The following is a 144,179-nucleotide window of genomic DNA, read 5'->3' on the forward strand; positions in this document are numbered from 1 at the left end:
CCTGTGGTACATTAGGAAATCAATGAATGTGTATAAATAAATGAATGAGCAAAATACATTATCTTATATACTTAAAAATAATGTTACTAACATAGCAAAAAATGTTTGGAGTTAAAATAGTTGAAACCTGTAAAAGCTATGTGTGCCTATAATTAGGAACCTAACATGTCAAACACATTCACGAAAGTAGACTAAGCACCCAAAACTAACTCAACAATAAGATTAAAATCTGTTCAATTGTAAACACAGTTCTAATCAAATGCAAAGAAATTCTGGGGTTTGATAAATAATGTTCTGCAAAGATGCCTATGTCCTAACTATGAAACCTGTAAATATATAGCAGAGGGACTTCACAGATGTAATTAAGTTTATGGATCTTAAGGTGAGGGGATTATCCTGAATTGCCCAGGTAAATTCAATCCAATTTACATTATCTCTTGAAAGCAGAAAACTTTCTCTGTTGACATAAGAGAAATGTGATGGAAAAAGAGGCAGGAGAGAGTTCAAGTGTAGGAGAAACTTGACCCACAGTTTCTGTCTTCAAGGATGGACAGAAACCACTGCAAGTCAGAGAATGTGGAGTCTTCTAGAAACTGGGGATAGTTATGCTTGTCACTAGCAAGGAGGTGGGACCTCAGTTAAAATTGCAAAAAACTGAGTTTTGCCAAGAATCTGAATGAGCAGGACACGAATTTGTCCCTAGAGCATTCAGAATGGATCCTAAGATTGCCAACACTTTAATATTAGCCTGGTGCTCCCTGAATCAGATTTCTGACATACAGACGTGTAGGATAAGTTTGTGTTGTTTTAACTCTGTGGTTGGTAACTCCTCTCACCCTAAAATTAAACAACTTTTCAAGGTCTGTTCATCATCAGCTCTTTTATTCAAGACAGTGCTGGTAAAAAAAAAAAAAAGAGCTTTCAAACAGGGAATGACTCACTCTGAAAGACCTACCTTGTCTCTATCATTTTATTCAGGCAAAATCAGATGATATTAAATATGCATTTGAAGGTGAAAAGATCTCACAAGTGGGTGGTTTCTCCCTCCGTGGTGAGAGCATGGAAGGGTGGCCTGACACATCTTCCTGTTTTAACTTAGGTAATCCTTTCAAATGCAGAGCTGAACCTTGTTTCTTTCTCTACCCTACCTCTCTTCTTGAGTTACTGACCCAGAGTTACCAGTTCAGGGACTCTTGAAGTAGAAGCCTGGAATTAATTGCACCAATTTTCTGGGTCTAAGTGATGTCTATCTTGTTGACCCAGGGTTGTAAAGTGAATAGTTGCCTGCCAGGATGCGAGAGGTGCTCTGCAGATTCATCTTGGAGAACACTGCATTACAAAGAAATCTAACAGAGGAAACCTCTAATTAAAATGAGGTTTTGATTTCATCAAGATTTTTTTCCATTGCTTTTATTCCAATCAGAATTTCTATGTTATGAAATTGAAGATAAAGAATATAATTAAAGTTAAGCTACTCATTGCAGAGCTACCTTGGTCCAGAAATTATATTGGATATCTTGCTACTAAGGTTCTTAAATAACTGACTCCAAGCACATTACTTACACTACAGTGTTCTGGTTTGCAGATGATGCTAAATTGGGAGGAAAGGTCAACCCCGAAAAACAATCCTCAGGTAGAAAAAGAATAAGCTCTCTTAGATACTTGGGCTAATAGATAGAAAATTCAATGCAGATAAATGCAGAATAATGAGTCTTGTAGAATGTAATAAAAGAACATAATATCTGCCTAATGGGAAGGTACTACAGCATATTGACCTGAAGAGATATATGAGTTATTTTAACAGAAACCTATATTAAAGATTATTCAGCTCCACTATTATTGAAAAAAAATGCAGTATGTTTTGTTAGACCTTACCTAAAGCAGTACATTCAATCTAATCACCATACATACTCCAAGAAGCATATTTAGAGTGAGCCTTAAAGGGGCGATTTGTAGAACAAGCTAAATGAAAGCACTTATCAGAGACATAAGTTTGGAAGCAATTATAGGGAAAACTGACCGTTTACTCTTTGGTAAGTCAGACGCATTAGGAAGGTTGGAACAAAGGGGTGTCAGGACTCAGATAGCAAGTGTATTGCATTTGAGGACAGAGGTGAGCTGCTCATTAAATCTACCTCTTGTTCTTCAGGACCCACTTTTATCAACAGTCTGACAATTCCATTAACTTCTTCGGCAATTACAAACCCTGGATAACAAATACAACACAGACACTTCTCTCTGACAGTCTGGCTTCTTTGGGGCCAATTTACATTACTGAGCCTCTGGAGTCCAGACTTATATTCAGACTATTGGCAGATCAGACCTGCTTCCCATGAAGAAAGACCCGGGAAGATGAGACAGCACAACTTAGCAGAGCAATAGCATAGGTGTGTATTCTCACATCAGGTTCCAACATCCCAATCTCATATGAGACCTTTGGGTGATTGGATTACTTACAGAGCTTTTGTCTTACTGGTGCCCTGATTGGATTAAATTCATCTGTGGGTTTTTGGAAACTAACATTAGAGAGGGCAGGCTGATAAATACTAATCAGGGTCAAAGGTAAGGGGTAAGTTAAGACAGAAAGACAAATATGGAGTGATTTGAAAGCGCCTACAAAGATAGGCACAGTTCTCCTACAGACATAATAATAAACCTTTATAATCAAAGGAAAAGACAAATTTATAATTATAAAACTGCTGTTGCAAATAGGTGAACCTCTCCACTGCTTAAGAGAATAAATTAAAGCATTCTCTCAAATACATGTCAGAACACTAATATCTCCACATATCTGTTGTCATGGTATATTTCACTCTTTAGGAAGTCCCTGAGGAATAGTGATTAAGCTATTATTACTGGCAAGCAAACTATTTTAATATTTGGGTCTAGACTCTGGAATTGAATAGGATTTGTTGTCTAAACCTGGGTTTTGTAACTATAGGACATTTTGGACCGAAGATGCTTTGTTGGGCTATCCTGTGCATTGTAGGATATTTAGTATCACCCTTAACCTCTACCCACTAGATACCAGTATCAGCCCCATCTCCTGGCACCCAGTTGAGACAACTGAAAATTTCTTAAGACATTACCAATATCTTCTGGGGGACAAAATTTCTCTTGGTTCTGAATCACTTTTCTAGGAACTTGTTACATATCATCTTTACCTCAATGTCCTCATCTGTAAAATGGAAATAATAAAATTTCCAACCACCAAGTTGTGGTCAGACTTCTAAATGTCTTAGAACTTGAAAGCAGCCTTGTGGCTCTCCCAGTAGAAAGAGAGAGAGGTGGTTAACTTGTCCACAGACTCACCAATTTTCAGTGTTGGATTTGGAGCTCTAACCCAAGTAAGTGAAAAAAAACAAAGAAGGAGAAAAACGAATTTGGGGATATAAAGAAGAAAACATTCTGATTACAAGCCCTCTGGCACTTTGTGCATACACAAGTAAACTATAACCTACCATAAGGAATCACTGTGGACTGTTTATTCTGATATTTCCATCTCTTCAAGTAAATGTAAGAATTGTCTTGTTTTTTTTTGTTATTTTGTTCAGGTATCTGAATATTTGTCGAATTTTCACGTGTTTTGTTTTACATATGCAAAAGACAATTTTGAATGGAGCTCCAAGAAGCCACGTTGAGAAAGATATTTTGTGTTGTACAGTATGACACACTCTACAAATAGTTTAAAAAAAACACACACACAGAAAAGGAAAGACTATTTTGTGTTCCACAAGCTTGCAAAATTGTGTATTTTCTTCTCTTTTTGAATTTTTTTGGGAAAAACTTGTCACTCACCCTGCAACTATATATTCCACCATGAGGTTTCTCTAATTTAAACAGCCTATCTTTTACCAAACATTAAACAAGCCATAAAGCAGGAACTTTGGAACTTCAAATGAAGCTGTCAGAGATTCTTCCTGCCATCAAATGATTTGCAGCTGTGTGACTCATTTGTATCTTTATAAGAATTCAGAGGAAAAAAAAGATTATTAGCATTTCAATTCCTGTCAACTGCTGAAGCTAACTAGGCCTGAAGATGTGCCTGGTTTCACTGTGCTGGCGCTGAGATAAATGCAAAGTAGAGGCAGCAAAGTAGGAAGGACTTAGAAGAGGAAGGTGGGTGAAACGAAGGAATCACTGGTATTGAAATTCCTTATAATAAAAAAATACCAATTGCACACAGGAATTGTCATGCTCAGCTTTGCTCCATACAGCATGGGGACAGACTGATTATTGGCAGATCAGACCTGCTTCCCATGAAGAAAGACCCGGGAAGATGAGACAGCACAACTTAGCATAGCAACAGCATAGGTGTGTATTCTCACATCAGGTTCCAACATCCCTCCACAATCTACTGTTCTAGCCCTGAGTCACACTAAAGTCATGCCATTCTCATGACAGTTTTCAGATGTTTATGCACTGTACATACTAAATACTATTTCCCTAGTGGTTCCCTCCGCTGAGGATGGTCTTGGCCCCACCCCGCCCTGCCTATGTTACAAATTTCTTCTGAACCCTTTATGAGTGAATTATCTACACCACTGAGGAAGGAACGCTGGTTCATTTCAAAAGAGCACTTGTTCTTTCTTCTGTGCAAGGAGTTACAGCTGAAAAAAAGCACTGAAAAGAACAATCACTTCCACAGTATAGCTTTCCAATTTTGCCATTTAATTAACTGAAAAATATATAAAACTTGGGTATAGGACAAGCCCATTTTCTTTCCATTCTAAGATTTAACATCTCTGAAGACCTATAAAAAGAACACCTTTTACATGACTTCTTTTCAAAATGATTAATGATTTCTCTTTATCTGGCCTTATTGTTGTTGAACACATGCTCCTCTACCCCTCATCTCTTGATCCCAAACATGTAGTTTCATTATACGAACTAATACAATATTTCTTGTACTCATGGGCAGTTCTATTTTTAAGTATTTTAAAAATTAGAAAAAATCTAGAATCATAGAATTATATTTAAAAAATTCTTATAAATATGTATGCATTTTAAAATTTTAGGTACAATTTCATATTTATTTATTTATTTACTGAGATAGAGTCTCACCCTATCACCCAGGCTGGAGTTCAATAGTACCATCACAGCTCACTGCAGTCTCAGCCTCCCAGGCTCAAGCAATCTTCCTGCCTGAGTAGCTGGGACTACAGGAATGTACTATGTCATTTGGCTATTAAAAGGAAATTTTAGAGACAGGGCCTTACTATGTTGCCCAGGCTTGTCTCAAACTACTGGACTTAAGCACTCCTCCCACCTGAGGGGCTGGGACTACAGACATACACGACCACATTAGGCTATTTAAAAAAAAATGTAGAGGCAGGGACTTACTATATTGCCCAAGTTGGTCTCAAACTCCTGGGCTCAAGCAGTCTTCCCACCTAGGCTTCCCAGAACGCTCAGATTATAAGCATGAACCACTGCACTGGCCAGATATAGTTTTAGATATTTGTGTAATGAAAATAGCTACCAGGTAAACAAAGGCAGATAATACATATTAACTCTTTTTTTTTTAAACCTAAAATTATTTATAGCATCTAACAATACCTTATTTAGTTATGTCAGTTGTTAGGAATAGAATTGATCAGAACAAAATTTATTCATCCCGAACACTTTTTAAAACTCCATGAAGATTTCAAGTTGGGTAGTATTAAAAGAAAGTTTTTGCTTGTAAAAAAATATTTTTTTTTAGAAAGATGTTTGGTTTACAGTGCTTTCTTTCTTTCCTTCTTTCTTTCTTTCTTTCTTTCTTTCTTTCTTTCTTTCTCTTTCCTTCTCTCTCTCTCTCCCTTTCTTTCTTTCTCCTTCTTTCTTTCTTTCTTTCCTTCTTTCTTTCTTCCTTCTTTCTTTCTTTCTTTCTTTCTTTCTTTCTTTCTTTCTTTCTTTCTTTCTTTCTTTCTTTCTTCTTTTTTGAGACAGAGTCTCGCTTTGTCACCCAGGCTGGAGTGCAGTGGCGTAATCTTGGCTCACTGCAACCTCCACCCTCAGGGTTCTAGCAATTCTCCTACCACAACTTCCCGAATAGCTGGGATTACAAGTGCCCACCATTGTGCCCAGCTAATTTTTTTGTATTTGTAGTAGAGACAGAGTTTCGCCATGTTGGCCAGACTGGTCTCAAACTCCTGATCTCAGGTGATCCACCTGCCTTAGCCTCCAAAGTGCAGGGATTACAAGTGTGAGCCACCACACCTGGCCAGTTTAACAGTGCTTTCTTTGTGTTTGATTCATTTGATTGAGGGTAATGTCAGCCTTTCTTTGTTCAGTCAGATATACATACAGTTGTAAATGGAGAGATACTCAGTGGGATGCATATTGATTTTTTAGTACTTTATAGAATTATATAATAGAAAGAAGTCTTATAATAATAATTATTTTCACAGAGGAAAACTGAGGTTCTTATGATTTAAATGATTCACTTAAGGTAAAATAACTCAATAATGGTAATGGATGTTCTCCATTTTACAGTGTCTCCAAATTCCCGTGACCTTAACACTTGATATACTTACTAGTGCTGAGGCCTTCCAGCAGCCCCATTTCTTCCTGCTGAACACTCACTCTCAGTGGGCATTGCCCTGAGGAAGGTTTCCTTCTAAGATAATGCTCACAGTTGCTTTATTCCTCAATATAGTAACTGCAGTGTCAGATACTAGACAATTGCTTTGGGCCCAGCCTAACAAGTCCTTCAGTAACACTATTATAGCCAGAGTTGTCTGCACCAAGTCTACCTTTAATTAAATGTTCTATGGACTCAAGCTGCCATCACTGACTGAAGATGGAGGCAGGCCAGAAGCCAGAAAACGCAGATGACTGTAGGATCTGGAAAAGACAAGGAATGGGATTCTACCCTGGAGCCTCTAGAGCAGATCAAGTCCTTGTGATACCCTGACTTCAACCTAGTAAGAACTGTGTCAGACCTCTCACTTGCAAAACTGTAAGATAATAAATTTGCATGTTTGAAGCCATGATGTGGTAATATGTGACAGAAGCAATGGAAAACTTAAACAGCAACGTTATAGGCTGAGCAGTGGTCTTCTGTGTGGAACGTCTTTATGGCCTATGCCATTTTTGTTCACACGAAATGGCATAATTTCCCTGTTGTTGGGAAATTAGCTACACTGCCCTCCCCATTTGCCAAGGAACTGTCTTTCATGACAGCTGAGGGAAAGTCTAGGTGTCTGAGGCCATATTCAGAGAGCTAGACTGCCCGCCTTGTTGCCTAGCCAACAGCTCTGGTATCCTCAGCTGCTAATATTCTGCCACTAAATCTACTTTAAAAACATAAAAAGAAAAATAGCAGCACACTAAAGAAAATAAATGTTTAGATGAATTCATGTGCTTTCCACTGGAGAGGATAATAATAAATCTGCTGGGCAGTACAAATTGCCCTCCAAGTTTAGAGTCGCATCGTCATTCTCAGGGAGATCAGCGGAATTAATGGTCAAACATGTTAATAGAATAATGGAACGTCCTTAACCATTTCTAGAGGAGGAAGAAGAGGGGTGTACCAGATGCTTATTTTATGGCAATTTATGTCATTGTAAAAGTTATAAAGATTGCCAGAAAGTAAAGGAGCATGATGTAGAATCACTGGAGAAACTGTAAAATCAATATCTCTAGGGTTTTCAACACTGTACTTGGCAGGTCCTTTCAAATCCATTGCCTGCATGATATTTTATGTATGTAACTGGCAATGGTGATGGCGGACGATGTACAACTCATGGAGTTGGCACCAAATCAATCATCAAAAACAAACATGCATATGTCTCTCTGCATTTTCTATCTGCTTTCTCAGATGCTGTGTGCGATTAGATACTAGACCCAAGAGAAACTTATCCACAGCAAAGACTGATATGAGGGGGTCTAAAAGTATGTGAATAGATGGAAAAATGCAACTAGCACCATACATTTTACTTGGTTAGAAAACAGCAATTTACTCAAATAGATGGAAAACAGGTTTTAGCTTTGAGGCACTATTTTAATCCCATTATGTTATCACATATTAAATAGTTAAATCCTTTTGGTAAAAATGTGAGAAAGTGGAAATTCATATGGTTATTAATATAAATTGAAAAATTATGTGTAAAGATTGGTAATTCTAACTTAATTTCAATTGAGCATAATCTGACCCACTGTAAGCAACTAAGCACAGGGTTCCTGGAGATTTTAAATGTCTCTATGGCTTCCCAGTAACTCTTGGAGACTACCATTTTGATGTTGCAAATTCAAAGTATTGATGAAAACTTGCTTGTTTATAACTCCCTAACTCATCCAATGGTTGTGTAAACCTCTAATTACATACATTTAAAGAATAGTAATTGCTTCTGACTTATATAGTATGTCTTATGGAAAGTTGTTTTCCAGAAAACAGAATCTCAGAAATAAAAGTCTGGAATAGGTGTTTTCTCAGATTTGAAACCAGAAATGGATATTTGCCTGTGTAAAATGTGACCACGGTGGTCAGTTGAAGACAATGATGAAACCATTTTCATTACCACATGTAGGTGTCTGCAGCCAAGCATCTCCAGAAGAAAGGCAATGGTGACCATGTTGCTGTTGGAATAGAACACTTTGGTGGAAATGTGACCACATCTGAGTCTAAGGACTATAAAATAGATTGTCTTTAAAAGCTTAAAGAAAGAAAATGACATATGCATAGATTTAAAATGATAGGGCCACGGCTTCGTCAGAAGAGCAGAGAGTTTTCTCTCTTTGATCTGAAAGGATCTCCTACTTCTTAAAGCTTTAAGGTTGACATTTCTGAATATCACGCCCAATGTCTGGTCTTGCTGATGGCTGCTACAGGATATGTTGATGTCAAAGTTATATCAGATGTCTTGCATCAAAAGTACCTTACTAATCAAGAAAGGTTGGGATTCTGAGAATTGGAATGTGGCATTTGGTTATAGTCCAAGGAGTCTGAGTACTTAGAAAGCCAAAATGCTATGGGGCTACATTTAATACTTTGCCAGCAAAGTTGCTCTTCTTTTCCTGTGTGAAATAGCCTCTCCCTGCCTATAGACGTGTATTACATAGAGCTAAGGACATTGCCTTGCAGTGGTCTGTCAGTTATTCCCAAGACCCATCAGATCTACGGTACAGCTATCTTGATTCATCTCTCTGCAGAACCCACTAGATAGGCCTTTTGCTTCCCCAGAATCTCTTGTAATCAAAATTGTGATGCAGAAAATTGGTATCATTGGCAACAGCTTCCCTGATGTTCAATCTCCCTACTCTACCAGTGTTCTTACAAACCTCTCATTCTCTGTATTCAAATATACACAAAGTCTGACTCAAAAAGAAGCATCATCTCCTCTAAAAGATTCACAAGGTTATATATGCAAAATATATGTTATACAAATATATAATATATGTAAAATATTAAAATGGATACATAAATATACATAATATGTGTATTTATACTTTTAACTTAATTGCCTTGGAGATCTCTCCATCTTAATATGTATACCTGCCACTCTTTTTTAGTGATTGAATCATATCTCATGGTCTACTAGTCAGAAAAGAGCTAGTTATTCTACATTAACAAAAAGCTTAGTGACTTAAAGTAGCAAAACTTTATGTATTCATTATGATACATTCGCATCTCTAGTAAGTGGGAGATCTGCAGTATAAATCACAAGAATAAATCTGCCTGTATATATATATATATGTATATGTACATATATATATATATATATACAGGCAGATTTATTTATTGTGTCTATATATATATATAGACACAAACTTGCTGAATACTTGTGGGAATTAATCTGAAGGTGTACAACTAAGAATGTTAAAACTCTAAGATAGATCAGGATGAATGTGTCAATATGGGTGCCCTTATCAAGGATTCAGGATTCAGCGATTCAGCCTAAGCAGTATGAGGTTTACAAACATTTGCTTTGCTGGTTTTCTAAAATTTGACTCATAATCTCCACATCAATTATGATTGGAATGTTAGTGTTTCCTTTCATTTTATGATACAAGGAACATAAACACTCAGTAAGAGGAATGTTGGATTAAATTTGTTGCATGTGGCTTGCTTATTCATTTCCAAATACATATTTGGGAAAGATCCAGAATACATGTCTTTCACCAAAGCATTGAGAAACATTGTTGAGGAGAGCACAAGCACCTCCAAATAGTTCTGCAGAGGATGGCCTCTGAGAGCCAGGGAAGTGAGTAAGATATGTCATTATTGAATGGATTTCCTGATTTCTTGAACCCAGAAGATTAGAGTCTGACAGGAGCTCTGAAATGCTGGAGACAAGATGTGTCTTGCCACTGTAATGGGAAGTGTACCTGGAACAAAGCTCAAAATGACTTAATCAGCTGGGTGTGGTGCCTCAGGCCTGTAATCCCAGCACTTTGGGAGGCCAAGGTGGGTGGATCATGAGGTCAGGAGTTTGAGACCAGCCTGACCAACATGATGAAACCCTATCTGTGATAAAAATACAAAAGTTAGCAGGGTGTGGTGGCATGTGCCTGTAATCTCAGCTACTCAGGAGGCTGAGGCTACAGAATTGCTTGAATCTGGGAGCGGGAGGTTGCTGTAAACCAAGATTGTACCACTGCACTCCAGCCTGGGTGACAGAGTGAGACTCCATCTCAACAACAAAAAAACCCTTAATCACAGAAATATTTTGATAGGACTAGTTGATTGTGGTGTTTCTAATACTGAAATAGACTGCTAGGCCAATGAATAGTCATATTTCCACCATAGGCTCACAATCCTTTATGCAAACTTAGTCCTGAGTTTGTTCGCAAAGCCAGAAACATTTAAATAAGCAGATGTCATAATTACTTTGAGAAAAATGACCCCACAGTGCTGCCACAGCTACAAAATTATTTCTTAACTTTTCTGAAACGGATATGTAGTCATTGACTAGGATGACTGCACTGAAGAAAAGGAAATTTCCAAAGTTTTCAGAGATTACTGGATACTGACTTTGAATGAAAGATAATTTCTGGGGACAAAGAAATCCACTGTGGTATACAAGTCAGAGAAAGGCAATGGAGGTCAAGAGAGAATTAATCTTTTCAATTTGTTTATTTTCAAGCACAGGGTAGAAATATATTTCTCTACTCTCTTGAAGGTAGGCATGACATGTGATCTCCTTTTACCAAGAATATGTAAATGGTAGTAATGTGTGTCACTTCTGGGTAGGCAACTTCAAGAGACAGTGTATTATCAGCTATGTTTCTCTCCATGCCATAGTGAGATGCAACAATCCAGATGCTCTTTTCTCTGTGAGACTTATTCCCAAAGCAAGGGATCATGAAGCAGATCTCCCACTTACTAGAGATGCGAATGTATCATAATGTATACATAAAGTTTTGCTACTTTAAGTCACTAAGCTTTTTGTTAATGTAGAATAACTAGCTCTTTTCTGACTAGTAGACCATGAGATATGATTCAATCACTAAAAAAGAGTGGCAGGTATACATACTAAGATGGAGAGATCTCCAAGGCAATTAAATTAAAAGTAAACAAAAATCTAAATGAATAAATTGATTCTTTTACTGTTAAGCTAACAAACAAAAACAAAGTACAATAACACAATGACTTTTTGCAATGATATTTATTTATATAAAATACGTATCTGCATACTAAAAAGGTCCAGAAGCACATGCTACTGACCACCACTACAGAGAAGAGTGAAGCTTCAGAGGATAGGAACAAGTGTGAGAAAGAGTTTCACTTTTTATTCTGTGTGTTTCTCTATTATTGTTTGTTTGAAAAAAGAAAAATACACTTTATACTACTTTTATAATTAAAAAAAGAAAATATAAACAGAAAGATAAGATTGGTGGAGAGGATTTTTGGCATTCATAACAAACATGAATAGAACTAAGAAAAGCAAAAGAATAACTGGTTATAAAGGTGCATTTTTTTTTCTCCTTTGGTCTCTTACATGGGGAGGTTATTAAAGATGAGGTAAATCATAGATGGTCATATGACCCAAGCATTCATACAAAAATAGAGGGGTAGTAATAGAAAATTTCCAATTGCTATATTTTATTTGAATAAACTTGATGATTTTCTTATTCCATGCTACAGCATGCCCCTCACAAGAAAGCGTGCCTCTACCCTGATCTGTTTCTTTCTCTGTATTTAATGCATCAAAGTGTGTTTCTATTCTCACTTGGAAAATTCTAACTCCCTTGTTATCAGTGAAGAATTGTGTTTGGCTACATGGAGCAGAAACACAATTACAGTGTCTTAACCAAAGGGAAGTTATGTTTTATTACCACAATAGAAACCCTGGAGGTGAGCAGAGTAAGTCTAGTACATTCACTTGGGTAGATCATCAAGAAAGCAACTAATTCTAGCTTTCTTCTCTGCCATCTGAAGCATGTAGCTTTTATATGAGTATTTTTATCTGAGTAGTTTTCTACCTAAGTGGGTTGTTTTACTTCTAGAATCACGAAGCTTTTTAAGCAAGAACAACACAGCCATAAAAAGCTAATAGAATTTTGACTGGAATTTTTTTTAATTTCTGAAAATACCTAGTAGATTTTCCATTTCTATCACTTTAGTTATATTTATGTCGAATGTTCTTCACTCCACCATTAGAAGTAAGGAAGGAAATTACAGTTCCTGTAAATAATGCTGAAAATGATGAGGTCTGTGGTATGTTATAAAGAAAAGAATTAGGATTGAGTGGCAACCTAGCAGTTGAGCTTTGGTGTAAATTCAGAGATAAAGCCTTCTCAACTTAGTGCATTATCTAATGGTTGTACCCTCTTCATAAATCCTGAACCAATCACTATTTGTAGCTCACATTTTGTGAATTAGTGGATATCAGAAGGCTTTCTTACTTGAATTTATTTGTCTCTATTATTGCATTTTTAAAATCTTCTAGAGAACAGGGCTCCCACCTGTGTCTTTTGTACCTAAATAAGTGGATAGTTCACAGCACAGGAAAGTGAATAAATACATTTGGTTACATAATTGGATGGATGTCTAAGGCAGAATAAGTATTTGAGGAAATTTTCCAAATGATAAGATTCAAGATTATTGGATAATTCAGACTTAGAGATGTTAAACATTTTTATGTTTTGTATATTATTAAAATACATTAGATTGTTTTATGTATTACTCCATTTTTGATACTTTCTGATGACCTCCAGAGACTAAAATTATAAGCATGAGTAGTAAAAATAATAAAAAAAACAGTTCTATGATAACAATTCAATCCCACATGTCTAGTCACTGAATGATACATGGAACTAGAGAATACATTGGCTAAGAAATGCTCAGAAGAGTTCAGAATAAGTGGTTGTCAAACGTATACTCAAATAAGGAAATAGCGTATTAGGGTAAAAAGATATAATAGAATTGTAGACAACACACTTCCCCTCTCATCCCCCAAACAGCATTGTTACTTAGGAGAATACAGAAATTATAATACAGACTCATCTCCTATGCAACAGCTAATTACCTGTGGTTTCAACCTTCACTTAGGAGACTGGAAAGTGAAATTTGATGATATATATATATATATATATATATATATATATTTTTTTTTTTTTTTTTCTGCACCTTAAAGTCGTTTAGAAATATTCAGGCTATACCTCAATAACAAAGTAAGGCCCCTGAGCAAGACAATCTGGCCACAACTTGTAATTTCTTTGTTTTAGAATCCTTTAGAAGAATTGTTTGCACAATCAAAGATTTAAACTCTTTTTCTCTTTCTACATTCCCATTTCTGCTCTTTATTCCTATTACTTTGATAACATTTTTGGTGATGGTAGCTTAAATATAACTAAGGAGGAAGTGGAGGAGGAGGTCAATTTTCCCTCTTTTTCTGGATTATTCATTTTCTATCCCAGATAAAACTAAATATAACAGTCAGAGCTAGTACCAATGCTGGGGTAGAAAAACAGGCATAGAGTTGAAGTCCTAAGGTAAGTGGACTATATCAGAAAAGTACAACTTTTCTGATTGCTGCATTATATAAAGAACACTTGGTTTATGAGAATCTTTGATTACCCAGAAGATCATGCTTCACTGAAAGCAGTGGTTTCCAAATAATTTTTTTGTTATTGTTATGGAAAATATTCAAATAAATAAATTTTTTATAGCAGCTCCATATTAAAACTGGAAAAGAAGATCTCCTTTACATGGAGTAGAGAAAAATCAAAGTCCACCTGCTGCCAGCTCTGCTTAAGAATAGCGTCTTTTATGCTAGTCATCAATGAGTAGGGTATAATTTACCAGGTATAATTCTGATTTATGCCTTGGTCCTAGTGAATTTATAAACAGTGACTGATATCTCTTTGAAAAATGACGTAGTATAGACAATGAATTAAATGCTCATACTATCTATGAGACATCTTAGGGAAAGCTTGATACTCAAGAAGCCATCTAGAACAACACTAAGTCAAAGCACTGAAATAGTTATGATTTAAATGATACATATGAATAAATAATTTTAGCTTTATCTATTTTAGCATTTTACATTCTTGTTGCAAGGAGATCTGGTGAATCAAGTCATAACATGGCATAATGTTTGCCAGCTGCTTTAAACATGCAAATGTCAAGTATTTGGAATTTGTGATGTGTGACATATTAGACAGAAAGTCAATGTCCTTGGTTACAATATTGCCTCTTCTTATAATAACTTCTGTGAAATTGAGGAATATATTGCAAACCTGACTTCGGTTTCCTGTCCTGTAAGATGATGGGGTCATATAAAGATCCCCTCCATCTCTTATCTTTCATTTTGTGAGACTAGTCATACTCTTACTTAAGAAATTCATTCTCTTCCACTTGTTGGCACAATAAGCATCCACTTGTGTAGGTAGATTTCAGGAACAGTTTGTAGCACTTGGCAACTCTACTCATAGTAACTTTTTCTCACAAACAAGGAAGAAAGAATTGATAGGAGAGAACAGATCCTCATGAAGTTTTCTCCTATAATATTAAGTCGAGTGGTGAACGTTGCCAATGGGATTACTTTGAGAACAGAGCTACTTTTGCCAGACACTTATTTTACTTGGATGGACTGAAAAACCATGTACTATTGAATATAGTTAATGTTTCTCTAAATGTTTCTGAAATGTACAGGTGGTGTGTTCCAATGAAGGTACATTACTTTGGAAAATAGTGCCCCCAAATAACCACTTTTCTTAGGCAATGGCATAATATAAGCACATTAGAAGAACAAATATGAGAATGGCTTTACATAAATCTAATCTGGTTTCCAATATGAAGGGCCATTACATTTATAACCGTAGTTTCTCTTTCCACAAAATCCCAGCCCATGAGTTTTAAAACTCGAGGCAGACCTCTAAGGGTAGTCCCTTAGTCAAAAATTAACCCTAAATATATATGTACATTGAAGAATCTATAAATCCAATCCCAAAACTGAGAACAGAACTGAATCCCCAAGTCTTTGAAGCATATCAAGTGGCTGATATCTGGATGTCATTTTATAAATGTCGATCTAAAATTAGAGCAGACATCCTCAAGAAATAATTTTCAGAGACATCATTGAAAGGATTGGTGAGCTGTGTGGGAATATTTTCAGCTAGTAGTGCTCTTTACAATCTAATGAATGCTATTAAAATCATGGTTGCAGGTTGAGAATATCTACTTCTAGAGTAGTTTGAAGAGGTCATTATAAAACCTTCTGAAAATTGTGCAGAACAATTACTTTAGGAAAGTAGGAATAACTACTTTTAACTGCAGAAAAAAAATCACAGTTTGCACACATTTGTCAGGTTACTCAGATTTTCAGTCTCAGGACATAAGAATGACAAAACTCTTGGAGAGATAAGTAGACAATTCCTTCTAAAGATTTTTTTATTATTATATTCCACTTTGATTTATTAGCTTTTTTTATGGTCACCACATATTCTAAGCATAGCATTGGGCACGTGTGTTGGAAATGCAGAAGGAAGTGATGGTAGGAACTGTCAACCAGTCAGGCTAAGCAAATTTAGGCTGTAGTCACTAAAATTTTCACATCTTTTTTTGGGGTGTCAGGGGAAGAGTATCTTTCTGTTGCCCAGGCTGGAGTGCAGTGGCACAATCTGGGCTCACTGTAACCTCTCCCTTCTGGGTTCAAGTGATTCTCCTGCCTCAGCCTCCTTAGTAGCTGGGACTACAGGCATGTGCCACCACACCCAGCTACTTTTTAATATTTTTAGTAGAGATGAGGATTCACTGTGTTAGCCAAGATGGTCTCGATTTCCTGACCTTGTGATCCGCCCACCTCTGCCTCCCAAAGTGCTGGGATTACAGGAGTGAGCCATTGTACCTGGCCAAAATTTTCACATCTTAAAGTCTTATAGCAACACATTTTTACTCTTGCTTGTCTACAGGTCTGTTGTGGTTCGGCTATCATCTGCTCTACCTCTCTTCACTCTGCTACCCCATCTACCTACCAAACAGCCACTACTTCAAAAGATGTCCGATAGAGAGTTCTGGAGGGTTTGAAACTACTAATTAAATGCTCTGGACCAAAAGGAACAAACATCACAGCTGTTCAAAACCCACTGGCTGGCCACATGAACTTACCCAACTATAAAGTATCCAGAAAGTATCATTTAAACAAATAATCAGATGATAGAGAACAGAAAATATTTGATACACAGAATTAACTTTTTCTAAAATTTGTTTTTCTGGTCACGTAATATTCAAATTACACTCTCTCCTCAAATAAATATATATCTACCAGCTCTTCAAATAAGACAACTCAAACAAAAGATCTTGTCCAGGCCATCAAGATCAAAATCTGAGGTCTTAAGGAATGTGGCTCAATACATCAGATGATTATAGGTGAGTATTTAATCATGTTTACCTGAAACCCTTTTTTATTAGGAAACCTATGTATTTGAAAGACATGTTAACAGCCTCATTAGTGTAGAAACATTAATAAAACAGGAATAAACTAATCACAGAAACACTTCCATTGAGAGGGGAAAAACACAAGACTGTCTCTGGTCTGCAGCAATTCCCAAATCCTCTTGGAGATATAGTGAGGGCTTTGCCCCATAAGTGGGAAATATTTGAGTAGGCCCTAAATCAGCTTGATCTGACGATCACCCAGGGCACTGTTCTACATGGCTCTGGGCTCCACTCTGGAAGGATCTTCCTTTCTCTTTATCAATATGTACACTGGAAATGGGTTTGGCAATTTTGCCTTTCTAGAGGTTTCAGTAGCTTTCTCAGCCTGTGATTTACCCACAGATAGTGGGAAGCCCAAGACTTGCATTAAATCGTAAACAGCTGAGGTGTTTTTTAGCTCAGGGTTATAGTTCTTTGGAATTGCAACTCTCTGAGAAACTTATCCTCTCATCTATTTAACTACAGCAAACTTCATGTGACAAAAGCCACACCCATAACTTTTTTCCTATCTCTCTATCTATCTAACTCTATCTGTCTATCTACCTACCTACCTATCTATATGTATATTAGATTTTCTTTCTCTGCATCCTTATCTATATTCTTGTATTTCTCTTAATTATGGGTTACTCTTAGCCTGCCAGGCTACCATGGAAAGGTGCCCTTTATTCCTCCTTCCTCCAATGTTGTTCACTTCAAATATCACCCCAAGAAAGGAACTGCTCTGGTCCAAGAAAGACTTCTATCACAATTCATTAACAGAACTTGTCTCATAGTTTTCGCACTCACAGTGGAGACCGAAAATGCAATTCCTCTGAGGTGCCTGAAAAGTAGAAAGCCAGAAATAGTTGATGAATAGAATTCCTTCCTTAACTGTTTGTTAAGAGAAGACTTATAAGAATATCCATGAGACATAAATAGTAGGTTACCATTGGATGCAGTGGGAGGATCATTTTATCCTGGTGGCCAGCATAAGGCATTCCATTCTAGCCCCAGCTCTTCTGCATTTGACCTTGGATAAATCATGTCACTGTTGCAAAATGTGTTTTCTTACAAAGAGATTATGTATTTGTCCCAGAGAACAACCAAGAAACACACTGATTTTAATAGGCTCCTTTTCTATCAAACAGATCCAGCTTAGTGACTCAGGAAAACACCGAGGAAGAAAAGTCTCTTGATCAGTCCCTGGAATCTATTGAGGTAAAGTCACATTCTCTAGCTTTAGGTCTTTTTTTACAGTCTCTTAGGAGCTTCCCTTATTATTCTTTTCATACCAGCCTTTTCCTTTTTATATTAGGTTGCTATAGATATAGGGTACAGCCATGCTCTGGGTCCCTTGAAGGGACTTCCATTCTTCTGAAGAAAAAATGCTTTCGTTAATAGGGCAGGCCTGGATCCCAGTAGCTCCTGTGTACAGATATTAAGAGGAGCGTCTCTGCCAATGTACTTAGGCAGAACAATAAAGCATCTTTACAGCCCAGACTCACCAGAGCCACTATTGATTCACTGGCATGTGTTCTCTCAATAGTAAAAGGCTGCCAGGATTTACTCGCTCAGCTTTTCTCTCTCCTAGGCCGTCATTATTCAGTGTAAAACTCCTTTAACCTGGTGGAGTTGTTGCTCTTGCTAATACTGTGTTAGCAAATTATTGATCCCAATGATGAGAACAGGAATCGTTTCTCCTGTAGCAGGATGTGCAATTGGATCTATATTCTGCCTTGGTAATTTTCTCTATAGATCTTCCAGGAGGACTAGACAAATGGACCATTAAAAAGGGATAGGGGCGGGGGGAGCTGACTGAGGTTGATGGTACATTTGAGCTGAATCCAAACTTTATTGGTGTTTTTCAGCTTCTATTTGAAAACTTATAAAAATTGCTCTTTGGCACTTTATGGTTTTGTTTTGTTTTTGGTAGTTTTATTTGGCTTGTTTTTAACTTTCTCTGATGACTAAGGAGGAATTTTTGCTTCTGAGCTGCTTCTTTTGAATTGATCAAGACAATCAACAATTCAGAGGTCTTCATAAAGCAAAACAAGGTCATTGATCTCTTCGGTTAAAAAAAAAAAAAAAGAAGGTAACATTAGTAATGAGAGTTGTTAAATTTCAGCCATGCTGATCTTGTTGGGTGGAATTTACTAAGAGGAAATCTTCATTAAGATGATTACCTCTTTTTCACTTCCTTACTTTCATTTCAGGTCACTTTACTGGGTGATTACTAATCCAATTATATGTGACTAGGATTTACAGCATCTTCTGTGGACCCAGTCCTGTAATAGATTCTGAAGATCTTAAAAAAAAAAGAAAATTGAACTTGATGTTCTACTCTGAGGCTTTCAGAATGATCTTTAAAATTTTTTATTGAAAAGGAAATAAAGTTTTGAATAGAAACAGACTTGAAGAAAATCACATCTGAATTAGAGTGACTGATTTTTTTCTTCCTTCCCCTAGAACAACATTGAGAATTGAAAGTTCTCACTGTTCATTATGTTGGTCAGAAAGTGAACTTTGGATGCAAAACACTGTGTGATTAAACTGAGACTTTAAAAGAGCACTCTAAATGAATTGTGTGGTGCCCATTCTCTACAGAAGTATTCGAAGAATGTTGACATCTCAGATGGCACATTATTTTCTATTTTCTTTCTGAGATGTACTGACGGATAACAGAAGCTAATTGTTTATTTGTTTAATATGGGTTGCTGACTTGAGTATGTTTTTTAGAGCAAGAAAGTAAATTTATATCTCCAAGGTCTCAATTGAATTTCATATCAGGAAGAAGTGCTTAGCAAACTGTTGACCTTACAGTGCTCATTAGGTAAGGAAAACAATTAAGGCAGAAAACTTCACTTTACATTATACAGTATATAACAGATATGTAAAATATTTTATGTAAGTGATCTTCCATGCCAGATTATGAATTCCAAAGAGACATTTACTATTCTGAAATAAAATGTAAGTGCTACTTTATTAAGCAATAGTATACAAAATTTGATATCTCAATTTTAGCACATGTTAAAGTTAGGAGGATAAATGTCTATCTCCTTTTAAGATGATAAATGCTTCGAATCAGCAATCTTGACTTTTCATGTCTGTACGCTACCATAGCAGTGATTATTGTGGTTTACCCAGTGCTTGCTGTCGTGGGATGGGACTTTTCACTGATATTTGTTATAATTCAGGTTCCACATAATATTCAGTTGACATCATTGGATCATTTGGCTTTATTTTTTCATCTTTCTCACTCTGGACACTAAATGGAAAACTAGAACTGGGAAGGAAAGGGTGATGGGAAATTTAGAGAAAAACAAGAGAAAGGTGGGAAAAAATTAGCCTATATTTCTGTGTTTTAAAATAATGTCATCATATCATTTACTATTTATATTATTAATGTATTAATAACTAGGATTTACAGAGTGCTTTCTTTGGATCCAGCTCAATAGTAGATCCTGAAAGATATATAAATAAAATCAAGTTCAGTTGTTCATCCTGAGGAATTAATGACAGCTTTCCATTTGAACTGGACTCATAAAAAGGATAATTCTGTCTGGATCTTGATAGAAAAGTTAAAAAGCTATTATTTAGAGTTGACAACATATATGTAAATAGAGATGAAAACGAGATTGGCCTTGTTATCTACTTTAATAAAATGCCCCAAATGCATCCCAATATACATCAACAGTTTCTGCATTAGCCATAGCATATTCTTATCATTTCTTATATCTCATATTTAAATATTCTAATCAGTGAAATGAGATTTTTTCCTATATTCCAAAAAATATAATGCTCGTATTCTTTTGGCTTGAAACTATAAATTTTAGAAAATTACAAAACCTGAAACATCTAAAAGTAGTCTTTCATGAATGTCAGTAAAAATGGAAAAAGTGGTTTGGATGTGATGTCTTTGCTACTGAAAAGACCATTAATGTACAAATCAAAGTAACATATACTTTATGAATAATAAATAAGCAATCATGGGGCACCAAATTCGATCTTAAAAATAAAGGCATGGATGCAAATAACGTAATTGAAATTCTTACAATCTATTTATGTGCATTAATGAAAAGGAACGAATACTCCTTCTGCCCTATCCCTCCCCATCCTTTTAAGTGGAGGCAATGAATACATCAATTGTGAGGCTTAACAACTGGGGTTTAGTAAAGCATGCTTGATTAATTTTTACTGAGATTTCCAAAATAAATGAGAAAGAACTCACCCTATTCATTATATCAGCGAAGGGAAAGGGATCTTGATGGTATTTGACTGCATCCAACTGATCAAATGACATTCTAGCTAACCTCAGAAATGGGTTTCTGGCAGAGAAGAAATTTTCTTTCTGAAGATGAGGAGCATTGAAGTATCTCAGAATTGCTGCAGCCCAGCCTCTTTACAATAGTAGAAAAATATAAATGAAGACCACAGCAGCAGTCAAAAGAGCAACGACAACAGCAAAAACAGCCTGTAGGAGATGTCAAGGCACAGAACCTACATTTGGAAAAATCAGAAGTTGCAAACAGAAAACTATCCACAAAATAATGTTCCCTTTAGGTTAATTTTAACTGCATGTAGTCATGTTTTCTGAGTAGAATGAAATATTGAGATTATTTTTGTTTTATATCAGGTTTATCTCTACAGTATGATACTAATAAATCAGGCAGTATACTCTTCAATGGCTTTGATTCATCTTTGATTTTTCTGTGGTTTATATCACTAGTTCAGTATAGTTATTTCTATACAATAATAGAACTCAGTTTTAAAACTCATAATTGCAAGATGGCATTCTGATAGTATATATAGCTAACTGTTTAGCTATATAAAGCAGAAAGAAAGGGAACATAAAGGGTCCAAGTTTCAATAACTCCCTGTCTTCAATTTTATGAATAATTTTTAAAGCCTCTAAAAAAGGAACACACCGATTTTTTTCTTTCCTTTAATAACTCTCAAATGGAGATATTTCTATATGTTCTGAGCTTTCCCAAATGCTAGAAATGATGGGCAATATGCAGAGATATAAATGTTGAATGTATGGCAATTGTCCTCACAGGGGTTTCAAAAAAGCTAAATTGGAAGAAAAGGAAAGTACCTATATTTACAATAAAAGCAAAGAATACAATAGAGTATAACAATAAAGCTTAATTATTTTACATGGATTATAAATGTTTTATGATGTTCAGGGTAGTTGAAATTACTATGGAATAGAAAATGTTTACATAAGCAATAGAGGTCAAAGAGATAATATTATTTGTGAGGTAGCAATTATTAGGACTTGTTTTTATGACCTTGCTCATCAAAACAGGATGAAGCAAAAACATCAGCCAAGACAAGCTAGGACTATAAAATATAATATATTTGCATAAGACGCTCCCACCAGCACCATGATAGTTTACAAATGATGCCACAGCAATTACCTAGAAGATACCTTATATGGTTCTGGGAACTCCTCAACCGTTTTCCAGAAAGTTCATGAATAACACACTCCTGTTTGGCATATAATTAAGAGTGAGTATAAATACAGCTAACCAGCAATTCATAAATGCTACTCTGGGCCACTATGCCTATGAGATAGTCTTGCTTTGTCTATGGAGCAACCATTTTGCTGCACTGTTACTCTAATAAACTTGTTTTCTTTCACCATCAGCTCACTCTTGAATTCTTTTCTGGATGAAGCCGAAAACTCTCTTGACCTGAGCCCAATCTGGGGCTTCACCAGCATCATTTACAAGTCTTCTTAGAATTCCTCCTAATTCATTAGTGTGGAAATATAAGTGAAAAACATATTAAAGGGGAAAACTGAGATATATTTCTTCTGAATTCTATGTGTTTTAATATTAATAGAGAATGTTAGAGTACCAAATTTTAGATTATTTTATACCTCTTTTTATATCTCAAGTGCCACTTGTTTTAATTCGTTCTTCATACTCTTGATCAAGGTTCTATCACAACTAGGAACTCATAGACTACACCTGATCATTAGTAGCTTCCAAGTCATTAACTTAGGTTGGCTTCCACATGAAACAGAGTTGGAGATAGAAATTTTCATATAAAAGGTTTGTTGAAAAGTACTCTCTGGGGACTTTTCCATTATGCAAGTGATAGAGGCAAGATTAGGCAGAAGGTAAAATTTAGCAGTGATACCTTTGCAACAGAGGCTTGACCAATCCCACAAAAGCTCTGTAGTCGTATGGCACTTCAGAAATGTCCAAACTTGGGGGAAAAGTGCCAGATGGTTGAATCTCACATTCACCAGTCAATGAGTTAGGGCTTTCCCAAGAACGGAATACAAATTTTTCATTCTCATGGAGAAAAATTTCCAGAGAAAATCTGTGTTAGTCTGTTCTCACACTGCTATAAAGAACTACCTGAGACTGGGAAATTTATGAAGGAAAGAAATTTAATTGACTCACAGTCATGCAGACTGTACAGGAAGCATGGCTGGGAAACCTCAGAAAACTTACAATCATGACAGAAAGGTAAAGAGGAAGGAAGCATGTCTTACATGGCAGCAGGAGAGACAGAGCAAAGGTGGATGTGCTACACACTTTTAAAGCATGAGAACTCACTCCCTATCACAAGAACAACAAGAGGAAAATCCACCCCTATGTTTCAATCACCTCCCACTAGGCCCCTCCTCCAACACTGAAGATCATAATTGAAAAAGAGATTTAGATTGGGACACAGATTCAAACCATGTCAGCATCTACTACAGGCCAAAACTCACATGAACCACATAGTTAAGGACAATGTCTTTGAAGGAGGAAATGTATTCTGATAATTATGAATACTGTCTAGAAATGTGAAACTCTAGGACTCCAGTGTTGATTTCATAAAACATGTGGCTTTGATAAAATGTAATTTTTCTTTTAGGATATTTTCAGTATTAAAGAAACCGAACAAAACAAAAAATCAAGAAAGTACTTAACACAACACCTGACAACTAGTAAACTCTCGAAATGTTGGTTATTGTTATTGTTAATATCAACAGAGTGGATTCAAATAATGTGTATCTGTCTAGAAAAGTTTGAATTAAGAAGATACAGAGTTTTGCATTTTTAATACAAATTAGTTGACTAGTGAATAAAAAATTGATTAGTTACTTTAAATAGTAAATTCAACTAGTGTTAAAAATAGGACAGAGTTTTTAGGGTAGAGTGAAAAAGAACATGAAGAAAGCTGAAAATATAGTTGAAATGGAGATAAATTTCTAAAATCTGGTCTTTTGGGGGGAATAGGAGAGGGGCAGTGGGGGGTGGGGAGTTGGGGAGAGATAGCATGGGGAGAAATGCCAGTAATAGGTGAAGGGGAGGAAGGCAGCAGATCACACTGCCACGTGTGTACCTATGCAACTATCTTGCATGTTCTTCACATGTACCCCAGGACTTAAAATGCAATAAAAATAAATAAATAAAATAAAAAAGTAAAGAATGTAGAATAATTTGGATAATGCATAGATGGTACTTCCCAAATGTAAACTTTTGAGATACAAAAGGCCTGTCTATATTGTTCACTGTCATACTGCCAGCCAGGACTTTGGAACTGCAGGTGAGACATAGTAGGCATTTACAAATACTTATTGAAATAAATGACTATATTAATTAATGACTAATAAATATATAGTATTTGTGGACTTTGCTGGCTTCCAAGGTGAAAACATGTAAATTTCTATAAAATCAAATTTTTAAATAAATACAAATAAAGAATTAAATTTTTACATAATAGCTAATATATTTTTATCAATCAAACATATTTATTGAGTATCTACTATATGACTTCTACTGTGTAAACCGAAAATATATAAGAGATGATCAGCTAGCAAATGCTGACAGCTAAATCTGAGATCCTTTTCCTTTTAAAAAAGAAAAAAGATGTCTTTGTTTACTTCCTGAAAGAGAGGAAAATGTTTCTCTCAACATTGTCTCTTTCTATACATTAAGGATTAGCATAAGTGGGATGTGATATTATTGGAATCAGTGGTTTCAAAGATATTTAAATATCAAATTATAGTAAATTGGCGAAACCATGAAAAATTACAAAGAAAACCTAGCACTCAGCCACGTGTGAATTTGAAAACAAGATCTGCAATGTTTTAAATGGAGATTTAATGTGGGCTAGCATGTACATTCCTTTTACTTAAACAAGTCGTTAATCTGGAAATCTTAATTAATTTAAATGGAAGGTGTCTGTTTTGATACAAAAGATAAAAATTATCAGCTTGAAATATACCATCACACACAAGAAGAAGAAGAAAACAAGGAGAAATACAACACTGGTTAGAGACAATAGATCTGTGAAAACAGCCAGCCAATAAGTCCAACTACCAGCTCAAACAAGAAGACAAATGGAGGTTGTAGCATTCACCATTAAGAAACCAGTTAGAGTTCCATTTTGTGCCAGGACACTCCTGCCAAAAAGAACTTTCAGTTCCAACTTGCTCTGTCGGTCCTCTCTATAAAAACATTTTTGGCTTGTATATGCAAACAAAGTGACAATGAAAGTTACATTCCAGTGACCTTGCCTTTGAGATGGTGGTGACACATCCTAGAAGAATTAGAAAGTTACACTGAGGTCTGTAATGCTATTACAATCCATTGTGAGCCAATCCAATCTGGATGAGATATTTCCTATGCTGTGCTCTCAGAGTGATGCATAAAGCTAATTGTAAACATCTCATATAGAACTGCCACCTGCTTCCCTGAGTTACATCATTCACAGTTAATTTATATTCAGGTAGCATGCACAACATTTTCTCTTAATTTCTGCATAACAGTTCATTTTCTTTGGTTAGAATCAGCGTTTCTCTCAGAGCATTTTGTAAAAGCACAGCTCTGTCATACATAACCTGTACAAAAGCCCCAGAACTCATAACAGATCTATTAAAGGGAGTATAAATAATAACAGAGACCAAAAACTTCTCAGCGAAGGACATTTTAAAAAAAATCTAGATTCCTGGTTTGAACACAAGGCTGTCTCTTTAAAGTGGAAATACCACCAGTTCATTATGCATTCTCTCAGTGTCCTTGTTGTGAAGGGGAGGTGGGTAAGGGGGAACACAACCTTAAATTCTTCAGAGCTGTCCTGATTGGTTTATCCACTGTGATTTACTGTTGTGATTGTTGAGTAGCTGACCACTGATTTTAACACTAGGGTATAGAGGAGACAGATTGACATAGGTTTCATTAAAATTCAAGAAACTCAACTCCACAGAGAGCATGACTAACTTCCTTATACATGACAGGAATCCCCACAGATGGTACTTTACCCTTGCTAAAGGAATTAAGTCTACCAAAAGAATCCCTGTCTATAAGCAGCCAATTCCCCAAATCTACAGGCTCATCTGCACAGATATTCTTTATACTGTCATTCTTAAGTACCTTAGGGTAGCTCTGAAAGACAGGGGGCCGAGAGGGAGCAGCCGCTGCTGCCTTGACTACCCCTCAAGCATGCTGGTGGCATGGGGATGATGGGATTATAAAGTAAACATAATAAAACACAGGACCAGGGCATCCGGTGGACACAGTCTATTTGCTGACTCTTCTTTGCCTGGGAAGAGCTGAGATGAAATTCTTATTATAATTACACAGAATCCCTGCACCAAATTGGCAGTTATTAAACTATTAGGCAAATGCACAAATGAGTATTGTATTCAGTTCCTGGTCCAATTAACTTCCTTTCTTCTTCTTTTTTCTCTCTGCTCTCTGGCATTATGCTCTTACATTTCACATTTCATCTTCAAATATTTAAGTTGTCAAGGAAAAAATAAACTAGCCATCACACATTCATTATATTGTGTCAAATAGGACATGAAGGAGACAGCTTTCTTTTTTCCTGTCCTCTGCTCTTGTCAATCAAAAACACAGTAATTAAAAGGGGATGGGGATGCTTTCAAATTAAGAACAAAGGAGGAGGCATTTAATAGGAGGAAGAGAAGAGTAATTAAAATAAATAAATAAAGGCTCTAGCTCTGTCTATTGTCCTCAGATGAGCTGTTCTGTACTGTGGTTTCACCCTTCGCCCCCTACTCATCCTCCTCCAGTTTCTCCTGAGAAAATACGGCAGACAGCATGTGTTATCTACACTTCTTAGCACCTTCTTGGAGTTTAATATAATGTTAAATACTTGAATATATTGAGGATGTGGACTAAATTTTTCTCATTTTCCAGATTAGACAGGATTAGGATAAACTGAAGACACAAACATTTAACATCCATAGAATCATCAACATAAAGACATTACATAATCAACATAATCATCATTTGGTTTTTCTTAAATTAGAAATATTTTCCCTTACCTATAAAATGCATAACACAATTCGTCATCCCACCAGCTGTAGCTGAGTCATTCTTTCTTCACGATAATTCAGGTTATAATGGCAGATAAGCAATGGAATTTATATATTTTTTGGCCAACTTTGAATTTTGATCACCATTTCTATAGGACAGTAAGTTTTTAATTAATGGTGTATCCTATAAATGTTCTTGCAGTGAAAAGAAGTTGAAACATTCTTCCTAGGTCTTCAGATTCCTGGAAAACAGGAAATACATCCTTCTGTCCTAGAAAAACGAGATTGGGTGTTATTCACTGAGGAAAGCCTGGGATTATATTAGAGCCTCTACTATTTAGTTATGTTTATAGTTATGTTCATATATACACAAGAATATAGAAAATAATTTGTCATTCTAATTTCAACATTACATTTCAGCATTTTTCCTCTGTATATGTGTATGTGTGTGTGTGTGTGTGTGTGTGTGTGTGTGTGTGTAGTTTCATATTATGCACATAATGATGTGTCATTAAAGTTAAAAGTCATTATGGTACATAATTTTTAATAAAATAATTTGCTTGCTACAAGTTTGAAGTTATCAGTTACATTTACACACACACACACACACACACACCACATACACTCTCTTTTCAGATTGAGAGCCACCAAGAAGTGCAGCTATTATCTTTTCTCTTTAAAAGAAATTATAAACAAAAGTGTTCTATCATATTTACACTTATTGGAGAGTATGGAACCAAGTGATAAAAAGCCCTGGAAAAGAGAAACTTATATTTAAAAATATTCTACAATATGATGCTTGCTTAATTAAAATAAAAATCTATTTTTGAACATAAAATAAGTTCTAGAAATGATTATAAGAATTGAACAACAGAAATTCATGCTATTTTGGCCCAAGTACTTCAAATTGATGTAGAAATCAATGCAAAAAAGTTTTTATACTATAGCATAATATGAAACTAATAATAATGCATATAAGACAATATCTTATAGAACAGTGGACTCAAAACCATTGCTAATAGACCTTTTCATTCATATAACACTATAATAAAGTCAATTAGGAGATTGGAATTGGGACCCAATTTTGAATTGGCTTTCTCTGCTGTAGTTATGGTACTTTCATGCCTATTTATCTGGGTAGTTATTTCCCCTGACAACCGTAAAATGAGTTTTTTTTTTACATAATTTTATGAAAACCATGTTATAACAATGAATTAGTAACTCCAAGATTCCAAGTTTAGCAGCTTTGTTACGAGGCTTTGTGTCCAAATTCTGACTAGCCAGGGCCTCTGGAAGGAATGGTAATTACATAGATGCATTTTCTAACCTGTCCTCTTTGAGCTTAGTACTAATTCCAAATTTCCCTCACTACTGAAAGCAGACCGAGTTTAAAGTCAGGAAATATTATAGTGTAATTTTGGTTCTTTTCTGATCAAGCCCATAATTTCTGGAGGAAGAAAAAAAGGTGATCACATCAGGTTATTTGTGATGATAGTGGCCACCTCCCTAGCTCATGGTATATTTAGAAACAAGACAAACCTGACTTTGAGACATTCTTGAAAAAAAGAAAAAGATCAAGAGAGAAAGAGAAAGACTGATAGAATCATTTTGAGTTTGGCTTCACTCCTTCAGTATTAAGTATGTTTGGAGCTGGAGAGCCTGGGAGTAGTTCACCACTGAAGTAAGTATGTTAGGTGCCCACTGTAAATTGTCCTCTGCATAAAACCCAAATCATTTTTTCACAGAGAAACATGGTGGGGCTGGATATATGTCACATCCAAGGGGCTTTGGTATACTTGTAAGTGAAACATTTAAGGTGAGACTAGAGCCAATTCTGTGCTTTTAGAAAAAATATCACTTGCTTATTGTACCAGGCAGATATTCATTCCCCAGCACAGGAAATGAAAATTCTACACAGATGTTAAACAACAAATTATAGTTCACAGATACATATATTCATATATTCTCATTATTTGCGGCTATTATATTCTATAAGTTGTTATGAACATTGAATATTAAATTCTAAACTATATGTGAGCTTCTCATCACAATATTTTCATCAGTCAATCAATACAGAACCACAATTTGGGTGTGTTTCAGGTTAAGGACACTTTATTTCATACATACTGTCCATTCATTAAGACTGAACTTAGGTCCAACAACACTACAGCTCATGCCTGAACAAAGCTCATCTTACTCTCTTTGTAAGGCATGTCACAGCCTTCCTACACTTAGGAACATTAGACAGCATTCAGCACCACACTTGAGGGCCATTTATAACAGCAAAATCAACAAGAAAAGGCAGAAAAAAATCTCCCCAAAAAGATGGCACTAAATACAATATAAAAAGGACACTTGTTTGGGGTATGAAATCTGAAATAAGAAGGCAGAGCTTTCTTTGTTACCCTGAAGCAGGCACATGTGCACTGGCTGACTCAAGTTTTCACAGATCTATCCATGTGCATAAATGACTCCATAGTCTAAATTATTGATTTGGGGGTTACAAATATATTTTATGGGGCAGGCAACTTTGTGAATACAGATTCCTCACTTGTGAAATTCACTAATTATGGGGATTAACTCTATTTCTCCAATCTTGTCCTAATGATAGCCCCTATCTAGATCCTGTGCAAGCACACCACTCTGTAATTAGCAAAAATACCAAAGCTAGCTTCTTGCAGCCTCTGTCGCGGTTACTTGATCCACACACAGCCCCACATCTCCTTTTCATTTTTTTGGTGTTTACACTCCTTACCACAAGAAATGCTTTTCTGGTCTTTGATTAGGCAGTACCACAAATGGCTTTTGGAATAGCAGCTTTGTTTGGATTCCTTTGTCAACCAGGGAAAGTAAATACAATGGAAACCTGGGGTATTAAGCAAATTATATTCTCTCTTAGCACTGCATTTGTAACTACATGGGGTTCAGGATGTGGTTCTGATAGAATGAAACCCAGGACTAGCTGTCAATGGTAGATGCTTGGAAGCACAGGGAACGCAGCAGCTAATTCTAACATGGTAAATGTAAACAGACACAATTTGGGACTACGGAAGTAGACAGAGGCAGGAAGAATGAGAAAGCTGCTAACTTTTAGGGCCTCGTCATTATATCTAAAACTTAAAATTAAGTGAATATGATTAATAATGGATTTCTTATAGTCATATTTCCTATGGGTAGTTTTCAGATCTTACCTTATGAAATCAAATGCATATTGAAGAAATTTTATGACTTCACATAGTTAGAAGTTACTGGAAGTTTCCAGATTCACAAAAGACACCTCCAAAAGAAATATATATGAACTTTCTTCTATATCAAGTCTTTCACAGAAGTGCCTGGAGATGATTTGTGTGTGTGTGTGTGTGTGTGTGTGTGTGTGTGTGTGTTTCTGTGAATCCTCTTGTTTTGGAATATAAGAGTTGCTAAGCTACAGCAGATGTAGAAGGCTTCTGAAAAGTTAGTTCTTTGTGAATATCTGAAAGGCACCTGAGCAGGCTGTGGTGTTCATATACCAATTCATGCATGTATATTCATATATATATATTCACATATATATATTCATATATATATATTCACATATATATATTCATATATATGTTCACATATATATTCATATATATGTTCACATATATATATTCATATATATGTTCACATATATATATTCATATATATGTTCACACATATATATATATGAATTGTGTATATGAATACTAATTTTCCCAATGTCTAATGTCCTCTTCAAAGGAAATTAGGTACTTTATGATCACCACATTTCCCACCACAGCCTGCTCAGGTGCCTTTCTATTATTCACAAAGAACTGACTTTTCAGAAGCCTTCTACCATCTGCTGTAGCTTAGCAACTCTTATATTCCAAAACAAGAGGATTCATCTCAATTACCTGATACAATTAGGTAATTTGATCCTATTTAATAACATAGTAACAAACAGAATTATCGAAGTTCCTAATGTTGGTTAATATTGATGCTATTGTTACTGGTTGGAGAGTATCATACCAGAAGTTCAAACATTTAGACAGGGATATCTTCAAACACTATAAAGACTTCCAATTTATGGAAACAATCCTCAGACCAAGAGGTAATATTTGAACACTTATTGTAAGTATATTTCCTAGAATATAAGGACTACAACTTTATAAGAAACATCAGGCCACTTGCGGTGGCTCACACCTGTAACCCCAGTCCCTTGGGAAGCTGAAGCAGGAGGATTATTTGAGGCCAGGAGTTGGAGACCAACCCTGGGTAACATAGCAAGACCACATCTCCACAAAGAACATTTAAAAAATTAGTTAGGCATGGTGGTACACAGTTATGGTCACAGAAATGTGAGGCGGATGGACAGCTTGAGCCTGCACAGTTGAGGCTGTAGTGAGCCGTGATTACGCCACTGCACTCTAGCCTGGGTGACAGTGCAAGATCCTATTTCAACAACAAAACAAACACATACACAAAATCAAACCTTTTGGAACTTCAGCATGATCTACTTATGACTTGATAACAATACAAAATAGTTGCTACTGTGCTTCTTTTTTTTTTTTTCTTTCAATAATTAGCTTCCAAAGGTAGAGCAAATGCCAAGAGGAAAATCTCCAGTCATTATTTTTAAAATAGATCAGCCTCTTTTGGACCTTCTTAGAAGTAATAATAAACATTGACTTGCTGTATTAATTCGTCCTAAAAGAAAATGCACAATCAGTGATTTCTCATAGAAGCATTTTATACTTATTTTTAACCTGATAATAATGTCCACAGGATGTAGGATGAGGTCACAGAAATTGAGAGGAAGTAGTGACAGAGGTAAAGGAAAGGAAATGGAGGACCGCTGTTCGTGGATCCATTCGGTATGAAGTATAGTTGAAAGTATATGAAAAGATGCAAGGATATGGAGGCTTTGGAGTTAAGTATTGAAATTTCCGATCATTCCACTACGAATTTACCAAAGTACCACAGACCAAAAGATTTCAGTGAAAACTGCTCTTCTCAGTATGAATCTTTATATAAGTTAGATACAAGCAATACAAGTTAAAATGGGAAAGCTTCCCTTGTCCCCCTCGGAAGACATGCCAAAGTGGGAAGGGCTCACTTCTTCAGTGCTCCACTGCTCAACCCTCTAGTGGAGCACACAGATGGGCAGACTGTGGGGTTCTGACCCCACAGCAGCGTCTAGAGGTGAATGTTTACAGCTCCTAAAGCCCCAGTTGGCCTGTGCTGCCATGTGCTCTTTCAGTTTTGCCTACTATAGGTGGCTTGTGTTGACAGCTCAATTAGACCCTCTACCTGTACCAAGGACAGAGGTTTTCTGTATCCAGTTTCCTTGCCTTGGTGTACCAGAAAAATCAGATCACACCTGGACATGGAGAATGAGTGCAAGGTTTTATTGAATGAAAGTAGCTCTTAGCAGATGAGGGAGACAGAAGGGGATGGAGTGGGAGCGTTTCCCTCTAGATTTGGGTGACTCAGTGGTCTGGGCTCTCCTCTGACAGCTCCGGCCAAACTCCACATCATTCCATTAGTTGATGGCCTGCCAGCATGCCAGTGCCTATCTGTGTGCTCTCGAGGTCCTCTTGACGTCCAGCTGCTTGTGTGTTCCTCTGTCCATGTGTATCTCCCTATGTCCAGCAACTTCTGTCTACCTGCAAGGGTGTCAGGATTTTTATAGGCACAGAATGGGGGCGTGGCAGGCCAGGGTGGTCTTGGAAAATGCAACATTTGGGCACCAAGGCAGGAGGACCTGTCCTCACCTAGGTCCCTGGACCCAGGCCTGAGGGTGGAGCCCTAGCCAAGGGCCACGCCCTTCCCTTCCCAGCACCTCCCTGCCCCCACTTCCATAGCACAGTGATACCAGGCATTAGTTAAAAGGAAATGGAAACTGGCCGACCAAAGGCTGGGTTTTCTTCTAGAAAAACAGTTTTATTTGAATATGTTTTACTTGGGACTTTTAAATTTGTTATTCACCCTATTATTATTAATACTTTTTTTCTAATCACCATTACCCCTTACTTTGACTGGCTTTCTTTGCCTAAAACTGGAAGCATTTGTACTTACCAGCTATGAATTGAGACTAACAGGCAGGCAGATATGGTGTTAAATAATCTTTACAAAGGTGTATAAAAAAGTAGAATAGGCTTTCCCTTCTGGTGTCCATCTTCTGCCATTTTGTTAAGAATTGTAGGTGAGATTATAGATAAATCTTAAGCATTTAGGAAAGGATAAATGTACTTATATTGTACAAGTAACATAACTCATTATCATGACTTCTGATGCACTGGTGCAAAAAAGAAAGAGAAGAACAAAACCTTACAGTTCTCAATTTTTAAGACAAAAGTTTAATTAAGAAAAAGAAAACATTTCATGTGGAGTAACTCAAGGACAAAAGAGTTCTAATGATCCAGAATGACTTTTTGGGGGGTTTGTTTTTGGGTTGTTTTGCACTCTTGCTGTTTTATTTTCAGTAGTTGTTGGGTTGGGGGCATATTTTAGTATTTTGAATGGATGAGTTTTGCAAAGTGCCAGGCAATAAAACATCTGTTATAAAGCATGTGTAATAGCTTTGGGGTATGGACTGAAACCAGTCAGTATTATTTTGAAGTGAGAGAATGAATGGCCAAATAAATAAGCACAACCTGCTTTTTATTATTATTATTATTATTATTATTTTAAAGGATCATTTAATCCAAATAATTTATTTTCCTATAAATTGCATATTTTACAAATATATTACCATACTGACTATTTAATATATTTGTATAATATAATATTCTATGTGACAGAAAAAGTCTGTACATTATATTCTAATCCTCCTAGTATTTCACTGGTTGGACATATTCTTGGAAGTGGTATAAAGCTGGTCATAAATTTATTTTTTATTTGAAACATTTTGTTTTGAAAATAACCATTGAACATAGGCTGAAGATAACAAATTGAGCTGAGTACTGTAGTAAAATAAAAAAAAATCTTAATATATTATCAATAGCTCCAAAAGTTTAAATTATATTGGAGCAAAAACCATGGTTAAATAAAAGTGAAAGGGTCCAAAACACTCTCAGAATTAAAAGCTTATTTAGGCTGAGGGGAACAAGTGTAGCATATGAATATGTAATCAATACTAAGAATGCAGAAACTAGCATACTATGAGCATAGTGCATAGCAAAAACAGTGTCAGTTGAGCTAAGCTATGTTATACAGCACTAAATGGATATATGACTTACAAAAATTTATTTCATACTCTGCCAATATGCACCAAGGAACTAGGTAACTCCCAAAGGCAGATGTCTTCTATATGGAGGACTCTCATTCTAGATTATTTCAATCTTGTAGCATCCTCATACCAACATATCTTTCCAGATTAAGGGGAAAAAAGCATAGATAATGTCAAACTGCCTATGAAATACTTTATGTGGAAAAATGATACACATCACTTATGTTCATATTCATTGATCGAAGTGAGTTACATAATTATTATTGAAGTGAAGGAGAGAAACTGGGTGTGGTGGCTCATGCCTGTAATCCCAATACTTTGGGGCTGAGGCAGGTGGATCACTTGAGGTCAGCAGTTTGAACCAGCCTGGCGAACGTGGTGAAACCCTATCTCTACTAAAGACACAGAAAAGTTAGCTGGGCATGGTTATGCACACCTGCAATCCCAGCTACTCGGGAGGCTGTGGCACAGAATATGCTTTAACCCAGGAGGTGGAGGCTATGGTGAGCTGAGATCACCCCACTGGACTCCAGCCTGGGCAACAGAGTGAAATTCTGTCTCAAATAAAATAAAATAAAATAAAGGAGAGACATTCCTGGAATAAGGATAAACCTAGAATATTGCTAATCATTAGTCATGTTTCCCACACCATGGGATTATGGATTTGTAAATTTTATTTTAATATTATCCAATGTACTAGTTCAAAGTCAATGATCAATTATATAATGTTTTCATTAAGTAATTGCCTATCATTTATGTATGTTATGATATACATAATACATTATGCATATGTATTATGTATATAATTTCAATGATAATCAATTACATAATGTCTAAGCAATTTATACACATGGTTCCAATTAACACTGAATGTAGTGTCAGCTTTGCTTGTTAACAATGTACTAAAATACACATGCAATAAAACTTCTTCAAACAAACCCAAAAGATTCTGGAAAACAATGTTTTTATAGCTATCATTTTTAATGTATTCCTGGAACCACTTCAAAATAAAATTATTGGAGACCAAAACAGAGAATGATTACCAATAGAGAGTAACAAGTGCTGGTGAATTCACTGGGGGCAACTGTCAACCAAAATATTATATTAGTTTTTCAGAATATATCTAAACATTTTACTCAATTAGAAAATAATATTTTTAAAGCATGTCCCTAAATAAGGCCATAGAGAAAGCATCAAGAAATCCCACCTTCCCAAGAAAAAAACAATGCAATGACAAAATTTGAAACCATTATTCATTTTGACATTTAAGAGCATATTTCTAACTTACTCATAAAATATGACATGAAAAGTCTTATGGCCTAAAAATGAGAGGTTTAACAGGACATAGAGAATAACAAACAAAATCTCATATTTTTTAAAAAACAGAAAAATCAGAACTAAAAAATGGTATTAGCCATTGTAATTATCAAATAACAAATATGTACATACTGTGCATGTAATATGAGGATAAGACTAGTAAAAATGACAAAGTTGACTTGAAACAGAATAAACTGCACCTTTATTTAGAATTTATAACTGAAATTAGAACTAAATGAATGATTAAATACATTAGACTTAGCTAAAGAGGCAATAGGGAAATTGGATGATACATTTGAAGGAATCATCAATGGTATGCTAGTAATACTTCCCTTCCAAAAAATAAGCTCTGATTTGTAACATTTGAAAACTTTAAATATTCTAGCCACAATCATTTTCAAATTAATAATTGTTTTAAAAGTAACTCACAACATTTCTGAATATTTAAAAATTGGTTCTTAAAAGTTGGTGTAGACCAATTTTTGATCTGAGTACAGTATAAAGAATCAACTAAAAGGATATAAAAGTGAATAGAAATTAAGGATGAAGTGATAAAGTCTAAAATACATTTAGTAAACGTTACAGAAGGAGAAAGAGGTGAAAATACAATGTTCAAAGAGAATATAAATAAACGTTCTTCATAGTTAATAAATTATATATTGTTTTAAATTCAAGAAGGTAAATGAATCCCAAGCAGAATTAATGTTTTAAAAACCAGTAAACCTAAAAGACAAATAAAATATCCCAGAACCAGTCAGGGATTACCTGCAAAATAGTATTAATTATATTTACAGCTAATTTCTCAAAAACAACACAGCAAGCCAGATGATAATAATGAATAATGATAATAAGAGGATGACTACATGAAGGACCACTGATTCCTTCCCATGAATCAATACAGACTGTGTTGTGGAGCCCTGTAACCTATCCCTGCCCTTTTGCATTAAGTGAACAGGAGAAAATGGGAGCCCTCTCCCTTTCATCTAAAGAGAGCAAATTATGGAGACGAGAGATGTAGAAGAAGGGATTTCTTCAATCTGTGAATCAAGTTCTAGGTAAAGTCTTAAGTACTACATATGCAAAACTGACCATAATCAGCATGAATAATGCTTTGAGAAATGAACTATAAAGTGGACTATAAACAAAGATTTAGCTTGGTCTCAAAGCAGCACACAAGTTAGACAAACTAGAATAATATTTCAACAAATTCTTAAAAGTAAAAATAAAGATAATAATATGATACTTATATGATAAGGTATGTAGTCATTGCAGTTTATGTAATTAAAAGAATAAAAATAATTTTATTTTGAATATTAATATGGTTAGTATATAATGTATATTTAGAGTAGAACAGCAGAATATGTCCTAAGAATGCAGAACAAAAGTAGATAAAAATTAAAAGAGATAAATGAAATAAAAAACAAATAATAGCAAAAATGAACTAAGCCAAAAGTTTATTAAAATACATAACAAAATTTTAAAAATCAATATTGATTCAGAAAATTATTAGAAGGAATGAATAAACAACTTTGAGACTGTACAATGTCTGTAATTAATATACATGGATATTAAACAGATAATAAGAGAAAATATGTCAACAAATATGATTAAGTGAAGTTGACATTCTTAAATAAAGTAATAAAACCTTAGAAATAAAAATTGAAAGAAAAAAACCACTGACAAACTATCACTAAACACAACTGGAACAATTTGAACATCAAAATGAATAAATAAATAGCAATGAGTCAAAATGTGTCAAATAATTTTAAGAAAAGAATCTATGAGTCTACAGCAATACATGAAAATAGTGAAAGATTTTTCTCACAGGAGACTATGGACAAAAAATGTAGCTGAAGTCTGACTTTATGTGTTTTCTGCCCTGTTTAATACATATTGCAGCTCTATTTATCTATCACCTTTATCATTTACTTGCCCATCTCATCCCCACATTCACATATACACACACAGATGCATTTCGTGTAATCTCTCTTATTCCAGTTTCTCAATGCATGAATGATTTCCCAAAGATAAGGTCCCAAATTTCCAAAGATAAGGTCCCAATTTATGTTAATCTTAACACTAAAAATTCACTCATCAGGATGATTTCAGTATCAAGTCATCTTTCCTGCTCCTTAATTAAAATATAGTGCCCTATAGTTATTTGTAAGGTTCAAAGTTGCAGTTCACTTATGTTGCTCTGAACACCATTTTAACTCATCTTTAGGTATTTTAGGCTGATAACTGCTCTACCGGTTATGTACTCCAGGACAGTAATTTGTCTGAGCTTGAAAGGAAGTTGACTTGATCCCTTGGAAAGGTCAACTGACCCATACTGATTTCACTCGCCAGAGAGCCTTGCTCCCTACTCTTTCCTGTGTACCTATTCAGCAACAGACCAGATTTCTGGCCATCCCTGTTACTCTAGACAAAATATATCCTTTTGATAATAAATCTCACATATTCCAAGGTATATTTTTCCATGTTAAATATCCCAAATTCTTAATTATTTTATCCATTACACTTAAGCGGTAACTTCCAGACCCTGCATCATCCCAGCCATCTCTTTTTGTGTTTGCTCCTAGAAGTAGAAGGAAGTAAAGAGTGGGACAAGCACCCTCCAATTCCCCTTGTTTATAACTTGTCACTTCCATTAATATGTAAAATATATGAAGACAAGGACCCCTATTAGCCCATGTGAATGAATATTGTCTGTTGTTGATGTTGTTCCTAAGGCATTATATTTTAGGCTAATTACCTGAATTCTTTCCCAAAATCTTTTAATTATAAAATTAAGTTTATTTTGTGTCTCCAACTCGCAAATACCTAATAGCAATTTCTTAAATTAATCTCTATCACAGTTTTTGAAAGAATGGATATGTGGTATTCATGTACTATGCTCTTGATCTGAATTCCAAGGTCACGAATATTTCTTAGGCAAGGCAGTCTGGACTGGGACAATGACAGTATGTGAAATTAATGCTAAAGTTTTCAGCTGGCTCATTGTTACACAAAAATTTCAACAACATGAAGGAAATCTTAGCATATTGTGCTATTAATGTCCATCTTTTTTTCTAAATAGATCTCCCTAATTGACTAACTGTGTTAATATGTCATGATCACTACCTTTTTTTATGTTTGCCTTTTTAATGTATTTACTGGAGCTGGAGTTAAAGTTATAATCTGTCTTGCTCACAAAACTTTCTGTGGTAACTTTCCTGCATAATGTATTTTTTAATTTTATGACCTCAGTAGGTGCTAGTTACATCAATTACTTGAACTCTTTTCCCTCCTCATTCTTCAGTTCTACAAATGCTGTCTACATCCTCATGGATACACTGTAACCACACAATGCTTATAAATTTTTGAGGGCAGGGACAACTTATATCTCTTGCATCTAACACAGTGGCTATCTCAATACAAGAGCTGTGTTAGTAGCAAAGGAACTGCAAGGGAGGAAGAGTAAAGAAAGGAGGGAAGAAAACGAAAGGGGGATAAAAGGGGAAGAAAATACTGACTAGCAGAGAACAATTTGAATGGAAGTTTTATTAATTAGATCGAGGCATTCTCTTAGACCTATAGGTCCAACTTTGTAGCTTTCCTTTATGATCATCACACTTCATGACAAAAGCAATTGAGTGATACCTCTCCTAATTCTCAGGGTGGCAGATCTTTCTTATTCTGAGGAGAGAAATGGTTTGCAAGCCTTTGTTATTCATTATTCTGGAGAGACATTACAAAGGCGAAATGTAGAGAAAATGGGTTTGAACTGGAACTCTCTCTTTTCTAGCTGCCAGCAGTGAAGAAGGAAATCAGTATTGTAAATGTGATTTTATTGTCCTGTGACGATTAGGTGGGTAGCACATTTGGTCCCAGCACTTACCCAGACTTTTAGTAAATGAAAAAGAGAATCATTCAAGATTGGGAAGAAATCCAATCAGTCTTATCATTATAAAAGTACATTACCTTTGTGCTATGATTCCATCAGGTTCTAAATATTGATTTTGCCAGAATTCAGTCAACTAAATAGTTAAAAAGTAGGGATTGTTTTTCATATTTATGGAACAAAGTCTTACAGTGAAAAATGTACACATTGTCTAATGTGCATTTTTGTATATTCTTCCTTTATGATTTCATGGACCTTTATGTTTTCATAATCAGTCTTCTATGTTTCCATAAAAGAGGAAGAAGCATTCAATATGTCATATAGAAATATGGAGTTTAACAAAGAGACCTTGATTTCAGGTCAACCTCAAAGTTTGTATGATTCCATTTCCTATACAATATGCATGTCATTACCTTCACTTTCAAATTTATGTTTCTTACTTTCAAGAAACCTATGTAAAAATCACCTCTTTCAGCAAGACTTCTGAAAGAGGATCTTATGCAAATTTACTCACCGAACTTCATTATAGATGCTTTTAAGAAGAGATTGTATCGCTTATGTCTAACTTATATACTTGTTCAGGACAGATGTCTGTTCTGCATCCACATTACTCAGAACAGCGTCAGGTGTGTAGTAGATTTTCAAATCTTTTTAGGAGTTGCTCTTGGGAAAAGGATTTATGATTCCTGGAGAGGAGAATATATTATGATCAGATGTTGATGATGCAGAGAAAGTTGAGTTCCAGATTCTGAAATTGTCTCTTAAAGTCACCTTCGGAAATTCGTGTCAGTGTGTGTGTATGTATGTATATGTGTGTATGTATGTATATGTATGTGTTTGTGCATGTGTGTGTGTATGTGTGTGTGTGACAGAGAGAGTTGCCTTTTCTGTTAATTAAGTGTAATGGGCTATGCCTGAAGTAGTTCAATGGTTTCAGCGAGTGAGGCTCAAAGCAATACTTATAATATTTTTGTAAAGTATAAAGTCCTATAAAGAGGTAAGATAGTAAGAATAGAGACACTAATGATAGCAGTCACAAAAAGAAAAGAAAACATTAAAAGTGGAAATAAGAAAGAAAGAACCCGAGAAGACATATTTAAAATGATCAGTGAAAAAAAATCTAGAAAATATCAAAAGTGACTATTTCATTTATGGCCAAATAGCTTTTAAATTTTTTGAAACTGAACACATAAAAATTTAAAGAATTCAATATAAAATGCCATGCATCATTTCTACACAAGAAGCCAAACTATACTGAGTCCCTTTCAAATCATTGTACACAGCAGAACGTGCAGCAGAAAGCACAGTCTGTTCTTCAGTGAATTATTCGAAACCCCTTAATAGAATCTCATTCAAAATGGGCTAAATCTGTTTCAACAACTCTAAAGATTCTGAAGACCAGGGCAAGATTCATGTGTATAGGTGAGCTCGCTTCTGCATTCCTCATGGAATGAGTCTACAAATTCTCTATCAAAAACTAACCAATATTATCATAGCAAAAGAGGTTTCTAAAAGTCAAAGTTCAAAATATTTTTCTAAAGTTTTCTGTATTCTGGAAGATAATAATCAGTAGAAAAAGAATTTATATTACAATTCCATTAAAATATCCATTTTTAAATTTATATGGATGCCCATCCATTCAAAGTAGGGAATGCAAACACAAGCACTCTGGTGTTTATGAACTGAAATGTATAGTTTACATAATACACAATTATGTATTATATGTGATAGTATAAATAGTATACATAGATGCATTTTTGTCATGATGAATATGGATAAACCTATATTATTTATATTTGGTAAACTCTAAATGTTTAAATAACTGCAATTAATTTTTCTTATAATAAATACACTGTCAGAAATAAAATATCACATTGCCAACATCGAATTATTTTTATTGTCATGATAAAATTTTAGCCTAAATGCGTTCTTGCATATATTCTTACATATATTATTAGTTCATATATACAAGTGTATATGTGAGTGTATATACAGTGTAGACCCAACTGCAATCAAGATTTTATAACAAGACTAAGCATTTTAGATTAACACATTCCTCCAAGAGGAAATAGTGGAGGTCTAAGCACTGTTAGTGTAATATTGGGGTTCAGGGATTCAGGGTGCCCTCAACTCCCCTGGGAGGATGTTTTTTCAGGTTCTTGGTCTCCTGTCCTCTCAAGAATGAGAGAGGAAATCGTTGCATGGTGCACAGTAAATGCTGGACTCAAAAATGTTTGTAGAAAGTGATTTATTTAGAGAGAGAAAAAGGAGAAGGAGAGAGAAACAACTAACTCTCACACCAAGTGAGAGAATCCAGAAAGATGGAATCCAGGAGAGGAAAGCAGCTTCCACAATGAGTGGAAGGGAGTAGAGAGAGAGAGATGGACTTTAGGAGGGGAAGACAGGCTTCCACGAGACAGTGTTTGAAGGAGACTCCAGAAGGAAAATCCAGGTTAGAGAAAAACAGCTTCCACCAGCAGGAGAATGTTTGTGGAAGGAGATCCAAACATGGAGTCTGAAGGGCTGTGGAAGAAGAGAACTTTTAATCTGGGAGGAACCCCCACCTTCTCTAAAACCCCAGGTCAATGAAAGGAGTTCCTTAGACTTCCACGGGAGTGATTGACTCTTAGTTTCTTCCTGTGCCACGAAATTCAAACAAAAACATTAAATCTCCTGGATGGAGAGAGATGGGAGGGGGACATGGCACTAGGAAGTTCTTGTCCTAAAACTAGGTCCCCTTGTGGACCTGGAAAGAGAACACATTCCCTCATTAGTGTTTGTGATTGATTAGAATCAAGTGCATTTTTAAGAAAAATGTTCTAATTAGGGGGCAATATATTACTGATATCATTCTCTTGTTCACAGAATAGTATGTTTCTTGACTTCTTGGTAATCAAATGCTCCTATTTTGGGGGGGGAGGGGAGGCTACATTTCTGCCAATATATTCTTTGATATTCATCATCCTCTAATGAAACTTTCAACATTGAATTTTTAAACACCAGAATTTAGGTAACTTTGTCTTATTCCTTACTCTCTCCTCAGGTGCTTTTGGCCATGGCCTCAGTGGCCACATGTATGCTGAGCATCTCTGGTACTTTGCACCAGGCTAGATTACTCCATGCAGTTTAAAACCTGTGTACAGGTTTTATGCATAATGTCTTTACTAATTTTGAACCTGGCTTACTCTAGTTATACAAGTCAAATTCATAGGAATCAGTCTTGGAATTTTCTTTTCCCTCATATACTGCAATGGACTTAATGTTATGTCCCTTTCAAATCCATATGTTGACATCTAGCCCGAAATGTGATGGAATTGAAAGGAGGGGCTTTTGAGAGATGATTAGGTCATGAGAACAAAAATCTCTTAATTGGGGTTGGTATCCTTATAAAAGAGATCCCAGAGATCCAACTTGCCCCTTTCATCATGTGAGAACACAGTGAGAAGGTGCCATCTATGGACAAAAGAAATCAGGCCTTTACTGGAAACAGAATCTGAGGGTGTCCTATCTTGGACTTCCCAAGCTCCAAAATAATGAAAAGTAAATTTTTGTTGTTATAAGCTATCTGGTTATATTTTGTTATAGCAGCCCAAACAGACTAAGGTGTGTGCCATATTTTATTTATTCCAATTCATGTCCCCTTATTACATAAAACACTCTTTTAAATAACCATAACTTTTCATCTCTACTGCTGCACTGGGTTAAATTACTATGTCTCCTAATAACCCGTTTGGACCATAATCCCAAAAGACACAATCCTGAATGCCAAAATCCCTGATGTTGAAATCCAAAAAGAGTGAAATCTGAAAAATATAATTCTGGAAAAATATTTTCAATTATTTAAAAAATATTTTCTTACATTTTTCAAAAGATGATTGATTTGAGAAAGATATAGAACATGGCAGAACACTTCATAGGCCCTGTTACACAATAAAGTAAGTCATGATAACATACATATTTTTGTATGCATAAACATTCAGTTATACTAACAGCAGTCTCACGGGTATAACAGTTATGAGCAGATGAACTGTACTAATAAAAAAAATCAAAAGTGAAATGTCTAAACACATATTGCTATGGTTGATAATTATGTACACCAGTTTTATAACTGCAGTCATATGAAATACCATGATGAACAGCCTGTTTTTTGACAAGATTGATCAAAAACCACATTGGGTCACCACCGTATTTGCAGTCACTCTACAAGATGAGATCTTGAGAATTTTTGTCTTTCACAAATGCAGATGTAAATAAAGAATATCTTTCCATTTATTGAGAGGGTTTCAACACTTACATACTTGCAGAATACTTATACACAAAGACAATTTTATGATAATGCACTTTCATGGGGAAAAATTTGCAGAAAAAAATATAAAATAAATTTGAACTCTTTAGAAGTCCTTACACATTTTGTATCTCTAGTGTTGGAAACGATGTGAAAGTAAAATACATAACACAGCCAATTGTAAAAAAAAATACGGACAATATAAGAGTGGGTAAAAAAAAAAAAACAAAGAAATTAAACACTAAAAATTAAAAAAAGGAGTCATATATGAAAATATATTATAGGACAGATTATGGGCAATTACAAAGTCGTAGTCTATAAGAGCTAACCAAACTTCACCTTTATTAACTGTATTTTACAGTCTTGCATTGTGACAACTAGCTGTTTTATTTTCTTTCTTGTAGGGCACAACTTTCATCAAAAAATACATTCACATTCATTTTCTAGTTGGCACTGCTCTTTTTGAAATTCTTCTGTGGTTTGATATATGCTGACATTAGCATTCCTTATTAAATTTTCCCATCTTCTGTGCCATGCCTCTATATTGCCTTGGCTGTGCAGAAATCGACTCCACATTCACTCGTATACAGACCACACATTTGACAGAAACAATACTGGAAATCCAAGAGCAACTATCCAACATTATTTTGTAAGTATTTCCTTATCATTTTGTACATATAGTTATTTTGAATCAGTCAGTAACTTCTCTGGCTTCTTTGGGAAGATTTTCTCCACCTCATCCACTCAAACTTCAGCTTTGAAAATTTCAACATTTGGGATTTTAAGCTATTGGGATTGTGATTTTAGACTTTAGGGATATTGATCTTTGAGGATTTTATCATTCTTGATTATGGTTCCCTGGATTGTTTCTTTCAGAATTGTGATCGGCACCACCTAATATCTACTCTTGGCCTTGAATATTGACTCTCTACATTACATACTACATTATCTTAAAATAAGAACAAACCATGATACTCCCCTGCTTCAAACTCTAAAGTCTATTTCTATTGTTGTTAAAATACAGATCAAAATTTTTAACCATCCTACTAGACCAACCTCACCATGAACCTCTTCCATTATTCTCCATGCTATAACTTCACTGGCTTTCTTTTTATAAAGTCATTTTTTGTTCCTTCTTGTTTCAGGACCTTTGCGCACTCTCTTCCTCTTCATGGACTGACTCTTCCACACTCTCTCCTCACTTACAAAGTTAACTCCAACTGACCTCTTAGGGTTCAGACAATTTCTCAAGGAAGACTCTAGAAACAATAGCAAGTCTCTTTGTTTTATATCTTTCAAGTATTCTTTACTTGAGTCCTTTGTACACTTATTACAACTTAAGTAGTTGTACTATTAGTTTCCTTCTATGCTGGTATACAAGCTTAAAGGAATAGCTCTGTCCTTTTACTGCTTTAATCTGAAGAATTTTCCTGCCACTACTTTCCCCAAAGCATGAAAGTGAAGGAAAGCAACAAATATTTGTTGAGTTAATGATTTAAATAAATAAATAAATAAATTTTGTTTAGAACATTTACAGAATATGGCAGCCTATTTGCTGTCTAAGAAGCTTTAAGAAAATTATCACTAACAGGAAGAATACACTGGATGACATTTTACAATTATCTCCTTTGTTTTAAGATTTAACTGCCTAATATCTCAAAAATTCCTAAGAACAACTCTCTGAAGAGTAAGTCCAAACAAAGCTGGTTGCCCTTTCTTGTATTTGTTTCTGTCTGTGTAACTCTTAGCAGTCATCCTATTTTTCAGGTTCAAGAAACAACATTTAGGAGATCAAGCTTCCAGTAATTAGGAAATTGAAACAAGCATCCAAATATCTAATTTTACAAGCTGGAGTAGCATTGCATATATATATGCCTGCAATGCTAATATGTATGCAATGCTACTCCAACTTGTAAAATTTGTCTCAGGTATGTCTGGGGCAGCATAAGAGGGCCATGTATGCAACAGAGCATCCAGTGTAATAGTAACTAAAGTTATCAAATATCACCCAAAAACTTTATTAACTTGGGTATATTTTTCAGAAAGCCTCCAGGAGCAGGCAGATGGCATTCTCCTCTTTGCACTATTCCACTGCAGAGAACTAAAGTTTAAACTATCAGCTACCTGCCATTTCTGGAATTGCTGCAGATAAAAACTCTTTGATGATTTCAGTTTTCTGCTGCTTGCTTGCAGGCTTACAGAGAATAATTGCTACCATAAGAAAGACTACTGAAATTGACAATAAACTGAATTTGGCTGGAAGTACATTGTAATTCTGTTCTATATTGGTAAGTTGCACTGCTGGGACTAGTGTTTGTTTAAAACCAAAACACCAAACAAAGCCCCAGTTTTAATGAAAATGTTGTAGAGAGAATCATCGTTGAGATATTTACGGCTACTAGAATTGAAATTGTTTACTTGAAAGATAAAATTAGCTGCTTCTTAGAGTGGATTATTTGGGGAGTATAAACTGCTCCCAATACACTTGGACATGTCTGTAATGGTACAGAAAAGACAAAGAGAATGAAGTGTGAGTGAGGCATTCTGTGGGAAAAAAATACAGAGACAAAAGCAAGACAATGTTTGTGTAGGAAAAAATTATAAGGGAAGTAGATATGACAAATAAGAGAAAGTAAGTTAACAAAACTTATGAAAAGAGTAGGAATAAAGGAAAGAGAATAAATAATAGAAAAAAATATGTATGCAAGATTAAAATAGCTAAGTCCAGTTGTCACCATTTATTATATTATCTTCCTATATCTTTGCTTGTGTTCTTTTTCTGCTGGGATTAAAAAATACATATGTATAATTATGTGATGATAATTTTATAATTATTTCATAGATACATATCATAAATGTAGTATTTCCACCTGGGTAACTTTTGCCCCATGAGAAGCTATTATTGATAGACACTGATTTGTACTAATGAATAATTGAAGGCAAGAGGAAAGAGAACCATCCATTTGGGAGAATTTCAGAATATTGTTTTGATACTATAATGGCCAGTTGAAATTGTCTAATCTTGATAGATAGGGAGAAATAATAGCCCAAATTAGTGCACTTTATAAAAGTTGCACATCAAGTTTTAGTCCCTTCCCTGGCACTTAATTCCCTACAAGTTTAGTACTGTTCCAATATATGAGAACACATACTCTGTAGCAAACAATCAAAAATCTTAAGTGAGAAAAAGCAGAAACAAAACTAAATATAAAATATTTGATTTCATCTGAATTTGTGGGCTCTTTATCTTCAGCTTATTAATATTAGGTATTTGTGATACACAGAACTTGCCTATAAGCAGTAACATTAAGTTTTTAAAGGATCTGTGCTATTATGGTAAGTTGGTATCAAAGGTGTGGCTACTGGCCTTTCCAAAAGGCTCAATAAATCAGATACATACCAAAGGTACTGTAATACTTATTAATTAAGGTAAAGCTGAATGTAAAATGTCCTAAGGCAATAAGAAAGACAGATTATCACAAAGTGAAACTGATTTAATAAAAAAGAAGAAAATAAAAGGATATAAAGTGATCCATCCTTGAGAACAAATAAGTAAGAAACATTCACGAATATTGATTTAGAACCTATACTCTCTAGTTTGACTAGGGCATCTCATAGAGCACCCCACGTTATACTAAAGTCCCACAAAGTCCTTTTCAGTTACATCTTAATGATCTTGTTCTATTGTATTCATCTGAACTCCAAATGCAATTATTATGTATTGAGCATGCTGTATACAACATGCTTCAATGATAACTTTCAAATATATTATATATCTAATCTTTCCCACAACACAATGGATGATTATTAGTCCCATTTTACAGAGGAAGCAAATTTGAAGATAAACTTGAGTAACTGGATCAAGAATAATATCTCTGTGGTGGTGGTATAGCAACTTCTGAAATGGATGAATGATAAGCACAGCAAATACACCACCATAAAGCAAAAATAAAACTAAAAATAGGTTGTCAAAACAACTTTTGAACACCGGACATTGAAAAGGGGTATACATTAAATTCAGAAGCATTTGTTCAAGTGAAAAGTCTAAGCCTTAGTGAGAATACAGAAGATATCTATGTTCTAACCTGGGATTACTATCATACCTACTCCAGGTTCAAGACATTGAAATAGAATAAAGGACAAGAACCACATGATCATCTCAATAGATGTAGAAAAAATATTTGATAAAATTCAACATTCATCCATGACAAAAACTCTAAAGAAACCAGAAATAATGCCCTCAACCTGATAAAAGACATCTACAAAAACATTGAAATTATACTTATTAGTGAAAGACTAGATATTTTTCCACTAAAATAAAAAACACATCAAGGATGTCAGTTCTCACCATTTCTATTCAACATCATATTAGATGTTTGAGCCAGTGCAGTTAAGAAACATAATACAAACCAATCAGGACACGAGAGGTAAAACTTTCTTTATTCACAGATGATGTAATTTTATATTGAGAAAATCCTAAGGAAACCACACAAAAACAACCAAAGAAAAAAAATGAGTTCAGTAAAGATGCAAAATATAAGATCAATACAAAAAAATCAATTGTTTTTACATATACTAGCAATGAGCAATCCAAAATGAAATTAAAAATAATTTCTTTTAAATATACACCACAAATTTAAACAAGTGATACTACATTTAAGAAAAAATATGGTGAAGTTTCTACACTAAAAACTATATAATATTGCTAGAGAAATTATATAAGATCTGAATAAATGGAATATCATTTTACATTAATGGTTTAAAAGACTCAATATAGATCACAATTCTTCCCCAAACAGGTCAATACATTCAGTGTAATATTTTCTTTCTCTCTTTCTTTCTTTCTTTCTTTCTTTCTTTCTTTCTTTCTTTCTTTCTTTTCTTTCTCTCTTTCTTTCTCTTTCTTTCTTTTTTTCTTTCTTTCCTTTCTTTCCCTTCCTTCCTCCCCTCCCTCCCTCTCTCCTTTCTTCCTTCATTCCTTCCTTCCCCTCCCCTCCCCTCCCCCCTCCTTTCTTTCTTCTTCCCTTCTTTCTTTTTTTAAATTTTTCTTACAGAAATTGACAAGCTGACCTAAATTTATATGGAAATATAAACAATCTAGAATGGCCAAAACAATTTTGAAAAAAAAAGAAAAAAAATTGAAGAACTAATAAATTCCAATTTAAAAATATAAAACTACATTGTCCAACATAATGTATTATTGGTATAAGCTAGGCACACAGATTGACAGAACAGAACCAAGAGTTCAGAAATAAACTTGTATTATGACCAATTGATGTCTGATGGTGTCAAAGTAATTTCAATAGGAAAGCATAATCTTTCACAACATATGCAACATATAAACATATTATGCCAATATGAGCATATTATGCTAAATGAAAGAAACTGAATACAAAATAACATGTGTTGTATGCATCAGTTTGTATTAAATTTTCAGAACAGGCAAATCTATACTGACAAAAAATAGATTATCAGTAGTCTAAAGGTAGAAGTGGAAAAGAGGTCTGACTTCAAGAATGGAGTAAGAGATCTTTTCAATCTGATGGCAATTTTCTAAAACTAAATGGTAGCAATGTTTGCATGATTTGGTAAGCATATTATACATCTAATCTTTCCAACAACACAATGGATGATTATTAGTCCCATTTTACAGAGGAAGCAAATTTGAAGGTAAAATTAATCAATTGGATCAAGAATAATACCTATGAGGTGGTGGTATAGTGTTTTCTGAAATGAGCATATTACTATGAATTGCACACACACTATGAGGAATTGTTATCATATGTAAGACTTACACAAAGCCGTTTTTCAAAAAAGTACTGGCCACTATTTATTAGCCACCTCTTTGTTTCATGCAAAAACCTATGTGCTTCAAAATTTTTACATTGAATTTTCAAATCTTCGGAAATGTTTGTTTTTATTCAGATGAGGAAGCTGGAACTTGGTGAAGTTAAATAACATGCTCTAGCTTTCTAGACTAGCAAAGCCTAACAAATTAATAATGCTTTCTACAGCTGTAGTATAGTGGGTAAACAAGGCAAAGAAGTATTGAAATGTATTAAGTAGATGGTGATTTAGGGAGTAATAATTTCATTATTATGTATCTTTCCTTTAAATATGTAATTTTTCTACTATATTGGCATAATTTGATGATCATTACATATACTGACATATATACTGAAACTTCTTCATACGAATACTTTCTGAAGGCCTAAATCAAAGGATTGGTGTATAGATATTCAGAATGGCCCATTTCTTGTATTCAAATCTAAGCATTTCTAAATTTCTGAAAAGCATTTCTAAATTTCTTTTGTTTGTTTGTTCCATAACTTGATTTATTACTATCTAAAAGGTATTAAAAGTACCATTGAGATACTCCTGAATAAATTTTGGCTGTTGGTCTTAGCAGTAAACCAGGGCATGAATTGATCTTCCAGGGTACTTCCGTTTAATCACAGCACAGGTTAGCAATTAAAAATATATACAGAAAACCAGAAGATACCCACACACAAATACACACATAACTTAGTCCTTTGCTATATCTGTATTGATTTCTTCTATAGGCCTCATTTCATAATGTGCCCTGAAAATTAAATTATCTGTTTAATTCCAATAAGACTTAAGAATCGAATTTGATTTATAGGTGGTAATTTATGTAATATTGATGGAAACTTTTCAAAGGTAGCGAATTAACAGCTGAATTTAATTTTTCCTTTAAAGAAAAGGGACTGAGTATAATAAAAAAAAATAGAACAGAAAGGTATGACAAAGATGGAAGAAATGATGGAAGGAAGGAAGGAAAGAAGGAAGGAAGGGACAGAGGGAGGGAGGGAAAGGAAAGGGAAGGGGAGGGAAGGAAAGGAGGGAGGAAGGGAGGGAGGAGGGCAGAAGGGAAAAAGTGGAGGAGGAAAAGGAAAAGGAAGGGAAAGAGGGACTGAGTAAGAAAGGAAAACAAAAAACAAACAAAAATTACAAATCCTTTTCGTCTCTCTTAACAGTGGAGTAGATTTAATTAACAGAAAGGCAGCCTCCATCATTAACCTTTTGTGAACTGTGTGAAACATAGTGTATCTGATTACCTTTTGCCCATAAAAAACAGCTAAATAATTTAAATGCAATTCAATAAAAATATATTTTCAAAGGGAAGTTTAGGAGTTGGGTGATAGATTAAAATCTTCCTGAAACACAAGTATTTTATAAAACACTGCTATGAAAATTCAGAATAAATTGTATTTCTTTTCCCTTTTTATGTGGCTAGATTTCTTCACTTTTGTGCTGTTTTCCAAACAGCCTGAATAAATATACACTGAATAATTCTGATGCTTCAGGAATGAAAATGTAAGAATTCAGTGTTATTATTACAGTTGAAACTCATGAAGTTGCCATGGCTGTGTGACCACCTTTCACAGGTCTGATTCTACCTCGTGCCAGTCCCTGCCCTCATGGGCTGACCTTTTACTGATCTACAAAAGATTAATTGCTTTGTTTTCTTCTAGCCCACAATCAGACTTTTCAGCTCCTCCTAGAACTGATTTTTCATGTTATGCAAAGTATGTTGGTGGGCTTACATCATTCCCTAGTGGAAAGGGATTTGTGTCTGTAAAAAGTACTGAAACCATCTTCACTAATTGGCCCCTTTGTTGGCCAGAAAAGCAAAGAGGCCAAGAACTAAATGGCCCATAAAAATTTAGCTACAACCTCATGTATAAGCTGTCCCTTTAGGTCAGGTTAGCTGGTCTGATGATGTGGGGAAACATACTCCCTCTGCTCTAAGAGTCTGTTTTGTGAATAAATAAAGCACTGCTACTTATCTTAAGCAATGCCTAATAATACCTACTTAATTTATTATACTATATTCTATCATCTGGTACGTTAAATTAATTCAAAATCTATAATCTATTTAGATTAGCTTTAAACAAAATGGGGTCTCTGAATCACCGACATCAGTTTCACCCTGAATTTCTGTTTAACACAAAGATTTCTGGGCCATACCTCAGAATCAGATTCTGTGAAGCTTCAAAAACTTGATGGAGATTTAAACTGGATGGGATCTTCAAAACTTTTCTCTTTAGGTTGGGTACCGTCACTCACGACTGTAATGTAATGCCAACACTTTGAGTGGCTAATGCAGGAGGATTGTTTGAAGCCAGAAGTTCAAGAGAAACCTGGGCAAGATAGCGAGACCCTATCTCTACAAAAAATAAATAAAATTAAAAAATAGAACTATTCTCTTTAGAGAGTAGCTGCTTCTTGTGTTCTTTAAGCACCTAAATTGTATAGCCAAATGGCACCAAGCAAAAGTTTAGAACTGAAAATCTATATCACAAGTTGTTGTCCCTGGAATATCATAGTGGTTCACCCCTTTGATTTTGGTCTCAGAAAATCAAAGAGATTCTTAAAGGGAATTCTATGATTGTTTTTACTTTGCTAACGGCCCATAACACCAGATTATTAATTTGAGAAACTTTTAGTTTCTTGAAAAGGATTACTTAGAGGCAAAAGATAGGGATTCTAGTCCTGGGTTTGTTACATAGAATCCCTGAGGCCGTGCACACCAAAGTTACTACTCTGTGCCTCCCTTTCCTTATCTGTAAGTTTAACTTTGATAATCCTTCCTTAACTTATACAGAACCAGTAAATTGGATTACTTACTATATCTTAATCTCATGGTAATGATATTTCCCAGTGTTTCTAGAAAGATTTAATGTAAGAATGCTATAAAATAGTTATGTAATATTCTATACAACAATAAGATAAAAATATTATTTTCTCCTCCCCACTCTTTTTTATGTAGACTGCTGAACCTACTTTTAAGCATCAGTTTTAAAGCCACTTATGGATTTATTACTATTATTATTACCCATTATTTTAATTTTTTTGTTGGCTCTTGTCCTTAGAAGCATAGAAATTGCTGGTCTCTGGAGATGCTCACTTGTTAGTTTGAGGAGACAAAGTTCTGATGACTAGAAATTTCGTGAAGAAGAGACGAAATTGAACTACCGCAGTATAATCACCTCTGCCTTCAAACAAAACATATTTGCGTACCAATATCTTCTTTACCTTAAAAGACTGTAATTTGCCCACACAATACTACCATTTAGAAAAATTGCAAAATGGTCACAATGTATAAATATTAGAATGCAGGAAAATTCAGCGAGGAGAAAAATAATCATATTAGGTTAAGGCATTTGGTTAGTTGAAAACAATTCCTTTTCATACATCTTAAAAATAATTTTAAATAATTGGATTAAATTTATAGTGGCATTTAAAATGTGAAGTATTTCACGACAATCCATCTATTCTGTGTCCTGTGGAATAAAAAATAACATTTGACATTGTTTAGGAATTAAGCTTGAAAAGAAACATCTCACTATACTTTAATCACATTTCTTTCACTCATCTCTTTTTTTAAGAAATTTACCAGATATATAATGTTGATATAAAAAATTGATTCAATTGTGTTATAGTCTCTTTCTCTTTTTAACAACTTTAAATTGAAGTTCAGTTGAAGAGGGATTCATACAATTAGATGGTTATTCAATCAAGCTGAAAGACAAATATCCTCCATCCGAGTAAGCTCCCCTGGAGCCAAATCAGAAAATCTCATAAGTAACCAGGGATGTTCAAATGATTGTATGAGAATGGCTCATGACATATTTATCCATCCACTTTGAGGTGTCTTTTGGGGTGAAATTCCTGATCCTTAACACAAATCTATTTCTGAAAATAGAAAACAAACAGCTCAATCAGGCCACGAATTGGCATCTCCACACATAAACAACACCTTATATTTAATATATGAAAATGAATTGAATGCTTTGAACTCAGATTTCGGCACACAGAACCATTCACACTTCCAATAGTATTTGTTGTGGGGTTTATGGAAGGAAAAGAGAGTAGCCCTTTCTTTCTTGAAAGGGCCAACATTCTACTAATATGTTCTCTCTATTACTGTTATTTGCTCACAGAAATAGAGAGAACATATTAGTAGAATATTTCTGAATAAAAAGGAAAAGACACTGGTGGAAGGAGTCACTCACTACTAACCTTTGAATTAGGGACCAAAGGCTCAAAGTGATATTGACAAAAAGGAACATCAACCACTGTGTAAATTCCATCAGATTTTAACTCATTTTTATACTTCAAAGTTTGTGTCACCATTTTATGTGTTAATTAAATTAAGAGTGTTTAAATACAAAAACAAATAATAAAAATATGAATGGGGACATTCAATGTAGAAAAGTATAATAGAATCTCTTTAAAGTAAATTTGATATTTCTCCTTTTCAATATCTTTACTAAAGGACAAATACTCATTTTCTTAATATTTTTTAATTCACTACATTACAGTAGTCTTAAAACTCAGAATTACAGAGCTAAATGTGTTCATTTAATGCATTAAACCCAAATAAGTAGATCATCGTTGGAGACAATCAGAACAGGTAGCAAATGGGTTTGTAATGTGGTTAGGGTAGGCTGACTTTTTTATGAGGCAATGAGCTTGGCCTCAGCTGTTCACATTTTCAATAGGTTTCTTAAGCACAAAGGTGGATATCAGGATTGGACAGCCATAAGCAATTTGTTACTAAGCCAAAGGAGGAATTTGGCAACTGAGTTCTGTCATTATTGCTATTGCAGTTGATCTTGCAAGTAAATGCCAAAATGACCACCCTATCTGGATAGAGATTTAGCAAGGTAACAAGGATTGGCGAGCTACCGTAGAACTGTAAATCTCTTGCTAAATCTCTTTCTAAATATTGTGTGAGGTATTTAGCTTAAGAAAAAGCAGTGTTATTTTGGAAATGGATAAAACATGAGCACATGAGGCAGTATATACAGCTATCAATGCACTAACTTTACTATTAGAAAGCTCTGGAGGGAATAACAAATTTAGACTAACTATAGCTTAATCTACTCTGGAGAGTTTTTAATTGCCAACTCCAGTAGGAAAGAAGTCACAACATTAAAACAAACAAACAAAAAAACCTCCAAAAGACAGAAGACCACCACCAATCTGAAATGGACATAAGTTTGGGTATTAATAAGAAAATTTTCACCTAGAAACTGATGAGGTGTAGGATGGTGCTGGCATCTGCAGTCATTAGAATATGAATTAGCTCTGCTGCTCTCCTCCTGTCAGCCTGAGTGATCACTGAGATGTTTGCTTCTCAGTTAAGTAAACTATCTAATTACCATACTAAAAGTCTGATTCAGTGAAAGGACAATTGAAAAATCCATTCCAAAATTAGAGAGAGAGATTTGTAATGCAATATCGTTTTCAATCCTTTCAGGATTTGGGAGTAGAATGTTGCATTCTTTCTTGACAGATGTATACTCTACACTTCCATCCACACCCCGCAGGACGCCAAGTGCTTCCAACATGCTACTCGAAAGAAATGAACAATACGATTACAGACTCTTTGCTCCCCACCACTTTCTTCTTGAAATTTCTTGCTTTATACAATCACTTTCAACAAAGTTTACTCTAGTAGTCAATTCTTTGGTTTCACTCTACACAGTTAGAGCCCTAATTAAATTAATATGACAGTCAAAATTCTATCTATTTCAGTAGAGGCAAACTTTACTAATTGTACAAGGAAACAAGAAATTGCAATCATACTCTTACAAAAAATTCCAATGAAGATTTTAAGAAAACATGTACAAATCATTCTGCTGATCTTAATTGATTATTGACAAAAGCAAAAGAGTAGGCACAGTGTAGTCTATTAGAAAGAGCAGATATGTCACAGAACAATAAGTGTGCACCACTCTCAATTTCCACTCACGTTCAACGAAGGGAAAATGCATGCAACATCTGCAGATTATGCAACCATCTTTTACTACACCAATGAAAAGCAACATTGTAACCTAATTCTCCTGTGTATTTTACCTCTAGTTGAACCAAATTGAGTACCATTTAGCTGCCTGTTACGCTGCTGTTCATAAATTGCTGTTCTTTCTCCACCTTCTCCTTAATTTTCTCCTGTGTGTTCAGCTAATTGCTTGGGAATGCCATTATTAAAATCCAAATTAGAGGTTGCCCACTAAACCAACACCCTCCCAATTCTCAAAACACCTGGACTAACTGTTACCTTCCCTGCATTTTGCTTCAGAGATTCATTTCCAGGTTAGTTCCAAAGCAATTCTGATACTGAAATAACTGGGGATGGGGATGAGGAGGTGGCAGAGATCAAAACAAGTGTCATTTTACCCAAAATAACTGGATTATCTTCATGAAACAATTACTTAATTGATTAAAACAGACTGACCAACTGTGATTTTAGATGTCTCCTGAGGTTTGCACTGTTTGTCTTAGTCTGTGGAAGTTGTTGAAGACAAATTGTGTCTGATGGACTAAAATCTAACAGGACAAGAACTATCACATATTGAAAATGTAAACCATTAAAGAAGACAATAGGTACTTCCCATAGATTAGGCTGTCACAGTCTATGTTTGATTGCTTTAACAAAATAAGCTATGGGGGAACATGATTGGATTAAAATCTCTGATAAACAACTAGCTAAATCAGAGAACTTGGACGTAACACTTCCTCATCACCAAATTCTAGGAAATCAACTGAATTATCTCTAGTTACCATAGGCGTGGGCCCTTGATAAAAAGGTAAGTTCAGTTGTTATCTTGTCTCTTTTTAATCATGCACTTGCTTGCCCTATGATAATACCTCCCTTGATGGTATGACCCTTCCCAGATGAGGGTGTCACTTTCAGAACCATGAGCCAAATAAGCTTCTATTTTTTTTATAAATTAAAAAAAAATCTACTTTAAATTTCTTTATTATTTTAATTGCATGAGTTCAGAAAAATCAATGGATGTCAGAACAGATTTTGAGGATGAAGGAACATTTAAGTTTGGTATGTCTGAGATAGAGTGGAAACAAGAGACTGCTTTCCACCAAAACATGAGAGACTGGTTTCCACCTACATTAAGATACTGTTCTATGAATATCTACTAGCAAACAGACCGTGCACCACCTTCCCCACTGGTGCCAATCCTGCTAAGACTTTTCAAGCTATTTTAAGAAGTTAAGATAAGCAAATTCCGGCACAAATTTTACCCAAGACAGTTGACTCTACCACCCTCATGTGCAGAAGACCAGAAAAGTGGCCAACCATAACTTTTGCCTCATTACAATACTTAAAAGCCCACCCAAAAAGGAGCTTATCCACTATTTTCTGATCATGCAATATATGTGTTAACATGATTTCTTACTGCGCCTGTCCATCCAGCACTCCCTCCACACATGTAATGACTCTTACTTATCTCAGACATTATTCCTGTTGAGGGAATGTGTTCTCTTTCCGGGTCCATGAGGGGGTGTAGTTTTAAGGGCAAGAATTTCCTAGCGCCATGACCCTCTCCCATCTCTCTCCATCTGGGAGATTCAACGGTTTATGCTTTAATTACATGAGCACGGGAAGAAACTAAAAGTCAATCACTCCATTAGAAGTTCTAAGGAACTCCGTTCATTGGCCCAGGGTCTTGGAGAAGGTGGGGGTTTCTCCCAGGATAAAAGTCCATGCTCCCTCACCTGTGCTGGATTTCCAACTTTCTGGAATCCCCTCCCACACAGTGGGAGCTCCCTCCCGTATTTCCCCTCTGGAATCCCCTTACACACTCTTCATGGAAGCCTTTCTCCTCTTCTCCTTTCCTTCTCTTTTCTCTACCTAAATAAAATCACCTTTCTGCAACACTTTTTGGGTCCAACTTTCACTTTACGAGCATACAGTCCACCTGCAGTGGCCCTACTGCTTGTTCCTTAAGAGGTTGGAGGCCAAGAACCCACAACAATCACCTGCATCCAAGAAAAACCCAGTTATAGTGTCACCCTCTTCAAAACACTGCAATGCACTCTTCCTGGGGAGCCAGTCAGATAACCCTTCTTGCTTTGCTGTATTCCTTATGCCTAACCTTCTCAGGTATAAGTCTTAATAAAGCCTTTTCTGGGAAACTTGCTTGGCCTCACTTTCTACTGCAAAGGACCCTAGGAGCCTGTCGTTATTAACATGTCTACTTAGAGTTCTACAAGTCAAATTTGAAGTACTAGCCTTCCTGGGTCTATCTGAGATAGCTGGGGGACAAATACACTACCACTTGGATGGTATGGAATTCATCTTTTAACAACGCTCTTCCTATGAATATTTTTACAACATTGTTTCAGATTTGTTCACATTATTAAATCAGTTATAAGTATTGTTTAGCTATCTTTCAAGTATATCTTGGATATCCTACCCTAAGTTGCCCAGAATATGGTATGATAAAGTAGTTTTTACATCCCCTAAGTTCGGTTTGCAAAATTGTTATCATATCACATTATGCAGACGTTCCAGAGAGGGAGTTCAAAACAACTTCTAGGAGAGACTTCATGTTATTTGGGAGATGGCAATGCTCCTAAAATGGGACTGAATGTTAGAATTAGCACTAATTCTAATAATATATGCAGTTTTATCCAAAAGAAAGCAATGTAACATATTGAAGAGAGTAAGGGATTGAACTCTAACCTCCCACCTTCTTGCTATAACTAACTAGCCGATTGACATTAGGCAAAATCTTTCTGCTGGCCTTATGGTACTTTCCTAAAAAGAGCAAGGATCTGGACAAAAGGCAACTGATTCACTTTTAGATTCTAAGATTCCAACTGACTTCATTATCCCATTAGTTTGCCATCTTGACTTCTCACCTATCCAATAGTGAATTACTTATTCTTCTTTTTAAAAAAGGTTTTAATGAAGGCCTCTTTCAAAGCAGTTATAAAAGTGCTTTGAAAAAAAAATTGAAACTTTGAACAAATAAATGATATGTAAATAAACATATGTCACCAAGAGGGTTTCTGAACAGAAATTAATGAACCGAAAGTCAGTTTTATATGATTTTCATCTTTCTGCAACTTTCATGGTAAGCACATTATATTCTTTATTTTCTTGGACCTTTCTCTGGAAAAATCTGACTTTATAATTAAAATCCCCACTATTGTAGGGGAATAAATTATTTTTTAAACTAGTTTTTTTGTTTGTTTTGTATTGTTTGCAGTGATAGCACTGGTCTCTCTGGGGCTATATACACTGGTTCTTGCACAAATATAGCATAGCTGAGGCCTTTCTGAAGTATCATTGATGAAAATAAATGCTTATATTCAGATGAGTTCTGCTCACTGTAAAGGTGCAGATGGTACCTCACATACAAACTACATTCTTGTGTATACCATCTTTGAACTTCACAATTCCCTGTGCCCAAGAGATGATTTTAAAATAAAGGGTTAAACAAATAAGTTTTGCAATACGTATTTTGCTTTAGGAGAGTCATGAAAGGACTCCAAATCAAGAAGTAGCTCTGGTCTACCTTTGAATCATAGAAATTTGAACCTAACAGGGAATTTCATGATATTTTTATTATTAACCTATTTCTAAGATAAGGGCGCTGAGACTTAAAACAATAAATGTCACTGGGTTTATCTTTTCCTTGTCTTCTTTCCAAAGGATACATATGTATAACATGATATTTCTTAGAAAACTTATGGGAACACTCCTCGTTCCCATAAACTGAAATGAGCAAATCCCAATATGAAATTGATTAAAGTTGGTACTGGAGACTTTTTTTTTTAAACGCACTTTTCACTTTTTCTTGTTCCTCTGTTTGGTCCCCACTTGAGTTCTTTGTACACATTCATAAGAAAATGTTATTTTATAAACATGCTAAGCAATGAATCTGTCAAGTACTTCTACCCTTTTATTGTTTTTTAAAGACCTTTTGTTAATCGAAAAGTAAGAATTGTCCACAACAAATATTTGAACTGTGGGCCTCAATATGATTATATAGTAGGATCACCTGGGGAGCACTTAAATTCCCAGTGCTTAGTCCAAACCCCAGACCAATTAAACCCAGGAGGAGTGGTGGTATTCAGGCAAACCAAACTTTAGAAAGCATCACAGATTATTGTAAAGTGCAAACAAAATTGAGAGTCACTGCAATGGAGTCCAGTCTATTATAAAAATGGGAGAAATTCTTCCAGCTCTTGAGTAACAACACAGGCAGCTTTTTGTATCCTGAACCCTACACATGCTGATAAGTACAATTTTTAAACAATTTAAGCTAATAAATTGGGATTAGGCTGCACATTCTTCTACCTATAGAATCAGCAAATATTTTAAGGGAAATTATTTTCAAAATGATAAAGCAGGTTTTAATGAAATAACAGAAAAGTTATTTTGAGCCAAGTCTGGACATTAATGCTGATTAAACATGAGGGATTTGATTCCACTCAAACAAGATCGCTCTCAAGTCTGCCTCCACATCCCATGCTCTTTCCTGATAATTTACCTCCCATGAGTATAACTGTGGGCCATTTTGACTCCCAAAGACACCCCTCAGAATTTTAATTGATCCATTTGTAACCTAAATATCACCTGGGAACAGAGTTTGCTCTTGTTTATCAATATGCACAAGCCAAACGGTACATTTTTGTTGGTTTTTAGTTCAGACCCTGCTGCTTCAGCATATGTTTCATAATGAAATGGTGTGCACATAGTCACATAGGTAAACAGAAGTCCTTGGATATCAGCTGCAAATGAAACCATCCACTTTAAGGCATTCATTTCCTGGACCATGAAATCCAAACAATGAACAGGTTTGAGTTTATCAGCATGTTGCCTTGCCAAAGGGCCTGCAAGAATAACCAAATGGAAACCAGTAGACGATTTAAGAACACCTGCCTGATGCTTCTGTTGCTGGTTGCTTGCCCAAGTCAACCATGTTAAAGGGGAGAGTGTGAGCTACAATTAGACCTCAAGATTTGACATGGTTGTTGAATTGTAATGGAAAGCCATATGCCTACTCAATTTAAAGAGAAAATCATGTTGTGTTAAAATATATAGTGCCACTTTTGCCTTAATTTCTACAGAACTTGTAAACCAAATTTACTCTCACATGTTCTATTTCTTTGAGAGTCATGAATGCCTTTTATGATCTGCTCCTTAAATAAGATACCTAAATCTCTGTTAAAGTAAAATCCATAGTATATTCCTTGAAATAGCTACTTATGTTAAATTATACTTGAAATCTTATGTTTGAAGAATTGTCTGAGGCATTTGAGCCAAAGCAACTCCATCCTGAGTGAGGCCAGAAAATTGAAGCTGGGACTTGCTGAACTGCATTCACAGAAAGTTAGGCATTTTTAGCTTCTAGATATTTATAGTTTAGGGAATAGATTGATAACATTTACTAAACAGATCCAGACTTTGGAGGAGTGTCCTGATATCTCAATATCTTGAGAACAGAAGCATTCCTAATTTTGCTTTAAAGATAAAAATATCGATTCTTGCAAAATATGGTAATTAAGAAAATTACTCCCATATCACAAACCCTTGTAGTAGAGCACATCTCCCCATGATGTTTTAAATCCCATATATAAACAACTATTGTGCCTAGGGTGAACACGTTCCTCCTCTTACTTTTGGGAATGGCCTACTCTTATCTATGGAATAGCTGTTCTTTACTACTTTACTTTCTAAATAAACTTGTTTTTGCTTTTCACTGTGTACTCTCCCTGAATTCTTTCTTGTGTGAGATCCAAGAACCCTCTCTTGGGTCTGTATCAGGACAGCTTTTGCGTAACAGAATGACCCATAAGGCAGGTGGGATAAAGTGTAACCGAGATTAGAAACTCCAAACAGGCATTCTGTCAAGTTATTATAAAAACAATTTTCTGCTGCACCTAAGTCTGTTGCTTAACTCCTATTCTTATATCCAATGAAAGGACTGCCCCCATGGGAGAATTAAACCTAATTTTAATTGCTTTCTTATTCCTGAAAAGATAGGTTTCCCAGCTCACTTTCAGTCACTGTTTCCCAAACAAATTTATTAGTGAACATATGCTTAGTGATATGTCTGTGGGAAATACAATACTTGTCCAATTTTATTTGTTTCCCTGAAATTCCCAGGCTGTTTTGCAATTGGGCAGAGGCCATGTGACTACTTCTGGCCAATGAGCATGAGGGATGCTTCTGACCAAGGCATTCAAGAACGGGTGTCTGACCTGCATTGCTTTCGTTTCCTGCCGTAGTAATCTTAGAAGACATATGCTCAGAATGGCATTTCTCTAAGATGGAAGAGAACTGCCTTACCAACATAGGACTGGGATGTAAGGAAAAAATAAACTTACTGTGTTACTGGAGTTCTAAGTATTGTGTATTTTGTTAAATAATGTTGATTATCTTGACTAGTGCAGCATCACTGTCCCAAGAAGGAAGGTCAGCTCTACAGTTTACTGCTTTCAAAATGTTGATGGTATTTTCTTACTCCTCTATATAATGAAACATAGCCTTGCTTTTAGTATATGAGACAAGAGTAAATTTAATATTTGCAAATGATCTGTTGGCTTCCAGATGGTATCACTGAGTTCCAAAAAGAATGTCAGACATATAATAGATGCTCAATAAATGTCTGATGGGATGATGGATGAATGGAGAGGTGAAAGAACATCACATCACAATAGAGAATTTCTAGTGGAATCGGAACAGTAATTACTTTTTCTGGCAGTAATAAACCCAAGACTCTGAACACTGAGAGATCTTTCTCTTTTTCTATGGACTCCCTGCCATAAATGTCTTGTAGAAATATAGAAATAAATGGTAATTTTGAAAGGACAATTTTCAAGGTACAGGGATAGAAGGTGAAGAGAGATCAAGAGGGAATTCAGAGAATCTTGCATCCTTGTGCTATTTATTCTATAAATTTGACAAGTTAAATTTATTATATTCTAGTTTTCTATTCTGTAAAAAAAATAATAAAAGTTATATTAAAGTTTGTAAAGACCATCAATAAGAATAAAATCTGTAGTCCTTAATAGTAATTTTTTTAAATTTAGTAAAATTTATTATTTTTTTCTCATGTCTGTAAAAATATTAAAAGAAGTTGAAGTCTGATAGCACTCATTTTGTTATTGTTGTTAATTATTTTCCCTGTCATTGGTCAGAACTACTTTTGTGTTTTGCTCCCCCAAACTGCCCTCCCTAGCCATTGTGAGAAGTTCGTCTCCCTAATCCTCCCACCTTATCCTCAAGTTTGCAGTCAAGAGCAATTGCCTCTGTTAACCTTGCCTTTGTAATAGCACCGTTTATAATAAGAGATCAACTTTTTATAGTGTTGTGTTTTGAAATGCAAAGATGTATCTTATAATTTATTTATCTTCCTTCTTTACAGAAATGAATATGCCTATGGATCTCAGTAAGTAAGAGAGATACTAGCTACAAGGAGTGATTGTAAACTACGATAGCAAAATCTAAATTCTGGCTCAGCCAGATCAAATGGAACTTTCTGTTGGAACTTTCAACTCACCGTTGGAATTTTTAACTCAATGTGCTGATTGATTCTTATACACAGAGGACAAGTGAGCTGGCAATGTCACGTGTCTGGGAAAGGTTGGGAAATGATGCTCTTCTCACACATCAAGGAACAGGAATATGATTCTTCCTCATATTCTCCTGCTGAGTTTCCCATTTGTGGCCTAGGGGAACAAAGACCAAAGTGGAAAAGACCATGTGTAACAACAGAACAGGATGGTCTGTATATTTTGCTCCAATAGAAGTAGAAAGAAATAAAGATTTGGGTTTCTTCAGTTCCTGAGTGAGAATTCAAGAAATAACAGGGCAGAAAATTCTCAATAATAGGAAACATCAGAGAATAAAATTACTTTAGATAGGCAGAGAGTGGTCTGTCTTTAGGCCAGATAAGACTATCAAGCAATTCATAACCTTTCTATGCTGAATGTTTTCCATTTGCCTTGTCCAGAAATATTTTCTAGCCTTTTCTACTCTGATTATCTGCCCAAAGAGGTTGACCCTTTTGTTCTGTAGCAACCAGGCTTCTTTGCTTTCTAATTTCTGGGTTTCATGAATGAGAGAGGAACAAAATTCTAAGTATTAATTATCTTATAACCCCTACCTGCAGAACATGTGTTGTCAATGGCTGTCTTCTTCTATAAGGTCATAGCTATTGTAAGCTATTGTAGGGTTATGCTTACCTGTTGGGTACAGCTACAACTACAGTAAAAACTGTTGCTAGAGTTCTCTGAGTTCTGCTCATGCTTCCCTTCCCTTGTCTTTACTGGGCTAATCTTCTGAGTGCTTTGCCAACCCTCATCACTTTCTCTTAACTCTACTTATGCCTTGGTAAAATAGACCATTAATTGCTCCTGTTTCCTACCCTGACTGATACATAAACTGTGTCTCTCCTTTGGGGCTTTACTCTGTCACTCTGGATCCTACACTTGGTTTTACGGTTGTGTTTTACACAAAGGAGGTGAACTAAAAGTGAGAGTTGAAATTGGGCCGCTGCTTTGCTTTCCCAGCTGTCTACCTGTGTGCACGACTGTCTTCATCTGGAGGGATGACTTTTAGACCCTGGCGAGAAGTCCTCTGCAGGCTAGCAATGGTACTGGTAATGCAATTCAGCAAATAGAAATGTTCTGCTTTCAGTGTTTTGTACCAGGCCCAGTAATATGGACTGGATAATTTTCCTGAGAAAAGAAGAAAGAAGCTGCCATATACCTGAAGCATGGTTGAACTACAATCAATTTCTCACCAGCAAAAAAAGCAATGAATCAGAGATTTTCTGGGAAGCAGAGAGAGGTTCTTTTAAAAGCTATGTTTGTTCTGCCTTTTAAGGGACAAGCCATTCTTTCCCAGGTACTTAATTCTCTTGAAAATGAATCATACATGGTCCAGTTTAAAATGATTAGAAATATTTGTGGCAACATTTTCAACTATGTCTATCAACTATTTCCTCAAAAAACTCAATGATAAGTACCTCACTTCTAGGTAATTGTCAAGGCTGGTAGCCAAAATGTTTTTTTCACAAAGTCCTTGTTACATTTTTTTTTCCATCAGAGACATAATTCTACATAGCCAAATGCTTTCTGTTTTAACAGAAAAGTTTCCAAATATTATTTTAATTAAAAATATTGGATTTTTGCATTTCTTCTGTTGCCTAAGAATTAAATAAACATCATATCATTTCATTTTGAAAAAAGTCCTTGCTAAAGTCTGGGATTCTGGATATTTATTTCTCAATACTTCAGCCACCATTTAGACACCCTAAGTCTAAATTATAAAAGCATTGCATCTTTTTTTTTTGCTCTTTTTCCAATTTATCTTTATTTTAAAGTAATATACTCTAAACTTTCCATTCTATTTCCCATGTGGAACACTTCTCAATAATTTTTAGAGATAGCTATTTTGTTACTTTAAAACAGAATTGCATACATTTTCAGAATTTTGAAACATGAATTTAAAAGCTTTGATGTGAGCACCTGTTTTTTTTTAAATCCCCAGATACAATCTTGCCTTATATGAAAATTTATAAAAACTGATTTTCTCTAAGACACAGTGTGTTTTCTTTTCAATGCCTTGTCACAAATCTAATAGTTGCTCAAGATTCAAAACTGATTTTTACAAAAACGATCAGAAGAACTGATAGAAAAATCGATCATCTTTTCCTCCTTTATGGCTTATTGAACATACTGCTTGTATTTTCTTATCTTCCTCATTTTATAAAAAAAGTTTTATTTTTTTAAACATGACCAGAAATCTAAAAGGCTATGAATACTGCATTTTCTCTTCCAGAACGATTTGTGTACAACTTGATATAAAATAAAATATAAAGCACATCACAGCAAAATCTATTCATTTGCAAATCTTTCCCCCTAAATCCATATTATTCTACCTTGACAATTTTCTCTTTCTTCCATCTCTTAGAGTGTAATATTTAATTAACAATCATATATTTGGGTCTTATTTGACATCAGAACTCAATCTCCCTTCTTCCTGCCTCCCTGCATGCCTATCTGTTTAGGTCTAGATGGCTGTGAATCACATACTTAAATATGAAGCTTAGTAATCCTTACTTTCAATTGTGCAGCAGGACCTCATCAGAGCCCAGAGAGCACAGGAGGAGAGTAAAGAGTGATGTGAGCATTTTTTTTTTCTCTTTAGATTTGGAAGAAGAAAATCTAGTAGTAGAAAAGTTTTAAAATAAAGAATATCCTGAGGTTATTTTCAGATTACATTTACAGTTGTAACATATTCAGATAAGTTAGAGGTTATTCTAACATGTGGATACTTCACTGACTGAACCTCAAAAACTTTAGAACCTTGCCCGTCAATAAAGTAGCCTCCCTAGGAAATTTTAACTGTTTTCTCTTTGAAGCTGCATACTTGATTTTTCTAAAGTTGTAGATGCATCATAAAATTGAGCTGTTTGCAACGTTTTTCCCTAGTGAAAAGTCAATTACTCATGTTGTAGCTCTTGAAGAATTTGTTTAATGTGTAAAAAACATTCAAGGAAAACGAAAACAGGCAAACAAATTCAAAGTTTTCAGTTAAGTTGAAATGAGGATTTTCTTAATTAGCCCAGTAAACTTAAGGTTCTTTTCCCTGACAATGGGTTTCAGATCTATCTAAGTTTTAGTGCAAACTATCCAAGTATATTTGATATCAGCGATGCCTCTGCAATAACTGAAAACCTTGTAGTTTTGTAAGTATAGTATATCTAATACAGTCTCTGGAAATATTCTTTAATATAACTGCAGATTATATCCAATTCTCAAGTTTTTAGAAAAAAAGAGAACCAGTAAATTAAGAAAAATTTCATTGTGGTTACTATGATGAGCAAAAGTGGAAGATACAGAAATTGAATTTTTTTACATTTCCAAATCCTTTCAAGATTATCTTTAGAAGCAGCAGGAACCAAAAACTAAATAGCAACAAAATCAACAGCATTGAGGGTACTGACCAGACAGTACATCCAAGTTCTCAGCATACTAAATGGATTGGGATATATATTAAGGGAATTCTAAATCTCTCATGCTCCTAATTAAGTAGCGTTGTAAGCAGTATGTTACAGGTTTCATTTGCCATCTGAGTTGTTGAATACAGAGTAACACCCTAAGTCTCAGAATGTTTAGCACCTACTTGCTTCCATCAAAAAGTTCAGTCTCAAATAACATCCAGTTAAGGTCTAAATCTCACAGCACTTACAACAGATGGAATTTAATTCAGGGAATTCATTACATAATTGGTGGTAAATCTGAGAAGCCAATGGAAATGGTAAAGCAACCCAGAGATTTGTTACATCAGGAAGAAGCTGTCACTCTAGGCTGGATCAAGAAATAGAAAAAGCAGCATTATAAAAATCCAGCAGCCTGTCCTGTGGAAGATGGGTCCAAGTGATTTGGTCAACTCCACAGATGCCATTTAATAAAGTGAAAAAAAAAAAGAGGGTATAGGAGGCTGAGGTGGGAGAATTGCTTGAACCTGCGTAGTGGAGGTTTCAGTGAGCAGAGATCACACCATTGCACCCAAGCCTGGGTGACAGAGAGAGACTCCATCTCATTAAAAATAAATAAATAAATAAAAATAAAAATGAAAAATAAAATTTAAAAATAGGGGGAAGAAACTTGACAGTTCTTCCTTTTACCCTCCAGCTTTCCACAATGCTTTGAACTGGCCAAAACCAGCTGGAATCCAGCCTGCTATAAGAGCCCAGAAAAACCAAGGCTGTCACGGTCATCTCTCTTGATAAATGGAACAGGAGGTGGAGGAACACATATTAGAATAAGCAGGCCTAGAATTGGTACACACATGTGACTCAGTGGTACTGCATGCCCCAAACAGTGTGTGGGTTTTAGACAGGCTCACCTGCCCCCTAACACCGCATCATTCTTTTTCTGGCGAGACCGCACCTTAGGTTGAATGAAAAGAGAAGAGTTTATCCTTTCCTCATTTCCTGGCTATAATCAGAATCTTTTGCTGTCAAAGTATCCCACATAAACACGTATCCCAAATAAAAGTCATGTCCTTGCTGTTTAAACTCAGCAGCTGAATAACTACAGCCCAGCCTCTCTTTTCAAATAGATTGTCACTCGTCCCTGCCATCTGTGAGGACTTATAGGACTGCTCTGCAATGCTCCCTGAACACAAGCCTGCCGCTAGGTCTCAGCCAGCCTCTTCCTTGTTCATACATGTACACAGACTCTTTACTATTTTTTGATAAATCCAACTTTCTTCAGCATTCTTGAACTCACCATCATCAGGTCTCCATACATCTGAATTCCTTACATATAGATAGAAATAAAATTATTTTCCAGCAAACAGCTGTCTCACCCACAACTCTGGAAATTCTGTCTCGGAGCATTTCTATGACACTTGCAATGTTCTTGAACCATTATAAGGCATTTAGGAGGCTGGCTATCACATAAAATGGTGAGGGTGGTGCTGCCTCCTTCATTCTCCAGTCTGACTCTCTTTGCTGGCCTTTTCAACATAACCTACCACAGAGGCTTATGAGCTATAGTATCTTGGGCAACAATCAGGTCTCCCAGGTCATTGGCCACCCAGAACTGTCAGCAGAGCCTAAGTAGAAGTTACTGCATGTGGCCAGCAGTTTGCACACTATACAACTCCAAAGTGTCACCCTAAAGTAGAGATGGCATCCCAGAAGTTGTGCATCCGGGCAACCCTGCCTATACACATAAAGATGTTAAGCAAGTCCTTGTTAAGTGGTAAATGAGTCAGGGAGATTAGCGAACCCTTATAATATAGAGCACAAAAGTATCATTATGTGGAAATAGGTTTTATGGAGAAATGAATATTGATAAATTATCCTAAGGATTTTGCTGGTTAAAAAAATTGCATTTTGCTTGAATAATAATAGGATATGAAATTGCCAGAGGAATGCCATTAATGAATTAGGGTCCACATACTCTACTCAATTAAATTATATAAAAAGGCATGTTGAACATAATGAAGCATCATCTAATTAGAAGGTCCAAAAAGGTCTTTGAAAATCAGGGATATCATGGAACCTTTTGCCTTAGGACACTGTCATTGCAAGTGTCTTTTCTGCCCAAAACCATCATTAGTTTTTGCCCTAAATTGCAGACATCTGGGTATGTTAGACATTTCTTTCCCTCCCTCGTATGCAGAAGCAAGGTTTCTTTTCCTTGTCTTTTTTCTCTGCTGATGCAGTATGAATAGCCATTAAAATCTCATTTGTACATTGAATCTTGTACTGTTTATCTTCTGAGGTTTTGTTTAATTTCTTTTATCTCATTCACCCTTTGAGATATAAGTCTCAACTGAATCCATTTTTAATCATTGTTTTTCCCCTTTTTATTCTTTTATCACCCCAATTAATAAATCCAGTAACATTGAAACATATGTGTGGGCCTGCAAATAAATGATGGGTACAAGGAGTTTATGATATTGTCACAGAGGTATGAATTCTTGAGTGGCCAAGAGAAATCATGAATGCATACTATGTATTTTAAGACAAGGCATATGTAATTAATCATGTTGTCTAAGATATGGCCCTTAGCCTTGAAAGGAAAGAAACTTTAAATAGTGTTCAGGGGCTGAAGAGATACAATTGTGCATATTCACTCTCTAATCTTCTGTCAATATAACTGGCAGTAAAATAACTACCAAAGAGCCTGGGTGAATATATGCCCTGATCACCAGTCTCTGTAGTACTGCTGCATGGGAAGTTAAATTGTAATCAGAAATTTAATTAGCAAGCATGGAAACAAAAATGTTAATATTCGTTACCTGAGGAAGAGTTAATCAGACCCGGGAACAAGACCACCCTCCACTGTGGGGTGGATTTAGATGAGCATTTCTAGTTGACCTCTTCTTTATCTGAGATTGCACTGCTGATCACTGATTACCTTTTACTTATTCTACATATGTACATCTTCAGTCAGACTATGATTCTGTCATACTTAGCCAGGGACCCATTCTAATGGTCTAAGCAATTTGTGCATTTTTCAAATTGTGCATTATGTATTTATTAATTTAGCACCTAGAGGGCATTTTTACTTCCCTTATTTTAAAGTTCTTGGAGGTAGCACACTATCTCTGTAAGTAACTGATTTTTGCTTGGGAACTAAAAGTAGCATAATATATATTAATGCATTCAGCCTCATGAAAAGTATACAGAATTTTACATTTGAGTTAATGTAGCTAAACTATCAAGGAGACACTTATTTAAATGTGTAAATCTAGTTGCACAACAAAGGAAACTCCAAAGTGACATTTAATTAATTTTGTTATTGCATTGTAATTCTATTGATACCTAAATACATGCAGTGGTTTCTCTCACACATGGTCTATTGTATTACCTTTCTGATGAACTGGACATTCTTTAACTTTAATAATGACTCTTTAATACATAGAAAAGTTTTATTTCCTTCAGCAAATAATCTCCTGGCCTGCTAAATTCGGAGCTCCTGGCTCCCTTTTACCTGTTTGTCTCTGACAGCATGTCTTCTGCAAAACACTGGAATGTTCCACTGTTCTTCTCTCCGTATGGCCCCCACAACGATGTCTGGCAAGTATCCCATGTCTCTTACATAAGAAGAGAAATTCTTTTCTCCCTTTATTCTTAGAGAGGGAGAATAAACATTTACCAATTAATTATCTGTGGGTTCAGGATGATGGGTTGTATTTCATGCCTTCTTTCATTTTTTTCTGTATTTTCAGGTTTCATATCATGAATACAGGCTTATTTTTATATCAGAAGAAACAGGTGTTCTTTTTCTTTAAAGCATATGGATACATGAACGTGTGTGAATATGCATGTGTATGTGTGAATGAAGAAAGAAGAGGAGGGAGAATGAGATTTCCTCTCCACACAAGTTTAGCTCAGTGTAAGGCGGTGACTTCCATGAAGTGCTAGGCAAAGGATCTGAGTAAGAAAGACAATGATACATCCTCTCTTTGTAGAATATCAGGGAGCAAAGATTTCAAGAAGCTTAAAAACTTTACACTCTCCTTTTGTCTTCTCTAAGGCTATCGGCCTTTTCTTCCCTGTGGAGGTTCAGTACATATTCCCAAACATAGAAAAGAATAAGAACTAATTTACATTTATAATATGACATATTTATTATATCATTAGCATTTTATTATAAAATTAAGTTTGTTTTCAATGAATGCCTTTAAAGGATTTGCTGAATTTTACAGAATTCAATATATTATGTCTTAGGATTAAGTTGCGTTTCTGTTTGCTTTTGAAAACAAAAAATAATTTTATAATTAAAATGAGTAGAAATCTAAAATTTACTGCCTAAAACTTAAAGCATAGACATGTCTAGCTTTAATATCCCTGTTCACTAATGTGTACATTATTTGATTCCTATATGTTTAAACACGATTATATTCAACCTCTTAAAATAAGGAATATCGGTACTCTTAAATATACACTGATTATATTTTCTAAATAAAACTTAGCTATAAACAGTATGACAAAAATGTGGACAAAAGGACAATACTATATGGAATTAGACTTGCCTTAGGAAATCAAAAATTATGTAGCAATACATGACCTGTGAGTGGTGTGTTCACAGGATGACCTTTCTTCACATAGCTATAGCTCTTCAGTGAAGTAGATTTTGTTCTCCATTCTGAAATAAGCAAATTTTTAAAAAGCAATAATATAGCTTTTTATTTTACCACAGTGGTTTTTATTGCTTTCAGAGCTAAAGCTCTCCAGGCTGTTTCTATTAAACCACTTGCTAAGTCTGTTTAATCGACAATTTTGATGCACTAGAGTTTGTCTGAAGGAAGGTATGATGTACACTATCCTACCACATGGCCAGTCTATGTATGTCATCTCGCAAAGTTAAAATTCAGCCCAAAATTTGACCATGTTTGATCACATAAATTAAATAAAAGAAAGAAAACAAAATAAAGGTCTCCAGAGTGAAGTCTCTGGTTTTAGATTTCTTAGATTCAAATTCTTGTTCTACCTATTTGTAATTTGTATAATATTATTTAGGCCCTGTGTCAGTTCATGTATTTATTAAATGGAAATAATGCCAATTTTATATGCTTAATGCAAGGATTAGATGGCACAATTCATTTAAAATAAGGACATAAGGCCTATAATAGAAAAACACTCAAAACACATTTATTATTATTTTTGCAGTGGTAATGGCATACAGTTTTGTATCCAGTAGCCAATCTGACATTGAACAGCAGGGCATTGAACAATGACACTGAGCATTCAACTTTTAAAAACTGAATATTTAGCCAGGCACAGTGGCTCACACCTGTAATTCCAGCACTTTGGGAGGCTGAAGTATCCCAAGTGGGCAGATCACATGGTCAGGAGTTTGAGACCAGCCTGGCCAATATGGAGAAACCCCGTCTCTACTAAAAATACAAAAATTAGCCAGACACGGTGGCACATGCCTGTAGTCCCAGCTACTTGGGAGCCGGAGGCAGAAAAAATGTTTGAACCTCAAGGTGGAGGTTACAGAGAGCTGAGACGGCGTCACTGCACTCCAGCCTAGGTGACAGCAAGACTCCATCTCAAAAACAAAAAAAAAAGTGAATAAAGTGAATATTTAAGAGTTTAAATCTCTAAATGGTTCCCATCTGTGTCATATGACAAATGAAAAACTGATCTGTTACCACTTTTCTTAAAGGTTTAATTTGTAAAGTTGGAATGGGAACAAATCCAACCACTGAAAATTAAAGAGAAAAAATATTTCAAGAAATCGGGCAGAAATGACTTTAGTTGGAATTCTTGTCTTGACCAATAATTAGAGCAAAACATTTTACCCAATGACAGTGATGCATAGTATGTCATTTTTTTCCTGAATATTAAACATATTAGGACATGCATTTTACTTTAATGTGAATTTCTCCCTCATTGCTTCCTAAGGATATCATGTCAGTGGTATTTTTATTTTCTGGTGTAATGTACTAATGTTTGGTCAGAAATCATAAGGGACTACTGCAAAGCATCTTTCCTGTTGTCCTTAGCATTTATGGAGAGTGCATCTTGTGTACATCCTGAACCCAGCATCTATTTTTTTTTTTCCACTATCCTTTTTGAAAATTCACTACCTCTATTAGAGTCATGTTGCCTTGGTGAGGTGTGTGTCTTGTGACTGTGCTGGTGAATTTCGTCTTCTTTGACCCCTCCCAATCAATGGATCCCGACAGCAAAATTCCTATCCAGGCATTGAGATGTTCATGTGAATTGAAGTTTGATGTTCACCTATCACTTCCCTGAAGGCACTGACAGCCTCAGACTTTCATCTGCCAGTTCACCCTTCCTCCTAGCAGACACAAGCAGATTAACATATCCCCAAGAGGCTGATGTCTTTAGTTGCTGAAGCCACTCAGTTCTTATTACCTGACAGTGTTCTATAGTAAGACATTTATTTTCAAGTGCTACCTGCTAGGATATCTTCATGAGATACATGTGTCATTTTTGATGGGGGGCCCCCATGGGAACAACAGCTCTAGGCTTCTCAGGTTTGCCTGGAGCTGTCAAGATATACCCAGTGCAAATCTTGGTGGTGGCCCTTCTCCCACTTTAGATGCCAAGTTCAGACCCAGTTTACTCTATAAAAAGTAATGTAAACTATAGGAAGTGTTATAGCAGTAGTTGGGGACAGTCATTGGGGAACTCAAACAATGTGAAATTTGTGGTCCTGAATGATGTAAGGTGACTGTCTACACAGACTTAAATCTCAGGATAATTGTCCTTCTTCATTTCTTTGTGACAAGAGTTCTGGCCTCAGCAGCAGAGCGTGTCACTCTAGCAACTTCTGCCACTTTGTTGTGGTGATTGTGAGTTGATGCTTGACACTGATGAGGTCTAATTTCCCAGTGGACTTTGGAAAGATTCTGACAGTGGTGTGGATCACTGTTCTTGCATATAGTAGCTATTTAGTTTCCTCTGTGTTCAAAGAGGGTACTATAGGCAGAAGTTGCAATCTGTTTCTCGTTGTGTGTGTGTGCATGTGCATGCCTATGTGTGTATCAAAAACTATTGATATGTGTTTTAAGTAATCTCTCTTTTTTTTTGAGTTAGAGTCTTGCTCTGTTGCCCAGGCTGGAGTATAATGGCACAATTATAGCTCACTGCAACCTCGAATTCCTGGATTCAAGCAATCCTCTCACCTCAGCCTCCTGAACAGCTAGGACTACAGGTATGCAACATCACACCAGGCTTATTTTTAATTTGTTAAATTTTTTGTAGAGATGGAGTCTCACTATGTTGTCTGATTGGCCTCAAACTCCTGACCTTAAAGCAATCCTCATGGCTCAGCCTCACAAAATACTGGGATTACAGGTGTGAGCCACAGTGCCTGGCCTAGTAGTCTCTTTTATCTTATTCCAAAAATATATATTATATTAACGTCTGGCAACAGTGGGGCAAGACAGGCCAAGAGGACCAGAATGGGGCTGGGAAATAAGCTAGCAGGTGAAAATCAGTTCTGCTGGTCTAAATCACCCTCAGTTTACAAAGCATTTTCATTTGATTTGCAAACCTTCCTATGAGGCATAAGAATATAGGATGTTGTGATCAGTTCCACATTTCAAATGAGGAAAATGAAAAATACAGAGATTTGGTCATGTTCTCTAGAGATCTGCTGAAACCTGGACACCTGCTTCCTCTGGTTTCAATATTCAGAGACCAAACCATGCTGCCCTCAGGGATCTCATAGTTCAGTGGGAGGATTAAACAACCATGAAAATGTTAAAAAAAAAAAAAAACTAAGTTGTTATAGGTGCAAAAGTAGAACTATGTAGAAGGTTTGGTGGAAGAATAAAAGAAAGAGATAATAATTCAACTGAGACTGGGGGAGGTGGTGATCAAGAAAAATTCAAATAACCAAATGCACATTTGGAAATGTATTTGATCTAAAAGAGAACTGTTGGCATTCGACAAGCTTCATTAAACTATACTCCAACATAAAAAATTGCTTTGGTTAAAGACCAATGAAGAAGCTGTACTTAACGTTATTGTAATAAACTTTGTGAGAGCTTTCCTATAATGATTGAATGTAATTGTTGCAATGGATTGTGAGGCATTATGATGGATTCTTACAAAAATGAGAATTTGCACATCTATTATGACTTTCAAGTATGATGAATTTTTAAACCACATAGAAATGGGGCAGTCAATTGAAAGAAGATTGCCAGGCTGCATTATAGATGTTCGTGGCTCAGGAATTTGATATAAGCCGTGAAGAAGCAGATTCCAGCCAGACAGAGAGTAAGCTGAACTGGTGAATACTCCCCTATTTCTATGTTTGAAACATCTGACTAACCAGAGGAAAGCACTGAAGGTCCATAGATTTTAATACTGTGGTGATAGAAAAGCAATATTTTAATGGCCTTTTGGGTTGATTTGTCTGTAGTAGATGGGTAAAATGTATGATCAAATGTAGCTCAGCTGACACATTGCTTTTCAGGAGCCAGATCTTATTCAGAGGACCTTCTGAAGATCTCTGAGAGAAGCTGAGAATTCTACTCCTGGTGTATATTATGTAGTTGCATCTGCTTACTCAATAGGGCTTCTCTCTGTTTCCAAGACATCTGTTTTTATCAGGAGGTACTCACTTCAGCAGGTAGAGAAACCACCAAACTGAAACTGACAGCATGAACAGGTAGCGGGGTAGCAGGACTTAGGAAGTGTTGATGGAGTTTCTAAGAATCAAAGAGAGACCCTGTGATTTTTTTTAATGTGATGTAAATGTTGCTATGATCAGTGAGATTTAGACTAATAGATTCAAAGTGAAGGTCTCAACATAAGGCTCTGCAAGCATCTGAAACTCAATCAGAAACCAGATACTTATTATTCATGAGGTTAGAAACTTCCTATATATAGGTCCTTTGGCTACAATGAGGTTCCCCCAAAACTATGAATCTCTCTGTGCTTTCCTTCCACTTGTGTCCATCTGTCCCCTGTCTTGAGTCTCAAAGGCTCAAAGCTTTCTGTTGCCCCTGCATTTGCAGGAAGTTGCAAATCAGTTCTTTCTTGCTAATATATTTTACATCTGAACCTGTTTCCCATTTCAATATCACCTCTGTCATTCGGATCCCCAGCACCCTTCATTTGTGAGACTATGATAGTCTTCTCTGTAAACTCCATGCCTCATTGCCTCTACTGTCAGCCTTTCACATAAACCAACATGCATTAACCTTCCTAACATGGAAATTCTTATGACTTCATTTTTTTTTTTTTTTTTGCTTATAACAAACAAATTTTTAAAAAGCCAAACAAACAAAAAAACTAAAACTTCAACCGAAGACTGAATATAATTTCAATCTCTTATGTGGGACTTTGGAAACTCAAAAAGAAAAAAAGCCCGAAATACCATTCTAGCTTCTTCTTACAATAGTTTTTTATATGTCGTAGGCAATAACCCTAGCAAAGTACTCTCTCTGATCTTTACTTGACACTTACTCTTATACAATTTTCTCTTTACTATAGATTATCCTTGGGCTCAACATTCACATGGACCAATACAACATATTAATAAATGCTCATATCAAGAACTACCTATTCTAAGTGGCACTGGGAAGTGGGAGAATTATTTTTGATATGGAATAGATTTTCATAATTTAGAGTTCAAGTCCTGATACTGCGATTTCTTAACTGTGTGACCTTGAACAAGTTACTTTGCCTATTTATATTACTGATACATAAAACAGAGATAACAAAAGTAGTTTTCTCATATCATTGTGAGGACTAAGCTAGTTTGTACATGTAGATGCTTAGAACAATGCACATACTAAGATATATTAAGCACTATATTAGTATATTAGTCACGGTTCTCTAGAGGGACAGAACTAATAGGACATATATACATATACATATATACATATGAGGGGGAGTTTATTTTATTTTATTTTATTTTTTATTTTTTAAATTTTTTTTGAGACAGAGTTTTGCTCTTGTTACCCAGGCTGGAGTGCAATGGCGCGATCTTGGCTCACCGCAACCTCCGCTTCCTGGGTTCAGGCAATTCTCCTGCCTCAGCCTCCTGAGTAGCTGGGATTACAGGCACGAGCCACGATGCCCAGCTAATTTTTTGTATTTTTAGTAGAGACGGGGTTTCACCATGTTGACCAGGATGGTCTCGATCTCTTGACCTCATGATCCACCCACCTCAGTCTCACAAAGTGCTGGGATTACAGGCTTGAGCCACCGTGCCCGGCTAAAGGGGAGATTTTTAAGGAGTATTAACTCACATAATCACAAGGTCCAACGTGAAGCTGCCTGCAAGCTGAAGTGCAAGGAATCCTGTCTGAGTCCTAAAGATGAAGGACTTGGAGTTTGACGTTCAAGGGCAGGAAGCATCCAATGATGGAGAAAGCCTCCTACAGGCTGGGAGGCTAAGACAGCCTAATCCTCGTGTTCTTCTGTCTGCTTTTATTCTAGCCACACTGGCAGTTGAGTAGATTTTGCCCATTCAGATTAAGGGTGGATCTGCCTTTCCCAACCCCTTGCCTCAAATGTTAATCTTTTTTGGCAACATCCTCACAGACACACCCAGGATCAATACTTTGCATCCTTCAATCTAATCAAGTGGACACTCTATTAACTATCATGGTTAGCTTAATGATTATTGTAGGATTGGAGCGCTTTCCAAATTTCCTTCGAGATACATCATAGACAACCATGTATTCCTTTTTAAACACCATTCTCTTCCTTACAAATGACAGTGAAGGTATAAGCCAAAATTAAAATAATGCATAGCATGATCATTACTACTGTCATTATTTTTAACTCCATTTTTTGAAACTATTGCTGAGTGTGGTGGTTCATGCCTGTAATCTCAGTACTTTAGGAGTCTGAGGCAAGAGGATTACTAGAGCCCAGGACTTTGAGATCAGCCTGGGTAACATAGTAAGGGACAGTCTCCATAAATATATATGTTTTTTTTAAATTAGCCAGTTGTGTTGGCATGTTCCTGTAGTCCCGGCTATTCAGAAGGCTGAGGTTAGAGGATCGCTTGAGCCCAGGAAGTCAAGGTGGCAGTGAACTGTGGTCATATCACTGCACTCTATCCTGGACTACAGATTGAGACCGTGTCTTAAAGAAAAAAAGGAAGAAAGGAATGAAAGGAAGAAGGAAGGAAGGAAGAAAGGAAGGAGGAGAATGGAAGGGAAGGGAAGGAAGGAAGAAAGAGAGGGAGGGAGGAAGGAGGGAGGGAGAAAAGAAAGGAAGGAAGGAAGGAAGGAAGGAAGGAAGGAAGGAAGGAAGGAAGGAAGGAAGGAAGGAAGGAAGGAAGGAAAAAAAAAAAAACAAAAAAACTAAGAGCTCTAGTCCTCCCAGCCCTTATTCAGGATTTGGAATGTCAGTAAATGGTAGGATCTGGCTTATATTAGTTGATTCATTCATTCATTCAAGTAGTTATTAAACTTGCATTGCATACTATATTAGATTTCCATTGCTGCTTTAGTTCCTTGAAACAACACAAATTTACTGTCTCACAGTTATGGGGATCAGAAGTCTGCAGTGGGTCTCAGGATTAAAATTAAGGTGTCAGCAAGACTGCATTATTTTAAAGGCTCTAGGGAATAATGTGTTTCTTGCCTTCTCCAGCTTCTAGAGCCTGCCCACTTTCTTTGGTTTTGGGAAAGCAATGACTGATCAAGTCTTTCTCATATCATATCACTCTGACACTGACTCTTCTGTCCCCCTCATCTATGTATAAAGAACCCTTGTGATTACATTGGATAATACAGAATAATCTCTTTATTTTATAGTCAGCTGATTAGCAATATTAATTTCATGTGCAACCTTAATTTCTCTTTTCTCTGTAGCATAACATTTTCAGAGGTTACAGGGACTAAAATATCCACATCTTTGGGTAGCCATTATTCTGCCTAACATACATAATTACCAGACATCCTCCTTTTATAATGAGTGAACAACTAGAAGAGAGAGAGAAGACCATGGTGCAATCATATTCTAAACTAGAAGAAAATGGAAGAAGCAGGAAAATCCTCTCCATTTACAGAATATTTCTCTCCGTTTGATGGATATGGTCTTCAGTTTCTTATTCTGAATGGCTTCGTAGATCTCCACACCATGCCTACTATTATGTATACTCTGCAAATAAATATAACTTCACAGAGTGTCCAACATATGCTCGAGGTATCCAAGATGTTAGTGTGGATAAAAGAGAAAATAGGAAAGATTATGATATGAGGGAGAAAAGAATAGCACCTGAATCAGAGAAATGTAGAAACACTAAATATTCCAGGACTAAAACTGATATTAATCGAAAGCTGCAATGTAATATGTATCCAGAAAGTATTATTTCTAGCCTTTAATTTTCTCCCTTTCAATAATGTGTTATGAGAAATTGTAGGAGTTTTTATATCCACATACTATGCTTCTGTCCTCCTTTTTTTTTCTTCCCAGATATGACTGAATGCTTCGGTTTCCACAGCATACATTATTAAAAATTTCTTTGGAAAAAGCACAGTGTATTCAGAAACTTTCAGACACATCTGCTGCCTATGAAATGAGCATAGTAGTATTTGTATCTCTTCTCTTTAGAAGACATGAGGATGGATGGCAAAAATCACTTGTAAAATACTTTAGATGTATTGGAAAAGAAGCCCATCGAAATGGAAATTATTATCATCGGAAGAGTCATAGTAGTCTTCCAACTGTCATTGTTAGAGTGGAAAATGGTGATTCATTCTACCTTCCTTCTCCTTTGTCCCAGTGGATGAAAATCAGCTTATTAGTTCCTTAGTGTAACTGACAGTCTCTCCTTTATAAAACCCATTTCCAATTCACATTTCCACTGTAATTTTAATCCACTGAATTCTATTTTCTCCCTGTATTGCCAAATCAAAGACATTTTTTAATGACTGTGGTCACTGCCTTCTAGTTCTCCTTCAGGAGGTAGTATTACTTTAAGAAAAGGCTGAGCAGAGCTTTCTTAGGGACATTATAGTCCTGTGCCTTTTTAGAAATAAAGGAAGAAGGGTCCTGATCTGGAGCTCTAGAGTGCCTATGGTCCCAAAAGACACCCATCCATATTAGGGCTAGGCAGAGAGGAGGAGCTTCTTCCTATTTGAGGTATGCCCATCTCTCAGTCATTAATTCATCATTTGTGTAGATTAATTCCAAATGTCAGAGTCATCAATGTGAGAAAAAGGAGGTATTGAGCTCCTTGTTAAAATAATAAAAATAAATAGTCACTAAGGAAAGTCATACCTTTTATGCTGGCATGGTGCCTTCAGGGAGAGAAACAATTGCCCAGCATGATGGTTAAGAGTTGCCTCACACTGTTTCACATAGTTCACTGTGACATGGGATAGCATCTAAAATTCCCTGAGATTTCAGAGGATTCAGAAATGTCTGAGAGCAAGCCACCAGGCCTGGAAAGCTCTCAGTGTTAGGGCAAGAAGGACAGAGAAAGATATGTGGGCCTGGTGCCTGGGAAGTAGAGAGGAACATAGACATTCCATGTGTAAGCGATCAAAATAGAGGCAGAGAACCAACAGGGATTTCTCATTTGTAAAATGAGGAATCACGGTATTGGCCTCATTGCAATGGTGTGAAAATGAAAAGAATTTACATGGAAATTATTTAAATAGTAATCGAAACATAATAGATGTTCAGTAAACATCAGTTAATAGTATAATTTTATTCTGTTCATTGTTATTGCTGTTGTATTCTTACATCTCGGAAGAACTCAACATCGAAAAGATCAAACTTCAGTGATAATTCTCTTCCAACCATTGCCTCTGAGCTTCTCTCATTCCAGGAGAGGGGAGAAGGAAACTTTTTATAATCCATGAGATTGTATCTTGGAGAAACTGCTGTTAAAGATAAATGCCTATAATCCTAGCTACTTGGGAGGCTGAGGCAGGAGAATTGCTTGAACCTGAGAAGCAGAGATTGCAGCGAGCCTAGATGGCACCACTCCACTCTATCCTGGGCAACAGAGCAAGACTCTGTCTCAAAAACCAAAAGAAAATCAAAACAAATAAACAAAAAACAGAAATGACTAAGTTTACTTTAAATTGATAAGATTATATTTTCCGTCATTAGCAGAATTGTTAACTCGGATACTTTTGTTCCACTTTTGTAAACCTTACTATTATTATTGCCAAAGCAGTTCTTATTTAATGTTTATTGTTATTATTTCTTATTTATCATCATTATTAGATGTCCAACATTTTATATTTAAGTTCCTTGGGGAAATAATACCTAATGAATATCAATCTCCTGGCACACAGTGACCCAAAAGAAGAAAGGAAAGAAGGAAGGATGAAGAAATAGAGAAAATGAATGATGGAAGACAAAGGGGGGAAAAAAGTACTACCTAATTATATATTACTTTGTCTGGAAGGTATATAGTAGTATAAATGCCAAGAATACTAAATATTTGGACATTGTGGTATGTGATATATACTTATCACTTGCAACTGGAAAACTGAAGTGAATTGCTCAAACTCTCACAGCTTGTTAGAAGCAGAAACATAACTTCAATTCTGGCCTCCCTGAGGGCAAGACTCATGCTACTAAACATGGTGTTATACAACACAATGTTCTTCACCAATTTCCACTAATAATAGTTGATGTAACCCCTCACATTTTCTCGCTTCAAAGACAAGGCAAAGATTTCTGGAGACATTTGAATGGGTGCTCTTGTAAACTGCTCAATACTTTGAAAAAGTTATCCATTGTTTCAGCTTCCACATTATCTGTGAGATCCTTATTTTGGTAGAAAAATTTCATTTCAATCAGTCAAATGCATCATTATTTCCTACTAAAGTCAGGATTTTTTTGTTTTGTGTGAGAAATCCTTCTCTACTGCATGGTCATGAAGATATTCTCCACTTTCTTTCAATAATGTATAATTTTAATTTTAAACGTTTAAATCTTTTTAAAGATCTTTTAAAAATATTTCTAAGACACAACTGTCTTTATGTTGTGGGAAAGACAGTTTATTCCCCTTCACAAGGAATAAATTTTTCCAATGCTATTTATGAAATGATTCACCTTTTACACACTGATTTTGATGTGACTTAATCTAGACACTAATATTAATGTTATCCATACTCCTTAATTTGCTCTGCTGATTCATTTACAAGTTCCCCTAAGGATTTAACTGTAATGACTTTGAAATATCTCAGCATCTGATTGTTGAAGTCAATTCCCATACCCTCACTTTTTGCATTTCTCTTTCTGAATTGCCTTCGTCCTTTTAAATTCTATCTTATATGTTTTAGAAGAAGAAACTAAACTACACTCTTTGTTTCAATTTGCATATGAATTTGGGTAGAATTAATATCTCAATATATTTCTTTCTTTTTTTTTTTTGTCCAGTCTTCCTTGTGTTCTTCAATAGTGTTAACATGTTAGGCCTAGTCATTTTACATTTCATTAGGGTTAAATTCTAGCTACTTTATAAATTTCTTGTGATCATAGATGTCATTTTTGTCATTCATAGATTATTGTGAGTAACATACAGAAATATTGCCAAAAGCTCTACTTAGACTTCCCCTTCTCTGATTATTATAATTTTATTTTGTTGAGTTTTCTAGTTACACAGGTATTTTATTTGGATATATATCTTTTTCTTTCTTTGTAACCATTACATTTTCTATTTTGTTTGCATGTCCTATGATGTTGGACAGGATGTATACTGAAGAGTGGCATTGATAGCAGGTGTCCCATGTTAATGCAATTTTTAAAATAATCGCATCTTTTAGATGTCTTCATCAATTCTATTTGGGTAAGTTTATCTTAGATATTTTACTAATATTGAGGAGGTTTTATTCTACTCCTTTTAAACATCACAAGTGATGTTAGAATTGATCACATGCTTTTTTGTGCCAAATAACACAGTCATTTTTTCCCTCCTCTATGGACCTTTTTATTTCTGGGATATCCCCTATTTTATTTTTTAGAATAATGTACCAACATTAAGTATTTTTATGGAACTTGTTTACTTAACATTTTATTTAGAAATGTATGTCTATATACATAAGTAAAAACAATCTGATTATGTTTTATTATTCTGTCTTTAGCCCTTTCTTTAAATCAATGTTAAATTGGATGCCTCCCACTCCAAAAAAATGTGCATGAAATGGACTATTTGTTCTTGAAGGTTTGGTAAATCTTACCTTTAAGACAAAGATTTCTAACACCTTTTAGTTGAGGTAATTTTTTTCTTACCCTTTCAATTTCTTTTAAACAAGAATTGGTCTCATTAAATGTTCTTGCTCTTGAGAAAATTATGACAGCATATATTTTTCAGAAACTAATATTTTCTGGAATATTACCTTTATAGGAATATGGTTTATTCTTCACTCATTCTAAGAAGAAATTCAATCTCCCCACCTCTTCAAAACCATCTCTCAGTTTACTTTAGTTAACACAGATATTCCTCCTTTTCTCCCACCCCCAATATTTCTAAATATGATAGAGACTCTGTGGCATAATTTATCATTTCACTTTATGCTAAATATGATTTTAAAAATAGATCAATTAGTGAAAGATTGCGTCTACTGCAGATAGACCTCTAAAAAGCAATTTCACATTTTATTCTACCTTAACACTATGATTTCAAGGATCAACATATAAGTGAACTACCTTAATTATTGATACTTACTTACCTTAGTGTTTCTATATGCACCTTCCTCTTACAGTTTCCTTAACTTTTCTCATTTGGTATGTTTTTTGTTGTTATTTGTTTGCTTGCTTTTCTCTACTCTTGCTTAAAAACCTCTTAACAAAAACTTTTGGTATCTCCCATATTCTTCTGGTTTCACCATTTCTCTGCTTCTGGCAGGCTGCAAATTGCATGGCTGTGGCTGAAGGCTTTTTTCTGGAACTCTGAGAAGCAACTTGTGTCTGGCCAGAAGTGCCCCGAAATTAACCCCTCACCAGCAACCTTCGATCAATGATTCCTTGTAGTAGGTGTGAACATAACTTAGCTCCATTGTATTTTAGATGAGACAATATTCGAACATATTTGCCTGAATTTGCTGCCAGAATTATGATGTACTCACTTCCTGAATTTACTAACGTTTTTTCCATGTATCATTTTCCACTCCGGCACCTTCCAAATAAACTCTGTGTACTTGAATTCTTATTCACAGTTCATTTCTAAACACCCAAGTCCAGTATGGCTTTTAGAGTCTAAATAAAAATACATATTTTTCGTCAAGCTTTTATACTGTCATCGAAATCACTTTGAAATTTCCTTTCAGATTCCCTAAAGTACAGCTTGCTTTTACTGCATAATTTATTATATCATCATAATAATACTGATTTGAATTGTATAATGCTATATGTTTTGTCAGAGTGCTTTGAGCTATGGAATCTATTAACCCATATCTTTTGAGTTATTATTTTTTCAGTATATAGGCTCTATTTATCCACTGATATTTTAAGGTCCTTGATCACAAGCAAATGTAGAAAGAACTGTGCTATACCCTGATGGCTGACAATTGAATATGTAAATATCTCAATTCAAATAGAATTAAACTGTATTTGTTACACAATAACAATTAAGAAACAAGATTTTATTATAAAATTCCTATAAGAAAGTTGCATACCATTACTCTTTCCAATTCCACAGCATATTTTGTCCCCCCATATAATGTTTCTCTTTGCCAGAATTTGTTATAGTTTTAGTTTTTGCACATATTTTTACAGACAAAAAGAAATAGACATATCAAGGATAAAAGGTGGTTCTCATATGTGGCTTTTTTGAAGGGGACTTAATATTTACCTTTGTGTCTCATTTAATATTCAGTTCTGTAAATGTTTTCTTTCTGCCCAAAGTCTTACCTTTGTCACTCCAAAATTCCTTGACTCCTAGTAATGTTATTTTAAACCATCTAATTAGCTGACACCTGTGTGTGGTAGAAAATAGGAAATTTGGCAATTCAAGGAATAATTGCTAATGACATAGAGGGAGAGGTTAATAATAGAAGGAGCATAGAATCATAGTAAGGCAAAGAACTGAGTCGTTAGATGGTAAATTTGGAAAGAACATCTAATATATTTTATGTATCTTACTGCCTTTCTTCTCAACAGGTGAGAAACGGGACATGAACATCTGTATTCATCTGTTCCCATGCTGCTAATAAAGACATACCAGAGACTGGGTAATGTATAAAGAAAAGAGGTTAAATATCTCTTAAAGCCAAATGGCTGGAAAGGCCTCACAATCACAGTGGAAGGTGAATGAGAAACAAAGTCACATCTTACATGGCAGCAGGCAAGAGATCATGTGCAGGGGAACTCTCCTTTATAAAACCATCAGAACTTATGAAACTCATTCACTATGATAAGAACAGCATAGGAAAAATCTACCCCCCATGATTCAATTACCTCCTATGGAGTCCTTCCTACAACACATGGGGATTTTAACAATTCAAGGTGAGATTTGGGTGAGGACACAGAACCAAACCATATCAACATCTGTGTCTCAGTATGAGAATGCATTTCAAGTTAGTAAAGATTAAGAACTTAAATTGCAAGTGTTTCTTTCATACAGAATTAAAATCATGGAATACAACTAGTAAAATCAACTATTTTTGCAGGTGGATATCTTGAAATTATTAACTCTAGGTAAAAACTACTTCTCTTTGCAAATTTCTCTTTTCCCATCCAGTAAACCTGATGGCTACTGTTGCAACATTGTAAATAATGTGTGAGGATAGTATTGACACTGGCAAAATAGCATTGGACATAAGGTAATATAACAATGTTGGATATTAAACATGTAGAAGCAAGAGACTCTGACTCCAGTTTTCAATACCCAGTCCCATGAGACATCCAATCCTGCAGTTGAACCAGTTAAACTAAAGGTGAAGAATGTCAACAGTAGTAATATTGAGATGCATTAACTGTAAAATGTTCTTGTGCACATAATGACAGTCATAGCACTAATAACACTTTGCAATTAAATAGCACTTATCTTCCTAGGAGTTCAAAGTGCTTCCCAATACAATATTGTGCAACCTTGTGATGTGAAGAGGGGAAAAGCTTCCTCAAAAATCATGGAAAAAGAAAAGCATTTATGCCACTTGATATGGCTTCCTATCAAAAATGACAAGAAATTGCACACTGATCAGACTCACGGCCCATTTAGCAAATATTTGCCTCTAACGGAGACAGTAGGGAGTAAAATGCAAAGATATTTGGTTGTCCCTACTTATCTTAGCTTCAAAGCTTCCAGCAATCTATTGCTGGGTCTGCACTAAGTTCCTGGGTAATCAAGGCTTTTCTGTCATTGTTTTTTATCTTTAAACTAAAGATAGCACACACTATGTATGTGTGCATGTACCAAGGTTCAGTTAAAGAGTTCATTTGTTTTGGTTTTAAACTGGCTTGTCATTCCACTTTTAGGACATTTATGTATATAGGGTATATGTTATTCATAAGGCTTTCAATTTTACAAAATAATGTCACTTAACTAGTGCTCTTGCCAGAACACTACAAATCTCTGCCTTGCCAACCTCACTAGGGTGTTTCATCAAATATCACTTAAGATTGAAAGAACTTTGAAAAATATAGAGCATTAGATAAATGAGAGTTATTGTTATTAACTTAATTTCTCTTTATCACCCATTATAGAGTCATCATTGATGAATTTATTGTATAGACTGGATAATAAACCAGTGATTGGTGGCATTGGAAAAGAAAAAAAAAATTCAAAAATGAAAGCCCCCTATAAATTGATTCCTCTCTGAAATATGTCTATTTCTCTTGAAAAATCTCTCCTATCTCACTTTGAGTGAACTTTTTACTATTTAAATTTACCCAGTTGAGGCTTTCATGTTCGCTAATGGGGATGAGGAGGACACAACTCTGTTGGAAGATAATTTGCCTCACCAGTGTCATAATGAATAATTTTAATTTAAATCTTGAATTAATAATCCTGATTTCTAATCTGGCTTTATCACTACCTACCCATGTGGTTCCAACAAGTCATTAAACCTTTCAGGTAATTTGATGACCTGTTCCAGAAAATAGAATTATTAATACCATAAAAAGCTGCTATGATAATCAAGTAAATAACGTCTGAAAATAGTTGACTTAATAGAAATAATTAAGGAAAAATACTTGATGGTTCTCTTGATTTTCAGATTGTTTGCTAACCAACACGTGTCTAGATGTGCTATGCTGAAACCAAATAACTAGTTGACTTAATTATATCTAGGTCTAATACAGGCATGGCTAGAGGTAAGTGGACAATTTCAAAAGCAATCCTAGGTAGCATTTTAGAAAGTATACCATGTTTTAGGTACTCATTATCCCTGAGTGTTTGCCTGAATCCATACAAGACAAATATTTCCTAGTAGTAGAAAATATGTATGGAAGAATTGTGAAACTAATTTTAATCTGTAAGGTACTTGGTCTGGATAAGTTATTTTTATAATGTTTATAAACCAGCATACACCTTTGATTAGCAGCCCATATGGATTTTCATGCTTGGAAAATGACCGTCCATAGGAAAATGTATCCATTATATTTATTTCATTAGCATTGTTTGACTAACTACTGAGTTGTATAAATTTGAGCACTTGAGACTAATTGTTTGGTGTGTGCAATCCTGTCAAACTCATTGATAAGCTACTTGATGTTCTCCTCTTTGTTGTGTTCTTCAGAATCAATGTTTCTGGACAGAATGATCTTTTTTTTTTTTTCTTACTTTTTTATTGCATTTTAGGTTTGGGGGTACATGTGCAGAGCATGCAATACAATTGCATAGGTACACACATGGCAGTGTGTTCTGTTTGCTTTCACCCCTTCACCCACATTTGGCGTTTCTCCCCAGGCTATCCCTCCCCACCTCCCCCTCCCACTGGCCCTCCCCTTTTCCCCCCAATAGACCCCAGTGTTTAGTACTCCCGTCTCTGTGTCCATGTATTCTCATTTTTCATCACCCGCCTATGAGTGAGAATATGTGGTGTTTCATTTTCTGTTCTTGTGTCAGTTTGCTGAGAATAATGTTCTCCAGATTCATCCATGTCCCTACAAATGACACAAACTCATCATTTCTGATTGCTGCATAATATTCCATGGTGTATATGTGCCACATTTTCCCAATCCAGTCTATCATCAATGGGCATTTGGGTCGATTCCAGGTCTTGGCTCTTTAAGAAAAGACTGTTTCCATAATTTTCTTTCCTTTGGATGTTTTGGCTTTTAGAGGGTTAAAAAAATGCTTATGATCCTAACTTGAAACAATTCAAAAAGGTAACTTTGGGATACTTCCGCTTAGTGGAGACTTTAAAAGCTTTGAAAATGCTCTTAAAGTTTTATGGATTTTTTTCCCGTTTTATAGTTAGTCAAAAATTATATTTTAAAACTCTACAGTTCAAGGGGAAAAGCAATTATCAAAATGCAATAAACTTCTAAGTAAAGTACAAATTGCTTCTGTGGCCTTAACTGTCAAAACAGAGAACTTCTGGTAATGTGTTTCATAAGTCAATCAGCCGGATTCTTCCCGCACATTCAGACACCCAGGGGAGCGGGAGAGGTCAAAGAAGAAGTCTGAGAAGATGCTCACGGAAGAACCAGAGTTGAGAAACTGGGGAGAAGTTAACAGTTGGCTTTTTTTTTCTTATTTTTTTTCTGGCAGCTTTTTCTCTTGGTTACTTCTTTCCTAACACCAAGCCTGATTCACACGCACTGATAGGAGAGAGGAAGCAGAAAGAGTGGCTGTTTGCATGATGTGAGATGAGAATCCTGGTGCCTTGCACGTTGTTGAAATGTAATAAATATCTATCTGTTGGTTGATCGCTTCTCTTATTTCATTTATATTCTGTACCACACTAGAGAACATGTAGGACCCTGGAGGCATAGAACTGGGGATTTAGAAAGGATTTTAGCTGACATCTAATCCAACTTCAGACAAGAGAAGGAGTCCTTTCTGCAATATCCCAGGCTGATTGTCGCCTCTTCCCTTCAAATCCTTTCAGCGTGGCAGAGGAAACTACTTCTGAGGCAATCTATTTCATTGTTTGATAGCAGTATGTTTAAAAAACTTTTAATAAAACCTTCCTCCTTTTAAATTCTAACCAGGTTTCTAGATCTACCTTCTGGTGGAAAACAGACTTCCAGGGGCTGAGGTCAAATGAAAAATGATCTTCAGGAACAGACTGTCGTATGTTGGGTCAGAGTTCTACTGCTTACCACCTACTGTACGTTATGTGAACAAATATTTATACTCTTCACATCATTTTTGGTGGTTTTGTTGATGTTCCACATAGAAATTAGTGATAAAATACTTACCTCACAAGTTCACAAGTCCTTGTGAAGTTTACATGTGAAAAACTGCAAAGTGCCTCAGAGATGGCACAGAAATGACATTCTCCTCCACTTCCAACATAGTAACTTTATTAGATATTCTTGCATTATATTTTTCCAAGCCAAAGTATCAATCTGTCTTACCCATCACAATCCCTACATTATCACCCTTAAAGGTCCATATGCTGTAAACATTTGTTAGTTCATAAATTTCCCAATATGAAAATGCCCTTGAAGGAGTAATACAAAAACTTACAACAGCCCAAAAAGAAATGTGACTTCAGAACAATAGAAAATTAAGTCATAAAAGAAAGACCCAGAATGTCTTACATAACTTTGTTCTGAGTATGGAAGGAAAGGAAAGAGATGGATCTACAGGTGATGGTGAGTCGGATTATACAGGGAAAACAGCAGGAAAAGAAGATAATTTTTACTTCATTTGATTTTGCAAAGATTTGGAATTAAGTTATCATATGTGTATATTTTCAGGTCCTTAGAGCTAATTTCCTTAGGTTCAAGTCTCCAGTATTTACCTATCCAACCCGAGCACACACACACTTACACACACATACAGGAAGTTAATGTACCATCTATCTAAATTACTAAAACAGGATATTAAATATCCTCTTCTTAAACATCCTTCACCAATCAGTTGGGTTACCATTCTTAACTCTGTAGTTCAATTTTCCATAATTTTTATTGTCGTGTGTGTATGTGTGTGTGTTTGTGTGTGTGTGTGTGTGTTTTTCCACCACCCACCTACTTCCATTCCTCTAACCCTGGACTCTTCTCTCTTCTACCATCTCATCTCATTTTTCTACTTCTTTCTATGGAATCTTCCTATTTTTTTCTCATCATTAGTGTTTTCAAAATCAGTCACTCTTTCCTGATTATGTAGAGCTGTTCAGCTTTCTACTTTAGAATTCCTTGCCATGTCTAGTGTCTAGTATATATGTGAAAATGTAACAAGCTACATGTAATAAAGGGGTTAACATACTCTAGATATCACCAGTCAGGCATACAAATGTACTGAAAAAAATGCTTTGACATTTCACTTTCTCCTTTCTCTATGAAAAGAGCTTGTCATTTTGCCCAACCTATTTCCCAAGATCTAGGAAATGTGATTCCATTCTGTGCCTAGAAGAATAACAGTACCAGTAACTATCACACGTAGCAGAGATAGATGATACAGTTGAATCATGACTCAGATTCACATTTCTCTCCTTGGACTCCAAGCACCCTAACACACTATCTCTCTATTTGAGAAAAAGGCCTTAGCTCAACCTCTAACTCACTATAACAGAGATGGGCAAATCCTAGAGCAGTTTCTTAACCTGATTATGCTTAACAATCATCTGATCAATGGCTCACACCTGTAATCCCAGCACTTTGGGAAGCCAAGGCCAGCAGATCATGAGGTCAGGAGTTCGAGACCAGCCTGGCCAATATGGTGAAACCTCATCTCTACTAAAAACACAACAACAAGAACAAAGCTAGCCAGGCATGGTGGCATGTGCCTGTAGTCCCAGCTGCTCGGGAGGCTGAGGCAGGAGAATTACTTGAACCCAGAAGGCGGAGGTTGCAGTGAGCTGAGATTGAACCACTGCACTCCAGCCTGGGGAATAGAAGGAGATTCCAACTCAAAACAAACAAACAACAACAACAACAAAAATCATCTGAGAAGCTTTGAAAAATTGAATTCTCAGGCCATCTCCCCAGAGACCATGATTCAGTATGGAAAAGTAGGACTTTTTCAAAAAGCCACCTTGATGTATAGCTAGCTTTGGAAAACTGATTTAACAAGGCTGAGGCAATTTTTTTTTCTCATCATAAAAATGAGGATAGAGTTACAGAACCATGAATGATCAAACCTAGAGTCCTTATAAAAAATAGAGTCTATTGGATCTTTTCCTTACAAAATCCAATTCGGTATGTGTTTGGGTCTTGGTACTCACAGTGTGGTGAATGAACTAGCAGCTTCACTAACAGTAAAATGGAAAAGTAATCTCAAGCTCAGAGGGACTCAGAAAACTATGGGGATGGTTGTAATAGGAATCTTGAAGACTTCAAGTAAATCATCTTTCATTTTATTTTAGTTGCTGAATTATATAATCAGATTTTTTTCTAGACTATTGAACTGCAAATTACTTAAAGGCAGGAATAGAGAATATCTACTTTTTTTCACCTTTATACACAACAGAGTACTGTAGATGATCAACAGAAAATAAGAGCTTATCAATGGGAATAAAGACAGGGATCATGAAGACAGTGTTGAAAGAATTTTGTCAACATAGTATGCTTTTAATATATAAATAATATTAATGAAAGGTACAGAAAGGCAAGTGTGGCTAATCTGTCTCAGGAGAAAGTAAATCACATCTGGAAACAGACTGTATTTTTTATTTCCATTTCTTTCTCCCCACAGTGCCAAACAATGTGTTTATCTCTACTGACTATTAAATAAATATTTCTGTATTGGTCTTGATTGAAAAAAAGAGAGAAATAAGGTTAGGAAAGAATCCATCCTGCTATGAGTATTTTGTTTATTGGGGATATTTTGAATTACTTTGGATAGTTGCTTTTCAAAGATAAATCAACATTCAGTCTTAAATTTTTCTCACGGAGTGAAGGAGATGTGAAAAAAAAACTTAAACTTTTGTTTACATCAGAAGATTAAATAGGCACAGTGTTAGAATATTCAATGGAGGAGCCATGATAGATAAGTTGTCAAAGAAAACTTCAGAAACCACTCAATGATTAAAAAAAAAAAAAGATAAATAAATATACAGCCTTATCTTCAGATGTGAAGTCTCTTGCAACTTCACTTTTAAATATGTATGACTAAAGCCTTACTGCTTTATCCTAGTCTTCAAACTGCAGGAAAGGAAGATCTTTTACAGGGAGTTGGTAAACCAGCACATTGAGAATGAAAATGAAGTCGAGACTCATAGACGTGTGTGGGGGGTGGTGTATGTGAGAGGGGAGTGATGGAGGATACTGAGCTTAAAAGCAGCCTGTCTTTCATGGGAGGATTTCCATGTTCCTTTGTAGTCCTAATGTGTGTGATTCAGTATCACAAATCTTACTCATCTTCAAGTAGCCAAATGAAGGAAAAACACCTACAATCTGAGGAGTACTTCTTATTATCCAAATACTTAGAATTGTTTGGGAAAGAATAGATAAGCTAGATGTTTGAAGGGCTTTATTTTATTCTTGTTTGAATCTTTGCTGTGAGATAGACAAAGAACAGCAGAGCTAACTAAAAGGGAAAGGGTCGAAATTATTTCAACATGTGTTGATCCAGTGTTACTATATTCAGGGCCAATTTTACTTTTTAAAGTGAGCAATGTGAGGAGCAGTTTAAGTGCAAAACTGATATGTGTACCCCCCCCCCACCTTTACAAAGCCTCTAACTGCAAGATTGAACATTTCTAAGAGAATCACCTTTTTCAGCACAGTGACGAAGTTATGAAGGACAGGGCAATTGAGTGCACTGAAAAAAGTTACTATGTTCTACTGACACTGCACTGAGAAGCCAAGTTGGTTGAATTATTTTACCCCCAATTTTAGCACAGTCTTTCAATATACCTAGATAAACCTTCTATCACAAGGAGGTTTAAAAAGGTACAAGTCACCACACACATCCTCATGTGAACTAGTGTGCATTTTGGTAAGAAACGCTTTTGCCCTGTCCTCATCTTCCTTTATTTAAACTACTTTTTAAAGGTATGATTGACATTTAAAAAGCTTCAAATAATTAATATATACACCTTGATGAGTTTGGTAATATGCATATACCTGTGAAACTATTCTGCCACCAAGGACATAAACAATCATCTCCTCCCTAAGATTTTATTGACCCCTTTATTATTATTATTGTTATTATCATTTGTGTGTGTGATAAGAATAGTTAACATGGCCAGGTGCGGTGGCTCACGCCTATAATTCCAGCACTTTGGGAGGTCGAAGCAGGTGGATCACAAGGTCAAGAGATCAAGACCATCCTGGTCAACATGGTGAAACCCTGTCTCTACTAAAAATACAAAAATTAGCTGGGCATGGTGGCGCACAACTGTAGTCCCGCTACTTGAGTGGCTGAGGCAGGAGAATTGCTTGAACCCAGGAGGCGGAGGTTGCAGTGAGCTGAGATCACACCACTGCACTCCAGCCTGGGTAAAAAAAGCGAAACTCCTTCTCAAAAAAAGAACAGTTAACATATGATCCGCCCTCTTAGAAAATTTTAAGTATACAATACAGCGTTGTTAACCATAGACAGGCACTATGCTGTCTAGTAAATATTCACAACTTATTTATCTTGTAAAACGAAAACTTTGTATCTGTTGACCATCACCTCCTCATTTTCTTCTTTCACCGGCCTGAGAAACACAATTCTATACTCGGCTTCTATAAGTTTGACTATTTTAGATTCCACATATAAGTGCATGATTATGTAGAATTTCTCTTTCTATGTCTGGATTATTTGGCTTAACACAATGCCCTGTAGGTCCATCTATGTTGTCACAAATGGCAGAATTTCCTTCTTTATTAATGCTGAATAATATTCCATTTGGGCTGGGTGGGTTGGCTCAAGCCTTTAATATTAGCAATTTGGGAGGCCGAGGTGGGTGGATCATGAGGTCAGGAGTTTGAGACCAGCCTGATCAATACGGTGAAACCCCAACTCTACTAAAAACACACACAAAAAAGGAAGAAAAAAATAGCCAGGTGTGGTGGCATGCACCTGTAATTCCAGCTACTCAGGAGGCTGAACCAGGAGAATCGTTTGAACCCAGGAATCAGGTTGCAGTGAGGCGAGATTGTACCACTATGCTCCAGCCTGGGTAACAAGAGTGAAACTCCATACCCCATGAAAAACAAAGAAAAAAAAACCATTTAAAGTATGTACCACAATTTCCAACAATCTTACTTCTGGGTTTATATCCGAAGAAATTGATATCAGTATTTAAAAGAGATATCTACATTCTTATGTTTATTGTAAAGTTAGTCATAATAGCTGAGTTAGGAAAACAATCTCCACCTCTTAATTTAGACCAAAGACCACCTCACAGAGGAGTTGGCAGCTCTGAACACCTGGTCAGAATAAAACAATCTAACCACAAGATAATTTTTCAAAAATTGTTTTGAGTCAGTTAATTTGACCTCATACATCCTAATCTCATTGGATGTTCATGTTCTCCTTTTGCATACCTGAAAGAGGGGCACAATGTCCCTCCTCTTTTCTTTCATCTTCATTCAACTTAGAGCCAATGATTTTAATGCTCTGACTCAGAGTAGAAAGTGCTAATGCACTCAGCAAACACTTCCTGTAGAACTACTAAGTACAAGGCACTATATGGAGAAAGAGGATGCAAAGTCTAATTTTTAGAAGTTTCTCTTCTATTAATACCTATATGCATATTTTGCATGTAACGCAAATCTGCCCCTTAACCATATGATACATTATCATGTTAATAGTTCAATTAAAGTTATAAAATCACTAAAAATATATTTAATAAAGGCTGGTGTAATGTGTGGTACTTTTTATTTTAATTTACCAGGTTAGTACAAAGAGTGAGATTTGGGAGGAAGAAAGTTATAATTGTATTCTGCTTACTTATCACACCATGTTTTAAACATATTTAAACACACATACATATATATATTTGCTTTAAATAAATATATATTTTATATAAATGTGTGTGTGTGTGTGTGTGTGTGTAATGTATATTTTTAGGGGAACTTCCACTTGTAGCAACCTGTGTTAAGAATAGTAGCAGGTAGCAGTGCCTCCAGCCCTGGACTTCTGGAATATAACTTGATATTATTCCTGTCTGTTTCCTTTTCTTTTTTTCTTTTCTTCCTCACAAGCCTTTCCTAGTTATCCCAAATAACATCAACAGTCTGTCCGCTTTGATTTTATTCATTAATGTAACACAACACAGGTTTTAAGAGTGTTTATAATAGAATACTCTGTTATATATTGAAGACTTAACTATAAATGTATTTGTAGGTGGCCCACATGTATTATATTATATCGCATACTGAATTAAGTCATATAATTTTATTTGGAAGTAAGAAAGTAGCAAAATCAAAAACAAAAGAAGCAAAATCAAGATGTCATGAGGAAGAAGCTGGGATTATGCTAATAAAATCTACATCATGGTCAAAAACTGTGAGCTGCTTTGAGAGGTAATTCAGGAAATGAGTATTGTTGAGAGAAGGCATGTGAATTGAGACTAGATCTTCAACCTTTGCAGTTTTATGGTTGAATAGCTTCGGATTCCTTAGAGTTATTGTGGTCATTTTTAAACGTGGTGAAAATTTGGAAAGATATGCCTTCAAAATACCAGTGATATGAAGGATTGGGTTTGTGGGGCAGCAAATGGGCACAGAAGAACTGGCAGGAACCAAACTGACCCGAGTTAACATCTCAGACCCCTGAAAGATCAGGCCTGCTTAAATTGTAAGTGGAATTCAATCCATTTGGCACATCTGTTATCAAAATTTCTGTGGGAAGTCAAAAGATGACTCTCAATTTTTCTATAGGAGAATAAACATTTAGTTGGTTGAAGTAGTAGAAACAAACAAACAACCATTTATTATTCCTGTGACAATGTGAGAGTCCCCATTAGTTTCTTTTTTCAGCATCTGTTAATTAATCAAATGTTTGTACACAAGGTTTTAAATATCCAGTACTATGAGCATTATATTATACTTGACCCTGCACAAATACATGGCAAGTAGATATTTTCTGTGTCACCTTGGAGGCAATGTGATATAATGGCATCATCTCTGACCTGGCCATAATGAACAGCAGGTTTCTCTTGTAGCCTTCTGACCTCCTTTTGATTTTGACTAATATCTGTCGGCTCCAGGCCCATAGAAGCAGTTTTTGACTCAACGCACTTGCCAACTTTCTTACTATTGATCCTGTTATTCCATAAAGATAAAATCAGATCCCAACAATGAGTCTGTATTTTCCCATCACACTGATAAAAATATTTGAGTGTTTTCAATTTAGTTACATGTAAAAACATTGTTTCCTATAATACAGGATATCAAGCAGCTATTATAAATAAACAATCTCCAATTTCTTTTCAAATGCATATGTATATACACACATATAGTATTTATATATAAATTTAATGTACATATATCATGTACTTATACTTGAGATACTTATATATGTGATTTTAGATTTTAGAATGGGTAAAAATTTATGGTTAGGAACAGAGAATGATTAAGCAGCAGAGAGCTTGGTATAAAAGATAAATTTCTCACAATTACTTTCACCTGCTGAAGCCCCATTCATCCTTCAAAAGTCAGCTAGCTAACCTTTCATCAATGTTCGGAAAGTTTTCAGTCACACAACCAGTAGCTTTTCTTCTTTTTACAAATTTATGAACATTACAGGACATCTCTTAGATGTCCTTTACAGGGATTTTGCACAGTACTATAGCTATTATAATATTATTTTGTCCTCTCCTACTACCATTAACTATTTTAATAACAGAATCCAATGTTTGGTTTTCGTACATTTCTCATAGCTCCTTTCTTAAACTTGATGTGGTAGCGATTGCTCGTTTTCCATTTGGAATAAATCTGCTTTTCTCTTCTTCCATAGTAATAGAGGTAAATCTGGAAAATGGTAGCTTTATCTGAGGCTATATTTGTTCCTGTGATTAAACTAACATCAGCGGAATATGAGCAGATATGACATGTGCAATTTTGACTTCATTTGAGATGAATTTTCTGGTTTTGATCTTTCTGACAATAAGGATAGCAACTTTGGAGGCTGCATGTTGAAGACAGAAAAATCCCTCTCCGCTTGGATCTATAGTTTAGAGCCAATGACATCCTACAATTATCACCTTGGACTGTTATGTGAAGGAAAAGTTACCTTTGCTTTTCCCTTTCCTAAATCACTGATTCTGGAGTACTTTTTGTTGTAGAAGTTTCACCAACACTACAAAAATTGTTGTGTGATAAATGCTTGTTTAAATGAATAGACAAATGATTGCATGAATGGATTAGTGAACTAAGGGAATTTGAGCCTAAAAACTTGGATTGTGCCTAAAGAAGCAAAATAGAAATAGAACTATGACATTTATTTCTTAAAAGAGTTTAAAGAAGAGAATAAACAGGTTTATTACTTCATTGGAAAGATGCAGCAGACTTCTTGAAAAGCAAGTAAGAAAATATTCCATGCTAGCAATGACTATCTTGATAAAGTAGAAGAAACTAGTGTATAGACACTGAATTCTCTAAAATATTAATTGTTATTACATATGTAAACTACCCACCATTACAACAGACATATCCTGAAATTTCTCACAGATTAAGGTAAGGTCATGGTTTTTGTATTAAAAGCTACGAATAAAGTTTGAGGTCAATAATAGGTTCACAATAATTATATAATTTTGTTGAGCAAATAATGGACCAGGATAATCATGTTTGGAAAGACTAACATTTAGTGTTCGGATACAATAAAAAAATGGAGAACTAATGCCACCTTTAGATCAATAAATTTTCACTGAAGAAATTTTATTTATGCTTTGAACTAGAAGACAATTTAGGTAGGCAAAGAGATGAAAGAAGAACTTTTCAGAAATGTTGTAATAAATCCTTGAGATAGAAAAGATGAAATGGCTAAGCTGGAAGGGAAGATAAGTATGACTAGTAGGAAACAAAGAATAGCAAAAAATAAAAATGGCAAGATTGGTAGAATCTGGAGTTTGCAAGATCATTCAGCTAGAATATATAGTATATGTTGCATTTTACACTGCAAACAGACCCCTGCATACACACACACACACTCTCTCTCTCTCTCTCTCTCTCACACGCACACACACACACACGCACACACAATACACACACACACACACACACATACACATTTCCTGAAATAACAATCTTAAATATAAATGCTGTCCTTTGGGATGTTCTCTTCTTTCTGTTCTGTTTCTTGTAAAATATTAAATCGAAGATACTAATAGGCTGCTATCCACACATTTCAAATACTTTTTTAATTCATGGTAAGTATTTTTAATTTCATTCTAAGCAATGGCGATTAATTGAAGGTTTTAAGGAGTGGGTGGAAGGAGGTTTGGCAGAATCAGACTTTGTTTAAAACAGTGGCTGTGCCTTCATTGTCAAGATGGATTGGATGGAGTCAAAATAGACTTAAAGATACCAATTTCTAATATTTTGACAAGAAATGATGGTGGCCTTTAACAGGAGAAGAGCATAGATGATATAATAGGATGTGAATATATAAATGAGATACAGACACAATCTGAAGAGAATTAAGCTTCTAGGCTGTTTCAAATGTATCCCTAAAGGACCTTTCTGAACCACTTGGGTGGAGGCAATAATCCACATGTGCATGAATTAATATACTCATGCATACATTCATTCTTTATTGCAATGTATGGTCAATGCCTGTAAGAAATTCAAAACTGGGTGTGCAAATAAACACTGAAACACTTTCTTGTAAATACAGCATGATATTTTCGAGAAAAGGGACTATGAAATGAGAGCACAAAGGATAAAAAAGGCTACCTTTTTTCAAGCATTGGTATGAATGACATGGCCTCTTTCTTCGTAATCCCTCCATCTCATTCTTATGGAATAGCAGAATTTAAGAAGTATAAGAGGAAGTGAGTCCAGTAAAGGAACCAGATACTATCAGTGAAGGAGGTAAAGAGAGAACAAAAGTACCATGGTATCACAGCTCCAAAGGGAATAGTTTAAGGAAATGAGAATATTAGGTAAAAACTTATCCTAGAACATTAAGTGAATTACACACAACCTATGCCAAGGAATCTAGTTCTCAGAAGAAACTTGAAAATATTCTATTCCTCCCTTGAACATGTGGCTATCTACTAAGAAAACAAATATCCAAGCTTCTAAACTCCACCATGACACATACCTTGGATGCCTTTTTTATTTGTTTTTGTTTTAGCTTTCCATTTCTTTTCCCTGCCTGTTGTATCCCTGTGTAAGTCTTACTACCAACCTTTTAACTTTGATTTCATTATCAGCTTTATCTGTACTCTGTAGACTTGATGATAAATTTTCTTTCTCAGATTTGAGGCACACATGGTTTCCAAGCACATATTTCCTTCATTCTCTTGCTTGTCTTATTCCTACCTTGCAAGGTAACGATTCTACTTGGCCATGCAGCAGTACCTGAAATCATGCTTTGACATGACCTGACTTGAGAGGAGAAGAAGGACAAAGAAACAAGGTCTTCAGTGTCTGTCTGACACACTCTATGTTTCCACAGCAAAACAGTCACCACAGATCCACTCACAGATCCACATGACTTCCACAAAAGTGAGGGAGAGAATGGTTCAAGTAGTGAGGTAGGTAGAGTCAACAAATATAGGCTATAATGAATTCAAGAATGGTGTACCCCCTAGAACATTATGAAATGGGGAAAGAGAGAATTCTGAATATGTTTGTTGTATTAAAAATTTAATTTCTGGAATTCTGCCTTCTTTATGCAGTTCTGTTTCCCATTATTTTAATCTGCCATACTCAGTGCAATTTGTCTCTGACTCAGGTTGGTATCACAATCTTTTTAGTGCCACTGATACATGCTTTCCTGTTTTGCACTTTGGGAGGATGCTCTCTGCCCTCCTCTTTAGCTAACAAGGTCTTCTAAACCCTGGTCAACCTTCACACTATAGGAAACCTCCTACAATAATGTTCACCATCATTTCTCAGAATAACTGCAGTACCTTCGACATGACACAGTATTTCTTCACAAAATGTGAACAGCATCATCATTTTTACTGATAATTTAATGTTAATACATATTTTATTCCTCAGTTAGGTTTCTTAGCTATCTAGGGTAAAGTTGATATATATTGTGACATATAAATGTATATGTGTGTGTATATGTGTTTATGTGTATATACATCTTATAATATATACACATACAGATATGTGTATATATAAATAGATTTTCTATATTTAATTAATGAATAGATTCAATGTTTAATATCTCTTTTTATATATAAATAAAATGTTGTTAAAATCCAAATACCTTATGGATTCTCAGAAAATTTTAATTTTATATCTGGGTCTAAAGCTGAAATTTCCTGTCTTACTCCAGAATGTTTAGGGCATGGTTGAACACATGATAAGCTCAAGATGTAACTGTGGAATTGAAATTAATACATCCAAATTATAAATTAAGGTTTTTTTCCCCCTCTTGGCTTGGATATGGCTTGGACATCTTGGCATAAAGCCATGGAAGAAAAACCAAATGATTTGGGAGGTAGGCAATAGCCTTTGGGAGGAGAATTGTCCCCTGAACCTCTGCCCGCCTAGCACCCTTGAGCTAAAGTTGTCATGCATGTGGCTTTAGCCCCTTTTATACTTTTTTGCTTTTTTCTCCTTTCTGTTTCTCTGCTGTGGCTCTTAGCAGGTAACCTCAGTTCCCTTACTCCCATTGCTTTATGGATTATTGATTTATTTCCTTGAAAAGCACTAACACTACTCATTTCATTATTTATTAATATTATTGTTACAAATAGTGTTATTATTTGACTTGCTCTCAGGGAGATTTCAAGTTCTGAAATCATTGCACATGAGTTTCTGTCTGCATATTCTACTTGCCAGAATAATCCATATGCCTCCTTTTCTGAAAATTCCCACTAGGAATGTTGGAAACCTTACAAACTTTGATTGAGCTGCCCCAGGTCAAATTGAACATCTGGGAAAGAACTTCTGCATCAGCTGCAGTTGTGCATCCTTAAATACCCTAGTGGCCACGTTCTAGGAGGAGGATTGGTTTGGGGTTACATTTTGTGCAAAATATATGGATATATTTAAACATTTCATTATATGGTCCAATTAGACTGTGTCTACATGGGCACATAATAAAGTAAAAATGTGGCAATTATCTGGTTCATTTCATCAAAGTCAACAGCCAAAGGCAGATATCTGCTCTGGCAAAAAAAGGTTTTGTAAGGGTGAGTGGGGGAGGGTAAAAATAATATGAATTTGGTAATTATATTATTTGCATGTACAGAAATGGATACTTTTTATGTTTTCAAAATGGAATGTTAGATCTTGTTAGGTGCAGTGAATTTTAAAGATCTCTACCACAATGCCACATTTTTCAAATAAATACAAAGCATGCTATACATTCTGTTCTTATCATTCAGGTTGTCTTCTATTATTCTGGGAATATAAATCCAGACTGAGGCAAAAATAGCCATCTGAAAACTAAACTCAGTCTTGTCCAAATCTTATATAAATGGCTCTTTTGGGCACCCTCTCCAAGTGGTTTTGGTCAAATTCTTTAGTCACCAGTACCAGGAAAGAAAGAAAGAAAGAAAGAAAGAAAGAAAGAAAGAAAGAAAGAAAGAAAGAAAGAAAGAAAGAAAGAAAGAAAGAAAGAAAGAAAGAAAGAAAGAAAGAAAGAAAGAGACAGAGGGAGAAGTGGAAAAATAGATGAAGGTGTCCACATTGCTCCCACTGGCACCATCTAAAGACATTTGGAGAAGTCACTCACTCAGTGTCTTCTTTCTCATTTTTTAAATCTCTGCTTCCCCTTTCTATTACTTGCTTATTAAGTTCTATTAAGCTTTTTTTCCTTTCCTGAAAAACAATTGTCTTTAGGCTCAGAATTCCACATAGGCAGTTACAAAAGCTACTGAAAACTATACAACAAGAAATATTGTGGATACTGAGAAGGTTGAACTAATTACACATCCTGTTTCCGGGGTTCCCTATCCTATATCTGAGATTCAGACATAGAGATGAATAATCGATATAGATACTCCGAATCAATGACTTTGTATTCAAATATGACACATTTGTTCTTCCTGTCTATTCGTTTTCTGTTTTTAAGCAACGTGTATGTGGAAGTAGACTGATCTTGTTCTAAATTAACAATGCAACTGTAAATCTTTCTGCTGCGTAGGCATCGTCTGTGTGTCAGGAAGGATTGATTTACGAAGAACCAAGTAAAATGCAATCTTCACAGCTCAAGGGAAGAGGGATATGATTATCATTTCCAAACATTTGAAAGGATTAAAGACTGGTGATGGGTGAATCTCAGAAGGCCAGAGTTGGATGCTTACCCAGAAAACTTTGGAATCACATCTCAGAGTCTGCAGAAATTGGTGGAAATCTATTGAGAATGTGCTTATGACATTTTCTCTACTGTTTGCTTCCAGCCAGCCTGGAAGCCCCTGCCTTAAGGTCTTGGCACTGAAGCATTAATACTGTTTCTCCCAGGGAGAAGAAGGGGGGCATAATAATTATAAGTGAAGGTGGCCTGCAGCAAAATTGTAGAATGGATGAAGTTTCCTTTGGCAATTTTCCACCTACACTCCTCAGCTATTCTAAAATCCACCAAGTTCTTAGCTTGCAAACGGCTTTGATTAATACACCTTCCAACTACATTTGCATTTTAATGGGAAACTCTTGGGAGACACCAAGTAACAAAAGAGTTGAAGAAAAAAAGTTCAAATGGTGTATAGTATTAGGTAGCAATAAGCATTGGGATTTTTTTTTCCCCAAGGGAGACTTTTCTAATGTTCTTCACTTTTCTGTTGTCTCTTTTGTTTTCTATATTGGTCTGGACCACAATTTCTTTCCAGTCACACCTAGGCCATACTAAATACTCTCAATTTCTTAAAACTGACTTAATCTCTTGTCATTCACCTTTTCTCCAGTTCATTCCCCCTCCTACAATGCTCCTTCTTGTAATTCTATGTCTAGGAGCTCAGAATTGATGGCACTTCCTCTTGGAAGTCGTCCTGAAACCCCCAAGCCTAGGGAAAAATAAAGGGTCATTGCAGTGGGATCCACAGTAATTTCTCTTATATTCTACATTCATAGAGCAACTGTAAACCTGCATTTTAATTACCTGTTAAGCTTTCCTTATTTGTATTTGTCCTGAATGCGGACTGAGAGTGGTAATCATGCCCTTTCACCTTCATACTGTTGTCTTCTCGGGGCTTTTACAGTATTGAACATAATGTATTGAACAAAGTATGAACATAGTGTTCATACTTTTATAGTATTGAACTCAGTATTTGTTGACTATACTGAAAAAATAGCCATGTGTGGGGCATGCACCTGAAGTCCCAGCTACTCCAGAGGCTGAGGTAGGAGAATCACTTGAACTCAGGAGGCGGAGGTTACAGTGAGCCGAGATCATGCCACTGCTCTCCAGCCTGGCAACCGAGTAACACTGTCTTAAATAAATAAATAAATATCTGCCTATTTTGCCTCTGCTCAATGTATCCAGTGTATGAGTTCTTTATGTACTCTGAAGAAACACCCATGATTTGAGACAAAAGTATGTTTTAGCTTAAATATCATCTTTGTGCCTTCTAAATAATAAGTTTCCTAAGAAACGAAGACAGAAAGAACAAATTTGAGTGAGGTGGGATGAAAGGACACATAAAAATGAATGGTTTTCGATAATTCTAAAAAAAAAAGTCTTCCTTATGAAAATCTCCCAGGCAATAAAAGAGTGTTTTCACTGAAATGGGGATGGGGCACATCAATTTCTTTGGAAAATTATAGATTTGACTACTCAAGATGCTAGAGAGCATCATATAGATTAAAACTCTGCAATAGGAGACCCAGAGACCTATGACCAACATTGGAAATTGAAAATTCAATGACTTAAATTTCTTTTCTATTTGTTAAAAATAGTCACTCTAACTCATTTTTGCTTTCTTTGCCTAAGGTGTAGTCAGACAATAGTATTATGAACTACATGCTAGATAACCATGAAATCTCCCAATATTTCTTGAAATTTAAAATGCCATGAAAGATAAACAAGTATTACAATGATATACACAAAATAAATGTAAAAATTCAGTAGCATTTCTATTCACCAGTAACATTCATGTTGAGAGTCAAATTGAGAATGAGATTACATTTACAACAGCCACCAAAAGAAAAATACCTAGGAGAATACATTTAACAAAAGGGGTGAAAGATCTCTATAAGGGTAACTACGATATTGTTGAAAGAAATCACAGACTACATAGACAAATGAAAAACTATTCCATTCTCATGGATTGGAAGAATCAACATCATTAAAATGGTCATACTCTCCAAAGCAATCTATTGATTCAACATTATTCTTATGAAGCTACCAATGTCTTTTTTTTCACAGAACTAGAAAAAACTAGTAAAAAATTCATATGGAATCAAAAAAGAGCCTAAATAATCAAAGAAATCCTAAACAAATGGAACAAAGCCAGAAGCATATTACTGGACTTTAAACTACAAGACTACCTTAAGCAAGGTACCATGGTGCTGGTACAAAAATAGACACATAGACTGATGAAACAGAATAGACAATCCAGAAGTAAAGCTGCATGCCTTTGGCCATCTGATCTTCAACAAAGCTGACAAAAATAGGCAATGCAGAAAGGATTCCCTATTCAATAAATGGTGCTGGGACAGCTGACTAGCCATATGCAGAATGAAACTGGACTTCTATATTTCACCATATACAAAAATTAACTCAGGATATATTACATACTTAAATGTGAGATCTTAAACTATGAGAATCTTAGAAGAAAACCTAGGGAACACCATTCTGGACATAGGACTTGGGAAATAATTTATGACTAAGTCCTTGAAAGCAATTGGAACAAAAAGAAAAACTGACAAGTGCAACCTAATTAAGCTAAAGAGCTTCTGCACAGCAAAAGGAGCCATAAACAGAAAACCTACAGAATGGGACAAAGTATTGGCAAACTATGCATCATACAAAATTATAGTATCTAGAATCTATGAGGAATTTAAACAATGAACAAGTGAAATACAAATAACTCCATTAAAAAACGGGCAAAATACCAACAGACTCTTCTCAAAAGAAGACATACAGGTGGTCAAGAAATACATGGAAAAATGTTCCATACTGCTAATCCTCAGAGAAATGCAAACCCTAACCACAATGAGATACCATCTCATACTGGTTATAATGGCCATTACTAAAATGTCAAAAAACAACAGATGCTGGTGAGGCTGCAGAGAAAAGTGACCACTTATGCACTGTTGGTGGGGATGTAGTTTAGCCATTGTGGAAAGCAGTTTGGAGATTTCTCAAAAACAGAACTACCACATATTTAAAACTTTCCACGTAAAATTATTAACTAAAAATCTGGAAGTGGAGTTTAAGCTTTTAATTTATAGCAATTTTGAAAATATAGCAGAGGTATATTTTCAAGGGAGGTATAAAATGGTATTTTTGTCTGTATTTTATTTTAGAATTCTTTTTATAAATTGTCCAGGATCCACACAACAAGTGTCAGATCTTGGGTTAAAGTCCATAATTTTTCACTTGTTTCATCTTTTGTTATATTTTTTGTTGTTGTTTAATCAAATGGGGAAATGTTTTATAGCTTTATTTTCATGGAGATAGTAAAATTGATATAATGGGAACTAGAATTTACTTAGAGCCAAAATGACTAGATTTAATTACAAAAAGTATTTTGTTGTAGGCAGTTACACACTCATTAACATAGTGGGTGGTTCTTATGGATAGAGGTTCTCTGTATTTTTAAAAGAATATGTAGAGTTCATAGATATTTTTTGCCCTCTACCTCCCTTCTCCATTTTCTTTTGAATTGAAGTTAAGACATTTAAGGGAGAGAATTAAGTTGCATATTGAGTTGGAATTTTGTTTAAAAATAGGTGAATACTTATATAAATACAATAACAATAGTTGGTAGTTCTCTGAAGTATTGTAAGTCAGAAAAGGACCTTTAATTTTTGCATCTGTTGAATGAATTGCTTTCGGATCTCTTCTGTGGTTGTTTCTCTTTATATTGAATGCTGTCAATATTGTTGAGGACTTACTGTGCCGAACCATGTGCTTTTCAAATATTTAATTTTAAAAACACTCCTGGGAAGTGGGTATTATTCCCATTTTACAGATGAGAAAATTGTCCTTTGTGGAATACCCACCATGTGATAGCATCTTGCATATGTTCATTCCTCACAACTTTACAAGGAAAATGGATAATGTTCCTAGATGAGAGATTAAATATAATCCAAGATCTCATGGCTGTGTGGCTCAGAGACTAAGCATGGCTTTCCAAATCTCATTCTCTTGTAGAGATTTTCCATTGTATTGCATTTTGACCATATTCCTATTTACAAAACCTAATATATTCTGATGTAGGGAGGCTGTGACTTGAGCAGTAGCTTCGGAATAATCTAATGGCATTCTACTAGGAAGGAGGACTAGCAAAACCTGTAGAAGTCCCAGGCATGAACTGTTCTCATTTTAGATAGGATGACTTGATAAATAGGATGAAGTGAGCAACGTGTTTTGTCTTCAGTTGTTGATATCTACAAGACGTTCTGCTAGTCACTGTGGAAAAGGTTCCTTCTCGGATGTTTTCCTCTGCCCCTTCCTCTAACAGTGTTGCTTATCTTTATTATGTTTCTGTGTATTTGTAACAGCTATTTACCCTTGTATTGCACAATGGAGATTTTTCTTGGAATAAAAAGTGAGGCATGTAAACTCATTGAGAACTAACAGTAGTTTGTAAAGAAGTAAAAGGACTTTATATCTAGTTTTTTGCAGATCACATTTCTTTGAATGCTGGAAAGTGAAATAAACTGGTCTAGGATCCAAAAAAAACAGAACTACCATTCGACTCAGCAATCCCAATACTAGGCATATATTAAAAAAGTAAATAAATCATTCTACCACAGAGACATGCACTGGTATGTTTATTGTATCACTACTCACAATAGCAAAGATGTGGAATCAGCCTAGGTTCCCACCAACAGTGAATTGGATAAGGAGAATGTGGTATATATACCACAGAATACTACCCAGCCATAAAAAGAACAAAATCATTTTCTCTGTAGCAATATGGATGCAGCCCAAGGCCATTATCCTAAGCAAATTGACACAGGAACAGAAAACCGAATTCTGAATGTTCTCACTTATAAGTGGAGGCTAAACATTGGGTACTCTGAGACATAAAGATGGCAACAACAGATATTAGGGACTGCAAGAGAAAGCACAGGGGACAGAAGTGGAAAACCTAGCTGTTGGGTACTATGCTTAGTACCTGAGTAAAGGGATCAGTCCTATCCCAAACCTCATCATTAAACAATATATGCAGGTAACAAATCTGTTCGGGTAGTTCCTGAATCTAAAATAAAAGTTAAAATTATACAAATAAAAACATAAAATGCTCCTCAGTAACAAAAACAAAATGATATACAATAAATCCAATATTTTTTAAAGGAGGTTGTGATTCGTGATAAAATAACCCTCTTCTAGGAGGCCAGTATCCTAACATAAATTCTAAATAATTTATCTTTTGACATTTTATAGGTCTGAAAAAAATTATTTATTAAATAAGAATATTAGTGCCTCACTTTTCAGAGTTATTGAAAGGATTAGAATAAATGATTGTAATGTGCTTGGCTTTTGTACATATATTTCGTGTTCTTGTGCTAGTGGTTATTGTTTTATAATACTTTCTTCTGATTTCATAAATTTTAGTATACTGATGAAGGACCACTTCTTTTGTTATTTCAAGGGCTGCATTTATCCAATCTAGGTATATTTGGAGGAGTCTGTGGATCAGAAAAAAAAATCTACCCCTATTCTACAGAAATAAATAAAAGATCTATCTTGCCCCAGCTACTGTACTGCATGATGCTGAAAAAAAAGAATACCTACCTTTAAGAAATATGGGAGCTCCTGAGAGAGAGACACACATAGGTGTTCTGTTCTACAAAAAAGTGTAAAACATTCCAAGTTGCTAATATTTCTGAAGGTGAGGGAGGCAGGACACTAGACTAGAACTGCATTGGCAGAAGGAATAAAGGCATTTAGCCCACATATTGTCATTGTTCAGGCAAGAGATTAATTATTTCATATTTGGAGAAGTGTGTGAGAAAGGCTGAGGAAAGCAGTAGAGAATAATATTTCTATATTCTATGAATAGCAAAGAAAAAAGTGCTGCTGAAAACCATATTGCTCTCCAGGGGAGAAGCACAATTGTTCTTCAGGGCAAGTGAAACTATGGGCAAATCCATCATTATAGCAGAATATTTCAAGACCATTTTCAGAAATTAAAAAGTCACTCAGCCTCCTTCTCCCAAAACAGAAAAGGTACAGAAATATTTAGTAACACAGTTAATATTCACCAATTGACCTGTACAAAAGTGTCAACCCAAGTAGTTAATACGAATTTTTATTGCACATACATTGGAAAGTTATACATATTGGTGTACATAAAGAGATAAACTGTCTCATCAAATTTCAAAAATGTATTATTATATATACCTGTTTTTGTTTTTTCCTACAGTACAAAAAGAAGAGCCAATAGCTAAATTATAATTAAAATCTCAGTAAGCTTGAATTTAAAAAGTAAGTTTGAAACCATTTTGGGTTTAAAAATAAGTCATAATAAAATCCTTAAATCTAAAAGTTTAAATATACAGCATAACTAATGAAATAAAGTTAAAAATTTTACTATGCAGGACATTCAGCTTTAAATTCTTATATTAGAGCTACAGAAAAGCTGAAAACAAATTTACTAAACATTACACTTAAAATAAGCAAGGAATCCATGTGCGTACCTATGCAACTGTATTGCATGTTCTGCACATGTACCCCCAAACCTAAAATGCAATAAAAAATTAAAAAAAAAAGCAAGGAAGGAATAATAACTAAGGAAGGTAGTAAATAAGAAATATTTAGAATGTAGGAAAAACTTAATAATATAAAAACAAAAATAGGAAATAGCGATTTAAAAACCCCAAATTTATTATACAACTAAACATATATATGAAACATTAATGAGATTAATGAAGCAAAAACCAAAAGGACAACGATTAAAAAAATGAGAAAAATAAATGAATAGTGCAGAACTACAGATAGAGCCAATATTTAAAAGATGAAAAATGTTGAGTATTTGCCACAATTATATGCCACAAAATTTAAATATTTAGGCAATAGGAACATTCATAGAAAAGTATAATTTACCTAATAGAATAAAAAAAATAGAAACTCTAAATAGTCCTATATTGATTAAATAACTTGAACTAGTAGTTTAAAATCCTCTCAGAAATAAAGCATTTGCTTCAGACAGTTTTATAGAAGAAATCAAATAAACTTTTTTTATTTTTTGAGATGGAGTCTCGCTTTATTGTGTTCATAAAATTCAACATTATTTTAATACAATTCTTACACTCAGAATGGGAAGATTTCTTTTAATCTGCTAAACTGTATCTATTTTTAAGAAAAACTGTTTTTCTTAATGAGATTATATTAAAAGTGTACCCATTAACACTGTTTATATTCAATATTTACCTCTGTTACTTTGTTTCATTTTGTTTGTGTTTGTTTTTTCTCATCATTCTTTGATTTTCATCATTTCCATCTCATTATAACCTGGTGGTATCCATGTTTTCTAGAAGAAATATTATCTTCACAGTGTTATTAAACCCTCTTCATAAAATTTTTTGTTTATATTTATATTGTTAAGCTAGCAGATGAAGCTAGACGCGAGATCAATTACTTGAGAAAATCAACTGTCATTGCCATTATCTTATTATTTCAAAAACTAGCCCCTAATTTTTACCTGACATGTCATTTTTTTTCTCAGGCTAAGCACAAAGACTTTTGGAATCTAAACACTAGTTTGCTAAATACACTGTTGGCTTTAAGTTTTATATTTGCTCAACATTTCATCACAGCACTTACATGTATTAGTCGATAAAAAACACTTTTTTTGTGTGTTAGGGTATTTATTAGCTTTTAATATTATGTATTTATTTTTTCTTATTCATCTATTTTATATGTACTTAAAAATATGTCTATTTTATATGTCTACACACACATACACACACACACACACACACACACACACACATACCCCTGATGGCAATGTAGCAGATTTGTATTGATTCAGTATAGCTACACTAAAACTATATTTTCAAGATTTTCCCTTCACTGCACAATTGTGAGACTGCATGATCTTCAAACAACATTTTGTTATTTGGAAGATAAAAAGTAAATCTGAAATTTTAAGTTTGGAAAGTAAGTGCAGCGATACCAGGGACTGCTGTAGCTCACACACACACTGTCCCTTATTAATGCTGGGCTCATCTTGTTTGTGTGCAGGGCACAGGGACAATGGCTGGGTCTGCAGTTCCTTTAACTTCCACTGGTTCCTCTTTAGCTTTTTCAACTTCTGGACCAGGTGTGAGTTTGGCTCCATGAAGGATACCAAATTTTCAGAAGTTCCTTTGCCTCATTGAAGTTTGAGGCCTGGAAGTGCTGAAAGATAAATACGGGTTTTAATCCAGCCTCTGGGTTCCAGTTCATCCTCTTAGCTTCCAGTTTTTCCTTGCCTTCCTCCACTTTACTATCCTCTCTTCCTGACTGTCAGCTCTGATTTTTTCAGGCTTGGCTGCAAAGAAAACAGCCTTGTATCAGGTTTTGAAACTGAACATGGTAAAGTCCCAATTAAATCCTCTCTCTACAGATGCATATATTATTCTTAGTGGTTCTCCTTTACTGATCAAACCCTGACTGATGCATGTGAGGAATAGTCTTCACCTTTTGCTGTAAAGCCACAAATGGTCAAAAACTTCATCCCATAATTCTAGTAAACATTCTGGTTTCAAGGCTGCTCTGACGCTATGCCCACCAACATAACTAATATTCTTAATTTTTAATCATGTATCTTGGCCCAAGAAGTAACATCCTCTCCCTTGTTGGTTCCTAGGTGATTTCTACTGCTATGAATAGCTGATATATAATTGAATAAGCTCAAGTTTATTAAGATAGAAAATGTGTCTTACCTCACAAGGCCGTTATGAAAGAAATAAAGACAGTTTATTAATAAAAATTTATAATGTATAATAATATATAAATTTTATATATATATATATATATATATATATGTATTTTCTTTCAGTAAGTGAGGTTTTGTTGATCTTAAAGCTCTAGACTAAGCTTCGAAGCTTGTGAGAATGTTCTCCAAATCTGAGATTTGTTGAACTTGGGAAGAAAAGGAAAAGCTTCAATTGGTTGTTCATTTCCATTGATTTATTGAAACATATTTAGAAATAGAGTCGAGTTGATTTGAAATTTGTGTCTAATTGCTGGTGGGAGGAAAAGAGGCATGGGTATTAGTGGGGAAGCTAAAATGAATCTCAGGAAAAAATGTCCCACTATCCACATATAGACCCAAATTATATGTATTTAGGGCCTGAACCAATGACACTTTGCCTGCCTCCAGGTGGTAAGACTACTGCTTCAACTCCACTGATTGTGATTGCAACTGAAAGATTCTTGTTGCGCTGAGGAGAAATGCTGAAAGGCTGTTGGGAGAGTGTTGATTAAATCATATCCTTGGATCTACGTTTTTTTTTATAGTTTTTCTCTCCCAGTCATTTTCACCTTGGCTTATACTTACAAACCTAGAGTGATTAAAAATTTGATGAGTATTTGGTTCATTTTACAGTACGAATCTTAAATTAACAGCTCTAAACTACAACTACAACTGGACTGTAATAGTTAATATCTTTAACGGTTCAAGGTAAAATCAAGAGTGAATCCTCTCATCTCCTTTTGAGTTGAGAATTACATGTCATCGGCAAAGAACCCCCTTGCAATTTTAAGTCTCTATCTGTTTACTTTTGTTCTATGTTTAAGAGTGATTTTCCAAGTATTCTTTTCAAAAATGAGCATGCACATGAATTTCTTCAATAAATGCAATATTATTATTATTTAGATATTAAAAGAAGCTTTGAGAAATTAAATGCGTAAACAATTCTAATGTTATTCCATCCCATTTCATTTATCCTCCTATTTGGCGAGTATTTACTCTGTCCTTACAGAGTACCTGGTATTTTTGCTTGAGGCTCAGGATAAGGGTAATGATGGTAGAATCTTTTTAGTAAAGATCTCACATTCAGCTAGGAGGCAAAAGCAAACAAAATCTTGCAATACTAACATATTACATTGCGGTAGACGCAAGTCTAGGGTACCACCAAAGTACAGGAAGATAGGTCAACTCTTCCTTGTTGTGTCTGAGAAGTTCCCAAGAGAAGGTAACTCTAGTGAAGCAATGAAGGATAAATAGACTTTTCTGTCATGTTCTTAGCCTTAGCCCTTAAAAAGTCCTCTTCCTAAACCTGAACCAGTGGAATTATGCACAGAAATACACAATAATAGTATCAGAAAGTTTCTCCAGGCTGTACATCTCATCTTCTACTTTTTCTCTGCCAAGAAAGATAGAACAGTAAAAGGGCATTCAACATAGAAGGAGGTGACAGCTGGGATTGGAGAATGACAACAGTGGAGGATCAAGGGTTTAGAAGAAAAGAAACTTTAGAATAGGAATTACGGCTGCCAGAAGCTGTTTCAATTTATTATTATATATAAAGCTGGCTTCTCTGGGTCATGATTCACAAAAATCTTAGAATTCATTCTTCAGTAAATAAGCTTTTGGATCTGGCATTTTAGATATATTGTAGCAATATGACATGGACAGTGATTAGAGTGAGAAAACTGTGCACTCTGATCTTCAACCTAAACCTTACAACCTTCATTTAGAGCTTCAGATTTCTAATTCCTAAAAGGAATATAGCAATTTCTGCCTGCTTCACAGATTGTAAAACTTGAAACAGGAAAACTTCCCTTGACCCCCTCAGAGGGCCTGCGGTGGGGGTGTGGCTTGCTTCTTGAGTTCCCCTCTCAAACCTCTAGGGGAGAGTACAGTTGGGCAGGCCATGGGGCTTCTTCCCCATGGCAGTGTCTAGGGGTGAATGTTTGCAGCTGCAGCTCCTGCGGGCGTGTTATTACAGCGTGCTCTTTTAGTTTGCTGTCTATAGACGGTAGCTCATGTTAACCACCTCAATTAAACCCTCTATTTACCTTGTCGGACTGGACAGAGGGCTTTCTGTATTCTGCATTCTTGCCTTGGTGTACCGGAAGAACGAGATCCCACGTGGGCTTGGAGAATGAGTGCGAAGTTTTACTGAGTGGCAGTAGCTCTTCACCAATAGGGAAGCCGGAAGGGAGATGGTTTTCCCGTGGAGTCGGGCTGCTTGACTGCCTGGGCTCTCCTCCAACAGCTCCAGCCAACGTCCACTTTATCCCTCTAATGGATGGCTTGCCAATGTAAGCGTGCTGGTGTCTGTGGATGTGCTCTTCTGCTGGCCTGCTCCCTCCACGTTCTCTAGCCATCCAGCCTCTTGTGTCTTCTGCTGATGTGCTCCTCTCTATGTGTGACCACCTGTGTGTCTGCCTGCCAGAGTTTCGGGTTTTTATAGGGTGGGAATGTGGCAGGTCAGGGTGGTCTTGGAAAATGCAACATTTGGATGTGAAAAGCAGGAATGCTTGTCCTCACCTAAGTCCATGTGGGTGGAGCCCTAGCCGGACCTGCCTTACTCTACACAGCACTTCTTTTTCCCCCTTCCATATCATTTAAAGGTACCATGCTCTTCCCTTTCCAGCACTCCCGTATCAAAATTATATAAATGTTCAGATATCTGAAAATTAAAATGTTTCTATATAATAATATAATTATAATGTATTATTATTCAATTATAATATAATATATAATCATATATAATAATCTTATTATTCAATTGTAATGCAATAATATAATAATATATTATTATTCAATTATTAAAATTAGGTAGATTCTCTTTAATTAGGTAGGTTTTGTAAAATTAGGTGGGTTCTGTTTAATCTACAAGATCTGTCAGTTTTCAGGTAAAGCACTTTCATTCAAAATCAACTTTTTTTGCTCCAAGGAAAGTGTAAGCTTCCTTAATTAACAACAATTAATGATTCCTTTAGGAGTGGCTCTCTACCTTTAAGATGTATGTTGGAACACTGTGTTAAGATTTTAAAAATATATACCAGAAAACAGAAAAATAAAGAAAATTATAAAAGTCAGCCATCAGAATCTCACTTTTGATAACTGCAGTCAGTCTTGAATATAATTCTGATGCTTAGTATATGTTGTCTTGTATTTTGTCTACTACTATGTTTTAATCGTCCCAGATTTTAAGCCCATTAAGAGTAAAATGTTGTCTATAACACTGTATAATATTTAGTTCTCCTTATTGATTACTACACATAGTGGGTGTCTGATAAAATTTTGTAACTGTTAACTGATGGTAATCATGGGTATATGGAAATTAGCAATCCATGTTAAAGGAAATAATATACAAATAAATACAATTTTTTAAACACTTACTGTTTAAAGGAGGCATGTTTTGATTCAGTCTAAACTCATGAAGGAAACCATAACAACTTTCTGCTATTCTGCTGATAGATTTATGAAAACAAGTTGAAAGCAGCTGATCAGTGGCATCTGTTAACTGCCACTCACACTTTGATGTGCAGGGCAGCTGTCAAGAAATTTCACTTTCTTCTATTTTTTTTCTGAATTAATTAATGCTATGAGACACTCAAATCCTCATTTAGTTTCCAAGAAGTACTTGGAAGCCAGCTCACCAGAGAATATCATGAGGGAAATCCACCCTTCCATAATGCATCTTCCTAGAGCCTTTTTCTTTTGGCCCCACTTACAGCAATGGAATCAGTTCTTCTTGAGTTTAGAATGAAGACAATGTTTTCTGAGTAAATAAAAAATGACATGGATAAAGCTAAATAAAGACCATTAGGGATAATAATTGCAGCATGGCCTTACAAAGCAAAAAACTTGAACTAATTCATGTGATCTATATGGCCCCATATATAGTTATAATTTTATAACTATATTAGCTGAATACAGTCAAATGTCATTTCTATGTATATATATGAGTGTGTATTTATATATATTTCATATATAGGATATTAGACATTTATTCCATGTTTCCATTCTTTTGCTGGTGAGTCTCAAAATATTAGATTCAATAAGAGTTTTGCAAACAAAAGACCATTAGTCAATCCAGGATTCTGTCTCTGACAGTGCAAAGATGCCAGTGGGAAAGAAAGAATTTATTTTCAAAACTTTGAACATTTCTTGTTTTCATAATTCCATTTTGTGTAGACCTGCTTTGTGCTTAATAGGTTGCAGAATTCTAATCAGGGCCCTGTTCACACTTTTTGTACATTAAAATAACAATGTCTATAAATTTACTGGTTTTATTCACATCTGGTTTTTATTTTATTTTGCAATTGTAAGTTTCTAAAGATAGGAGCTTAACGAAAGACTCTGTTCCATTAAACAAACAACTTCAAGATTGATTTTCAATTTTTTAATGTACAATGAGTAGAATGGACCAACTGTGTCCTCCAGAGTCTGTCATATTAGAAGCCACCAGCCTGTAAGCTCAAGTTCTTCATTTGAGGCACTCCATCAACCTTCATGAACAATATTCAGAATATGCATTGCAATCTACTCACTCTGAGAAAATTGGAGGAAGATATTAGGCAAGTGATCAAAGGCATCAAGGAGTTCCTATTCTAGTGGGACGTTTTATATTTATTTCAACTTTGTCCCCTGCAGAAGGCTCAACAAGAACCCTGCCCCAGGGAAATAATATTTAAAGAATTTTATGGAGCATTGATTAAGGTTTGCTAAAAATGAGAATAAAATATAAGCGATTTGGCATTTCAAAGGAGGGAAGTCTGTCAGAGGCAGGTGATAAAGTTGTTTTATCTCTGTGTCCTCACCCAAATGTCACTTTGAATCTTTGAATTGTAATAATCCATACATGTCAAGGTCAGGACCTGGTGGAGATAATTTAATCATGAAGGCGTTTTCTCCCATACTGTTTATGTGATAGTGAGTGAGTTCTCTCCAGATTTGATGGTTTATAAGGGGCTTTCCCCTTTACTCGGCACTCATTCTTTCTCCTACCAAGCTGTGAAGAGGTGCCTTCCTCCATGATTGTAAGTTTCCTGATGCTTCTTCCCCAGCCATGCAGAACTGTGAGTAAATTAAACATCTTTTTTTTTTTTTTAATCACCCAGTCTTGGTTATGTCTTTATTAGTAGCATGAGAACAGACTAATACTGCAGGTCATCAGAAAACAGACAAGATTTGAATTTGTTGCTAGACTTCGCAGACTGGAAAGGTCAATACGGAGTGACCTTAGAGAAAGTGTAGCTGGAGCTGAGTCCTGATTCTGCCTTCACTACTATTAGGACTTGAAGCAAGTATCTAATTTCAGTTTTCATTTCTTCATCTCTATAAGGAAAAGAGCAATGCTTATTATTTAAGGCAATTGTACACATTAAAGGTTTAAAAGACTGGAAGCACACTATAAGAAGGACCCTCCATTAATGAGCAGGTCTTATTGAGTAGAGGTGGAAGATGGACATTCATTCATGAATTTGAGCACATGCAGTGCTAGATGTTTATCATATGTGTTTCAAGGAGCAGGAGAAGAGTGAATAAAAGCAGGAAAGGTAACTTGTTGAGAAGCTGTGGGAGATGGGCCTGAGAATATAAGCAATATCTCACCCCCAGGGTCCTATCTTTCAGTACTTTTTCATTAGCTCACTTGGTATTTAAAATTTTCCTGTATCCAGTTTCAGTGAATTTGACTTCAGTTCTCTCTTATTGTAATAGTTTTAAATAAAGTCTTTTTTAAAGGAAGTCCATATGGTACAGTTTTTCAAAGTCAACAGTTTTGGTTTAGTTTACCAAGTCAAGGTCAACTTTTGGTGAATTGCTAAATTATGGAAGAGGTATCTTTGATGCTGCTTCACTTCCCTTTTTCACCTACCGATTCTTGAATTTGCCTCCCAAGGTATCTTTATCACTAATATGCAACCCTCTCCTATTCTCAAGTTTTTTCAGACTTCTTTGATAAACTATTTTCTATCTTCTAAATCAATGATTATTTCACATATTCTGTTTTCTTGAATTCATTCTATTTCTGTGTTAATGTTATAAGATTCCAAAAAATTTAAATGACTATAAATGGCTTAATCTTTCATCACTTCCAGGTAAAGCATTTGCATTTTTACAGAGACATTTTAGAAATAATACCCACAGGAACCATTATCTAATAACAGTGTGGTGGTTTAGGGGATATGCATACATTTGGGTAGTAGGATTGCCTGTCACTTCTCAATCGTACGTGCAAACAGGCACATACTGAGCCTTTGCCTGTGGCTAATCCTATAGGATATTTGAATCCCATTCAAAAGCCTACTCAATCATAATGTTGAATCTCTCTTTGCCACATGCTATTCTGGCTCTCTAGAGGGGTGAGCATTTTCTCCTGCCTTTTCCAGAGGTAGTTACCTATAGAGTCAGGGGGAGGGGCCAGATTTCTGAGATTTGTGATGCCAAGCATCAAAATATCCATCCTTTACATCTGGAAATTTAAAAATAAGTAAATAAATGTGAAGTAGAGAAGCCTTGAATGCTGTTAGGCTGAAGTAACATAAGTTCAACCTGTAAAACAAGAGCAGTGAACTGATACGTCATGAAAACAGTGTTATGCATCCCAAGGTAATCTCACTGGATTAGATGCACTGCAACCAAGGATGGGCCTCCCACTAGACCCAGATGCCAGGAAGCTGATGTCTTGTACACCAAATAAACTTGGGAAACTTTCTGCCTAGAAATGTGTACTGCACTTTATGATAATCCTTGACAAAATAAAATTCTACTAGCAAAAGGACTTACAAGAATATATGAGGCCAATGTGTGGTTTGCAAAGTTCGATACATGGAATGAATTTTGGGGAAGAGACTAAGCTCTATATCTCCTAAAAATTGAGACGTGGTGGAGTTTTTATTAGAAGATATTAGGCAAGTTTCACTAAAGGCATATGGTCTTGAGAATTCCAAATGACTAAGGTCTTAGTCTCTGAGAAACTTGAGCAACTATTGCATGTCCTTGCAGATGAGGGGCGAGTTCATCTTTGAGAGGGAGATTTGCATTTAAATTTGGTGGGGAAAAAAAGGGTCAGAATTAGAAGTAGAGGATTATTGATTACATAGTAGTAAAATGTAACTTACATTTTCTTGTGTCTTAACATTCTCTGGGTCAGGAAAAGTCTGAAGAAGAAGAGACTCTAATGAAGAGGAAATCAGGTGAAAATCTATACTACTGAAGCTTTTTATGTGAAAAATGAAGACACATGTCAGTTTTACTCTGTACCATAAGGCACTTTTGGTAGGAGAAGGGCATTTTTCTTCAATAATCCAAAGAAAAATCTGCTGGGCAAGAAAGTAAAACACCATGGCAATTTTCAGTAGAAAATAAGATGGATTGGACAAGAGCCAGATTCTATGATAGTAAAACCTCCATCTGCAGCAGAAAATTTTTGCCAGTTATGGTAGTAGGCCACATGACCCCATCATTGAAAAAAGAGCTTTTTCTTGAGAAAATGTTTTACGAAATTATGATAACTATCCTTTGGGTCTAGCCCTTCTGAAATAGAAAAATAGAAATAAAAAAGCCTACTGTGCAACCAGTATAGCTGTTTGCCTGGAAATACATGTGTAGGGAGAAAAGATGAAGCCATAGAGATGCAACTATATTCTCACTACAGATAAACTTTAAGTTTTTTTCTATGTTGATTTGGCCTGAAATGATTCTTTCATACAGTACAGTTAAGAGAAATTAGTGTTTATAAGATGAAAACCAGAAGAATGTTAAGATCCTTGAATAATTTTAAGAGCTGTTTACTAGAAAACGTAGATTTGTTCTGTTATTCCAGAAGGCAGAATAATTACAAGGCAGGTTTATAGATATATCAAACTGAGAGAACTATCCTTCTTATACTTATATTGTCTTGGTAAGACCAAATGAGAGAATAACTGATTATAAGATTTTGTAGTAGAAGTTTCTTAAGAATAAAAATAAGTGGATATTATTTATATCTAATCCAATCTTCTCTGCCTGGATGTTTTCATCTAAACCATGACCAACAAATAAATGCATAAAATATTCTAAATAGAACAGAATGAAATACCTTTGGTAAAATTATTAATAGGAGGAGAGTTCAATTTCAAAATTAACAGGACAAATTTTAAAATATATATATTTATTTTTCTCCTTTTCTTCTTTCTCCTCCTTCTTCTCCACCTTTTCTCATTTTTTTCTTCTTTGATACTAATGTCAGGAAAAGATCACTCATTTAAAGGATAAAGTGAAACTTTTAATGTGGTTTGACTCTTTATAGTTTCATAATCATGAGGACCATGAAGTAAGGCCATACTAGTTAACTAGATAAATGCATAATTAAATAATTTAGTGATTTTATAAGATATTAAAAAAATCCCAAATAGGTTTGCAATTAAATCCAGCACCCTGTGATCTTCCAGTGTACAAATAACTCCACATTTTAAAGACTTTTTTTTTCAAATGTATTATTAAATATAGACATAGAAAGCCACATAGGGAAAATTAAGATTGACAAGCATTGACTTCTTTGCCTATATATTTGACCAATTTTAGTGATCATTTTGCTTTTATTTCTTGTCTAAAATATTATTGTAGCCAAATGTAAACTTCATAAAAAGAACTTTAATCTTTTTCTTCTATACTAAGGTCTTTTTTTCCCTTTACCTGATGATCTTGCAACTCATTAACTTTAAATCTGTAAAAACACTTTGATTGAATAACCTAATGTACATACAATGCATTATAAATGTTATATATTTCACCCACCTTGTAGAAAAGTAGGTATTTTATCAGCTCAAATGAGAAAAAGTGTATTTGTGTGCTATCTTAAAAAACTGAAAGCCCAAAACATTTACTGATTATGTATTCAGAATAAGGAAGTCATGGCCACATGAGCAAAATAGTTTATTTTCTTAATATTCAGTCAGAAAAATATTTTTACTTCATTAACTAAGAAACTTAGCTGACAGAGTTGATCAGTTAATCTCACGTGGAGTAATACTGAACGTTATTTTTATTCACGGTTAACAGTAAAAAAAGAGATGCTTTCACACATTGTTCTAAAATGAGTTCATATTCTGCCCCAGGAGACAGTCACTTCCAAAAAACTAGTTGTAGTTTTTCTTTATAGGATTTCTTTATTGAGCGGTATTGCTAAAATATGGACATAATTTTCTAGTATAATTACCTGGATTCTGTTATTAGCACACTTAAACTCCAGAAAATGTGTCTCCTTTTGGGTGAAACAGCCAGCTTGGAAAAAGCACAGGTAGATGTGTGAGGAGTGATAAGAAAAAGATTCTTTTGCACTTCTGCAATATGTCAGTGGGCAAACTGCTTTAGAGCAGAAGCAGTTTGCCTCTGTTACTGCTACAAGTCCCTTTAGAAAATGTGATCATGCATATAGGTTTCAGCATATAGCAGCCTCCAAGCACTCATTAATAAAGACAATGCACGTCTCCTAATAAACTTTATCTTGAAGGGCTGGTATTAGCTAATGATGTACTTCCTATATTCTTCAACTTCAGCTCTACTGCTTAAAATGTAGTTCTCAACACAATCATGTCAGAATAGAAAAAACACACAATCAACTACCCTTGACTCTCAGGATTTCAAAATGTCACAATTGCTGAGTTGCTGGTTTTAACTGCCCTTCACTTGTTCACTGTCTTTCCCACACCACCCTCTTCCCCAAATGCGTGGGTACTTGATGTTACTTAGCTTCTGATTTTTTTCCTCTCCTCAATTTCTAAGCCTAATGAGGCTGAGCTGAGTTAATAATGGATGTAATAAGTAATGACTCATTGTTTTGGGGCCCGCGCATCTGTGTGTGCCGTGGAACAGGAGCCAGGACTCTGATACTATTTGTTCTGCTATGTCACTTGCCACCAAGCAATGCCACTCATCAATAAAAGGCAAGATGACGGATGAGTTCATTTAATAGAATTCCTCTGAGTGAGCTACAGCCCAACTCCTCAATAGGTCTGCTACCACACTCTCTCCCTCCCGCTCTTCCTCTTGCAGCTCTTTTTTCTTTCCTTCTAAATCCAGGAAAGTTGGAAAGCATGCTTGGCCGAGAGGGTCTCCATTTATGCCAGCAGCTCCTTCTGCTCTTAACAACTGCTATCCTAAATCAAATCAGCAGCTCTGTGCCTGGAGATTAAATCTGTGCCACCTGATAGCAGTGGCACCCCGTGGCATTTGGCCATGCAGACTCTCTGCCTGGGCTCATTTCTTTATTTCCTCAGAGAATGGGTTGTGTTGGAAGAAAAGGTTCATGTCTTGGGGACTCAGGTTTTAGATGTTCTGTTTTGGTCCCTTGTAGCCTGGATACCAGAAACAGGCTGCTCTCTGGGAATGTTTATGAAGGAGTCTTTCTCTTCATCACATCAGCTGCCAGTTTGCACAGCTCCTCTAGCTAAAGTGTATGGCTTCATTCCATGATCTAGAATTAACCCACAGGGAAATCAATACTAGTGACATCCGACCAATAACAGGCAGACTTTTTAGTCTGCGAGAATGGAAATGACATTTGGGAACCTGGATATCTTAATATTTCAAAGTGTGAAAATAAATCAGATATCCAATGAAACACAACAAGTGGATGTCAACACATTGTTTTAAAATGTCAAAATTTTAAAATATTTTTCTTTCATGAAGAGGAAAGGGCACATATATCTAAAATCAGACACACCAACTTGCTGAATTAAGGAAAGATAGACCTGAAACAAAAGTGGCAAATCGTTAACATATCGGAACTTGAGTTGGGTTGGCAAAAGTCTCCTCAATAGTTTCCATCATGTAGAAGTGACATAAGATGGAAGTAAAGTGATAAGGTAGAAAATAGAATTTCAGGATATTACAGATAGCGAGGTTCACAGATGCTAAATTAAAAAAAAATAATGTGGCCTGATATAGGGGAAAATGTTAATTTTTAAATTTCTTTCATTTCTCAAGTTGAAGTAGAGAAGTTCTACTTATAAGCTAATTGGAACATCCCTGACAAGTAGCTAATACAGACTCAGTCCTAATAGCGCTCTTGCCAAATCTACATAAATATATCTGACTGATAAATTTCACATACACATACATACTTAATACAGGCATATATAGTTATTCATATTTAAATTTGTGATGTGGATATTGAAGGGCTTGAGACATTTCCCTAAAGTACCCCAGAAATTCAAGAACTCTGGGCATGGCTCTGGCAGTGAACCTTTCTGGAGCTTCTGCTGGGAATAGTTCTAATATGTACTATCCATATCTAACATTCTTGATTACATATGGCACAAAAAGCATTGATTCTCTTGATGCTGACATATTTCTTATTCAGACACTTGTAGAGTTGAATCTAATCACAATTAAAGTCAGTGTCAATATAGGAAAAGTGATGAGAAAGGAGGAAATATTGTGTAAAGAACTAAATGAGGAAAAAAAGTGTATTTTACAAATCTATAGAGTAAGGATGGGCAAGAAATAGACTAACAGAGCATTACATTTTATTGTTGAGCACAAATGTTTCATTCCTTTCTCTGAGATTCTAATCAGCATTTTTCATTATTTTCCTTCCACTGTATCTGGCTCCTATGCATCAGTGCTCATAGCAACACCTCTACTAACACTGAAAACTTCCTCACAGGGTAGGGTTTTTCACACTAGAATTCTTGCCAGGGCTGACCTTCCCTCTGGTTACAGTTCCTCACCACTTGGGCCCATGGGTTAGAATAAGAATTCTCCCTTCGGAAGCAAGCAGCTCTAGGGATGACTGCTACATTCATACGTGGTAAGGAATGCCTTCCTTCCTGAATAATGACAGAGTCATGTTGTTATAAGAACGTGGGGGTAGGCTGCCATCTAATCAAGTTTGCATTCTTTGGAAGGGCTGCTCTGAAAGTCTCATGTCATATAGCTTCTCAGGATACTTGGTGTGGTTACCACCATCACACCTTTCCATTTGGTCTACAGATTTCACAATCCCAGAATACTGTGCTAAAGATATCTCTATGCTGGTAAAAGTATTACCCCAGAAATACAGATGTTGAGGCTTTTATTTTTTGCCTTAAGTGGGTTAAATATGAAACCAGGTCTTTACTGTTTTCATGCAGCTCTGGCCCTTTGAGCATGTTACTGTTTTCATACTTTCTGTCATGACAACAATTGAAGGGAAGGTAGCAGACATTTTAACAAGAATGGCCAGATTGTGTATAAACTCTTTTACATCACTGTGGCACCTAGCACAGAGCCTCTGTGGACTAGGCATATTAATATTTGTTAAATTAAAATGAATTGAATATAATCTGGCCTTTGTCTTCTGTGCTGACTTTCTCATCTCCTATACCAATTATTCTGCAAATCTGTTTTTCCGTTGGTTTTAGAAATTTGGCAGATGGCACTTTAATTTAATGTTTTTTTAAATATTCTGATTCCAACATAAATTAAGACCATATGTGTACTGTGGTAGGATAAGACCTGCAGACATGAATCCAATTTGATTTAGCAAATGTTTATTGATTACCTATACTATGTGTTAGTATCCTACCCAGCATCATCAAGAAATAATATCAAAATATTATCAATAAACATGACAATAACAATTATTCCAGACCTCAACAATTCAGAAAGTTAAAATTTTGATTTTCCGGAGAGAATATAAAAGTTCTAGCATATGAGCTACAGAAAGAAAATTTGTTATTTTATTTGTTTTATCAAGTCTCAGAGTTACAAGTAATTTAAGATATGTGCAGTTGTAACTGAAGCCCTATCCCATACAATCTTAAACAACCATCTTACGAAGAGTATGCTGCCTACTTAAACACACCAGGATTAGAAACTTGACCAACTTGCAGGAAACACAGTCTCTCGATCAATATTTCTCCTCTGTAGTCTGTGTAATCTGTTCCAATCAGGTTCTCTCTGTTTCACAGGGAAAGCAGGATGGACCTCTGTATTTCTTCTTCTCTCCTCTAGAAGGAAACTATGAATCAGTAAGAACAGGAGGCAAATTATGATCTTAGAAATGCAGTGCATAGAAGAGGCAAATGCTATTACCCTTTGGCCAGAATAGAAGGGATAATTATTTCACAAGTATCACAACAGAACAGGCCATGGTGAAGGTCTTTTGACTTTCCATCTGCCACTCATTTAAAATAATCATGTACCATTTGTTAGAAAACTCTGTGAAGATTACAGACTGAAAATAAGCATAAGAAAAGGTGGAAACCTGGAAAAGAGACACCAACTAAGATGAAAGAGAGATTTCCCTTGGGTGACTGTGGACTGGTCTATGTTTTCAGATGTGTTCTATTTGGTCTCCAGTGATGCTTTATTATTGTTGATTTTGAGGATTTATTTGCCAGTATGTTAAATGGGGGAATATTTTTAGTACTTTTGAACTTCAGAAGAATCAGCAGCACAGAATCAGTATTTTCAGGGCATGAGTCAACTGCAGTTGAGGGTATAGGCTTCTTGACATATGGCTTGGAATCTCTTATTTAGCCCCTAGATTCCCTCCAGATTCTGTACGCATTCACTTATACTGCCTGTTCCCTAGAGGCACTGGTGTTCTGTCTCTCTTAGAAAATAAACTCAAAAGCTATGGGGAAGGAAAAGAGATAGGATTTTAAAGGGAAAGAGTTTCTGAGCCAAAGAATAGAATGGGACGGTCACATTGGATCTCTTAGGGTGGCAAACAAAGACAGGCAACAGAGGGAAATATAATGGACCCAGAAAAAAACAGGAGAAGGCAGACAAAAAAAAAAAAAAACAGACACTGTCCTGGCAACTCTGAATAAACCAGTATTGGATGCCTTTTGATTCTCAGGGTGTCTGTGACTAGCTCTTCATAAGCCCCCAAAGCAACAGGCTTTAACACTGGGTCACACCAGACTTTATTCCTTCCATTGTCATTTTCTGTTGACTTGTATATTGAGTATTGCATATACCAACCAAAAAACCGGGGACCTGAATATCAGCCAAAAAACTGAGGCTTCTAAGTGTGCTGCATTTCAATAAAGTTGACTTAGGCCACTACTTCTCATCCATGCTAGCTCAGTGTGGCCTGGTCTGGTAGATTTGGTAGAAACAGTCAGTGGTGCCTGGCACATGTGGTGACTCTAGCTGGCACCAGTGGTCGCTGTACTCAAGAATGTCAGTGAAGGGTAAGAGATTCCTTGTTAATAGGACAGCTAGAGCCACTGAAACATGGATAATTACTGTTTGAGGCTATTTGAGACTATAGAACATTTATGACATATTAAATCAAAGTATATGGTGAAGGAGTAGTCTGCTTTCCTTTTATCATCAGTAATTCTGTCTGACACTGTTCCTTCCTTTTAAACAGATGTTTTAAACACCATTTTAATAGATCCTTGCACATATTCACAATATGCAGCCAATTTAAGCTATAGAATTTTTAAAGTTATACAAATTTTGCCACATGTATGTATCCACACTTGCATTCACATCTTTTTATACATTATTTTGAATTATCTGGTACTCAGAATTTACTGTACAGTCTCAATAGACCTGGGCGCAAACAATTTTGAAATAAACTGTGGATGGATATGTCATTATACCAACTGGATTAAAAGTATAAGAAGAAAAAAAATCAACTATTTCTCCCATGTTGTTCTATCTTGCAGAATTTCATTTGCTTATTTTTTATTTATTATAGGTTCTCATTTGTATAGATAATAACCACCTTCTAAGAAATCATTTAAACTATTTGTCAGCATTTCCCCAAATAACTTTGTGAATTCAAGTTTCTACAAAGGCTGGCTGACTTAAAAGTCAGTTAGGCTGCAGCAGGTGGACACACTATATTGCCTTACACTGTACAATCTGCACTACAGAGCCAGTTTCATTTGCTTCTTTTTCTTTAAGCCAAATTCTCTGCACATGAAAGAATCCATTCTTTTCTTTGACACTTGAACTCTATAGATGGAGTAATGTAAGAGACTAGAGAATTAAAACTAGTGAATATTGCCTAGTTTCTCTATATGCAATGTATATAACACAATCCATAGTAAAATTTCTAAAAAAAATGACAATTTTAACAGAAGAATGAATATTAAAGGTAATTTTCCTATTTATACATACTCTGAATATCAAAATATTTAATAAATAGATACTAATAAGTTCTTATAGAATGTCTATGAAAAGACAACTATTCAAAGCAGGGTTTTTTTTCTTAGATTTGTATCTAAAGTTTTTGGGAAATGATGAGAAGATGCTAGTCATGGTCTTCGGAAAAGAGTTTTATTTTATCATAAGTTTTTCATTAAAAGGTAATTCTTACTAAGATAAAGTATATAATGATATAATTAAAACTTAGAATCAGAATTATTAGTTCTTCTCATAATTCAGAAGAATCACACCAGTCATTTAGACCAATGTCACTGCCTTAGTTTCTACCTAACACTGGTTACCGTGCTTAGGATTAATATATTCCACACCTCTATGTATTTGATACCTAGACTCTCACTTTGACCTCTTCTACCATGAGCATTTCTTCCACTCAGCTTCATTTATTTAATCCGATGGCCACTGCCCAAACTTTATCAGCACCAGAAACTACATCTTAGTGTCAGGGAACCAATATCCACTTGTCTAGAACTACCTCTTATCCTTGCAATTCATTTGATCTAAGATTTTCTCTGGAATTGTTTTTCAACTAATTCAGAGCTCCAATTTGTTATTAACAAGTTCTGAAATTGAGATAGTAATTAATAGCTTACCAATCTTAAAAAAAAGCCCAGGACCAGACAGATGCACAGCTGAATTCTACCAGAGGTACAAAGAGAAGTTGGTACCTTCTGAAACTATTCCAAACAATAGAAAAAGAAGGACTTCTCCCTGTCTCATTTTATGAGACCAGCATTATTCTGATACCAAAACCCGAGAGCGACACAACAAAATAAGAAAATTTTAGGCCAATATTCCTGATGCATATCAGTGCAAAAATTCTCAATAAAATACTGGCAAACTGAATCCAGTAGCACATCAAAAAGCTTATCCACCATGATCAAGTCAGCTTCATCCCTGGGATGCAAGGCTGGTTCAACATATGCAAATCAATAAACATAATCCATTATATAAACAGAACCAATGACAAAAATCACCTGATTATCTAGATAGATGCAGAAAACGCCTTCAGTAAAATTCAACATACATTGATGCTAAAAACACTCAGCAAAATAGTAATTGATTGAATGTATCTCAAAATAAGAAGAGCTATTTATGACAAACCCACAGCAAATATCAAATTAAATGGACAAAAGTTGGAAGCATTCCCTTTGAAAACTGGAACAAGGCAAGGATGCCCTCTCTCACCACTCCTATTCAGAATAGTATTGAATGTCCTGGTCAGGGCAATCAGGCAAGAGAAAGAAATAAAGGGTATTCAAATAGGAAGAAAGAAAGTCAAATTGTCTCTGTTTGTAGATGACATGATTATATATTTAGAAAACCCCATGTTCTCAGCACAAAATCTCCTTAAGTTGATAAACAACTTCAGCAAAGTCTCAGCATACAAAATAAATGTGCCAAAATCACAAGCATTCCTATACATCAATAATAGACAGAGAGCCAAATCATGAGTGAACTCCCATTCACAATTTCTATAAAAAGAATAAAATACTTAGGAAAACAACTTACAAGGGACATGAGGGACCACTGCTCAAGGAAATAAGAGAGGGCACAAACAGAAGGGAAAAAATTCCACACTCACGGAAAGGAAGAATTAATATTGTAAAAATGGCCATATTGCCCAAAGTAATTGATAGATTCAGTGTTACCCCCATCTACCTACCATTGGTTTTCTTTACAACTTTAGAAAAAACTACTTTAAATTTCATGTGGAACCATAAAAGAGCCCATAGAGCCAAGACAACCCTAGGCAAAAGGAACAAAGCTGGAGGCATAATGTTACCTGACTTCAAACTATACTACAAGGCTATATTAACCAAAATAGCATGGTACTAGTACCAAAACAGATATATAGACCAATGGAACAGAACAGAGGCCTCAGAAACAATGAGACACATCTACAACCATCTGATGTTTGACAAACCTGACAAAAACAAGCAATGGGGAAAAGATCCCCTATTTAATAAATGGTTTGGGAAAACTGGCTAGTCATATGCAGAAAACTGAAACTCGACTCCTCCCTTAAACCTTATACAAAAATTAACTCAAGATGGAAAAAAGACTTAAAAATGTAAAGCCTAAAATCATAAAAACCCTAGAAGAAAACCTAGGAAATACCATTAGGGACATAGGCATGAACATAGACTTCAAGACTCAAACACCAAAAGCAATGGCAACAAAAGCCAAAATTGACAAATGAGATCTAATTAAACTAAAGCATTTCTGCACAGCAAAAGAAACTATCATTAGAGTGAACAAGTAACCTACAGAATGAGAGAACATTTTTGCAATCTATTCATGTGACAAAGAGTAATATCTGCAATCTATAAGGAACTTAAACAAATTTATAAGAAAAGAAAACAACTACATCAAAAGGTGGGCAAAGGATATGATCAGATACTTCTCAAAAGAAGACATTTATGTGGCCAACAAACATATGAAAAAATGAAAAAAAGCTCATCATAACTGTTCATTAGAGAAATGCAAATCCAAAGCACAATGACATACCATCTCATGCCCATTAGTATGGCAATTATTAAAAAGTTGGGAAAGAACAGATGCTGGTGAGGCTGTGCAGAAATAGAAATATTTTTACACATTTGGTGGGAGTGTAAATTTGTCCAACCATTATGGGAGACACTGTGGCTCTTCCTCAAGGATCTGGAACCAGAAATACCATTTGACCCAGCAATCCCATTACTGGGTTTATAGTCAAATGATTATAAATCATTCTACTGTAAAGATGCATGCATATGTATGCTTATTGCAGCATTATTTAAAATAAAAAAGGCTTGAAATCAACCCAAATGCCCATCAATGATAGACTGGATAACGAAAATGTGGCACATATACAACAGGGAATACTGTGCAGTCATAAAAAAGGATCAGTTCATGTCCTTTGCAGGGATGTGGATGAAGCCAGAAACCATCATTCTCAGCAAACTAACACAGAAACAGGAAAACAAACATGGCATGTTCTCACTTACAAGTGGAATTTATGATTAAGAAGACATGGACACAGCGGGGGGAATATCACACACCAGGGCCTGTCAGGCGGTGAGGAGGATAGGGGAGGGCTAACATTTGGGGAAATACCTAATGTAGTTGATGGGTTGATGGGTACACCAACTCAGTGGCGCATGTATACCTATGTAACAAACCTGCACGTTCTGCACATGTATACCTATTAACAAACCTGCACATTCTGCACATGTATCCCAGAAGTTAAAGTATAATAAAAGAAAAAAAAGAGCTCCAATTTACTTCTCTCTTTATATCTATCACACCTCCACCACCCTGTTTTATCTGCAGGATTATTGTCCTCATAAGCTGTAGTTAGTAAATACAAACTTCAGTGCCTTCTCTCCAATCATTGTACTACCAGACAAAACCACATCCTTATGTGCAATCAACTACTGGCTTTTTGATCTTTGCACACACACCCAATGGAGTATTGCTTGAGATTGTGCCTTACTGAGGCAGATGATGATTCAGACAAGTTACTCTATTACTCATAGAACCAACTTCAAATAGGCACTTAACTGCACACAACAATACTATCTCACTATAGTTTTTTAAAATTCTCCTCTCATTGCCAGTAATATTTTTGCATCTTCCATATTCCCTTCAACCTCAACAACCTGGATTACTTGTATGAAGGGCTTTACTGACATAATAGAAGCCATGATCAGAAACTCATCTTACCACCACGTTCTGTATCCAATTTCTTCTTGTTTATCCTTTTTACAGCAAAGAATGTGACCCTGCTGTCCTCTGATGTCAGTTTCTTCTAATGTCGTCCTTACTTCCTCAACACATTTGTTCCTTCAGTTATTCCCACTGTAGCATCTTTGTCTCTGTCTCTCAAGTAGATAATTCCCACTGAGAAACAAATAGGCTATAGCACCTCACATCTTTAAAGAAATACACATTTCATGTAATTGCTGTCTGCAACAGCATCTCCAATTCTTTATCTCTATTACCTTTGTCAACCCTCTCCAATCCTCCTACTTACTGTTCCCACTACTCTACTCAGTCCCACCTACCAAGGCACTGTTGGTCCTTACCTTTCTAAACTTTTAAACACCATTCATTCATTAGTGTTCACCATTCTCTCTATCTTAAAACACTGTCTCTCATAACATATTTTAAAAATTCTATTTCTTGCTATTCTTTCTCAGAATCTTGGGTAGGCCATAGTTCTTTCAGTAGAATTCTAACCAATTTCCATACATGTACCATAAATGTACTGATGACATTGTCTTGTCTCATACTTGAATATCCAAATGTTTTCCTGTAATCACTAAATGAACATCTCAAGGTAACCACAAGTTTGATTTGTTTCATAGTAATCAAATTTTGATATTCTCTGCCAAAATCTACTCTATAAATTTTGCCACTCCTTCATTTTAGAAAATGTTATTATTCTTATTATTCTCCATCAAAGGCAAATAACCAAGAGTCATTACAGGAAATTTTGTCTTCACCACTAACACCCAATATGGACCAAAATCTTTAAAGTTTTTTTCTCAATAAGCCTCAAATCTGTGACCTTTTCTAAGCCTCAAATCTGTCACCATTACCAGCTTTTTTCTAAGTCTCATTCATCTCTCAATTAGATCACTATAGTAACCTATGTGGTTTGAGGTGTCCTCTCCCAGCAACTTCAATCCATTTTCCAATATTAAGTTTATTTATTTAATTAAACGTGTTAACATGTAGTGCTCTCATGCTTAAAAAGTTTCATTAACTTTCTAGTATATAATGAATGAAACCAATGTTTACCTTAGCTTAAGAAATGCAAGATCTCCCTTTACCCTGGTCTTCTTCCTGATTACTTTTATTCATAATGCCTTGAATTATACCTGCCTTCTTTAATTTTCTCTAACATGCAAGCCTCCTGTTTCCTATTTGTAATCCGTCAAACCCAAACCCAGCTCCTAGTATATATTTAACGTATATGAATTGATTAATAAGTGATTTTATTTCAGATTGGTATCAAATGTTTAATTCCTCTGCATAGTATCTCCAATGAGTAAAATCCTGGAATTCTCTATGGGAACATCTGGGATATATAGCATCAGCTTACACATACTATTCTTTCTTAATTTTGAAAGAAAAATTGAGTAAAATATAAGTTGTAACTTTTTTAAAAAGTAGAAAATACACTATAGAAATTTTAGTCAAATTTAGGCAGACTGAATACATATATTTATTTCTAATCTACTTCAAGCTCCAATATAATAACTGTATATTAACAAAATGGTCTAATATCACAAGTACAAAATTAATAAGAGTGGATGAGACATGCCAACAAATTTTTGAAATATAAAAATAGGTAAGGCATTGTTAGTAGATTTGACAAAGCACAAAGCCTTAAAATATTTCTGCATAAGGCGAAAGCACATATACACCATGGAATATTATGCAGCAATCAGAAATGATGAGTTTGTGTCATTTGTAGGGACATGGATGAATCTGGAGAACATCATCCTCAGCAAACTGACACAAGAACAGAAAATGAAACATCGCATATTCTCACTCATAGGTGGGTGATGAAAAATGAGAACACATGGACACAGAAAGGGGAGTACTGAACAGTGGGGTCTATTGGGGGAAAAGGGGAGGGCCAGTGGGAGGGGGAGGTGGGGAGGGATGGCCTGGGGAGAAACGCCAAATGTGGGTGAAGGGGAGAAGCAAAGCAAAGCACACTGCCATGTGCATACCTACGTAACTGTCTTGCATGCTCTGCTCATGTACCCCAAAACCTAAAATCCAATAAAAAATTAAAAAAAAAATATTTCTGCATAGAGGGAAGTTTCTAAAGTAAGGCAACTCAGAGATAAATCAAGAATGGGAAGATTCACACACCTCAACTGTGAAAGAGAAATATGAGACTTAAAAGCAGTAGATTAATTAAAAGTTTGTTTGATGAGATATAATACATAGATGTCTCCTCCATCATTCCAAGCAGTTAAGCAGCTGCCCTTTCCAAACACTCATAGAGGATAAGAGATTACCTTCTATAAAAATCAAACAAGATTGTTGTGTACATCAAACAAAGGAGGGATGGCAGGGAGGTGATATACTGAAACACCATTATTGAAAATCTGGAATGAACAACTACATACTCAGTTCTCCTTACCTGCTCAGTAATAGTGATTCCTGCTACCAGACTGGATGCTGGAGGACTCTCCTTCAGAGAAACAAGGGGAAAAAAAGCCTATAGCTACTAATATTTGGATCTCTGCAATTAAATACCTGGGTCCTTTCCCAATTATATGAGTGATGCCCACTTGTCAACAAGAACTGATGACACATGACGGATTCTAATCAGTGATTTATTACCACTGTTAAATAAGAATGGACGCTCAAAGATTACCTGAAAATGTCCTCTAATATGGCCCCAGACTGAATAATTCCTACTTTCCCATATCATAAATTCAAAAACTATCTAAGATTCAGTGAAATCCTCAGGAAGATAGTCCATATCATAAATGCCGACCTTATACATAAAAAGAGCTGACATTCACTTATGATGCTGAACAATGCAGACAAAGAACGCTGGCTTTGGGTTAAGAAAACCTGGAGTTTTGAATTTTAATTTTTTTTTTTTTTTTTTGAGACGGAGTTTCGCTTTTGTTCCACAGGCTGGAGTGCAATGGTGAGATCTCCGCTCACCACAACCTCCGTCTCCTGGGTTCAAGCAATTCTCCTGCCTCAGCCTCCTGAGTAGCTGGGATTACAGGCACGCACCACCATGACCAGCTAAGTTTTTTGTATTTTTAGTAGAGACAGGGTTTCACCATGTTGACCAGGATGGTCTCGATATCTTGACCTCGTGATCCACCCGCCTCGGCTCCCTGAGTTTTAATTTTAACCCCTGACAGATATGTAAACTTAGTCAAAATTCTTAAGTTATTGAGCCGGTGTTTTAGCCTGAGTTACACAGAGAACAGAGCCTAAGGCAGACGGTTTCTATTCTATTCTTTCATAATAGATGAAGTGCAAGACAACAAAAGTAATGGTTAAGCACAGAAATGCAGGACAGAAGAGAGAGCCATGAGAAAGATATATTATCAGGGTGGTTGCCATTAAATGAAACCAGTTACCCAGTTTAATAGAATCATCCCCAGGGGGAAAGGTCAATGGCATCTCAAGACTCTTTATCAAAGAGGAGAATGGGAGGAAATCATCCCTTTTGTATTTCCTACTGTTCAAAAGTTTTTCCATTGCTTTTCTGGTTATAAATTCATGGAACTCTAATTGAAGTCCAGCAAAAACATCAACAAGGAATCATAGGAAAGGGATCAAAGGCCTGAGACATGGGTATAAGAGAAGGGACTGTGAAGTGGCACCTGCTTGGGAGTCCAGATTGAGCTGGAGCAAAGCTGAAGTAACTGTTTTAACTAAGGCAAGTGTGCCCAAGAGGACCTGAAGTGGCACACAAACTTGTAAAGTTTTTTAACTGTAAAATCGTAATCATATCACCTATGTTTCTGGGTTACTATAAATATTAAACAGTGTAAATGATACGCTTGCAAAGCATATTTTAACAAATATATATAGTATTTACCTTATTGATTTCTTTCATTAGTAAAAGCATTTCTGAAGTTGTGTAAAGGTCTAGATGAAGTGACATTGGCCATACTTTGATCATCATTGAAACTGGGTGATAGATAAATGATTCTCATGATCTTTACTTTGATATGTATCTTTGAAATTTTTGTTAACATAGTTTTAAAAGTAGTATTTGTAAAATTTAAAAATAGAAACAAATAATAATTATTTCAAAGATTACCTTACTGACTCCTAGTCATATCAGGATATCAATGCCTCTCTCATTCACTGTCTGGTGCTTAAAAAATAATAAATGTAATTATTTCCCAATCTTCACTTTCTACAATGCTAAACTATTTATGTCTCCACTTCTCATCCCACATGCTTCCTTCACTGAACGTTATTGAGATGAAATTTATATCTTACATTTCAAGTGTATTTACATTCACTTCTTCCCCACTACGTTGCAAACAAGTTGTTTTGTCCATTTATTCTTATCCTGAAGTCATGAAGACAGCTAACTCTATTATATTCCAGAAGCTACATTGTCCTGCCTTTGACATTTAAGATTATGGTCTTGAATTAATTTTTGTATGTGTATGTGACCACACAAACCTGTTAGAAATCAAGTTTCAATTTTTTATATGGATTGTAGTTATATCACCATTACACACATATTGAAAAGAAGCATTTTTCTACTGCTTTGCAATGGAAATTTTGATACAAATCAAGTACCTATATACGCACAGATCACTTTATGAACTTGTTATTTTGTTAAGCTAGTTTGTTTGTACATATTTTTTGCTTTAATAAGACACTGCCTTACTTATTCTAACTTCTGTTATAAGCTTTGAGAGTTGAGAGAGAAAATCATTCCAGCTACTTATCCTTTAATTTGTATTTACTATTTTTGGTCTTGTGCATTTATATAAATTTTATAATCAGTTTGTCAGTTATTAAAAAATGTAGTGGAATATGGAACTGCATTGAATGTAAAGATCAATATTGATAGTATTGACTCCTTCAAAATGTTGAGTCCTCCAGTCCATGAACAGGAAATACTCTTCTAATTATTTAGAACATCATTAATTTTCTAAATAAATAAATGCAATTTCCCTTCCAGTGGTCTTCACATATCTTGTTAACTTCTGTCCTTGTATATATTTATGCTATCATAAATGGTATACATGGTTTACTTTCCCTTTCTGTTCATTGGCTATGTATAGAAATGTATAGAAATGGAATTTCTTTTTGAATATTCAACCTGCTTTGTAGTTTTCTAATGCTGTTGTAAAGAATTACACAAACTTAGTGGCTTAAAACAACACCCATTTATTATCTCACAGTTTAATCAGTCAGAAGTCTGGACTCAGCATGGCTCAGTTGGATCTTTTTCTAGAGGCTCTGTGGACAATTTTTTTTCCCAACCTCATTAAAATTGTTAACAGAATTCAGTTTCACAGAGTTACAGAATTGATTTCCATTTTTTTCTTACTGGCTATAGCCAGGATTTATTCTCAGCTTTTGAGAGGGCACTCATCTTCTTGGCTCATTCCTCCATCTTGAAACCAGCAACAGTGAGTCAAGTTCTTCTCTTGTTTTAAATTTCTGTGATCACACTTCTCTACATCATCTCTTTTCTGCCTCCTTTTCTGTCAAATCTCTCTTACTTTTCTGCTTTCCTCTTCTGCTTTTAAGTGCTCCAGTTATTACATTGGGCATGACCGGGTAATCCAAGTTAACTCTTAGACTCCTGGTCATATCAGGATATTAATATCTATCTCATTCACTTTTTGGTGCTTAAAAAAATAAATGGAATTATTTCCCACTCTTCACTCTATTTTGAAGTTAACTAATTAATAATCTTAATAACATCCAAACAATTCCTTCACAATAGTAACTACACAAGTGTTTGCTTCAATAATCAGAATATGGGACCCTTGACAATATATCACTAAAATTCTACCTACCACACCTGGTACCTGACTTCCTTACCAAACTCACTTTGCAATCTCACTTTTTATGTGCAGAATTTTTAGATTTTTTAAATATATACACATACAAATGCACATATATATGTGTAATCTTAAAATCTGAGTTTTATTTATTCCTTTGAAGTTATTGTTTTCTTTCTATTGATTACATGGATTCACTAGTTAGAACTTTTAATAAAAAATGAAATAAAAGTAATTTTTACTTTCAAACCTTTTCAACATTTGCTCATAAGTTATGATGGTTATATGATTGTTGTAGATTTTAAATATCAAATTAAGGAAAATTTGTCCTTTCCTAATTTTGAGAGTTTTCCCACTAAAGGATGATAAATTTTATCAAATGTAATTTTTGCATCTTTTTATGTTTGTGAATGTTCTCCTTTATTCTGTTAATATGGTGAATTATGGTAATTTGTCTTTTGATTTTTAACCCAATCTTGTTTTCTAAAAACAAACCTAACTTGGTTATCTTGGTTTAAACTTTACATAGGGTGTTGAATTCACTGTGTTAAAATTTGTATAGAGGCTGGGTGTGGTGGCTCACACCTATAATCCCTGCACTTTGGGAAGCTGAGGTAGGTGGATTGCCTGAGCTCAAAAGTTCACCACCAGCCTGGGCAATATGGTGAAACCCCATCTCTACTAAAATACAAAAAATTAGCAGGGCTTGGTGGCGCATGCCTGTAGTCTCAGCTACTCTGGAGGCTGAGGTAGAATTGCTTGAACCTGGGAGGTGGAGGTAGCACTGAGCTGAAATCATGCCACTGCCTGGACAACAGAATGAGACTCCATCAAACGTGTGTGTGTGTGTGTGTGTGTGTGTGTGTGTGTGTGTGTGTGTGTGTATTAAAAAAATTTATGAGTCAGATTGCTGGAATCGTCTGTGTAAGAATGATGTTCTTTCTTCTATATGTGTTAGGTAGAATTTACTGGTGAAGCCATCGGAATTGGTGTTTTCTTATATAATTATTTTAATTATAGATGTCATTTCTTTAATTTCAGTAGTTATATGAATTCTCACATTCTTTCTTTTTTCGGTTTTATCAGTTCTGTTTTTTAGGAAGTTATTTTATCTGCGTTTTCAAACATATTGTTGTTCATAACATCACAGGATAATCTTCCTAATATCAGAAAGATCGGTAATTATGTCTCCTTTCCATCTCTATTGTTGTTGATTTGTCCTGTTTTTTTTTTTTCTTCATCAGAAACACTAAAGGATTTTTATTACATTTTCAAAAAATTAAAATCTTATTGATTTTGACTAGTATGTAAGTCCTTTATTTTGTTAATTTCTACTTATGTTTTTATTATTTCTTTCCTAGTTCTTCTTTTCATTTAATCATTCTTAAGATAGATACTTAAGTAATTTAATCTTCTAAGCTTTATTAGTATGTTTATTTAAAGCAATACATTTCCATATTATCATGACTTTAGCTGCAGCATATGTATTTTGGTATGCAGCATTTTCTTTATTTTTCAATTAAAATTTGTATTGGCTTCCACTATAACTTCTTTCAACCATTTAGTAGTATATTTATTAATTAAAATCACCTGTAAATATCCTACTTTTATCTTTTTTGCTACTGGTTTGTTTGTTTGTTTAACTACATTTAGGAAAAGTGTCATTTCTGACAAGACAAACACATTCCATTTTATTCCTTCTGCTAATGACAACAAAATTTAGAAAAAATACAAAAGCCTCCTAACCAAAGACTCTGAAAAATGGGGGAAAAAAGGTAAATAAGCTAAGGATTTGGGAGATTGAAGAAAAACTTCAAGTAAGCTTCCTGCCTTACTGTCTGTCTTTCTTTCTTTCTTTCTTTCTTTCTTTCTTTCTTTCTTTCTTTCTTTCTTTCTTTCTTTCTTTCTTTCTTTTCATTCTTTCTCTTTCTTTCTTCTGTATATCTCAATATCAATGTTTAAGAAAAGCCCTCAATCCAGAATTTCCAACAGTTGCAGATAAAACATTGTGCTTGCTTCCTGTACTTAGCCAAAAGACCAGAAAAGCAAGGGCCTAAAGAATTTTTTTTTTTTTTTCGAGACAGAGTCTGGCTCTGTTGCCAGGCTGGACTGCAGCGGCACAATCTTGGCTCACTGCAACCTCCACCTCCCAGGTTGAAGTGATTCTCCTGCCTCTGCCTCTCAGTAGCTGGAATTACAGGTGCACACCACCACACCAAGCTAATTTTTGTATTTTTAGTGGAGATGGAGTTTCATCATGTTGGCCAGGATGGTTTCTATCTCTTGACCTCCTGATCTACCCACTTCAGACTCCCTAAGTGCTGGGGTTACACGGGCATGAGCCATCACATCTGTCCTAAAAGAATATTTTAACAATATCATTCTGTTCTTAAGGTGAACACTTCAAAGAAAGCCACACTTCTCCCCTCCCCAATACGTACTGAAGCAGTGGAGTCCATGAGTGGAATCTTGTCATATATAATCTCTATACTAAATTCATAGCATAGTCCCCATACCTCACCCTGTGTTGAAATTCTGACTTCCAGACACATCTTTCAGTAATGAGGAGGCACCCTTCTGTGATAAACCCTGTGGGCAAATCTTCAACATTCATCCCACCCCTAAAGCAATGATTTTGTACCCTTCCCAAGCAGAATCAATGGGAAGAACTTTGGCTTCTATCCCCATCTTACAGTAAGGAGACAGTATCTCTCTCTTTTTTTAAGAAGAAAATACTATTGTCAGATTTTAGTATCTAGGTGTTTGTTAGGACAGTGTTTAAGAATTTCTTGTATAGAGTGCTATTACCTGAATAACACATTGTGGCAGAACAGGATAATGTTTTAGTAGCTTTACATATAAATTGGAATTTAAACCATATCTCATAATTGTGAAGCAAGATGTGGATTTTGAACCTAATTAATTCAAATACCTGCTAAAATATAAGATTTAATGTAAACCAGAGTCTTACTACATAGTATTCAAAATCTTGAGCATGCTGTCCAAAGTTACTTGTTATATCAAGAAGTAATAATATCTCAAATCAAACAAGACACAACAATCAATACACAGTAGGGTTGAGATGACATTGACATTAAAATTGTTAGACAAGAACTTCTTGACAGTTTTCATAAAAATGTTCTAATAAGCAATTACAAAGACTCATGACACATATAAAAAATAAAAAGTCTTAGCAAAGTAATGGAACATATAAAGAACAACCAAACAAATATTTTAAACTAAAAATACAAATATGTAAAATCCCTGAAAACAGAAGCAAAAATACTTCATTGGATGAATTAAATAGCAAAACAGAGATGACAGTGGAAAGAATCAGTAAAATTGAGTACTGATCAATAGAGAGTATTCAATGTGAACAACATAGAAAACTTTGTTGAGAAGAACTAAGCCTCAGATATCTTTTGGGGAATTAAAAAATGATCTATAGTTGATGTCATTGGAGTCCCTAAAAGAAAGAAAAAAAATGTGGTGCTTATAAAATATTTGAAGAAATAATGATGAAAACCTTCAAAATTTGCCAAAATAGGCAAATCTACAGATTCAAGAAGCCAAGTTACTCTTAGACAAAAAAGCTCTAAAAATAGCTAAAGAAAGATATTTCAACAGAAAATAGAAAGAAACCTGAGAACATATATAATAAAGAGAGAAAATATGATAATTATCTGAGAAAATAAACTTTTTTTTCTCTTGAGTTGTTTATATTGCGTTTGACAGATAAAAGGAGAATGTATAAAATTGTTTGATATAGTCCTCAATGTATATAGAGGTAAGATTTAAAACAATTATAATGAGAAAGGATAACAACTATTCAGCACAGTTTCTAAGTGATAAGCTACATATGCATATTGTCATCTTTGATCAAACAGTAAAAAGCATGAAAAGATATATTCAGGAACTATTGATAAATCAAGATAATAATTAAAACATGTTCAAGTAACCCAGGTAAGAGAGGAAAAAGGAAACAGAAACAAAAACCAAATGGAACAAACAGAACACAGAACAGAATCACAGACGTAAGTTCTAAATATCAACAATGTAATTGAATTTAATGTAAATAGTCTAAACATATCAATTAAGAGGCCAAAACTGACAAAATGGATTTTAAAAGTTTACCCAACTAAATTCTTTCTACAAGAAACTTACTTCAAATTAAATACCAAAGGAAGTTAAAGGTAAAAAGATGAAAAACCATATGCCAAGGAAATCAGAAGATACTTGATGTGGCAATATTATAGGAGAAAGCAGAGCTCAGTAGAGCAAAGAAAATAACAGGAAGAAATAGGAGCACTATAAACAGATAAAAGTATCAATCTACCAAGATAACAAAAATTTGAAATTTGATATGCTCAATGTACGCATGAAAACATAAGGAAATCCAATTCTGAAGTGTCCTTTTCCCACATATGTCAATTAGGTTAATGCATTCATTATGCATTATATTTTTTTCTCACTAATAAGTTTTGGCTTTGTTTATTAGTTATTAATTACTAGAAAAGTTATTTAAAAATCTTCCACCAAGTAGAAATTGATTCATTCCTTTTATAATTATGTAGTTTTGTTTGATATGAATTAAGTGCATATAAATTTAGACTATTACTACTTCCTAAATTTAATCCTTTACCATGATGAAAATGGTTCGCTTTATTTTTAAGAACTGTTTTTGGATAAAAATATTTGTAATTAATGTAATTATAGCAGTTTACTTTTTATTAGTGTTGCATGGCATTACTTTAACAGTGTTTCTAGGATCTAATTTTCTATGTTTACATTTTAGATATGTCCTTAAGAAATACAGCAAAGGGCTGAATATTTTATCCAGTTTGACAATATATTTTATGAGAATATTTAATTTTCTTATTCGTGTTTACTGACATATTTTCTTATAAATTTACCATCTTGGCACTTAATTTTTATTTAGCCTGCCTGTTTTATTTTCTCCTCCAGTGCATTATTATGGCAAGTTAATTATACTTCTCTTCATTTATACTACTCTGTTCTTAGACTATTCTCATTCTTTAAAACAATATGCCGTTGTTTCTAGATTTTTATGTTCACCTTTTAGATTTTCTCTGCACTTCAACTTTAATTCTACAGTCTCATTTGTATGACCAAGACTTATCATAGATAAATATATCTATAACAATACCCTGAAACCAGCATTTTATCTCTGCGTCACCTCTAAGGATGGTCCTGTCGCATTTCCAACCTTCTTAGTAAATGAAACTGTCTTCTAACAAGTAGATCATATCCACTGCTTGATAGTAAACATAATTTCTTTTCTTGTCACTCTTAAAATGTATGTACCTTGAAAATTTTATTCATCCCCCTCTCACTACTGACTCCCACATTCTAGTTCTAGACACTTTTTTTATTTCTGGGCTCCTGACTTGTTTCTCTGTACTGTTCTTTTCTCATAACCATCAATTCTGCATACAGAAATCAGATGCATCGCTCAAAATGTTAATCAGATCTTATTAATCCCTAGTGCAAATGCAATAAAAGCAGAATGACTCTCTTGGTTTTATAAAGTCTTACTTTACCTCATTCTTAATTTGAGACCTCTTCCTCACTGTTCCCTATGCCTAAAATATTACTTTGGTAAATTTTTTGCACAGTTGACCTTTAAGCATTTAGTTTTCAGACTTATTTTCCACTATTCAGAGGGTTATTTCTTGACTATCACAGCTAACGCACTCCCTTCTCCATTGTTCTATAGTTGACCACCCTGTTTTTTTTCCATCAATGCATTTACTACAATTGTATATTGTTATTTATAGTTTACGTGTTTAATATCTCCATCTCCCAACAAATACGGCAACATCATAGAAATTTTATCTTTCCCCTCCAAAGTTGCAGCACTAGTTGTCAGATTAATTAGCACTTATCTAAATTTCTAGTTTTCTTCTTTGTCTCATGTTAGTGTTACACCCTTCCACCGCCAAGTTTAAAATTAGGCATATCCATGTGACTGGAATTCAATTGCCACTCTGACAAAGGCATCCATAAGAGTCTCCATGCAATTTGCCACGTCTTTGTCCTTTCTTTGTCATAGAAACTGAAGATCTTCCAGATAGCAGAGGTTCTGTTAATGTTATCTCTTGAATAAGGGCTATGTGAACAGAACGGCTGTGACTTGGAATGGGGACATGTAACTTGGAGAAAAAGTAAGCACACAGTGTTTTAAGTTACTGTGGTTATATGGTTATTTGTTACGGCAGCATAACCCAGCCTGCCCTGACTTAAGTGATGTAATGTTTAACAAATATTTATAAAATAAATAAATTCAAACTTACTCTAATACCTACAAAATGATCAAGTATAGTACACCAAATAATAAATATTTATTATGGAATACAGAAACAGTGATCTAAGTCTTGACATATTGACCATCCATTGTAGCAGATGTCACTATTGCCATTGTGCTTAACATTTATAGATTACAAAAATTAAAACAACACCATTTATCAGTGCAGGTCTGTGTATTTAAGAAAATGACTTACAAGGTTTTTTTTTTCTCCTTTGCAAACATATTGTTTGGAAGAGAAAGTATACATAATTTGCACTTTGGGATGGAATGGGGTGGGATGGGAGTCTATACGTATGAATTCTAAATTGATTTCCATCCCATTTTTCTCCCCTTTTCTTTCCATTTCTGATCATTCTATGGAAATTGAAAGCTAACAGAAATTTGAAGAATTGTCATGCAAACAAAACAACTTTAGCATATTAACCTGTTGTCCAACCTTAAATAAGCAGTTTATATTTAAAATAATCCTAAGTGGAGATTTTATTTTCAAATAAACCATTTTTAACTACTTTTGAAATACTTAAAATCCAACCACTGTTTCTCTTCAACTAGTCCTTACTTTTATAAACAAATAATGTAACAGCAGAGTAAATAATTTATAAGTAGGTCTTTCTGAATCTAAAAACACTTTCTTGTCCACTATGTGATGCCATATTTTTTTATTCTGTCTTTGTGAGTTTGTTGTTCTGTTCTCTCCTCTGAAATGGGCTTCCCCTGTGTTTTCACATTCCAATTGCTACTCCATTTTACAAGAAACAGTTCATGTTTCCTTCTTTGGGGTGGATCCCATGATAATTGAGGTTCTCACTGGGTCTTTCTCTGTGAGATGCAGTAGCACTCAAAATTTTCAGACTATTCTATGCACTTTGGCAGATTTATGGTAATGGTCTATAATTGCTTCATACCTGCTAACCTTGCTTTCAAAGCTAGTTTTTGAGATTAATGATACAGGAGCTTGCCTTTTTATTTCTGTGTAGCTTCCATAGCAGCAAGAAAATACTAGGCACACAGTAGGCATTGGAAGAAAATGTGTTCAGTTAAACAAACTAGATTTGAATGGCATGAGAGTTCAGTGAAACTGTATATATTGTGAAACGTGGCAACTTACACTTACTCAAGACATTAAAAGAAATCATGCTTTCTTGCCTAAGTTTTATGTCCAATTTGTTCCACTTTCAAACCCCTTGACAAAAACAAAATCTTTTAATCTGTTTGCAAAATATTCCCTCCTTCCTCCCATCTTGCTGTTGCTGCTCTGTGATATACTGCCCTTGCCTATTACCCCTTTATAGCTGTTTTGTTAAAGTTCATACCGCTAAGACCTGTAAAAGAAATTTATGGCTCTAGGGATTTCAGCAAATTCTAAATAACCATAACAGGAACATGAAGCATTAATTAAAGACACTAGAGTCTAAGTTATAACAGAAATCCTGACATTTAAGGCCCTGGTACCATTTAAATTTAAAATGGTATGACAAACAGAAAGTAATTTGATGGTCAGAAGGTTATAATGGATACCTTAATACCTTTGTCAAGAAAAAGTGCCTGTCCTTGCTCTAACCCCTACCCAGGGGCTTCAGGGGCCCCCTTCATAAAACACAGTGATGCCTAAATATTTTTGCAATAACTCATATATAAGCTGGTCTTTCCTTTAAGAGTCCTAGAGATTAAACACCAACCCCTAACATTCATACACCAATTTTCAGATAAAACAGCTTACTATTTAACAACTATTTAGTGCAATTTGTCTATTTCTTAGTTTACCATGGGCTGTATTTAAAGCCAGCTTCCAAGGAATATGCCACAATACACCAGAACAATTTTTCGCCGGGGAATATGCTGATATTTTTCTTAAAGGCAGAAGTTGATATTCCTGACTCATTCTGCCAAACCAAGCAATGACAAATGCTTCACCTAATTTGGAAAATAATTTGTAATACCAAATATTCAATTTGTTTTGTGTATCCAATACTAGTACCCTTTCCAGATTGTTGAAAGTACACATTGTATGTATTTGTACAATGCATATTCAAAAAAGGAATACAAATTGATCCTCAAAGCTCAAACCTGCAGTACATATTCTGTGTTCTGCCCTGGCCTGTACCATTGTGAATTCTTTCACCTAGCACAGAAGGCTGCTTTCTCTCTGTGAAATGCTGTGGTACATATACAGTATTAATACCACTCACTTAGAACATGTCATATTTTGTCTAATATTGCTAAATTTTGTATGTATAGTATTATTCCTCAAGTAAATTACAAGATAAGAACTATAATTTATACCAGTTGCATCCTCTACAACATTTGGCACTGACTTTGAATAGATTAGACTCTTAATAAATATTCCTTGGTTGATTAATCAATTTACCAACTTA

Source organism: Callithrix jacchus, chromosome 13, assembly GCF_049354715.1.
Source record: "Callithrix jacchus isolate 240 chromosome 13, calJac240_pri, whole genome shotgun sequence".
NCBI lineage: Eukaryota > Metazoa > Chordata > Mammalia > Primates > Cebidae > Callithrix > Callithrix jacchus.